This window comes from Sphaeramia orbicularis, chromosome 8 (genome assembly GCF_902148855.1).
Source record: "Sphaeramia orbicularis chromosome 8, fSphaOr1.1, whole genome shotgun sequence".
In the NCBI taxonomy this organism is placed as follows: domain Eukaryota; kingdom Metazoa; phylum Chordata; class Actinopteri; order Kurtiformes; family Apogonidae; genus Sphaeramia; species Sphaeramia orbicularis.
In genome coordinates this window covers 28265119-28409297 of record NC_043964.1, presented here as the reverse complement: position 1 = coordinate 28409297, position 144179 = coordinate 28265119, and the positions used below count along the sequence as shown (strand labels likewise).

The 144179-nt window shown below is 36.9% G+C and overlaps 4 protein-coding genes across 6 annotated transcripts; 2 read left to right on the top strand and 2 right to left on the bottom strand.

Annotated features, from left to right (window-relative positions):
* The first annotated feature begins 40331 nt into the window (after positions 1–40331).
* On the top strand, positions 40332–41654 carry LOC115424440 (dexamethasone-induced Ras-related protein 1-like). The gene is made up of 2 exons (XM_030141708.1): positions 40332–40644; positions 40775–41654. Exons 1-2 carry the CDS (start codon positions 40374–40376, stop codon positions 41296–41298), a joined length of 795 nt encoding a protein of 264 aa, XP_029997568.1. The 5' UTR covers positions 40332–40373; the 3' UTR covers positions 41299–41654.
* Positions 41655–42338: 684 nt separating this feature from the next.
* med9 (mediator complex subunit 9) lies at positions 42339–43145 on the bottom strand. Its single transcript, XM_030141443.1, has 2 exons — positions 43025–43145; positions 42339–42831 (listed from the first exon to the last, which is right to left on the bottom strand). The coding sequence occupies exons 1-2, from the start codon at positions 43102–43104 to the stop codon at positions 42612–42614; spliced, it is 300 nt and encodes a 99-aa protein (XP_029997303.1). The 5' UTR covers positions 43105–43145; the 3' UTR covers positions 42339–42611.
* A 10136-nt stretch (positions 43146–53281) lies between these two features.
* Positions 53282–82492, top strand: LOC115424225 (ubiquitin carboxyl-terminal hydrolase 22-like). 2 transcript variants are annotated; one of them, XM_030141345.1, is made up of 14 exons: positions 53282–53732; positions 54597–54629; positions 69411–69543; positions 71126–71239; positions 71329–71430; positions 73316–73482; positions 75042–75201; positions 76359–76464; positions 77589–77747; positions 78667–78793; positions 79539–79630; positions 80026–80088; positions 80413–80562; positions 80652–82492. In XM_030141345.1, the coding sequence occupies exons 1-14, from the start codon at positions 53613–53615 to the stop codon at positions 80692–80694; spliced, it is 1569 nt and encodes a 522-aa protein (XP_029997205.1). In that variant the 5' UTR covers positions 53282–53612; the 3' UTR covers positions 80695–82492. The 2 variants fall into 2 exon arrangements, with proteins under 2 accessions (XP_029997205.1, XP_029997206.1); XM_030141346.1 differs by lacking the exon at positions 54597–54629.
* Positions 65160–90718, bottom strand: LOC115424227 (somatostatin receptor type 2-like). Of its 2 annotated transcripts, XR_003936067.1 has the most exons (4): positions 90395–90718; positions 85867–88054; positions 75757–75766; positions 65160–65170 (listed from the first exon to the last, which is right to left on the bottom strand). XR_003936067.1 is itself a non-coding variant. In XM_030141347.1 (2 exons), exon 2 carries the CDS (start codon positions 88007–88009, stop codon positions 86897–86899), a length of 1113 nt encoding a protein of 370 aa, XP_029997207.1. In that variant the 5' UTR covers positions 88010–88054; positions 90395–90718; the 3' UTR covers positions 85758–86896. The 2 variants fall into 2 exon arrangements, 1 of the variants encoding a protein (XP_029997207.1); XM_030141347.1 differs by lacking the exons at positions 65160–65170; positions 75757–75766 and having other exon boundaries at positions 85758–88054.
* Between the last annotated feature and the right edge of the window lie 53461 nt (positions 90719–144179).

Here is a 144179-nt window from a genome sequence, read left to right as displayed (position 1 = left end):
GGCCAACTGTGTGGCACAAAGGCAAATAGAATTCAACAACAGGCAAGTAGTGTTAAGTTATTCCAGCTTTTGGATCAGAAGGTTACAGTAAGGTTTATGCAGTGTTCTGTATGAGGTACACAACTCTGTGGATGGTTTTCACTTTTTTGGTTCATAAAAATGGAATCCTTTTCAATATAATCTGGTTTGTTGTCGAGAAGTTACAAAAATACTCTTAACATCAAATCAATATTGTTGTTATACTTTCAGTACTTAAAAAAAAAAATGACGTTTTATATGTACCATATGTTCATATCTGTTTTTAAGTTTGTTTTTAGTTCTGACTTTCATTGTATTTATGTTTATTTTTAGTGTGGATGTATGGCTGTGATTTCCATTTTGTGTAACTTCTGCTGCTGCTGCTGTCTTGGCCAGGATACTCTTGAAAAAGAAATGTTTTATCTCAATGAGCTTTTTTTTCCTGGTTAGATAAAAGTTATGAATAAAACATAAAACAAGTGGTCCCAGGCACAACAAACCCCACCCTTTGTATGCATTGTAGCTTATTTTTTACATCGATCCAGCTGACGTCATCATGTCTATGCGTGTGCTGATGTAGCAAATCAGTTTCTTCTATATATGTGCCAAGTTTGAAGCAAAAACTAGGCCATGCTTTCATCTTCAGTCGGCTTGATTATTGCAACAGTGGGTTTACTAAAGAATCCATTAGACAACTGCACCTCATTCAGAACTCTGCTGCTAGAGTACTCACTAAGACCAGAAAAGTGGGCCACATTAGTCCAGCTCTGAGGTCCTTACACTAGTTGCCTGTCCATCAGACGATAAACTTTAAAGTTCTGTTGCTGGTCTATAAAGCTGTGAATGGTGTAGGACCAAAATACATCAGTGACCTCCTGACCCAGTATGAACCCACCAGACCCCTCAGGTCATCTGGATCCAGTCTGTTGTCAGTTCCCAGAGTCAGAACCAGAAATGGAGAAGCTGCGTTCAGCTTCTATGCTCCACATGTCTGGAACAAACTCCCAGAAAGCCTCAGGTCAGCTGAAACACTCAGTTTATTTAAATCCAGGTTAAAGACCCACCTGTTCTCAGCTGCATTTGAAAAGAGTTTGTATTCATCAGTTCAGATCTGCACTGTTCCTTTTAAGCTAAAAGTTTTTATTTGTTTTATCTGCTTGTCTGTTTTATCTGTTTATCTGTGTTATCTATTTATCTGATTTTTGTTTGTTTGTTTTTCTCATGCCTATACTTTTTATTGCTTCTGCTGTAACGCTTTTAATGTTTTATGTAAAGCACTTTGAATTGTCTTGTACATGAAATGTGCTATATAAATAAACCTGCCTTGCCTTAAATTTAAACAAAATTGATGTTTTTATAGACATTTGAAATTTCACCCATTAAAAGTAAATGAGAGAATTTTTTTTTTTTTTTTTTTTTTTAACTTTGACCTACTTTTCCAAAATATAACCACATCTATTCCAAGTCACTGGCAATCTATAAACCCAATTTGGTACGAATTCACCCAATAGTTTTGCTGCTACAGACATGTGAAATTTCACCCTTTATAAGTAAATGGGGAAAAAAAGATTTTAAAAATTCATAAAAAAACTTAACTTTTCTAAAATGGAATCAGATCTATTCTGGGTCGCTGGCAGTCTATAAACCCAATCTGATAGGAATTCAACCAATAGTTTTGCTGCTAGAATGTTAATAAAACAAACAAACAAACTGAACGAAAAATAATACCCCTTGTCTCCGATTCGGGGAGCAGGGTAAAGATATATAATGTAAAATATGTGATTGTATAAACATTCACCCCCTTCAAGTCAGTGTGTAGAGGGTGCAATCACAGCACTGAGTCTGCAATTTTCCTCACTCTTCTTTATAATACTGCTCAGACTCTGTTGTTGCATTTGCACTTTTTCAAGTCCATCTGTGAATTCTCCACTGGATTGAGATCAAGGTTTTGACAACTCCACAACAGTCACTATGTTGTCTTCAAACTATTTCTGAGTAACTTTCACTGTATGCTTCAAATCATTGTCTTGCTGGAAAATAAAGCTTCTCCATTATCATAGCATTCATGCAAACTAAGTCAGATGTTCTTCCATTACTTTCACATACTTTGCTGCTTTCATTTATTCTGAAGGAGTTAAGAGTTTAAGAGGTTGAGTTGGGAGAGATTGCGCAGACAAATGCTAAAAAATACTACGTATCACTACATATACCCTGTACTTGTCCAAGCCTTCCAGGACCTGCTGCTGAGAAGTATCTCCACAGTATGATGTGACCACCACCGTGCTCCACAGTGAGGATGGTGTGGGTGTGGTCATATGTCGTATTTTTTTAGTATTTGTCTGCACAGTCTCTCCCAACTCTTAAGCTCTTAACTCCTTCAGATATTTCTCCTTAAGATATTCCTCACTAAACTTAGACTTTATTTTATTGGTCATTCAAATTTACACCATAAAGTAATCATGAGCATGAGATTTTATTGGCTTGGCTCTGAGTACTGCAAAATGACGTAGCAGCAGTTTTGTACAAAAACATGTAAAAGGAAAAAAAAGTATTTAAAATGTATTGTGCGTCTATATTATGTGTGTATAGTTTCCTTCTTTCTGGTCACTCAGTTTGTGGACAGTCTGCTGTAGTTTTTTTTTTTATGCATTTATTTATCTTGTCTGCATGATGCTCTTGTTGCCAGGAATACTGATTAACCAGTTATTGGACTGTCTAGATACTTTATTTCAGGACCCGAGATGACTGCTCTTTCGAGGCTGTTGTGCCGAGGCCCTGGAATGATCCTCCGCTCTCTTTACGCACACTCGACTCTGTTGAGGCTTTTAAGAATAAACTCAAAACCCACTTGTTTCTCCAGACATTCTAACCACAGTAGATTAAGGGTTGTTTTATGACCATCATGTTTATTTTAATTTATAGCTTTTTTTTTTTTTATTGTAATTGTATCTGTGTTTTTCCATTTGTATTTTACTGTTCTTTTGTGAGGCGCTTTGTGACTTCTTTTGTCTGAGAAAAGTGCTGTAAAAATAAACTTTGCTTGCTTATATTACAGTCACATGAGACACAGTTACTGTACTCAAGTAATTTGCATTTCACTATAGACCACTACCACCAATTGGCAGGACCTCTGCTGAATGAGGTCAGTCATTTCCAAGGGAGAGAATATTGTAATTATTGTCTATTGTTGTCAAAAGAGCCACATTATATTTAACCCTTTCATGCATGAATTATTAGAACCTTAATCACGATTTTTTTCCTGAGTGTTTTTATCCCTCTTTAGGCATAAAAATAATAATTCTATTGATTTTTGTTAGCCTATTTTCATGCAGTTACAAAAATGTTCACTCAGGTGGGCACCATGCATTTAGTTTTAGAACCAAAGAAACATGTATTTACTGATATACTGTGTGAAAACTATAAAATAAAAACATTTTTAATGCTGCCAATCTGATGTTTTCTCACATTTTAACATACCTGCATGGAGATAATATGCAAAAAAAAACAACCAAAAAAACCACTGTTAATTACAGTCTAATAACAATTAGTAGTTTTTTTTTTTACCCTCAAACATCTTACTGTAGATCAGGTTTATCTAGACCAGCAAAGTTACAGTAATGGTATGAATTGCAGTGTATGGGATGATGCATAAGTGTCCACTGTGTTGGCTGATATGGAACTAAAACAACAAAATCCATGAATATACAAGAGAACACTTTTGAACATCTGTCCACTGTAGTGACCAGTGTGCATGAAAGGGTTAATATTTAATTTATTTATGAAGGAAAAAAAAATCCAAGGGTAACATTTTTATAGGCATTTTAATTCCTTACATGTAATATGCAGCTGCTTTCAGATAAACACCACTATTGGGCTGTTTTCATCCCATTTCAGTCTCTTTGCTGCTTAATGCTTTTGCTGATAGATTCTCAAAGCTTTTTTTTTTTTGCTGTTAAGAGACTCTTCCGGGAATATTTTCAATAACTGTGACACGCTGTGACAGACATAAGTGGCATGTCTATTTATCATAAGAAGCTGCAGCACGTGTGATGTGACGACATTTAGTGTGATGTGATTCACTCTATAAGCTATGAAAATATGAGGATTTCGAAGAGGTGATGGATAGCTTTGCATATGTGTATTTTAACTTTAGCCAAGATAAACATGACGTTAACCCATAAAGACCCATATATCCAACGTCGACCAAAACCACCTACTGATTTAAAATGTTTAACTACTGGCTGATCCATTAATCCTGTCAATCCATGTAAATAATTGGTGTAAAATGATGTTTTTCATCCTTTCATTGTCATTAGATATGACCCATTTGGACATTCAGAGGTTCCATAGTGAATGTGGAAACACCGTCATCTTCTACAACATTAATTCACCAGTAAAACCCATTGAGTTGGATCAATGACAGTGGATGAACACATTTGGTTTTATGCTTGGTTAATGAAATGTTTTGCTTAAAAAGGGACTTTTTCTTCAGTTTTCGCTGTTTCTTTTTTATTATAATTTTCTTATTATTTTATTTATCTTCTTTTTTCGTATTATTAATTTTTATTTATTTTCATTGTGCATCTCTACAAGTATAATACAAAAAAAAAAACAAAAACGAAAGAAATTCACTTTTTATTATACAAGATTTTGTGACATACAAAGTATCCCCCCCGGAACCGATGGCAACCCTCATTCCAACCCAACCTGGATCTCAAAAAACAAAAACCACTAATAAAAACAAATACATGTATATAGATGAAAATTAATATACTTTACAGATATAAACAGATAGGTGATCAGGATAGTCAATTATGTTGCACTCTTTCTTTCACCATAATGTAAACAGCACCCCACATACTAAGGGTTTTTCAGCTGGCTGCATGCATCTGAGCCAGTGACCTCTCCATCACAACTATATCTAGAAAGTAACTGATCCATTGTTGCCGTGATAAAGTATGAAGCGGCTGCCATCTCAATGCCAGCATTTTCTTGGCTGCAGTGAGGGCAGCCCATAATATACGCCTCTGGGTCAAAACACAGTAATGTCCCGTCAGAGAGCAGACATTAACTGATTTCCATTCCAACATTTATTTCAACATAAAGTAGTTCCTTGTTTTATATAATCCCTTATGGTCCAACTAAAGCAAAAATGAATTTAAAAGGAAAAATCTGGGTCATTTAGCAACACTAATCCGTCAAACTGTCTCTAAAATGTCTCATCAGAGAGATTCGGAATATTGTGTTTTGACCCCTCTTCTGAAGAGAAAGTTCTAAGGTAGAGTCATGATTAACCCTTTCATGCATGAATTATGAGAACCCTAATCAAGACACACACACACACCCCCCAGTGGTTTTTATTCCTCTACAGGCAAGAAAACAAAAAAAACAATGCAATTTGATTTTTTTTACGAACCTATTTTTCATGGAGTTACAAAAATGTCCACTCAGCTGGACACCATGCGTTTAATTTTAGAAGAAAAGAGACATGTATTTACTGATATACTGTGTGAAAACTATGATATAAAAACATTTTCAATGCAGCTAATCTGATGTTTTCTCACATTTCAACATACTCTAATACTAGTTATTAGTCACTTCATGGAGATAATATGCAAAAAAAAACACCTTTTTTGTTTAAAAAGCAAAAAAAACAACAACTGTTAATTACAGTCTGATAACAAATAGCAATTTTTTTTTACACTCAAACATGTTAGTGCAGATCAGATTTATCTAGAACAGCAAAGTTACAGTAATGGTATGAATGGCAGTGTATGGGAGGGTGCATAAGTGTCCACTGTGTTGGCTGATATGGAACTAAAAGTCCAAAATCCATGAATATACAAGAGAACATCTTTGAATAGCTGTCCACTGCAGTGACCACTATGCATGAAAGGGTTAAACAGGATAACGATGGTAGTTTTCGCTGTTTCTGATATTATAACAATCAACTTTAATCTGAGCATTTACAGACATCTAGATGATCAGTAAATTAAATGGAGGAAAATCCTTGAATGATAATAAATCACTTAAGAAAGGTTAAAATAGAGAGAAAAGCTGACCTGGGGACTACCAAAAAAATAGCACCGGGCCTTTATGAATGAAGAGCACATGCATGTTTTATTTCACTGTCCTTGTGCATGTGTCATTCATTCTGATTCTGATCATGAGTGTACATGCACTGACTTGGAGTCTGTGTGTCAGTGTGTCTAAGTGTATCTGTGGATGTCTCAGTGCGTACCAGGCACGTGTCTTTGTGTGTGAGCTGGTGACAAAACCCACGTCAGCAGCGTGGTCGGATGGTTACAACGTTGCTGTCATGTGCGTGACAGCATATTTTATTTGTGTGTGTAGTATGAAGTACCCTGGTATTATATTCCTTCACCTCAAAATAATGATGAATCACGAGTGTTACTTCAGTGTCTCCCACCTGTTGTCACTGTTAAAAGGTTGCGTGCGCACGTTTAGCTATTCGTACAGTTAAATCCTACCTGCAGTGTGCCTACCTCCTCTACAGAGAGATTATCTGAAATTATTATCTGTTATTATTATTATTGTTGGAATTATATTTGGAATATCCCCTTGTGCAACTAATACAGGCCTATCTTATCTTCTTATCTCTTATCTTATCTACTTGATAGATGATAGAACAAAGTCAGAAACAGCAGTATAGCTCCAACTAAATGAATAATAATAATAATAATAATAATAATAATAATAATAATAATATCAGCATTTTTGTAGAGCATGAAATGAAAATGTTTACATAAAAGACTTGTTTTTCATTCATCATATTAAATGTATTTCTACAAAACACATGAGACAAGGTGTGTTAAAGTTAGGTTTGCAAAAAAAAAAAATTGATGATTATACAAATGCCAAGACTTATTCTATAGCTGCTGTTTATGTGGATGAGCCTGTGTTAGATGCTTGCAATTTTATTTATAGTCATTAATGTTATATTTAATTATGATCTGTAATGATAGCAAAGGAAATGTACACAGCAGGTATGACAGAGATCCTCAAATGGGTCGAAGATAAGACTTTGGCTCTAAAGTGGAAAAAACTGAGGGATTTTTGTCCTTTATATCAGTTTAACCCTTTCATGCAATACTGGTCACTACAGTGGACAGCTATTCTACAGCTGTTCTCTTGTATATTCATGGATTTTGTTGTTCTTTTCGTTGTTGTTTTTTGTTTTTTTTTTACACATATTTTTATTAAAGTTTTAAGACACTACAAATCTTTTCTGACATGAATTGGTAACATTATGTAGATCTCTCCTGAGCATAAACCCCCAGAATCACAAGCCCTTCCCATAGTTTTCACACAATTTATTTGTAAATACATGTTTCTGTGCGTCAAAAATTAAACATGTGGTGTTCAGCTGAGTGGACATTTTTGCGACTTCATGAAAAATAGGTACATAAGATTTTTTTTTTCATTATTTTTTTTTTTATGTATTTTTAAAAAATTTTTAAATTATTTTTATTTTATTTATTTTTTTATGTTTTTTTTTTTTCAGAAGAAAATCTTCAATCGCATTGTTTTTTTTCATGCCTAAAGAGGAATAAAAATACTCAGGAAAAAATTTTGATTAAGGTTCACATAATTCGTGCATGAAAGGGTTAAAGATAACTGATTTACATAATTTCTTTTTACATATTTTCCCCTAAGTCCTTAATGTTTCTGAGAAAGCTGTGTTTTTACAGTACTAAGGTTTTTGACATTTGACAAAACAACAGTTTCTCAGTTGCTACAGTAAAGCATTTTGATTCCGTATTACATGCTAACTTTTGATGAAATGTCATGGTCATTCAATAGAGTGCTCTTTTTTTTTATCTGTCTCAGCTCAACAAGGACAAACTGATCAACAGTGATCTTTGTTCAACAGCTACAGTACTGTCAGCTGACGGAAGAAACAAGTGTAACCTTCACACTCATTCAGGTTCGGTCTAAGTCTTACACTTGACGTTGCTACTGCAAAGACATTTATATAAATGCCAACAGTAAAATGTATTCAAATGACCATCAACCCATAAAGACCCAGTGCTTTTTTTGTAGCAGTTCCCAAATGACTTCTTCTCTATTTTAAACTTTTCTTCAGTGATTTATCACCATTTATTCTAATATTTTGCCCGGTATTATATTATATAATATTACATTCTTGAGTGAAAATCAGGTATTTTCCTGTACGTAATTTACTGATTATGTAGATGTTCATAAAAGCTCAAATTAAAGTTGGGGGTTATTATATCTGAAACAGAGAAAACAGAGGAAAAAGGGACTTTTTCTGTCAAATCTATCATTATTTGAAGATCAACTTAGTGTGTCCATTCACTGTCACTGATCCATCTCCATGGGTTTTACAGTGAATTGATGTTGTAGAAGATGACGGTCTTTCTACGTTCACTACGGAGCCTCTGAACGTCCAAATGGGTCATATCTGATGACCATGAAAACATGACAAACTGCATTTTACACCAATTATTTACATGTATTAATAGGATTAGTGGATTAACAGGCATTAAACAGTCCGTATCAGTAGACTGTTTTGGTCACCAGTGGATGTTTGGGTCTTTATGGGCTAAAACTTCTACAAATACCATATAGTTACTAGTACGTATTAATAATTTTTTAAATTTGCATTAATAATAATAATAATAATAATAATGAATTAGATTTCTGTAGTGCTTTTCAAGGTACCCAACACTCTTTACATTACTGGTCCATTATTCATTCATGCTCTGGTGGTGGTAAACTACATTTGTAGCCACAAACGCTGACAGAAGCTTGGCTGCCAATTCATGCCAAATGGCCCCTCCGACCACCACCAAACATTTACACACCAATGTGAGAGACACTGGGGGCAGGGTTGGTGAAATGTGAACAGCACATGACTAGGACAGAGCGGGATTCGAACCACCAATCCTTTGGTTATTGGACGACCTGCTTTACCTCCTGATCCATGGCATAAACATATATATGAGCACTATACACCTGTACAGTACTGAAATCAGTCACAATAGTAATTAGAAAAGCACTCGGAGAGCACAGACCTCCGCCAAGGCAGATCAGTGGCCCCCATCTTGCACACAGACAGACAGACAGACAGACAGACAGACAGACAAACCAGCGCCAGCAAAAACATAACCTCCTTGGTGGAGGTAATTATATCAGAATTAGAATCAGCTTTATTCGCAAAGTATGTGAACACATACAAGGAATTTGGTTTCAGTTTTTCTTTGCTCATGACATACAATTTCAACATGAACCCAAAATCACTTAAACCTAGACCCAATATAAACAAACATTTGACTAGAGACAAGGACAACAATAGATTGATAACAATAGTATATCCTCTTGAGATGCAGCAATACGTTTTTGTCCAAAACGCTGTCCGCTGCAAGGGAATACAATTAAATAAATAAATTGCTAAATAAATACATGTATTTTCATGTTTTTTTTTCATTTTGTAATTGAAAAACCTATTTCTTTCTAATTACTGCCAGTGTACCACAACAAGAACATGTAACACAACACCTGCATCACATATCAAAGAAAACAAAGACCTGAGTTTTAGGGTAGATGCTTATTTACTGGTTTTCAGCTCTGATACTCACCATAACACACAGCTCTCTCTAAAAGTATTAATCAAATATAAAACATGAATAACAGAAAAATCTAATAATATCCAGTTGCGATGAGAACAGGCATTGTCTGTGTTTTCTCTGAAAAGCTCTGATTTTTCTATGCCAACCCATCCATTACCAACTCATCTACACTTCAACAGGATTAATATGTCTGACACCAAAGCAGAGGAATAACATGTTCTCATACATAGATGTAAGGTTTTATTAAAGCTTCCATTAAACTTCCTTCCTTTCCCTAATGGTACAAACAAGGAAAAAAAAACATTGTTCAAGATGTTACCTGTCTTTGCATATTACTGATGGGGATTAAAAGGGTTCTGACTGTGCAGGCAGGGACAGAGGCTGGACTAAGCAGTGGGTGCAAGAGAGATCACTGTTTTCCTTTTTGTCTAAATAATGGAAAAATGGACTCTGTCTGTGCTAAATGCAAACAAGAACAGTGTGTGTGTCTACGTGCATGTGTGTGTGTCTATGTGCTTGTGCGTGTATGTGTGTGTGTGGCTCAGCTGTTTTATCAGGAAGACAGTAGAGGGAAAAAAACTCAGGAATCACAGAGGTGTAAATACGCGTACCAGAGTGCACACACATATACACACAGTGGAACCAGTGGAGAGAACAGCCTGTCCAGTGTGTGTGGATGTGGATGTTGGTGAGCCAGATCCAGGCGTCCCCTGCACTTAACCTTTTCCACTACAGGTTCTACTTTTGGTCCAGGCTGTGCTAAGTACCCAGGATAATGTTCTGCTCTTTTAATTATGCTTTGGTTGTGATGGCCTTTGCATGGAGGTCTTGTAATACTGCCACAGAGATTATGAAAGTCAGAATCTTTCTCATTTGTGCACGTCTCCTTTACTGTCTCTTAAAAGAACAGAGTGTAATGTTCAAGGTGAAAACATTTTTCTTTATTATCTTCCTGTTTAGTATGTTCTTTTCGCCGTGGAAAGAAAACTTCTGTATCTTTCTGTTTCAGGCTGTTCCATTTTGTTTGGACGTCTACAAGTACAAATAATGAGACAGTGAGAACAATCCATTCTCATCAGTGCAGATTAAGTGATTTGTTTTTCTTTTGCGTTTATTCAATGACTGATGTAACTTCATAAATTGATGTTCACATAGACGAGTAGGCACATACAGTATTATATGTTATTAACAGCATGTTCTTCAGGCTTTTTTATTGAATATTAAGGCAAAAATAATGAGTTAATCCTGCTGACACTTTGCATTCTATTAACACAGTAGTGAGAAAAACTTTTTGAGCAGTACATTTTGAATTTGTTTTGTTATTGCTGGTGTACATGGCAGTTGCTGTTTTGTCTTGATCACCTTTGTTTATTAATGTATTTGCTCTGCCATTAGTTCCTTGTGCACAAAAGATGTTTGATTTTTTTTTCTTCTGTTCAAAACAAATAAATGACCGAATGAATATCATTTAGATAAAAGACTGTTTAATGCTTTTCTTCTGAAAGACATTCATATAACCACAACTCACTGGTTTCAAGCTGCAGATGTTGTGGGTCACTGGGTCCAGTAAAAGCAAATATTCCAGGGGAGGTCCACATATATGAAGACAGGTGTGTCCTTGTCTGTGGTTGTACGAAGGAGGAACATGGCTCGAATAACAGCCCAGCCCCTCCCACCTAACCACCACCACCACCACCGCTGCTGATGAAACATAGTGTTCAGGGATGTCCACTTCCTGTGCTTGTTCCAGCCACAGCATTGTTCTTAGTCGTCCTTGCTATTGTTAATAACGTCACCAAAAATTGTGTTCTCATTTTAAAATAGCTGGCATGATAGGTATTGTTTCTAGATGAGATGGGAACATGCAGCAAAAGACAGAAAGTAAATAGAGAAAAAACAAAAACATACAGGGTGGGGAAGCAAAATTTACAATGAACATTTAGTTGTTTTTTCTCAGCAGGCACTACGTCAATTGTTTTGAAAGCAAACATATACTGATGTCATAATCATACCTAACACTATTATCCATACCTTTTCACAAACTTTTGCCCATATGAGTAATCAGGAAAGCAAACGTCAAAGAGAGTGTGATTTGCTGAATGCATTCGTCACACCAAAGGAGATTTCAAAAATAGTTGGAGTGTCCATAAAGACTGTTTATAATGGAAAGAAGAGAATGACTATGAGCAAAACTATTACGAGAAAGTCTGGGAGATACTATTAAAAAAGAATGGGAGAAGTTGTCACCCGAATATTTGAGGAAGACTTGCACAAGTTTCAGGAAGCGTGTGAAGGCAGTTATTGAGAAAGAAGGAGGACACATAGAATAAAAACCTTTTCTATTTTGTAAATTTTCTTGTGGCAAATAAATTCTCATGACTTTCAATAAACTAATTGGTCATACACTGTCTTTCAATCTCTGCCTCAAAATATTGTAAATTTTGCTTCCCCACCCTGTATGAGTCCTCTTGCACATGGAAATATAAGGGTGAATTACATACAAGCTGAAGCAGAGACATGACAATATATTCAAAGGTACATTTAGGTAAGTACGGTGGCTCTCATTAGTCTGATTTAATGCTCACATGATCTGCAGATGTTCTATAAACGCTCTTTGTGGTTGAGCAGTGACGATGCATGCTATTTACATTATTAAAACAATCTCTTTGCATGTATAGTGTATCATCAATTACCGCTCATTATATACCCGGGCGGCTAATTGTTATGGTACAACCTGTACTTACATAAAAGAACACAGTTTTATTTTGTCACATGCACAATGATACAGGCATCAGATGAACAGATAAAAGGTATGCACAGATGTGAGGCGTAAAACTTTGCATTAGTATTTGCTCTTCATAGTGAATGCATGTGTAAATGCAGTATAAGCAGGAGTCGACTGGGATTAGAAGTGCCTTAAATACTGTTTAAGCTTTAAGGTCCATTTATAGCAGTGCATCCTTCACTTCAGGCTCAGGTGTGTGTTGACATACATAGATATTTTCTTCATCTTTCCCCTGAACTGGACAGCACAGACAAAGGGCTGACAAATGAAACAATACATGAAATGCCTTATAAAATCCTTAGTACAGTGTTTATCAACCTTGGGGTCAGGACCCTATGTGGGGTCACCTGGAACTCAAATTGGGTCACCTGAAATTTCTAGTAATTGAAAAAATAACCCAACTTACTAATAAAAAATGTATGGTGAGTTGACAGAGACAATCCCAATCCATAAAAGACATGACAAACTGTGAAGCTGAAACTGAAGCACTGTGGTACTGTTTATCTTTCAAATGTTCATTGTGGTCGGTTTCAGGTGCTGCAGTTCTTACATAATTCATAGTTTGAGTTATTATTTGTTCAGTATTAATTATCAGCCTTGTAAATCTAAGATGGACTGACTGTACATATGACTAAGGAAAAAAAAATTCTCACTTTGTGCAGTAATCTACACCTGGCTTTTCCGCCTCCATCCATAATAATATACATTATATAGACTAAATGTCGTCTAAAATTAACATTTATTTGCAACACAGTACAGTAAACTATTACATGATCAAAAACAAATTAATTTTAGCAAAAAAAAAAAAAAAAAAAAAAAAAAGTCCCCATTCTGAATGTCTGGGATCGCCAAAAATTTGTGATGTTAAAATGGGATCACAAGCCAAAAAAGGTTAGGAACCACTGCCTTAGTCTCTCTCAGTGGAAGATAAGTTTGACAGATGCAACATGAACGAATGATAGTCAGCTACAGTCATCGACTGTAATCAACTTTTGTAATCGATTAATCTATTGATTTCACTTGATTTGATTTAATGAAGCAATTATTTACATTACATATAACATATTACATATAAATTCCAACTGATAGTAATTGATACAAATACATTGTTACTGACACAAGCACAACGGAGGACCCAGAAGCAGCACCACAGAGTTAAGTCTTTTAACAGTTTATTAACATGAAAATGAAGGATGAAAATTTCAAAAAAAAATTACACAGGAGTGCTTAGAACATCTTGTTGCATCAGAAAATCAAAGCTAATGTGTGTGTTTGATATTAAGCCCCCCCTCCATTATATAGGCCCCAGTCTAATGAGCTGCAGCTGGGACACACAGGTGGATGGAGTTAGGTGATTAGAAGGTGCAGCTGAGAGAGATGAGGAGGTGTGACTGAGAGAGAAAGAACAGAACAGACAGGGATGTGACAATTACAAATATTAAATTATTTAACCCATTGTTGTATTGTGGCTGCCTCCGGAGGCAGCCACAATACAACAATGGGTTAAATAATTTAATATTTGTAATTGTCACATCCCTGTCTGTTCTGTTCTCTTTGCCGCCACAATAATACTAGCAAATTAGACTATTGGTATTCTTCTTCTTCTTCTTCTTCTTCTTCTTCTTATTATTATTATTATTATTATTATTATTATTATTATTATTATAATTATTATATATTTTGTGTTGTTCTTATTATCATTATCATTTTTACAACAATTATTATTTTCCCCCTCACTCTCCCTCTCTTTCTCACTTTCATTCACACTCCCCTCTTCCCCTTGCTCTTTACATTTATTATCTTTTTCATTGTAATATGATGTTGTCATTATTGTTTATCATTACTCTGTCATTGTTGTTGTTTTTGGTTTGTTTATTTGTTGGATTTTCCCTTTGTTTATGTGAAGTTGTTGTTGTTGTTTTTCTGTTCATAACGTCTTGTTAACTATCACTAATTAAAAAAAAAAAAAAAAAAAAATTAAGCAGTTATTTGAATGGGCAACAAAAGAGTAAAAATGTGAAAAATACATGTCTGAAAATGAAAAACAACTTGTCCTTTATTCCAGAACCAGCTGAAACAACAACAACCTCAAAATGTATAGAAGAAAAAGTACAAAAAAGTATAAGTATAAAACTATAAGTATAAAAAATATATCTATATAGAAATAACTACAATAACAACACAATAAAAGTATATGTAAAAATATCTATATATAAACAAAAACAACAACAGAAACCTCAAATGACATCTACACACAATATGTGCACTGCAGTCAAAACAAATGTGTGTCCAACATAAGCGTCTGTGTGAAACACAACAGTGGAACCAATGTTTGACGGCAGCGAAATTAAGGAAAGAAAGCTTTGATTCAGAAAAACTGAAATAGAATAATTTTTTTAAAAAATGGATTCCAGTTGTATAGTTGGCTAATACATTAACCTTAGCTACCACCACTTTTTTTTTTTCTTGTTTGTTCGAGAACTTGAATTTTACTTATGCTTCATCCACTTCCTTTGGTCTTTATCTGCACATGAAAAGTGGTAGCAGGACAACTGGATGTGTTTTATGGACTCAGGGACACAGTACTACAGCTGATTGAATACAGAGAAATGAACAGTAGTGGACCTGGAAAAATGACAATAACACAGTTTATGAAACGGAAAGTATAGGAAATTGATGGAACATTACTTCTTTTGATAGTTGGGTTTAATTTTGGACTGTCAAAATTATTTCTTTATTCTTTACCTTGAGAGTTTAGATAACCAAAGCATTTCCGTTACTATTTAATATAAAACTCAGTACTTGGCATCACAAGAGCATCATGTTTCCATATTTCAATCTCACTAACTATTTCAGCCAACATAAGGATTAGTGGTGTGGGAGTACATGTGAAATATGTTTAAAAAAAAAAAAAAAAAATCCAGGGTCATTTTCATTCCCAGTCTACTTCAAAGTGAACACACAGTCCCTGGAAGTAGTTTTTACTCATGGTCAAAGCAACAGACTGTTTTTTACTGTGAAAGCAAAGTTTTCAGACACACAAACAACCATTTACAGTACAGTGTGTATTGATTCATTACGGTTTAAGACTATGAATGTATGGATACAACATGTATGTACAAACACAGAAGCATGAAAAACACAGACTGACTATTTCTGTTATTCTTGCCGGGAATGCAAGTTAATTTAACAGGAGAAAATTGCGTCAGAGCTTGACATGCTCCTGTACTGACTGGTTATGTAATCTACTTTTCACTATTACACTAGCAAACAGACAAACAAAATGTTGTTTTTCCATTTGATCTTCGGAGCCTTGAAGAAAGTGCATGGGGAAAAAAAATTAGATAGATGCTATTTTTAATACAACGTCACAGAGCAGACCAGCTAATCACATTTAACTCTAACATCAAACACGCCACCTTGTGTGTCCCTGCCTCTATATTACAGTGTTGCTTTATTTCATTCACAAATGTGTATTTCCTTGAGTTACTAAGCAACACACACCAGTTGTTACCAGTGAGACATAAAAATGCTTAATGTAGACCCTGCCACATCTTCCCAGTTATGTTATATAACACATGACATGTTATTGCAGAAACAGCTGTCAGTGAACCACTTGTGCACAGGGTCTGAAGTGATGTATACATTCAGCCTCCTGTCCATTTAGCTGTTCATTATGAATGCACAACACAACCTGACCACTCATACTGCACGTAGAGGGTCAGCAAGTTGGTTATAGTGCATCCAGTAAGTGAACACTGGATCATTCAGTGGTCACCATTATGGCTTATATAACTTGGCTGCTTCTGTGTCCAGTGTTTATAACAGAGTGTACATATTGTGCAATATGGGAGAACATATTGTGTGAATATGTTGTTCTTGAAAAACAGTTCCCAGGGAAGAGAATAATTTGGAGGACCAGTTATTGACTACAAGATGCACAACGAGATATTCATCAAAATTAAACTGTAGAAATTACTTGGGCAGAGTGTTACGTAAGTGCAATGTGTTCAGCAAAACAAGCAGACTGAAAAAGTGACAGACTGACTCTGCTGGGGAACAACTATTCCATACATATCTATATTTTAAATGAGAACCACAAACAAGTGGAAAGAAACACTAGGGATTTAAGGTGCAAAATGTTCTGTATAACACCTCATAAACTTAGAGTTTATAGTTTAGTTTATTTGAAAGGGGACAATGCAATTTCATAAAACACATGGTTACACATGGTTAAAAAAAGCCAGAATTAGCCAGAAGGCTAGTTTTCATCTGTAGTCCCCTGGCCAAGTTTTAAAAAGGCAGTAAAAAAAACATTTACAGGAGAAAGACATGGTTAGACACTTGATAGGGCACTAATGTAACAAATAACATATACATAACCGACTGTTAAGGGAGCACAAAACACACAATACCTGTACAATAATACAAGATACACATTCAAACACTTACTATACAATTAAAAGAGAATAAGACATCACAACATATCACGACAACATTTGATCACAACATCAAAACATCACTACAGTATAAACTATTTAATGCCAACAGTAATACAGTCTACTCTCGTTAAACCGCCCGCCGTTATACCGCCATTTTCGCTCACCGCCGACCAAAACCATTGCACAAAAATCCCCAATGCATTATTCCATTAGCTACCGCCATTTCCGCCTATCGCCATCTGCCAGCCCAGTTCCATGCACAAACAACACTCATACCATTGATTTCCCGACCGTTATACCGCCAGCGTGATTGCCATCGAGTACACATAAATTTTAACAATGCACTGAAACAAATGCGCCAGACACTGATCGCGACAAGCTACGAGTAGGTCTACGTAACGGCCACCGTTCATTTATCGCAGAACACTCAGTAGGTCAGGATGTCGGGAAGAGGACGTGGGATTAAGCTAAAGCCTCAAGATGATGGGGTGTCATTTCCCGACACGGTATAATAATGCTTAAAATGTTTCCCCGCTTTAAATGATCCCTTACAACATAACAGAATCAAGATTTATTTAGAAACGCAATTAGAACGGGTTAACGGAGGCAGCATAGACATTATATAGTAAAGACATGCACATTATGGACGCAACCCGTTGTAACGCCATTTTTGCTATACCGCCAATTTGGCCGTGAACGGAAGCTGGCGGTATAACGAGAGTAGACTGTACATTTCTGCAGTTATAGTGCTTCTTATGATACTGCTAATGAATATCCAGCTGTTTTTATTCACATTTTCATTTTGGACATTAAAGAGTTTGCATGCAGTACTTCTACTTTCAAATTTGAAAAATAAAACAATAATAATAATAGTAATTATACACTCACAGTCAATGAAAACTTTGAGACCATACTTTTTGACATAATTTTTATTTTGAAACCCTAAACTGGAATTTTTTCATATGAATCATTTGTTTAGGATATTGGCATACAGAAACAAAAATCTAAAGCTTCAAAAATCATTTCAAAACAATAAACTTAACAAAAGAAAATGGCACCTGCCAAACACAAAGTTACAACAGTAGCGGTCCTGGTCAGGAGTTGTCACCCTCCCTCGCCCTGGACGCGGTCTATCGTCAACAGAGCCTGTGGTGTTGTGGCGTTCAACCAGGTTTCTGATTGTGGGTTGGGAACAGCCCATACATATGCCTGGCTATATCACTGTAGCTCAAACCAGCCTCCACCAAACCCAGTGCCCGGAGACGTTGTTCACGTGATAGACGTGCCATGATGCTGTTCACTGGACTAACAATGGTGGCCTTTTTTGGGGCCTTTATATAGGCCTTCAAAACCAATCCTCAAATTGTGCAGATACCCACTGAGTACTGCTGAATGTGTATTTGGTCCACTTTTGCAAAGAGACCAACCCATGTGCAATGAACCGTGACAACATGACAACTCATCATTATCTCAACTACCCAAGCACTAAGTCATCAATAAATCTACAATGAATAATTACAACCCCCCTACAAGTAGAAATATGCATACATTTCTACCTCAAAGTTTCTATTAACTGTCAGTATATATACAGTATATGAGACAATACTATATATACTGTATGACGCACTGACAAACCGTTGGATTTCTGTGACACCTACAGAGAGCAGTGAGTCACTCTGATGGTGAAGAAAACTAATGCCACAGGGCCTTTGACCACAGCATCAGAAAGTGACGAGATGGGGCGAGAACCACTAAGAAACAACTTTCAGAGTCACAGAAAGTGACAAAGTGGTAAAAGCTAGAACAAGTGTTGTTTTCACCACTGGACACAGCTCTAAATGAATAGAATGGAGTTTAATGAGGCTTCTGAAGGTATAAAGTTAGTATGATGATGTTATTATGTTAAAGAAATTTGTTAATCCATAGTTCAGATTAAACTGTAAAAGTGACTCGATAGCTTTTTGTACACTATTGGCCCATCGTATGATTCTCTTTAAGTGGAAGGAACCTCTGCCACCCACTTTTGTGCAATGGGTGCATGATTTACTTTTCTTTTTAAAGTTGGAAAAGATTAAGTTTTCTGTTTGTGGACAAATTAATTTGCTTCATCAACAATGGAATCCTTTTTTTCTCTACTGTCAACAAGAGTGTCCCGCTGTCTCCTATGTCCTTTTGATAGAGAAATTTGTTGTTAGTATACATTATGTTAACTCTTAATCAGCCCTGACTGTAAAGAGAAGTTGATAATATTATTTATTTTCTTGTTGTTGTTTTTTGTTGTTGTTGTGTTTTGTTTGGTTTGGTTTTTCCTCTTTTTTGTGTGTTGTATTGTGTCTGTGTGGTTCTTTATGTCTAAGTAGATGTTTAAATTCAGGTTGCTATCCGTCAGTTCACATCAACAGGCAAATTTGGATGATGATGAAAATCCAACTCAATATCTGCATAACACTGGTGGATGAAAATAAATTAGCATTTTTGTTTAGCATTTTACATTTTCTTTTGCTACACTTTTTTTTTGGTTCTAATTTGCTCTACATTTGAGTGGAAACCTTATATTTTCTGTAAGAATCACAAAACAGAAAATAAGAGGATAGTTCACCATAGTACCTAAAGAACTTAGTTGAAAATATTGGCCATGTTAACATTACAGAGAAATTAAACATCAGAAAAGGAACATAATGTGCTCCACACATTTGTAGTTTGTGAAAATTGTTAACGTGTTCTTTTATTGGAAGCTCTAAGGACGAGTCTGGATTCAGATCGGTCTCAAAGTTGACAAAATTTATTCGGATCACAAATAAGGTAGACACTCAGCGCTGAGGACTCAAAGATAATGAGCCCCGAACATTACATGAAATGTACATTTATTGGCCCTATGGGCGGGCTCACCTGTACAAATGGGGTGGTCTTTAACTTAGCGTTATCTAAAAAGATCAAACAGATGTGGGGCCTTAACTCTAAGTAAACTTATGCCAACAATAAGTTTACCCTTATCACCTACATTTGACAACACTATGTGTGTGAATGTGTGTGTTCAGACGTGTATCTAGAAGAAAAACAGAACATACTTAACTCCTTTGCAGACAGATGTTTCCTATCTTAACAAGCTCAACCTAGTGATACCATACTTAAACGACAACAGAGTCTACATAAATCCTGGTCACAAAGAACTCACTATTAACATTATTGAAGTAAAAAAGATTAAACAAAAGAATCCTATGTTAAAACAATAACTACTTAATATTAAAGTAATTCATCCTAAAACTTCAATATCTAAAGTAACATATATTTCAAAATCATGACTAAAATGTGCCTTCTTATCCTCATTTGTACCCTCAAAATGGCAAATAAAAGAATCAATACCATACAATAATATAAATTAGCTTTTTTGCCTCTACTTTTTAAAAAACATCTTTTATTTTTAAATAAGTGACTCCACAAGACCTTTGGAAAAATAACCAGTTAAGGTTCTGTTAATCCCTGAAACTCTTCTGCAATTGAAAATGTCTGGCCAGAGTATTCCATAGCAGACAGATAAACACCTGAACGCGCTGTACTGAGTAGGGCTTAAGTAGATAGGTTCCCTGAGGTCAGAGAAACACTGGGTGCACAGGGCCATTCACTGAGGGCAGGTATTGATGTCTACCATGCTCCATTAACATACATAACAACATTAAGATATGGATAGTTTGAACAGCTGCCATGATGGAGAGTGAACTAAGAATCTGATTAAAGTGTGGTTCAAAGATAAAATGTGGGTCCTCATGTAAGGGTTTAGGATTTGCTTCGTATATATGAGTTCACAGAGGTCCGTGTGTGCATGTGTATGTCCGTTCTGTCCATCACCTGTATCCTGTTTACACCTGTTCACCTCTGCTTCCCACAGGATCGATTCAAGGTTCATCCCAGGCATCACAGTGGTTTCTGAGTCACTAATGCACTCGGAGCACCTCGCACCAATTATACATATTTAGCTTGGTGTAGTGTGTAGGCTAACAGCTAGCCAGTATTGACCCACTCTGTCATTTAGTCAGTATACTGTATGCTTCAGCTCTTGGTAATGGCTGCTCGGAGTGACACTCTGATGGTTGGATGTGGCCTTGTGTTCCTTCGCTTGTCACATTTTCCATTAACCTACTGATATTCCCGAGTGCCACGTTCAGCACCAAGAACATGAGAGGAAATTCAGTTTCATGTGAGATAATTTTATTACCGCTTCCCTACTCCTTCGGAGTATCATCACCTCTCCAATTCGTCTCCTTGAGTTTGCCTTGCATGTGTGCATTCACTGGTGTTTACATTGACTCGTCCTTGCCCGGTAGACTGAGCGAAGCGGGTGCAAGACAAGGTAAAGAGGGCAAATGAGGAGAAATGACCTTGTTTTTATCACGTGCTGAAGCTCTATTCTGCTCATTCACATTTTCTGCAGCCTTCAGCATCTTCCTCTAACCACCTACCCACCATTAGTTTCACCTACTGTCATTTCAGGCAGAAAGAAGCTCCTTTTATGTAAACAATTCTTGAAGCTAATTGTGCCCAACTAGATGGAGGCCTCAAATTACAGTACAATACAGCACATGTCCCATTTATCACTTATCTATTTAACAGCCTAAAATGGCTTAAAAAAATATCGTAATTGCTGTAAAAGCAATTTCCAGGAATATAATGGTTCCTCACAGAAAGTAATGCAACCATTGTATTGAAAATCTGTAATAGTTACACACTGCCTGGCCACAAAGAAGTCACACACAGTATTTCATTGGACCACCTTTAGCTTCTATTGTTGAATGTATTTGCCTCGACATCGTTTATGTCATACAATGCTTATGCAATTTTATAATAAATAACACAAAAACATTTGTTTTCATTCATTCATGTTACGTCTATTCGTGTTGATGTTGGAGAATCAGGAAACTGCATAACACCTTCTCTTGTACATGCTAGATCTGAACCCCCCTCTGAAATCCCACAGTTCTTTGCGATTACATTTCAATTTCACAGTAATTTCACACTCGTGCCATGATTTCACGGTAAAACTCTTAAAAGCACATTACTATGATAATGGCAATATTGTATTTTCCTGTAAAATATTGCAGAATTAAAAATCCCTACAGTTACAGTCATCTTATATAAATGTTTGAATTGGGGCTCTATCATCGATCATATTTTTTTTTCCTAATTTGAAGTGGTTTATCTGTGGTGTATGCCTTTCCCTTTCATCATCCTTTCTTGGGATCACTTTTGTACTTTTTGTGTGATGCTGAGAGACGATCCACAACTTCACTGACAGCGGTAATTACAGTACAGACAGTACAATAACGAACAGGGCACTCAGAACCAGGTTTCACCTGAATTCACTCCGAAACATTATTTTCCAGAGGTAACGTCTGTGCTATGTTTAAACTCCGAGAACTGACTTGGAGTCCCACTCATTCAATCACCTACTTAAAGCTTTTAGTTAAATTCCCCTCATATGACTTACTTGCAGAAGTAAAGAACATGTTATTATAACTAATTAATTCCACGAACAGTCTCTAATATGTGTGCACTCACTCATCCTGCCTAGATATACACATGCAATCATACATGTCTCTTTTTTCTATTCACTTCAATATACTGACGGTGTCTAATCTGATGACCTCTTTCCAAGATTCTTACCTCTCATTTTCTGTTTCTCACTTCTTTAAGTGATTGTTTAACCAAATTTAAGTCTTACTTCTTTCACCATATATTTCAGTATTCAAGGAACAGATGTCTAGTCACGCATGAAAGCTTTTACCCTGATAAAATGGCATGTATTTTTTACTTGAAACTATCATACATATTGAATATTCTTTAATATTTATGCCTATCTTTATTTAGTTTTGCTTAATGCACATGGGGTTAACACTTATCACGTCTATTAATGTTTTCACATCTTCTATTCACCTGGTCATCGCATCTTTTCTTAATTTAATAATAATAATAATAATAATAATAATAATAATAATAATAATAATAATAATAGTAAGTTTTATATATAATGCACTTTTCATTCAGTGAATCTCAGAGTGCTACAGTAGAAGAGGACAGATCCCAAAAACTTCAAAACATCAACAATTACAAGCCTTTTTAAATGGATACATTTTCAGTTTAATCTGTTTAATTTCAGTTTAATTATTAGCTTTACTGACAAAGCTTAAAAAAAACATTGTTCATCAGTGTTGTTATTGCTGCTTTATTGTACCCATCCATCCTTTTCAGTGGCATAAAAATACACTGTCTCAGCTTCCATTCTCTACAGAAGCGTATTGCTGCTATGTCAGAAAAAGAAAAATCGATCCATATCTTGTTATAATGAGGAGGAAGAGGAAGAACGGCTCTGATCAGCTCCAGCAGGTTTGTTTGTTTGTTTGTCATTGGTCAGCTGGAGGATTAGGATGCAGCCCATTGATGTTTAAGCCTTGCTATGATGACCGCATCCATGTTGAGGTGGTATTCAGCTGAAATAAAAACAACTGAAACTAAGTCAGGTCGAGTAGAGCCAAGTAGGTGCTAGTGAAAAAAGCCCCATTATAGACCCTGAGTAGGATAATAGTACCCTGAGACTTCCAGATTATCATGTTACATCACAGTCTCTGTCATGCATCTTAAAAGCATCCTCAATGTGAACAAATTCATCACAGTATTATCTGACTACTTCAACAACAGCAGCATCTCACCATTTATGAAACAGACCCTGAACAACCTGCATAAATGATCAATATTCCTCTATCTACCTGCTCCCTGTGTGCTGTAGTTTTACAATAAACACATTTATCAAATTATGACATGAACGTTTTCATGTTTTAATGAGATAAATTATCATGTTTTCTCTTTATATATAAGTTTAAATGTCATTTCAGTGTGAAAATCGTTGTTTCAATCATTTCATCATTCCTATTTTTTAGTTGATATTTGTCGATTTTTTGAGAATAATTTAAATGAACAAAGTACAACATGTACAACACATCAACTTTAACACTATGCAGATATCCCTACCCTTTTAAAAAAGTGTGAAAATAAAATAGTTCTGACAGTCATGTTCCAATCATCTACAGAAAAATCCATTAGGACATGCAGAAAGTCTTCTCTCTTCACTTTCACCAGATAATCCTCAAAGTATGTCCATGAATGTCCTATTTTAAAGCAATAATACACTTGGGCTACAATAAGCAAACTAATCGGTTTTCTTTCCTTCCTTTTAATGATAAAATATGCAAAATACACAAGTTAGCCTCCACAGGAATAACACTTTCGATGAGTTCCAAAATGAATTGAGTAACCTTTTTCCAAAACTATTGAAGTTTTTCACATACAATGAAACATAGTGAAACATAATTATCCCCACATTTGTGCATAGTTACATTAGACTGGACATAGACTGGCCACAAAATGAGTTGCTGCTTGAACTGAAGTATTGTAATTGCACACAATCTGTGGATGGATTAATACTACAGTTGCAAACATGCACAGTACTGACCTATACTATAAAATGCCTGCACTAATTAAACTTAGATGATGTATGTCATGCATGATGGAAAATGCTAGCTTTTTTGCACTGCAGTGTAACTTATGGGATAGTTGAGCTAATGGGATACAGGTCAAACAAAATGATTAAAAATGAAAAGATGTATTGAATGACATTTTGCAGGACCTCAGTCGCTGTATGGGGGGTAAGACAACATCAGATAAGGAGGTAATGCAGCCTCAGTGGAGGCTTTCCAGTGCCGGAGGTACAAAGGCAGGTACAAAGATGGAGATTCTGGCTGTGAGCAGCAGGAGAGCAGCTTTTCAAACAGTGAACTAATTAGTTCGCTGGTGAGGATAAGTCTTCCTGTAAGCGTTTCATTTCTCTTTTACACACTTTTTCTTAAGCATTTAGGCATAATGAAATACCACTGAACGTACTATGTATTTGTTCATTTAAAGCTATTTTTATATAATCATCAGAAGTTTTTATAAACATGAGAAATGGGTCATGAGGCTGTGAAAATTATATGCTTTACCTCATAGGAAATCAAACTGAGAACCTCTAGCTCCCAGAGTGCAGCAGGATTATTAAGCTCAAAATACAGTATAAGGTGGAAGGTGTTATTAAAAGTTTTTGTTATAAGTCGGAATGCACCAATCGGATACCAGTATTGGGCTTTGGCTCCGATACTCAGTGTGTGTACTTGTATTCGAACTCGCAAAAATAATCTGATACAATTGAACCGATACCACTTATGGCCATGTGACATTCACAGTTCAATGCAGCAGGTACACGGCGGTGGAATAGTGTGTGGGGAGTGTGAAGAGTGTGGAGATTTAACGAAATAAATGACGGTGATAAAAGTAATGCTGACTGCAAGTAACGTTAAAGACACAGACAGATATGGACGGAGTGTTCTGTCCGTCCTCTGCGTACATTCCATCCATTTTCCAGGTACTCACGGATGCGTACCCTGATGGAGAATACCAGCGGGAACCGTGGAGGTAAAGGATCTGTTCAAAGAGCAACTGTGTGAGTTAGAGAAAAACTACTGACAGATTTATGACAGCTACCCAGGGCTGGGCCGGTTTCCATCCTACTTATAATACTATGGAAGTACGGAGCGGTGCAGACAGTGCTGCTAACGGAAGTGAAAGCGAAACTTATCGCTCATTTATCTTTTCTGTACCTGCTGAAGCTAACCTTTCAAACCTTATCAGTGAAAACGCTGCAATATTATAGTATCCACATTAGTGTTACCTCTGTCGTCTCCATGTTTGTTATTACTGACTTTCTTCTTCTCAAAAAATTTTATTCTTCTTCATGGTATTTGTCCAGTATGGTTGATTAAGAGCGGCGCCCCCTGGTGGACTGATTGACAATCGCTCATTCCAACACATTAAATGCCAGTAGCAGCACCTTGTTACAGTCAGACTAATAACAATGACAATAAAGCACATATACAAAAGGAACTAAGAACTGGAATGGGATTATTAAGTACTCGTATCGGTACTCGGTATCGGCAAGTACTCAAATGTAAGTACTTGTACTCGTACTAAGTCTGGAAAAAAGTGGTATCGGTGCATCCCAAGTTATAAGTCATCAATCTGCACATATAAGTTTGACCTCTTGCCATGCACATTCCTTGAAAGGTTATTTAATACTACTGTAACTGCATAATTTGACTCATATTGAATGTTGGCTGCGAATACACTGTCATTCTTTTTAGGAAATGCCTTATGTTTATTTCTGCCTTTTGTAGCATGAATTATAATCACAAAGCTTGAACAGTTGATTGAATGATTGATTGATTGATTGATTGATTGATTGAAATCTTTATTTCGAACATGTGGACAATGAAATTAAAACAAAAACCAACCAACAAAATATCAGTACTAGTACAAAAAAGGTTGGTAAGTAAACAAAAGAGAGAGAGAGAAAAAAAAGAAATTTTTAATAATAATAATAATAATAATAATAATAATAATAATAATAATAATAATAATAATAATAACAATAACAATAATAATAAATAAATAAATGAAATGATATTATACAGGCTGAAAAAGGAGTAGGAAGAAGTGAAAACTTATATATTTATATCTCCAATCTCAATCTTGTTATATTTACATTTGACGTCAGTTTTCTTTATCAAATGTTCAGACATTTCCACTAAAATTATTGTTTGTGTATGTGTTTCTATATTATATTTCTATGCCATGTGATTCATGTGTCACTTTCCTGTTGACAGTATCACATACAAAGTCAGAGAAGGACAATGTCACCGCAGATTAACGCGGACAATCACAGACACAGATGAGAGCATATTACCGAGGCTGAATCATGTCTCCAACTTGAAGCCCACTGTACCGGTGTAATGAACATGCCTGTGCATGCTACCCTTGTAATTAGTAGAAGAGAACGTGCATATATGCCCTGTTAGCCAAACAGTAGGAATGTCCGATCTGCCCACTGAGCACTAACCTTCTCAGCAGCTGGTGGGATTGGCATCACACTGAGTCCGAATGGGTGTCGATTACACAGTGTAGATGTAAACAAAAACAGAGAAAATGGGCATTACAGACCAAGTGTGCAATGTGTATTTGCATATGATTTACTCCATTATGAAATCCCGCTTTGTTGATGTTATTCACAGCACTTGGAATATGTTCCTTCAATCGAGAACTGAGCATCAAATCATGAAGGCTTATTGTGATGGGCGGCTGTGACTTCTTTTAAGTAAACAGCATTAAGCCTTAGTTGGATCTCAAAGGAAGTGATAGAATTATTATCATAAGATTCTTAACAAATTTAACTGTGCAGCAAAAGATAGTGAATAGCTTTTATTCTGATCCATATCTGTAATTAAATGAATTTCTCTTTCAGATATGGATACACCTATTTCAACCACATCTGACCTCATAATAGTTGGTTCAAGAAGGTGATATTTTGATTATTTATTTGCATTAAAATCATCACAGGTATCATCCGATTGTGACCTTTCTCTGCATCAGTATGCAAATGCTTATGTAATACTGAATGCAGTCAGTGATGAGTAGGCTTTTACATGTATTATCACATTAAGGTGTGGATTTAATAAACCGACTGCCATGTAACATGTAACACGACGTGTAACATTTGGAGACAGCTATCAGACGATTTTGCATTTCAGAGAGAGCATTGTGGATGTCAGTTAGATGTGACTGTAGCTAACACATATGAGCTGTACATACGGTAAATTGCTGAAATTTAGCTTGAAAAATAACTGGTTTCAGACAAATCATATATAAAAGTATGATTGGTTTTGACCTTTACTTGTAGTTCAATATTTTTTACATGACAGCAGACGTATCACAGATGCTTTATACCCCAGCTCAGGTCTCTGGAGGGGAGTTTATGTAATATTTGTTGTGGGTTTGCCAGTGGACTTAAAATGTTGACATAACTGCCTAGGTGGTAGTGCACCTAATATCAAAGGTGTGTGTACTTGTGTGTGTGTGTTTGTGAGATGGAATTAAAATGATCAATCCCTGCAAAAGACTTGATGCCTTTCCCTACCCCACCTTCTCTTTTTGTCTCTGCGTGAAGCTCCTAGAGTTACGTAAACAGTGCAGCAAAGGGCAGCAGCTCTGTGACGTCCAAGGTTAAGCATTTATAAGATCACTCAGTGGTAGTCACATTTGCCACCTTGGCTGCTCAGTGAAGTAACACAGGTTTGGTATTAGCCATTACCTATAATACAGGTCTGCAGAATGCCTCATGGAAAGAGTGAAGTTAGGAAAGCCAATTTTCCAACAGTGTTTCAGACTGAGCTCCTTTGTATTTAGACTCACTGGGAAACAAACAAGCCTGTTACATCTGCGACATACAAGTGGCCAAACACACTGGGAAAAATAAACTGAATATTCTGTTAACAATAAAAGCTCTTATACTCTTTATCAAAAGATTCAGTGTGCAAGATTTAGGGTGACTTTATCTGTAGAAACAGAATAAAAACATTCACCATAATTATGTCTTTCCATAGTGTATAATCACCTCAATAATAATCACTGTGTTTTCATTATCCTGTATGATATCTGCTATAATTACATTCAGTTCATACCAGATGCCATCAAGTGTTAAGGATTACAATCACGGTGTTTAGTGACTTTAGGCCCAAAATGGACAAACCAAACTCTGGCTCTAAGTCTTCAATATTTTGCAGCTTTAAAAATTACTGTAGAGGAAGGAGTTAGGGGTACCCTCTGATGCCGCGTTTCCACTACATGGAACCGGCTCGACTCAGCTCTACTCGACCCAGGTACCAGGTCCTATTCCTGGAGACCGTTTCCATTACAGGATACTACCGATTTTACAGTACCTGGACGTCATAGCAATGCGGTGCGTTACTTCCGTGTCATCTGCTCAGAGAGTTGCTGATAAACTTGTTGCTTGTTGTCTTGTCAAGCTCATGCTGAATTTTTATGTTGGCCACCAAAGACTAATAATGCTGCGTTTTCACTACGTGGTACCGGCTCTACTTAACTCGACTCGGCCTTTTTGCATTTGCATTACGAAAAAGGACCTGGAATCTGGTACCTGGTACTGGTTTTTTGGTATCACCTCCGCCGAGGTTCCAAGACTGGGGAACAGACACTAAAACATGCCGTGTAAACACTGCAGACCACTGACTGATCAGAGAGTTGTCTATGTGACCCGTCATTTTACAAAAAACAGATGCGTAAGAAGTTGACAGTAAATATAGCAGTAGGTTAATCCACATGATAACAGCCCGCAAATCTACACCATTCAGTCAGGAGATTCAGTCTTTGGTGGCTGATGTAAAAATTCAGCATGAGCTTGACGAGACAACAAGCAACGAGTGAGTTAATCAGCAACTCTCTGAGCAGACGACATGGAAGTAACACACCACATTGCTATGACGTCCAGGAATACGGTCTCCAGGAATAGTATCTGGTACCCGAGTCGAGTCGAGTCGAGTCGAGTCGAGTTGAGCTGGTTCCACGTAGTGGAAACGCGGCATAAGTTACAGTCTCTAACTTCACTATTAGATGAAACTTATATTACAGACTAAACCTTTAAAGGGGTCATATTTTGCTAAACCCACTTTTATTAGTCTTTGGTACATTTATTTGTGCACACACACACACACACACACACACATACACACACAAATTTTTTAAACGGCCCACAACGTTTAACTTTCATGGGGCCCACAATTGCTAGTGGCGCCCCAGATACAAGCTATTGAGAAATTAAGTGAAAAACCAATGCAAAAAATGAATACAACTCTGGATGGAAGTATCATATTTAATGTGACTGATGAAATAATGTGTCACTTTTTTTCAGTGAGTGTACTTCCTTTTTTCTTTGTGTATTTTTTATCTATGAAGTGATATATCTTTCCCTGCAGTTTTTCTTACAGTTTAGCAGTTGTTTAGGTGATTGATACTCATTTTGATGGTTGTCGGGTAAATTAGCTTCTGAACTTACTACCATTTCTTTAGATTCAAATAGTAATCATGTAAGCAGTCACTTCACAGATATAAAGCAGCGTTAGCATTCAGTGAAATCACTAGATGAATTTAAGACAGTTTTCTTACAGCTTTAACTCAAGAGATTTTTTTTTTTTTTTTTACCTTTCTAGCACTCGAAGTACAGCATGCCCAACATCTAGTTGCTATTTTTGCTCCTGTTATTTGGTTCTGAACAGGAAACAAACAGTTTATCATATTTTTTTTTACCCTAAAACATCCCAAACTGCTGATGGTAATGAGGGTAAGAGCAACAACACTGACCTGAGCTGGAAAATATCACATAGACCTGGAGGATTTGACCCAGCAAAAGAGTCTCTTTATGTGTGGCACAGTGGGCGATCCTTTCCACAATATGATGAATGATGATTGTAGTAAAGATTAGAGCAGCTTAGAGACATGTTTGATGAGTATGAACAGGGGCCGGTAGAATTCTACTTATCAATGCATTGATTCATTAGAAAAAATAACAATCTGGCTACATAAACTCTAGGTCAGGACATCAGGAGAACCATGTAAATCACCATCTGTTGGCTGTGTGTGGGGTTATGAACTGATGCCAGTCATTCATGCAATGATTCAGACACAGAAAGGTCGGAAATCTGAAAACACTCTGCTAATAGTCTGTTCTCTTTAACCATCCTCATCCCTTAACATGCTACAATTACGCCAATGAATCTAACATTACGTCTTTCTCTGCTTAAATACATTAAAATTGCTCTCCATTTTACTCGGCTCTCAAAGAAACCAGTGAGATAAATAACAAACTAGAATCGCAGGTGTCATTCTCCTTGTGTTGTTTTGCTTCACATATTTACAACCTCATGCTGTACGTCATGTAGTGAGCTCAGCGTCAGGTTGCACGCATCTGATAAAAAACTGAGTTGACAGATTGTTGGTTAAAGAAAACATACAGCTGGACTACAAACTAGACCTGGACCGAGGCCAGAGCTCTGATTGGCTTTGAAACCTGAAGCTTTTGTATTGGAAACCATGAGCTTGTGCTTCATTCAACAGTTTCTCTGTAAGATGGCCTAGACTGACACGCAACAGCCTCAAGTCTCACGCCATGTGAATACAGTGAGACCCCTCCTCCTCTTCAATACGCAGAATCATTAATCAGGGGCTATTGTTCCATGACGGCAGAAAATTGCAATCCTTAGGTCCGTTGTTCTTTGTGAAACACAGACGATCAAGTTAACAGGACGGATACTTACATACCTATTGTCTAAACTAAAATACATCTTGGTCATTTATGTTCTTAACCCTTTCATACATACTGGTCATTACAGAGGACAGTTATTCTACAGCTGTTCTCTTTTATATTCATGGGTTTTGTTGTTGTAGTTCCATATCAGCCAACACAATGGACACTAATGCACCATCCCATACACTGCAATTCATATCATTACTGAAACTTTATGTTTTTGATAAACCTGATCTACGCTAACATGTTTGAGTGTAAATCAGTTGCAAATTGTTATTAGAACCGAAATTAACACTTTTCTTAAACAAAAAGGTTTTTTTAATATATACAGGGTGTCCCAAAAAAATGTATACACACTTTAAATAATTGTGAAGTAGGTGTTTACTAAAATTCATTTAATTTTCAAAATATAATAGAATTTGCAAACATCATTTTATTGTTTTGTCACCGCCTGTTCTCAAATTGATGTCCGTTCTGGTCCAGACACTGCTGACAATGCAAAACAATGAAATTGCACACATCGTGAAACAGTTCCCTTGGTATTTGTGCGCATTCACGTTCAATGGCTGCACTCAATTCAATTCACCTTTCTTCAAAGTTTAGTCTGGCTACCATCATTAATTCCAATGGGTTTAATTTGCAAAGAAAAAACAAACAATTGAGTTATCAGCTGCTAAAGTGTGTATACATTTTTTTGGGACACCCTGTATTATCTCCATGAAATGAGTAAGAACTAGTATTAGAGCAGACGTGGGCATTGTAAGGCCCGGGGGCCACATGCGGCCCGACAGCTGATCCTAACTGGCCCACATGAGGTCATTGGCAAATTAAAAGTCAATGCAAATATATATCATCATAATAAACGTAACCAATACAACCGCACTGCTTTTATTTTGAAGGATCTGCTAATTTACCATTTTTTCACACATACTCTCTGTACTTGCATAAGGCTTATGCACTGATTGGTTTGTTGGTCAGTTTCAGCCCATGAAGATGTCAGCTAAAGGCAAAAAAAGAAAGACTGATTCAGAATGCAGTTTTTAACAAAACATGGACTTGTAAGTATTTCTTTACTGAAGTCAGAGGTAAAGAAAAAGAAAAGGAACTGTGATATGCAAACAAAGCTGGATGCATTTATAGTTTTTCATGTAAAGTTAATGTGGAGCTGGTTTTGCACATTTTCAAAAGTCTTTTTGCGAATATTCATTAAATAGTTGTATTCTGTGCTCCACATTTTCATTACCTCCGCCAAGGAGGTTATGTTTTTGCCGGCGTTGGTTTGTCTGTTTGTTTGTCTGTCTGTCTGTGTGCAAGATAACTCAAAAAGTTATGGACGGATTTGACAATGATTACATTTTTGTGGTGATGGGAGGGGGGGCGGCGGCACTGATCTGCCTTCGCGGAGGTCTGTGCTCTCCGAGTGCTTCTAGTTTTATTATTGTATTGTTGCATTTACTTTTTTTGTATTATAGTAAAGTGTGTGTGTATATATATATATATATATATACATACATACATACATACATACATATATATATATATATATATATATATATATATATATATATATATATATATATATATATACATACATACATACATACATACATATATATATATATATATATATATATATATATATATATATATATATATATATATATATATATATATATATATGTATGTATAGAGAGAGAGAGAGAGAGAGAGAGAGAGAGAGAGAGATTAAGGAGAGCTGCAAGTGTATTGATCCGGCCCTTAACAACTGTCAAAGTTTCTCATGTGGCCCCATAGGAAACTTAATTGCCCACCCCTGTATTAGAGTATGTTAAAATGTGAGAGAACATCAGATTAGCTGCTTCAAAAATGCTTTTGTTTCATAGTTTTCACACCTTATATCACTTTCTGATATTGCGTTTTAAATACATGTTTCTTTGCTTCAAAAATTAAACACATGGTGTCCAAATGAGTGGACATTTTGATAACTCCATGAAAAATAGGTTCATTTACCATTTACCCAAAAAATTCAGTCTCATTGTTTTTTTTTTCGTGCCTAAAAAGGAATAAAAACACTCGGGAGAAAAATCTTGACTAAGGTTTTCATAATTCATGCATCAAAGGGTTAAAAAGCAAATTAGAAGATAATCATCTTACTAAGGTTTATACTCATCTAGGCCTGTGTCAAGAGTATAAAAAACTTTGTTTCTCTGGACAAAGCATCATTAGTATGGATTGTGTGTGATCTTCTAGTTTTAACATTCCACTGCGCCTGCATTTGAAAGAATTGTACTTGAATCTCCTTTATTAAAAATATCTGTACAAATGGACAGCACTTAACAATAGCAGCCAAAAATACTAGAACACTTGACATATTTAAGAAGTTTCATCTCTCTCTTTTTCTTCTAAATAGGCCATTAACCCATAAAGACTCAAACATCCACCAGCAACCAAAAGCATGTACTGATCTAAAATGTTTAATACCTGTTGATCCACAAATCCTATCAATACATGTAAATAACTGGTGTAAAATACAATTTGTCACACAATTTGACATTTCATGGTGATCAGATATGACCCATTTGGACGTTCAGAGGCTCCGTAGTGAACGTGGAAACACCGTCATCTTTGATTCATCAGTAAAACCCATGGAGTTGGATCAATGACAGTGGATGGAGACACTTGGTTTATGTTCAGTTAATGACAGATCTTACTGAAAAGTCAGTTTTTCATCAGTTCTCTCTCTTTTGATATAATAACCTTTGAAATTACAGTGAGTTTTCATGAACATCTAAATTAAATACAGAAAGTTAAATATAGGAAAATACATGATTTACAGTAAAAAAGCAATTGCTAAATTCAGAAGATAATATTATAATAAATGGTAATAAATCCCTTAAGCAAGTTTAAATAGAGAGAAAAATTCATTTGGGAACTACCAGAAAAGTAGCACTGGGTCTTTATGGGATAAAATACCCCCAAAAAATGAATGGAATATCTACAAAGTCATCATGCTCTATAAACTATTCAATAGAGCCATTATAAAGAAGAGATTTAGGTCATTTTCCAACAAAAAAGCAGGCTAGGCCTATTTCAGTGTCAATGTCACACATTCATTTTCCTTCACACGAGAAGCCAATTTACTTGTGTGATCACTGTCAGGTGTGATCATAGTGAAAATGATGGTGATGAAAGAACACACAGCTGTGTGATTCTTAACTATGTAAAAGACAGATCCAGCTCATTGAGTGCATATCAAAGTAAGAAGTGGACAAAAACAATAGGACTCACCTGATATTACATGTGATGGGGCAGCCGTGACCTAGATGGCTGGAGAGTTGGCTTGTGACTGAAGGGTTGCCAGTTTGATTCCCTGGACTGGCGGAGAGTTGTTGGCTGATGTGCCCTTGAGCACGGCACTCAACCCCCCATCTTCTCCCCGGGTGCCTGACATAGTGAGGCCACTGCTCCACATGCAGTATGTGTGACGCATGATCTAGTGATGAGTTAAACTCAGAGGACAACTTTCGGTGTGTGTGACAAACTACGACTGAAAAAAATAAAGATTCTATTCTATTCTATTCTATTCTATTCTATTCTATTCTATTCTATTCTATTCTATCTTTTGTGCTCAGAATAACCGTCTGTATATTTTATTAACATTATAAAATGAAATCATGTTTTGGAGGCAAAAAAGGATCAATATCAGATCTGTTAGAGGTTCTAATAATTTGGCCACTACTGTATGTATTTTATAAGTGCTTTAGCAACACAAACGGACCAACTATCACTTTATAAATAACTACAAGAGACTCTTTCTAAATCCTATCCAGAAGTGTTTTATAACGATGAATTTTGCAATTTAAACTGGGTCAAATTCCCATCTTTTGAGTTATGAATTATAATGTGTCTGTAGTGCTGCCCAAATATAAAAAGCTATTACATTTTTTGGATTACTTGGAGGTAAAATCGGTCAAATGTTACATTACTGTATAACAAGTCCATGTTTGCAGAAGCTGTGAAATGACCTCTTGCAAAGGAGCAGTATTTTTAACTTTTATTAGGAAATGATGTGAAGCAAAGGTCATAAGAGATGTGGAACACATTCAGTTGTAGGCACAGTGACATTTCACTCTGCAGGGCCTGTGTGATGGGGGCCTAACAAAATACCAGAAGCCTAAAGCTATGAAAATGGTCATAGAGTCATACTGTATCTCACACTCACAGCCTCCGAGACGTCTGTGTGCAAAAACAAACACCTTGAACACAAATGAGCATATGTTTTAGCTGAGTGATAATGAGACTTCTCACTCTTTAATCAAGCATATTACGCACATGAAACTGTTCATGTATGAACTGTTATTACGACAAATGGAGGGTGATGTAATAAGTGTTCTTGCTCTGTCTGCTTCCAGATTCCAGACTTATGTGTGCTGGTACCAAAACACGTCACTGCAGATGTTTTGTGAAGTCAGTCAACCAGTGTGTGGTTCCTCTGCTCTACAGAACATTAGAAACAATCGTATGCAGCTCCTCTTGGCAAAGGAAGACGTATTTCGCAGATTACATCTGAACAATCTGCCACAGTAACGTCACAACCTTTGCTGTGAGTCATAAGTCACCTACAAAATTGAAGAAATCCGTTATCACATCTAATTCATTTGCGCTTTCACAATAAAATGTAGTTTAAGTCTGAATGAAAACTGGGACCCATTCTTGCTTGTTTATTGCCACTTTTAAACCAGGTCACTAAATCAAAACACATCATTTTTGTTTTTCTATCACCTGTGAAGCTTCCTGTCCTCACACAGGCCCACAGCCTTTCTTTCTGTGGGATTTTCTGTCGTCTTAACTAATTGATGAAGGTAAACATGGCTGAGAAGGAAATGAGTCTAATGTGTATTAGTAGCCATGGCCTGAGTGGGCTGGAACTGGTGTGTTTACTCTGCTTGAGGGCCGCGTTGCCAGGACATTGTGTGTGTGGAAGTCTGCTCATGTAACAGAACAGACAGAAAAGAGGCTGGGACAGTCATGGTTCAAGACTGACGACGAGAGCGAAAGACAAAGACAGTGTGTCCAGCAGCAACTTTATATGTACAGACTGCGTGTGTGTGTGTGTGTGTGTGTGTGTGTGTGTGTGTGTAGGTGTGTGTGTGTGTGTGTGTGTGTGTGTGTGTGTTTTCTATGACTGATCTTGGGCTGGCATTCAGGTGAATGGCCAAGGTCTGTGTATTTGCCCTTGAGCCTCGACAAAATCTGCAGCGAAAATGTTTCTCTTCCTCTCACCAAACAAATAGCACAATCTTCTTCTGACCTTTTGGCTGTAATGTGTTTTAGAGCAGTTTGTGACTATTTTATAAGTAAAGACTTTCTCTGAACAGAACAAAAACTCCCATTATAATCATTGCATAAACCACTGCACCAGTTATTTTGTTTGACAAAATGATTTAGCAGCAGAGGAAGCACTCAGACCCTGCTTTTAAATGTTAATTAAAGAAAAAGGCTAAGAGCAGAAATGTAATATTACTCTTATAATTATTGATTCATCCATGTTTTCACCTTTAACCCTCAAAGACCTGACCACATGACAAAAGGAACTGCTAATTTATAAAATTATTAACTTATGAATCATTAATCCTATCATATTAAAATAATTCAGGTAAAATACAGTTTCTCATCTTTTTTTTCAGCGTTCTTTTTATTGGTAAAAAATGTAAAAAAAAAAAAGTGACAGTCATACAAGAAAAAAACAATACTTTGGAATTTTCCATATAACATATATACAATACCCACCATCTCCCTCCCCCCACCCTACAAAGTCCTGGGTAACGGTAACATTATATTAAAATAATTCAGGTAAAATGTTGTTTCTCATCTTTTAAGCTGCATCAGATGTGTGTTTTTTTGGTGAACATGGAAACACCATCATGTTCTGCAGCAGTTATTCACCAGTAAAAGCCATGTAATTTGACAAAGAACAGTTTCTGACACATCTTTTTATGTTCTTTCAATAATACATTTTGCTTTCTTCTCTGTTTTAATATAACCCATGAATTTACTCTGAGCTTTTCTGAACATGTACATAACCATTAAATTAAATATAGGAAAATACCTGATTTTCACTGAAAAATGCAACATGCAGAGAATAATATTAAAATAAATGGTGATGAGGTGTCATTTAATTTGGCACTGGAAAAACTGACTTTGACAAGATGTGGTTTATTTTCCAAACCTTCATGAATAACCTAAATGTGCAAATGCTTAGAACTGGACAAGGACTGTTGCAACCACCTTTATGACCTCAAAATAGCTTATTACTAGTTCTGTGGCTGGAGTATTACAGTGGTGCGCAAAAATATTAGAACACTTGTCAAATCTTAAAAAACTGCTGGTTTATTTGTTCCCAGAGCCTGAATTTCACTTTTTTTTTACCATTGCAAAAGGTAAAGGCAAAGGTACTGAAAATATTTCACCTACAAATTTATCAGTCCAGTAATTGTTTTACATTTTTCTCTAATATTTAGTGTGGACCCCCTTGGCAACAATCACAGCAGCGCATCTTTCTGGCATTGTGTCGATGCATTTTCTGAGAGTTTCAACCCAGTTTCAATGAATTCCACACTCTAAGAAGCTCATTCCAGAGACTTTCCCTAGAGTTTTCTTAGATTATTGAACAAACACATTCACCATTCACTATCAAAACAGCCAATCTAGAAAAACAAACTCTTGAAATAACAAAGAACTGCCCATGACAGCAGGGCAAAATGCACGGACACAAAGAGAAATGCTATGGGCCAGGATGTGACATTACATCTATCATATTACCATGCAGTGTTATGGCAGTGACATGCTGAACAAGGCATTCTGCACGTGTCCTATTATACATATAGCTGGGAACACACTGGCTTAATTACCGACCAGTAGCCAGCGGTGTAGAATTGCATTGGTCCACTCTATCCTGGTTACACAAACCCAACGCTCACACCTTATCTTGGACAGGCAGGCTTAGGTACACCTATCTGGTTTCACCCCTGATGCCCCAGAGTACTAAAAAAGGTCATCAGTATGTGCAAGTTTGATCTCCTGATGAACGCCTGGTAAATAGATGCAGGACCAAATATTCTTAGATTTATTATGGACAATATGAAAAGAAACAAAACAGTATTTTGGGATGTGAGGACAGAGAGGAAGCAAAGAAAAACAACGGACACGGCCAATGAAACATGAAATCCTCTAAAAGGAGGTTATTCATTCAGTAAACATCACACATGACAACTGCAGGAGTAACACATGAACCACACCTTTTGCATGTTTCTTCTTCTTTTATTTTGGCTTCGGAAGTGATGATCTCTCTCAACAGTGAGGTGAGAATATAAGTGAAAGACGATAAGTGGTTAAGGTGGTAAAGCAGATGAGCAGAGTTTGAGTCACACACTCTGGGCTCTATCTTTAGAAAGACTGCGTGGTACTTCGATTAACGCATATGAGAAAATCAATACAAATTACACTTCCAAGCATCAGTTACACACAGATGTTCTTCAATTGGATTCTTTATCACGTTTTCACACTGTTAGCAGCATTCGTGACTAAAGGTTTTTGTTATTTTTAGAGGATGTCATTTTTCTCAAAGATCTGGATGATAACTCCTGTAGATGTTTTGCTTTATGTTGGCTAATAATACAACAATAAAGTGACATGGTTACTCCCATAACAACTGTATGTGATTGATATCAGACAAATATGTGGATTCTCAGTAAATAAAGTACTGCCCCCCCCCCCCCCCCCCCCCCCCAACATGCTCTGTCTGCTGGTGTGTTTCACTGCACCCCCCTCCATTTCCCTTAAGTCAAACTGCACTTGGTTTCCAGGAAAAGGCAGTTCACCACCTACACAGAAGCATTTTTCTAAATAATTTGGCCATGATATGATCAGGCTAAGACTTTGAAGTGACCCAGTGACCCTTTTGTGTCAGTTCCCAAATGACATTTTCCTCTATATTTAACCCTTCTTAAGTGATTTATCACCCTTCATTATAATATTATCCTCTGTATTTTGCATTTTAGCAGTATAAATCAGATATTTTCCTATATTTAATTTACTGACAATGAAAATGTTCAATAAAGCACAGATTAAAGTTTAGGTTTATTCTATCAAAAACAGAGAAAACTGCAGAAAAAGTGACTTTTTCAGTCAAATTGAACATAAATCAAGCATTTCCATCCACTGTCATTGATCAAACTTCATGAGTGTTACTGGTGAATCAATGTTTTATCACCATTAATTATAATATTATCCTCTGAATTTTGCATTTTTTACAGTGAAATTCATTTATTTTCCTATGTTTAATTGACTGATCATTAAGATGTTCATAAAGCCTCAGAGTAAAGTTAAAGGTTATTGTATCAAAACAGAAAAAAACATTGAGATGGTGACTTTTTCAGAAAAATATAGCATTAACTGGACACAAATCAAGTGTCTTCATCCACTGTCATTGATCCAACTCGAGGGATTTTACTGGTGAATCAATGTTGTAGAAGATGACGGTGTTTCCACAGTAACTATGGTGCTTCTGAACGATCCAAATGACTTTCAGAAGCATTTGATGACCACGAAAAGATGACAAACTGCATTTTACACCAACTATTGGCATGTATTGATAGAATTAGTGGATCAACAGGTAGTAAACATTTTAGATCAGTATGCTTTTGGTTGGTGGTGCATGTTTGGGTAAAGGCTGATCCACATTAAAACATTGTAATTACTGTGAAATTGTGCACTGCTTTGAAATATGTTTAATTAAAGTAATGCATACGCTGCAGATTTATGTGCAAAAAATATAGTTTGTGGCACATAATATGATATAGCGCTTTAAATGATAATCTTGAGCGTTTTAAACTCCACAAATAATCCGTTTTAACGTTTGGTTTTGGGTGTTTGCGCATAAAAAACGAAATTCGATCAAAATCCAAGAGTAGATATATTCAGACAATTCTGCAGAATACTCCTGAAAACATGCCCAGTTCTTCTCCCTTTTCTTGATGAGGGCTGGCCACAGCTGACGCACAAAAACAGCCACAGTAACATTATAATTTCAAGTCTGCTCCTGCTCCCTAAGGCAGAGCGTGACGCATGACGCATCAGGGAGGCGCGGCAAACTTCCCCCATAAATTGTCCGCTTGCCCTCCTGTGTCTTCAGACAGAGAGGTTAGACCCCCTCGGATCACTGAAAAGGATCTTAAATCTTTCCTATTCACCCTTATCCACTGGGTGCAGCTGCAGCAAGCATGATAAAGAAAATGTCACCATCCGAGAACGACTTTGACATACCCGCCAAGAATTGCCACAGGATGGTGATTCTGGGCTCCACTAAAGTTGGGAAGACAGCTATCATCTCTCGGTTTTTGAACGAAAGGTTTGACGACCAGTACACACCTACTATTGAGGACTTTCATAGGAAATTCTACAGCATCAGAGGGCATGTTTACCAGCTGGACATCTTGGACACATCTGGAAATCACCCATTTCCAGCAATGAGGAGGCTTTCAATACTCACTGGTAAGTTGAGTTTTTACAGGATTTATTTGCTTACATGCATATTCTCCATCTGCACTTCAAAACACTGCATCTGTTTTTTTTTTTTAATTATTATCATCACACTAACTCTGTCCTCTCTTTTGTCTTGCAGGTGATGTATTCATCTTGGTTTTCAGTCTGGACAACAGAGACTCATTCCAAGAGGTGCAACGTCTCAAGCGTCAAATATTCGAAACAAAGTCCTGCCTGCGAAATAAAACCAAGGAAAACGTGGATGTCCCGTTGGTCATCTGCGGCAACAAGTGTGACAGAGACTTTTACCGTGAAATACAGGAGGATGAGATTGAGCAGCTGGTTGGAGGAGACGAGCACTGCGCCTACTTTGAGATCTCAGCAAAGAAGAACATTAACGTAGACCAAATGTTTCAGACTCTGTTTACCATGGCCAAGCTGCCCGACGAAATGAGCCCCGACCGACACTGCAAAGTTTCCCTGCAGTACTGCGAGGTTCTCCACAGAAAGTCCTTCAGAAACAAGAAGTGCAAAGACGGGAATGCATATGGTGTCGTGGCGCCGTTTGCACGGAGACCAAGCGTGCACAGTGACTTGATGTATATTAAAGAAAAGGCAATTGGAGGCAGTCAGACCAAAGAGAAAGGCTGCATCATTTGCTGACACTGTACATCCCAGTGTGCAAAAGGACTTGATAAGACTCTTACCTGAACTACTGCAGTCAGAACATGCCCCCAAAAAACAGTGGATTTTCTGTGCACATAGGACAAGTGTCTCAGCTCACTGGCCTAAAACCTGTGTAATGATACAGTAGATAATCTGAAGATGCTGTAAAATCTACTAGAGTTTGCCTAAAGTGGCACTGGAGAAAAAAAAATAAATGTTTACATTTTGCTATTTTTAAAGACTTGAATGTATGTTGCATTATGAACAAATTTTATTGAGTATGTATTTATGTCTACACCAACTTTTGCAAAAAAAGAAAAAAAGAAAAAAAAAAAAAAAGGAAATAAAAACTTGTTACTTTTAAACTCGTTCTCTCTTTGCTCCTGCAGAATATTATCCATCAATGCACCATCACTCCCCACTTGTTAGAAAACTGACCCTTTGGAAATATGAGAATATGCATGATAGGATATGAGAATATGCCTAATAGGTTATGTTACAGACAAAATAACTGATACATAATTGATGTGACACCAGTTCCTCAACACACACACACACACACACACACACACACACATACACATATGTAATTTGTATATAAATCTTAGGACTGAACAGTATTAAAAAAGATTCTGACTGAAAATGCAATTGCAGCATATATATATATATATATATATATATATATATATATATATATATATATATATATATATATACACACATTTTTTTTTTTTTTAGTTGGAAGCATCATTATTACATCTCATTTTCACTAAAGAAAATATGATTTTTCAGCTGTTTGTGCCAGTAAGCATTTTCCATTACATCTACAGAATATGAGCCTGGACATCTCAGTAAACATCACAATGCTTCCCTCAGACATTGTGACTAAATTAAGCTGAAGTATAACTTTTGGGAGACAGATATTGCATTGAAACTTGATTTAGCTCATAGTTTAATAGTTCGATCTAGTTTATTTATTTATATTTAATTGTTAAAAGTTTTACTTTTGTGGTCATGCAAATAAAGTACGCATTAAGTCAAATACAAATAAGTTTATTTTATTACAAAATATATAAAAAACAAAACATCACGTTAATACAAATAATACCTTTAACAACAAAATTGAGACTAATGAGTATTCTGACGTTCAAAATCCATTGCAGGATGAAACAGAAGATGTTTTGGATCATTTCCATGTGTCCTTTATGTCCATCACATAGTGCTCCGTACATCAGTGGGTCATGAAGCCCTTCCTCCTCCTCCACAGTGTTTGGACATCCTCCACTTAATGCAACAGTGTAGTCTTCATTTCACGATGCTTTTGGCACGTCAAACATACACAGACCTTTATATTTCTGCAGCAGTTGGTTCTTGGTCCGGACCTGCTCCCTCAGGGTGGCCAGCTGCTGCTGCTGCTCCTGCGGACTGCTGTCGATCCCAGGCATGGTGGAGATCTGCTCCCGAGCTTCCTGGATCTTTGCTTTTAGCTTTGCCAGGTCTTGGTGGACATCCTGGCTGTCTTTGTCCATGCTAAACGGGTGACACACACAGAGGAACACAGGAAAATGTTAATCTTCTGCTACCTTTCAATAATGTTCCCCTCTGTTGTTCTTGCTATACAGCTAACGTCAGGTTTAGCTAGCAGGGCTAACTGTTTACATTACAGATCGTGCCTGCGAGTCGTATACAACCGTAACATGTGCTTAACAGTCGGTTTTCCTACCATTTAATGATATCATGAACCAAAGGCAGCAAAGAGCAATCTTCGCTCTCTTTCTCTAGTTTTGGTTGAGCCACCGCCATCGCAAAAACAAACTGACGATGGCTTCACAGCGGCGCAGAAATTTGACGTAATACTTCAACTGATTACGTCATTTCATGTGAGTCGTGGGCTAATTAAAGCAATAAATGTTGTCACTTATAATTGTTGGAAACAGACTTGCATTTTACAACATAAAACTCTATCTATCTATCTATCTATCTATCTATCTATCTATCTATCTATCTATCTATCTATCTATCTATCTATCTATCTATCTATCTGTCTATCATAATTGTTTGATAACAGTGTTGTATTGTAACCCCCCCCCCCCCGATAAAACAGTACAATAATATAATAATGAAATTTTATATATATATATATATATATATATATATATATATATATATATATATATATATATATATAAAGCTGTGGCACCACGTCTATGGAATGACCTGCCTCTACACCTACGGTCCATGGACTCTGTAGAGAGCTTTAAGAAACACCTCAAAACCCTCCTGTTCAAAAAGGCTTTTTAGTCTCCTACCTGACCCAGGGCCACCACAAACTGATTACATCTATGTATTCATCATAACGTACTCCATGTGTCATCCCCCCCCCCCCCCCCCCAGTCTCTCTATATCTCTATCGTTCTCTCTTTTCTCCTCCTTTACTCTCTCTCTCTCTCTTTAACCCCAACTGGTCAAGACAGACAGCCATCCTTCAGGAGTCTGGGTCTGCTCGAGGTTTCTGCCCGATAAAGGGAAGTTTTTCCTCGCCACTGTCACTAATCACAAGTGTTTGCTTAATTTGATTCTGACTTGAATTGATAAAGCACTTTGTGACTCTGTCTGTGAAAAGTGCTCTATAAATAAAATTGACTTACTTACTTATCTATCTATCTATCTATCTATCTATCTATCTATCTATCTATCTATCTATCTATCTATCTATCTATCTATCTATCTATCTATCTATCTATCTATCTATCTATCTATCTATATATATATATATGATGCAATAATAATACTAATAATAATAATAATAATAATAATAATAATAATAATAATAAAATGAAGAATGACACAACATAAAAGCCATCAGAGGACTATACATGAAATATTGTTCAACAACTTTTATGTACTAAAGGGTGATTACTTTGTCACTGCGTCAGATCCACACATTAATAATTAAATCAGTTAATTGACTTTAACTTCAGTTGGGAGGCTTTGCTTCCACAAGTATAAACAGCCTGATAATTAAAAACCTTTTGATAAATTTCATGGACTAACATTGTCTCCGAATCCCACTGTTTGGAAGTGGCTGTTGGCAAGTTGTGGTGCATTTACGAGCAAATCCAGTTTGGCATAATCAAAACAGGCAAATTTGTGGTACTGTTGCAATAAGTGTTGTCTTCTAACTTTCCTTCTTGCTCTGGTATGATTCCCAATTTTTATTGATATAATAGATGAGCCAAGAGATGGCAAATAGTTTTTAAGAAATAATTTGTACAGTGAGAAATAGGGCAGTCAATAGGTTTTAGTCATCTCTACTTTTTTTTTTTAACCCGCCACCACCACCACCCCTCTTCAGAGGACAACTTCATTTTTAATTACAGCTTGTGTTGACGTAAGAATCTCAAACTTTATATTCACATGTTCATCCATTCCTTGCTTGTATAATCATCAGTCATCTCTACTTCAATGCCAAATGTTTGCAAAATGATGGCTAAAGACCTCATATGGCCTAGCCTACATTTTGTTGAATTAGGCCACACTCTAATATACGGAACAAATAGCCTTACCTATGATGGCTGGAAAGAAAAGCTTCACACCTCACTACCTAGCAACCAGTGGCATTTTTGCTTGAATATATCCTCCCGTGCCTGGCAAGTGTGACACAATATGTAGTGTGCATATAGAGTGAAACATAGCAACCTGTGCAAACACTGATGTGCAATGGCACCATTCTGGTTTAATGGACCACAACATTGTGTCTATGTGTCAGAGTAGTTGTAGGATTGTATATAGGTCATACCTTTCCAGTGTGAACTGACCTCGCTCACATACATGGGTGCTTAGTGTTACAAATAAGTTAATGAGACAGCTTAAAAGGAAATCCCCCAAAAAGAGCTGATAGAAAACCATAAGCATCACTAGTACTTCCTTTTATGATTTCATTTTACTATTTCAGCTGCTCACATTTCAGAAGTTAAGTATTATATATCAATAAAGACAGACATAGCAATGCTGTATCTCTCTCAATTTAATCTTCTTACTCGTCTTAACTGATTCATATTCCTGAGATACCAGACCTCAGTGAATGATCTCTCTCTTCCCAGTGCTAATTTGTTTTGTGATAGTGTTTTTTTAAAGACTGTAGTTTCTTTACTATTTTTGAATTTGAACATGAAAACATGTTCTGTAATTTGTTTTATGTTAAGCAGTCTCAAACCAGAAAAAAGTTAGGATTTTATGGAAGATGAAAATTAGAAAACAAAGCAGTGATTAAAATTTGATTAGATTTGTATTGTCAGTATGAACATAACATAATAATTTCTTTATGTTAATATACATTGATTCCTCACTCATTCAGCAACATATTAACCCATAAAGACCCAGTGCTACTTTAGTGGCAGTTTGCAAATGAATTTTTCTCTATATTTAACCTTTCTTAAGTGATTTATCACCATTGATTGTAATACTATCCTGCTTATTTTGCATTTTTTCGGTGTAACTCATGTATTTTCCTATATTTTATTCACTAATCATGCAGGTGTTCATAAAAGCTCAAAGTAAAGTTGAGGGTTATTATATCAAAAACAGAGAAAACTGAAAGAAAAGTGACTTTTTCCACCAAAATATATCAATAACTCAACATAAACCCAGTGTCTCCATCCAATGTCATTGATCCAACTCTATGGATTTTACTGGTGAATCAGTGTTGTAGAAGATGACGATGTTTCCACATTCACTGCGGAGTCTTTGAACGTCCAAATGGGTCATATCTGATGACCATTAAAAGATGACTGTATTTCACACCAATTATTTACATGGATTAATTGGATTAGTGGATCAACAGGTGTTAAAAACATTAGATCAGTAGATGATTTTGGTATCCAGCGGCTGTTTGGGTCTTTATGGGTTAAAAAAAAAAAAGCACAGATAGAGCAATTTAAGGCTGGCAATAATAATGACTGAAATAATGATTTGGCACAAAAGCAGCATCCAGGAAAGCTTTTTTGGTTAATAAATGCATGAAAAAGTTATTGAAATGTTTTAACATGATGTCTTCAAAGACAAACAGGAAAAGGTTTAGATTTGTCAAGCTCTATGGTATAAAACAGAATGAAGAGATTCATAGAATGTGACTGTATTTTATTGTGTAAAGAACATGGGTACAAGATGAGCATTGTATTATCTGATAATTCAAATCACACCATATTCAGAACCATCATTCATCTATAGCTGCTACAACCTCATGGACTCATTATTACTGAGGCAAACCTTTGCCAAACACCATAATACACAGGTTCATTCTGGAAAGCCAGTTCAAACTTCACTGAAGAAATAGTCGGCCTTATGGTAACAGTACCCTTAAGGACTTTTCTGGGCTCTGAGGCATCTGGGACAGGGCATCACTTGGAGTAAACATGGACTGTGCTCAGACCAATCAGCATCCCAGGTATTCTGTAATAAAAATGGACCACATTTTAAAAGGACCTTCCTGATTGTTGCAGTCCAGAATCCAGTGTTTGTCACTGTCTGGGGTTGTATCCATAGGAGGCAAAGGCGATTAGAACTTTTGGATCAACATGAAAAGAACCATGAGGTTGTTCTATATATGTCAGCCCTGCAATTAACTGGTGACGCATCCAGAGTGTACCCCGCCTTCACCTGTTGATAGTCGGGATAAGCCATGACCCTCTGAAGGACTAAGTGAATCAGAAAATGGATAGATAGAGGTTAACTGACTCCCTTCAAGATGACAGTTGTGTCCGCTGACCCCATGCACAATTCATAATCACCTTCTCCATGCATCCTGGCTTGAAGAAGAGAGTGTGGGTGTTGGACTGGGCTGATGCAGTCCTCACATTCAACAACATGGACTTATATAGGGTGTCCCATAAGTCTCCATACAGAGGAGACATAATACATTCCATACATATATGGTTCTAACATGTATTTCTTTATATTTCAGATAACCCAGAGAATGCATTTGAATAAAGAGCAACAAATTGAAATCATCCTGATGGCCGGTTCAGCAAGCAGTCGTATGGTTGCAAGCGCATTTAACAGAAAACATGGGACGAGTATCACACACGACACTGTGGCAAAACTTATTGTCAAGTTAAAAAAAACAGGAAGTGTTTTGAATCAATTTGTTCCCGACAAAATGGCAGTCACATAGAGCATATTATATAAATAAAAATGGTTTATGTCAAGAAACGTTTATTTTTCCTATGTATGGAGACTTATGGGACACCCTGCACTGTTGCACACCTTAAAAAGAAAATGACAAAATTTCACCTAAAACACTTCATCACCTTGTATCTTCAAACCCTGAACATCTTTAAAATGGTGTGAATAGCATTATTAATAGTAGATTAATAGTAGACACCAAATTGTCCCACTTTTAATTAATTTAACTGCAAAGCAACGCAAAACTATAGCAGGGTTAGTATATGCTGGTCTCTCACAAAATAGATTTCCCGTACAAGTAACTGATTTTAACACCACATTTTTTACACTTGACCTGTGTATACTGTAGCTTTTTGTTCTCATCTATGGGTAAAATTAGCAGTTGATCTACTTCTCACTCATGCCACTCACACTCGTTAAATGTAGGAAGGACAGGTTCTCATTAGCCACCGCTGTAGAAATGCCATGATGTGACACAGCCACTTAACGTCTAATTAAGAATAGGTTTAGAGATTCTTGAACTCATGAATAGATTTGAACCAGACCCTTCAAATAGTCATGTGGTTCTAACTCTAATTTCAATGCATTTGTGCTATATGCTTCTAAAACTTACAAGCGTGATATATTTGACCCAGATTTGTGTTTGTAGGGCATTATGTATTCCATCGCCATTTAGGTCATAGGAAAGCTGTCATACCTCGAATTCTGATAAGTGGGTCATTTAATGACCTCGGCCCTCATGAAAAATTGTTTATATTTGCAAAAACACTAGCATGGACATTCTTGTAAATTAACTAAATTTACTGTTGGAAAGGTAGAAAATATTATAGCCTGTGCATAGAAGAGTATTTTTACAATGAGTGTTTGAGCTTCATTCTGATGCATTATGGGTTATTTTGACCCAGTTATGGATTCAGAATTGGGCACACGACAGGAAGAGGCTTGTTAACTCTCTCCATGTTGTAATATGCCAAAGGTTTTACACAAAGGCTTGCATATTAGAGATGCATCATGCATCTGACTTTATTTTTTGGATATTATCAGCATTTTAATTAATAAGAAACATGCCTCGCTGTGCAGAAGAGGCTTATATAGACGAACAACAACAGGCTTCACTTTAGACATTGCTTTTTTCACATTTCCTGAAGTCTTTTTAAACTATTATAATAATATAATATTAATTGTGGATCAGCAAGTTGATAAAACATTTCTTGATGTTTAAGGTGTGAATTACCTTAAGTGCAGACTGTGTGCTGCTACCTTAATGAGAAATTCATTTTTATAAGGATCTATTTTGTAGAAAACTGAAGAAAATTCAATGAGTAACATATTTCTATTACTGATTCATTTTAGAGTTAGAAGTTGAAATGTTATTGTTTTCTCTGTGTAGATTGTTTAGTAATGATTTAGACTGGCTGATTGAGCTGTGTGGGTCAGTAGGACCAATATCCAAAATCAGAATCAGTATTGGTGCATCCCTAATGTAAATATTATCATTATTGCTATTCCATACAGAGTATCAGCCATTCATTAAAGTATGCAAAGTAGACTGGTACCCATATCTGCAGTCACTATCATAACTAGCAATATGGTTCTTAAGAAACCCTACATTATTAAGAATAAGAATAAGAATAAGAATAAGAATAAGAATAAGAATAAGAATAAGAATAAGAATAAGAATAAGAATGAGAATGAGAATAAGAATAAGAATAAGAATAAGAATAAGAAAAAGAACAAGAACAAGAACAAGAACAAGAATAAGAATAAGAATAAGAATAAGAATGAGAATAACTTTATTTATATAGCACCTTCAGAAAAAGAGTTTACAAAGTGCTTTGACAGACAAACCAGAAGGGCACAACAGCAGAATACAAGATGCAAGCAAATACACTGAAACATAGAAAACAGCACAATAAAAGTTGTGCTGTTTTCTATGTTTCAGTGTTTCAGATATGTACAGCAAACCTGAAAACATGACACTCCAAATAAATTTGAGTGTATAGAAATAGAGAGGACAGAAATAAGGTAACATGATGCTGTCAAATCAATGCAAAAATGCAAAAATGAAGGAGTGAAATAAAACAACATCATGTATGTCAATATAAATTAATAACAAAAACTGAGTAAAATTAAATATTCAACATTAAAAAACATTGCAAACATGCAAACATTAAACAAATATTTTGCATCTCATACATATTTCTTGCTGGATCAGCTAAGGAAATGAAAGAATCTCTGGAATGATAGTGTGGTGTGATTTGATATGTATTAACTGATAAAAGGAAGTGAAGCAGACAGAAATTCTGTAAGAAGAGAAAAGGCACAATGATCTACATTGACTCCTGTTTTTGAGCAGAAATTCCAAAATTTAAACTTCCGATTCAAGAGGCTAGCTTCTCTGTGGGAAAGATGTCACCTCAGCTTGGGTGCATTTTATTTCTGTCAGGGGAGTTCTGCAGAACTGAAAACTTGGATAACAGCTGCTGATTTCCAGTGGAAGTCTTCCATAGTACTCCCCAAGAGGCTTGTTCTGGCCCACCCAGTTTTAGTGGTGACGTGAATAGGCCTCTGTCAGCTTCAGACTAATATGTCACATCCAAGTGTGTTCGGCAGATCTGGCAGGATGCAGATGTCCTACATGCTGAGCTGGGGTCTAAACTTAGCATGCATGGATTTATGAAAGATCATTTATCCACAGTCATTAAGTAAAGTTTTAAAAATTCTGTCCACTTTTTCATACTAAACATGAATTTTCAGTCTTATAAACAGGAGTAGAGTAAGAAACATAAAAATAATTTGAGTGCTTTGAGTCCAGTGAAGATTCTTGAAAGAAACTTGCACATTCTGACTTTATGTGCAATAAAAAGGAAGTTGGTGAAATTCACTTTTAACATCATCTAGTCATGAAAGAGGCATTGTCAGCTCCTATGCACAGAGGGTCTGTTCTTAATAAACATTTTGCAAAGTCAGTGATTCCCCTCCTACTACATCCACCCACATTTTGTCAACTATTTGGACAGTTCATGTTAACTTTTAATTTTAGTGCTGCAGCATTTGCAACTGTTTTCTTTTCTTCGAGTCTGACATTGTACCAAAACCCACAGTTAATTCAATATTATTGTGCAAACCATAGGATTGCACCATTCTACTTAGAACTGCCTCGACTACTGCTAGGTAATTATCTTATAAAACTGCCTCAACTCATCAGCTTTTCCTTGAAAACCAATGCACGGTTCCAAGGAGCCTTTATATTCTCATGGTTTTTTCACAGGATTCTTTTTAATGGTGTAATTGCATTTCAGCTGGGGTAAAAGGAGTCATGCAAACTTTGAAAAGAGCATAGTTACTCCTTGTTCCAGCATTTTACTAAACACATTAAACATTGCAGGGAAAGGGCCGCATGAGAAGAAATTAATTTATATGTGTGTTTATGTGCCTTCACTGGGTCACTGGTATGATTTGTTAAATCCAATAATCATGTCGCTCACATATGTTAAAAGTCTTTGGTTAGGACAAAGAGTTGACAATGATAGTACTTTTAGGATTATTTTGGAAGAATCTAAATAGCATGGATTGAAAACCGACTGAACAGTTACAAAGAACACAACGTTAACGTGCTGTTCTTGATATGGGACAATCTTAAGATACTGACACACTGAAGTCTGCTGTGTAAACTTGTTAAACTTTCTGAGACAATGCCAAGATTTTTATTTTTATCTGTTCAGTACAGCGTAAACATTGCTGCTTTTACAGCAGGTTTTGGTTCTGTTGACACAATCAACTGGTGAGATGCAAAGATATGTGAATCTACACTGCCCCCAAGTGAAATATCAAAGAAGTGGAATGCTAAAGTTTATACAGTCAACCATAGTTTTTCTTTTAAAATTTTAAAGGAAAAAGTAAGGCTGTAAAAATGTCAATTTTTGTGGGATATTTCTTATACTTTTCTGAGGTGCAGATTAAATCCATTATTGCTGCCCATCCTCCCCACTCTCACCCATGGATAAATATAACTCAATATGACTTCAGTAACATATACAGTTGTGAAAAAAATATTAGACCATCAGAAGTCATCAAAAACAATGCTTATGCAATCAAGTACTAACTCCTGTGTGTATCATGTGACTAAAACAGACAGAAAAGAAAACATGGAATGCCTAAAAGCACTGTCTTTGGCAGTACAATGCCATAGCTATTGATGTAAGAACTTAAGTTTTTTTCTTTTATTATCAAGAAAACCATGGAATCAGCTCTTAAAGTAAACTCTTATGAGCTATTGTTGTTGTTATCATTATATTTGTCCAAACAAATGTACCTTGCACCTTGTACCTTGTACCAGGCATTAAAATGAACAAGAAATTGAAGAAAACAAGGGTGGTTTAATAATTGTTTCCACGACTGTAGCTCATTGATCAAAATCATGGGTGGAATTTTACACACATTCTTTGCATCCTCACTCAGACATGACAAATTATTTTTTCCTTTCAAATGCCTCATATGGTGTGTGAAATATGGCACCTCTACACCCAATGATGATTCATGGCATTAACCCTGTATTCCAATATACATTTATAATTGTACACATCGGATTTGTTCATAACTTGAATTTGGTTTGTTTGTTTTTCTGTCATAATGCAAAGAAATTGTTGGTCGATGTGCCTTTGAACAAGACACGTAACCCCCCAACTTGCTGCCCAGGTGCCTGACAGCCTGTTCAGCCAGTGATAGGTTAAATGCAGAGCACACACTTTTGGTGTGTGTTGCATATATGCATGTAAAATAGATACTGACAATAAAAGATTTTTAATTAGTTTCAGTTTATGTATAATAAACACACACTTTTGGTGTGTGTTGCATATATGCATGTAAAATAGATACTGACAATAAAAGATTTTTAATTAGTTTCAGTTTATGTATAATAAACACACACTTTTGGTGTGTGTTGCATATATGCATGTAAAATAGACACTGACAATAAAATATTTTTAATTAGTTTCAGTTTATGTATAATAAACACACACTTTTGGTGTGTGTTGCATATATGCATGTAAAATAGATACTGACAATTAAAGATTTTTAATTAGTTTCAGTTTATATATAATAATGTGAATTCCCGTAAAGCCTAGCATACTTTTTGATCTGACTTCAAGAGGAGTGTATCTCCTTTCTCATCTAGTATGAGTTGTGGCTTTATTTGACATCTGTCTATGCCACACATAATCATGGAAGTGGGGTTATGTTGAGACCTGCATGCTTTGTTTTAGTGGAATACAAACATCACATAACCACTAGGTGGTAGGCTTTAATTGGTTTTACTAGAAGGATTTTGTGGCACAATTTGTAGTATAATTGTACTTAAAATGTATGCATTTTAGATATCACATACTTTCCTAAAAAGCAGTTGTCTTTAGAGATATTTAACTATGAGAAGTCTGCATCAAACAGTAGAGAGGCACCTGTCAAAAATAAATCATATTAATGCTATGACATAATATATGACGAATGACCTCCGGCTTGAAATGACTCCACGAGAAAAGCACAACTTTTTTTCCTTTCAGAATAACATTGGCTTTTTTCCGTCATGTATTTCAGACTAATCTAACGGAGAGTGTATTTAGGACGTCATCTGAAAATCCCATGGTAAACACCAAAATTCACTTACACGGAACGGGCCGAATAGTAAAACAAACGCACCCAACGTGCTCCGCAATCAACGTATTGACGCAACGTCTTTGTGTTGGCAAATCACGGTGTACGCTGGGCGGGCTTTGTGAAGCCGTAGTTGAGTGTTAGCAGGCTAACTAGAGAAAGAAGCTAACTAATCGTGAGAGTGGAAGTAGAGCTAACGTGAAAGGAAAAGGCAACTGTCAAAACAGCAACGGGAACAGAATTTTCAGTGAAGTGTGAATTCCTTTAGATGACTACATGAACATATTTCTAGCTGCTTAATCAAAGACCGTGGTTTCAGATGCCCGAGGAGCATTTTGGATACTACATCGATTGTCCCATTTCCAAACGGAAACCATCTCTGGACAGATAGTTCGAGCTAGCTAGCTAGCTAGCTAAGTAAACCATCCAGGAGACTTTTTATTGTCACCTAAAAATCCAAACTGAATGTTTTATCTGTCATGAGTCCGGCCGGGTGCTCCCATGTGAACGGTTATAAGGTGGATAACTGGAAACAAAATCTTCGAGTCATATACCAATGCTTTGTTTGGAGTGGTACTGCTGAGACCAGGAGACGCAAGGTAAAAACACAGGAACTGTAACGTTAGCTTTAGTAAAACATGTGAAATAATTTTAATGGTGCACAGACAGACACAGAACTGCAGTGCAAATGTGTGTCCCGCATGAAGCACAACCACAGAACAGTCTGCTCTGAACCAAACTATCCTCTAGCAGCAGAAATGTTGCTAGTACTGAGGTTAGCCTAGCTAGGGTATCACCGGTGAGTGGGCTAGCAAGGAACTGCTTGGAAAACTGCGGAGATGTGTTGTTTCTTTGCAGTCTTGAGTGCAACACCCAGTTTTTATACATTCGCTCAAACAATGACTGTTCACTGTAGTATTAATTAGTCTGCTAGGTTAGCTGGACGGCTCTGTTTGATAGATAGTCAACAGTAGCACGGTAGCTGCATTTGGAATTGAAGAGAGTTGTAGTAATGGGTATAATAGCACACCAAATGGACCCATTGTGTTTCTACACACACTCTGAGACCACTTATTAATAGGCGGTTCTCATCTGTGTACACTGGGTTAGTGCTTCCACTGCATTGATCATTCACTCACGAGTGTCGATGCTGGGACGTCTGATGACTGTATTGCCAGTTTCCTTTTGGGTCCATCCCACACCTGCTCGGCCTACACCTCTCCGAATAGCTCTCTACAAAGTGATGTCATCATTGAACTGTGTTGCAGTTTTTACTTACTCTCCCGCCCTTTATCTTCAATGTTTGTCATTTTTCACTTGTTTTTTGCATATGTGCCATGTTACTCACTCTGAAATAGATTTTCACTATATATTAGCAACATTTTGTAGTTTACTAGATTGTTGCCAGTAGAAAACTAAATGATCTCTGATATCACATTTTTTATTTCATTGTGAAAAAATAGGTGCTTGAGAGTGGTGCAGGAGGGACAGAGGTGGTAAGTTGATGCGTATCCCTTACTAATAATAAACTGCCATAATGTAGGTAGAGTTCAGAGGAATCCATGGACACATATAGCTTACTCAGTTTGTTCGCCTCAGTACCTCTTGTTGGACTGGACAACTAGTGAGATTACCTGGTGGGAGGGTGGACTGTGAACAGAACAGCCGAAAGCATAGCTTAGCTACATTGCAGGCATGTCAAAGCAAATAACTTGTACAGAATGGTCGATGACCCTTATGTTTATACAGGGTTCTGGTATTATGCTTTGCTTTTTGCACAGAGCTCATATTGCCTTTAATGCTGTCATTAATGCTATTTGTGGTTGAAGGGTAAGTGACCCTGGAATGATCATTTTCATTGTCTACATTATATCCCATGCCTTAATGACAGAAAAGTATTTAATGTGAGCTCAGTTATTTTGTCACAGAAATTACAATGGCACACATATTTGGAGAAGTTTAAGTGCTCACTTCTCTGTAGGCTTTTTCTAATTCCCCTGGATAGATGTGTTTAGCCATTTCAACCCGTACTTTTGAGAAAACCAATTACCTGTCAGTTCTGATTGCCTCATTGCCAACTTCACACCAACTTTTCATGATAACTCTCTGTAAAAAGTCCATTAACATTGTCACATTTCACTTATGTAGTTCTGGGGAAAAAATCCTTGTGCCTCTGCTATGTGAAGAAAAACGCTGTGCCAGTAATATAAAGCGCAGAAAGAAATTTCTCCTGTCTTGTTCTATTTTGCCTCATTTGTGGCTTGCTGCATAAATACCAGTCCTCTTGATATAAGCACACAACTAGCTGATGTATTCTTTACGGTTAGATGGCATTCACAGACAGGTAACTTAGATTAAACTGTCGTAGATAGATTTCTGCACACTTGAAAGCTTTGGTTTATTTTGGTTATAATATGTTAGTACATTAGTACAGTTAATTTGCCAGCGCAGTAGTTTGTTTCACATGCCATGGCTTCAGTAAAGCTGCAGTCTTGAAACCATGAGGCTGTCCTACATAACATTCTGCAACATACTAGTACAGTATTCAGTTTTAATTATTTTATCACATCATATGCAATATATTTGTTCGTCACCAAAAGTTAGTTGGAAATACACATCTGTTTTCTGTCATTTGTGCTTAAAAAGCTGTTGCCAGCAGACATGCTGTTGTTTTAGATCTCATTTCCTTTTTGTTATGTCTTTTTTTGTTTGTTGAGCAGCTGTCAACATCTGTTACAGTGCATACCTGTTGGTTCTGTTATGCACATCTGGACCCAGACAATGACGGTACAGTAGAATGATACGTGACATAAGTGTTTAAAGAGTCTTGCTTCCATTTAAGTCCAAGATGGCCATATGGGAGTAGGAGTCTTGTTTTCTTGCCTTTTTTTTAACCCATCAATTCAACATAGATAACAGGTGTTGTGGTCTTTTGCTATGCACATACAGTCCCTCTACTGAGGGAAGTGAGGCACTTTCAGTACGGCATATTGTATTCAGATGAATTTTCATTAACCATGCCATCCTGAATTTGGTAGTCTCCTCCTCTCTGCTTCTTATATTGTTCTTTTCGTTTCCTTAGTCTGTCATCAGCAGCCTCCCTACAAGCTGTCCTCTCCCCTACCTTAAGCTAAAATCAATTCCCTTGCGATGTACATGGAACACTGGTGGAAAGAATGTCACCTTCTCTGCATGCACAAAAAACCCTGAAAAAAAACCCCAAAACAAAACATGTGTGGCAAATGGCAGAATGATGCCACAGGGATGACATGAAGACCCAGTTTGGCTTTGAATCCAATGTCCTCTACCAGTAGATTTAGAGTACTATTTTTCTCACATGTTGCCCATTGAAGATGCACAGTTAGCTGCAAATGCAGTGTCAGACTGTTAAATGATGTAATCACAAATGGCTGCAATTATGAAAACTGTGCATGCATGAATGTAACAACTTACTCTTTGTTCATGCATTATCTACACCTTTCAGTCAAGAAATAAACAATCACTCTCTGTTAAGGGAGTGAAGTTTGTTCAATGTGGTCATATGACCCTCTTTGTCAAAGTAGGTTCAACGGGCCCATGATCTCTTTCGATTACCCCATTTGACATAACCAAATATTTGCTTTCTCACTAATTGGTATCACAGAAGTAGTTATTGACTTGCACTATATAGAGACTAAAATCAACACATGCAGCCATAGCTAGGAAGGAGGACTGACTGCCCACTGTGTGAATATGTTAAGTAAAATTCTTAGAAATATAACATCATTAAGGCATGAGTGGATCTAACAAGAATTACATTTGTGTATTCCATGAAGCTAATGGGTTGCTTAGTTGTATTTTTGTCATGTCGGGCAATGTCAGCCTTATTCTTATTGTTTTACTCCAGCCTTGGTGGTGTTAAACAATCTGATAGCAAGTAACAAGATAATTCAGAAAGCAGAATTCAGACTGGAGAGTAACTTGTCTTTTTCAAAGACCTATTCAGTTTTTTTTGCACAGTGCACACCTTTTTTGATATTTACACCAAGGTGGTGAGTAGGCACTGCCTTTGTGTTTTGATCTGCTGTCTCAAACATAAGAACAAGTAAACTACCTTTGTGATACTGAAAACCTAAGTTTAAACTGAAAGTCACCTAACCTGTTAATCATGTTTCGTCATACAGACCCTAGGATAAATGAACACTGAGGAAACCATTGCAAAAAAAAAACAACAAAAAAACAAAACAACTAAAATGTCCTCTTCCTTACAGGGACATTTCATGTTCAGAGACACTGACTGTAAAACTCAAGGAAGTAGACCCTTGATATGATTTGTTTAATGCAGTCTTAAAATTTCTCACAAAACTATAATATGGGTTTTCCACTAAATCATATGGCCCTGTATTTGCGAAGAGACTGAGTTTACACTGCATATAATAATAGATGTCCTCTGGAACTGGCACTGGATTATCAGCCATATGTTATGGAGTTGAAAATGGAAGTGGCTCAATCAGGTTTTGTGTTACATGTTAACATGTGAACAAGAATGTAGTGGTTAATGTGAACTAAATACAGGCTAGTAATGTTAACATGAGAGATGTGTTGCCTGGCTACACTCACCCCCTCAGATGTACAACTAATTCAACACCCATCTTTGAGTATGAGTAGAGTTCAGCCTGTGGTGGTTTTTTGAAGGATAACGAACAGGCCCGTTTCAACATATTGGGAATAATTGATTAGATTAATGAGACGAACTGTCTTTGATATTAATTATTAGCTACTGTGTAGTCCCCTAAGACGTTATTCTTTTTAATCTTGCTTCTTTTTATCTTACCATGTTCGCAGAAGATATGGGAAGTGGTGAATTTGCGTGAATAAGGTTATGTGCACAGAAGATACTCTGTTAAAGATATCACCATATGCAGAATAATTAGTCCTTTAATAAATGAATCTGGATCCCTGAACATCAGAATCAAAAGTAAGTCATACACCAGTGAGAGACTCTATGTTCAGTTTTTCTTTTTCAAGACAGTATTTTCTCTCAAAGTCCGTAATTCCAGTTGAGAGGCCTGATGTTAGCCGTCGGCCACTATTTCAACAAATTCTTTCAGATACCTGTTATTTGTAAATATCATGTCAGTGCATGCATATCTCTAATACTGAGTTTGTCTCCATATTACCTTGTGCCATCTAACCATATTTTTACATAGAAGTATGTCAGCATGAGCTTATAGATAGAAACCTCCACTTGTTTTTATCATTTTCCATCTCCCCAACTACACTCATTCATAATTTATATTTTTTAAAGTGCTACACTGGTGTTGAGTTGGTCTGAATATTCATGAGTGTAATTTTATTTTGTATGCTCCTCCATACAGCACAGTGGGCCTTTTTTAAGAGGAAGAAGCTTCTCTACTGTAATACTGACAATGAAGGAATATGCCACGCACTTTAAAGCGAGCCATTATCTTAGGTTGAGTGAAAATTGGCTGAGATAGAGGCAGAGTGGGTGGGCCTGGCAGAATTTTACAGCCATAGCTGCTTTGAAGTATTTGCTGTCACTTTGATTAAAGGGGTAAGGGTCGTGATTAGAGAGCCAACTGAAGTCAACTTTTTTTTTTTATCCTGTACTTCTGATAAATCATATATGATCAGAGGAACCGTACTCCCACCTCTGCCTCTCCCCACCCCACTGCCGCAAACCCTCGTTCTGCTTGTGATGAGAGAGATGAGAGGGAAACAATTTTAGAATTAGAATTCCAGAGGTAGGAAAATAGATTTACACACAAACGCCTCCCTGCACTGTGGCGTGGCCCATCTCAGAGAGCGGCCGATGCCTGTGCTGTGTGCAGATCTTTGTCAGATCAGTCTCCATCACATCACAGGCCCGCTCCCTGACTCATCAGCATACTTTGTAGCATCAGGATCTGCTCCTCCAGCCTCCTCATAGCTGTTGCTTGTTCCTCTTCTGCGCTCACTCCCACGCTTTTTCATCCTCTTCTCCCTGCTTTGGCTTTTTTATGTGGAAACCTTGTTCAACCCACAATTCCCACTGCTTCTTCATTACCCTGTGCAAGTTGTACTAAAACTTCCTCTAACATTTGTGTTTTGAAATAGATGTTAGTGTAGGAGCTACAATTTTAGAATCATACAGAGCATTCACTGCATTGTTCAGGTTCCTTACTGTAAAATAATTTGCTATCAGCTGCATCTGTTTTTTTTTTTTAATCCTTAAGAATGTATCATCAGGCCTCTAATCCTCTCGTCTTCCCCTCTTCCCATCCCATCTTCAGAGGGTTTGATGATGTCATACTTTGGTTTCTGGCCCAAATCCAGCCCTATTTCCTCCCCGGCTGTGTGCTCTCCGTCACTCCCAGGTCTCGTCTAATGTGGCTTTCAGTTTGTCAGTCTCTGCGGCTGCAGCTCAGTGACTCAGACGAAACAAATGGCATGAGGTCTGTAACCTTCTCCCAGAGTAATCTCAGGCCTCGTGTGTCACCTTGTAGGTCTTTTAGCCCCAGAAAATCGAACCTCCTGTGTTCACATTTAATAAAATCCAGGGCCTGCAATGCAGCTCCTATGTTCTTTCTTTGTTAAGAAAGGGAATGCCAAAAATACTATTAAGCAAACTTGTTATGATGTATCAAGACTAAGATACACACTTGAAGTTGTAGGTCTTTTAGTCTCAGAAAATTTAACTTCCCATGTTCCTGTTTAATAAAATCCAGGCCCTTTAATGCACATCCTGTGTTTGTTTGGGTTTTGTTAAGAGAGGACATGCAAAAAAATTCTCACTCGTGAGCAAACTTTTAATGATGGATGCATTATTGAGATGCATGCTTGAGTTAAATGATGAATAGGTTGGATGTAAAAGATTGTGTTACCCAGGCAACAATAAAAAATGAAATGCTTATCTAAAAAATAATAGCACAATTTGAATTTAGGGAGTTGCTCCACGTTGAGCAGAATGTCTGAAAACTAGCATGACTTTGCATTTTGAGTTTCTGCTCCCCATCTGTCTTCGGACAAGTTTAGTCTGACTTTCATGTCATCTCTTCCTCCAGCTGACCATTTATCTGTTACCCGACCATTTATCTGTTACCCGTCCCTTTAAACCAGAGCTTGTACTTCTGCTCACACTGTCCTCGAGTGATTGGAAAGGCATCGCTGCTACAAAGCATGCTGGTCACAGTCTGAGCGAGCCAATAAGACTGTCATCCAGCCCTCCCTTAGTACCACCATCTGGCTAATGAGCTGTCAATCACTCTCCAGGGGCCAAACAAGCCAAAACCAAGAAGCAATCAATCTCATCCACTGTGGACACTCAATTATTCTCTTTTGTTAAAACCACGGATTCAAGTGACATTGTTGCTTGGAGGGGGCTTGGTATTTTAGCTGGCAATTGTCCTCTGTCATTGTGAAAGAGGTAAAGATTATATCATTAGATGCTAACAGAAGGATATAACTATGAATGATACTAATAGCCCCACTTTGCTTCTGGTCTGTCTGCAGGGCTCATAGATTTTCCTTAAGGTAATTTTTGTCATTGAAAACTGTGGACCCTGAATGCTGCAGTAGGAATAAAGGAGAAATTAACTTGTGATCTGATCTGGTGAGATTTGAGTCTAAAGGGACGGAGCAGAACCTCTGTGCTGTGGGTGTCAGTCACATGAGCAATCGTGTGTTGTCCTTTGTTTCTTTTCCTTTTTTCCCCAGAGTGGCGCTGTTGTGGGCATCTGGTAGCTGCAAGGTTTGACAAATGATCCGGTAGCCTTTTGTTAAGCTGAAACTAGACTTTTAACCATCTGTGCAGTCAAAAACAAAACACTGCCGCCTGCAGGGACTGCCCTCTTGCCATACATGTTTTGTCTGTCTGCAACTATTTAGAAGCAGTACAGCAGTTTTTTTTTGTGTGTGTGTTTGGTCTATTTTCCATTAGAACTTGTATTAACATCTACCAAATCAATTTCAGACCATAGCAGTTATATTAGAAGGAAATTTGTTTTGCATAGGGTGTAAATATTGTGCTTTTGTGCCTCCTGTGTAATATTAAGACCACAGTTTGACAAGTGAAAATATTTTCTCTCACAACCTCTTATCTTTTTGATTAAAACAAGACACATAATGCAATCATTATATTTAATGATCTTATTTACATTTACATATGTAAATGTATGTGGCCCTCATGTTCGTCCTCATCAGACCAAACTACACAATCGATAAACTTTCTAAACATTAATTCAAGAGAAGAAAGTACAAAGGAGACGTGACATGCAACTGCCGTAGCCATCATGGTTAGTCGCTGAAAACCTATTGTCTATGGGCTAGCATATGGCGTTTTAGATCATGGTATCAATCTACTCCCACAATTCCAATGTAGTCCTGGTTAGATTTTTATCATGGCTTAGAAGTGGTTGCTGTTAAAGATGCAGTCTTCCCTCTTCTTTTGCCTAGTATACTCAGTTCTGGTTCTAGTTATTGTTATCATTATAATTATCACCATGGTTGTTGTTGTTAGTATTGTTGATATGTTCTTGTGAGGGTCTTCACCACCTTCTTCTTCCTTTTTCTCCCCCCTTCACTCTCTCCCCTTTCTCTCTTCCCCCTTTCTTCTCTTTCTCACTGTTCCCTCTAAATAAAGACAGTAGACTATCAAGGGGAGCCCCATTTACTTTAGGAAGTTTCCCTTGGCCAAGCAAATTTGCTCAGCACAAAAAGGCAGTCAGATCACCATTCTGCTGTTATGATGCTGGACAAGACAAAAAAAAAAAAGATGCAGTCTTCCTATGTGATTACCATTTCTTACTTCTTCAGCTGCCTGAAAACAGAAGCAGAAAAATAAGTAAAGAAGACCAGTGTTACAGTGAATGTTGTTGATTTCATTGTTAACACATACACCTAGAGTGGTCTAAACGGAGGCGTAACTTGCTAACATGGTCAATAACGATCTGTTGGCAATCTGTGCGACTGTGAAAGAGCTCAGGAAGAGTAAACTTTGTTACCTGTGTCATTAACAGGCTTTACATTCAGTCTGCAGTCCTGGAAAATATTGTCTCACTAAAACATGAACCAGAAACCCTGCAAAAATGGCTGTGCGGTACATTAGCTGTGCCTGATGGCCCTTGGTACTAGGCCCTGAAAAAGCAAAGGAAGATATTGAAAATCATGACCCATCCCTTGTAAGTATAAGACATTGTGAGGCCATACTATATACTCAAGCAATCCCTTAGCTCTCTTATTCATTTGTATGAGGTGGGAAAACAGTCTCAGCCCACACATCATGGCATTGTCAACAGAGGTTACAATGAGCCGATGGAGGACGTGAAAGAAATGAAAGGAGATAGAGTAACATACATATTGTGTGTCTCTAGAGCTGCTTTCTGAGACTTCATATTGCAGGCAAAGCATTGTCATGTGGAAATAAAGGGGGGGGTAACAACATCATCCTGCCAAGGCACTGACAGGCTGCAGCCCCACAGGGTCAGTGTACAGCACGCGTCTGGAGCGTCGTCATCATCACTCTCCTTTCCTAGCCTCCCTGGACTTCTTCATATTCAGTATAGAGTCAAGGAAACGGTGTGTAGATAAGTATATTTGTCTGAATACACGTACACGTCTGCAAGTGTAATGGGAGATATGCTTGTGGGAATATTATCAGACCTTTTCTGCATATTTACAATAGGCCTATTTTTACAGTAATCGCCTTGTCGCATTTATATAACAGTCATGAAAATCGTCTCCGTTCACTTGTGTTAAAACAGCTGATTAAAACTAACAGAAAAGTCATATATCCATCACTTCCTCCATATCCTTTTCCACAACGTGAGATTTGACTGGCATGTCTTAATATTGTCGTCTTGTTGTGCCCCACTTCTTCCGCTGTGGTTTAATGACACTTGAGTGCTGAATTAGAGCCACCAACAGTTTCTTTTCCAGGTGCTTAACTTCTAGAGGTATCTGCCATTATCAGTGATGTCTTTGCATATTTATGGCAGTTTGGTCTGTGCAGATTTTGCTTACAAAGGCAAACAGAAATGCATTTTTTATTCAAGCGTTCTAGTGCTCAGTGACAATAGACGGCTCCTCTTTTTCATTAGCCGTACTGTATGTGTGCTACTATGATTTTTATTCTACATGAATGGTATAATACGAACAGGAAAAGTCCAATTGTTAATCTCAGTTATTTGTATGACAGTGAAGCAGCAACTGAAATTTCATTATCCTGGCCGCCCTAATTTAAAGTGTGCAAGACTGCTGTTGTTAATCGGCTGCATGTGTGTTAAAAAGCTGCATGTACACTGTGAGGCAGCATGGTGACTCACTTCTCTCCACTGTATTGACTCTCTTTCTCCGCCCCTTCAGCGGCGTGTTTGTTGCAGCAGCAGGAGCGCGCTCAGTAAAGCAAGACCTTTGTCCACATCATAACCATAATCGTGATTCTCTCTCCTCCACAGTTCCAGCTCATCACATTACCGGTTCTGTTTGAATATATGAATGCATTAACCTAAATGGTGAGGGTGGAATAATGCAAACAGATTGAGGAAATGCTCGAGGAGATTTGTGAGGCGAGGGGAATTCACAGAGGCTGGACCTGGGTTGGTGCTATCTGAAGGCCATTTACAAACTAAATGGACCCACAAGACTATCCATTGGAAATCTACTCATCTTTTTAATGCCTTGCTAGATCTGTTCTTCTATCAATCAACAGCTTTGTAGTACATTAGTGGGTCATTCCACTGGACAGGCAGTGTAGCCCGACTTGCCTCTAAGAGGTCATTCCAGATGGCGCCTAGATTGCTACCTGTTCGACACTTGTTCCTGTCATCTGAGCCGGTGTCTGATCAATAGCTGATCTAATAGGACATTACAAACCCAGGATGGAAAGATGCAGTACTCGTTGACAATGAGGAATAGATGGCATGTGAACTGTGTAGGGATAGATTTTTCTGCCGCTAAAGGATTGTTCAGTCAGGGGAGGGTGAGGAGGAGAGCGAGGCGTGGCATTGGCAGGGGTTCTTGTTTTTGACTTGGAGTGAAATGGTGAAATGGAGAAGGATTGAGGATTAACAGCCCACTGCTTGGGTAGGATAGACTTAGAGGCAGCAGAAAAAAGTACAGTTATTTATCAAATCGTGTGGCACCTCAAACTTTTGCCAATGCTGCTTCATCCAATTTCTTATGCAAGATGTCTGTTTAATGTCTTGAATTACATTTTCATAAATATTAGTCCCCAGAAGCCATTATGTACTCTTCCATTTTAATTTGTTTAGGTCTTAATCACCTTAAATGTTGAATCTGATTTAACATATCCAGCTTTAAATGTCTTTTTATCAATGTGAATCAAGCTTTCTCCCTTCTGTTACTAAAATGTCCACAACTCAAAAGAATACTTCTTTTTATACTGTACTTTTTACACTTCTATTTTATGCTTTCACTTGCCTCAGCCTAGATTTACCCTTACACTGGAGCACCTGTACATACCTTTTATATTTATCGACAGAACTTGAATAAAAGTCATTCTTAATGTAGCCGCTTTCCCATTGACCCTCAAATTGTGCCAGTATAACTTGCAAATAAAAGTTTGCCTAATGGAAAAACTATAATTTTGTCGAAACTCTCCTTTTCCGATGAAAAGTTTTTGCGCTGCCTAGAGGTGGTTTTTCAGGCATAGCGCAATTGGTAGCCTATATCACACAAAACTGCAATGGAAAGCTCTTTTTCTGCAACCAGAGTCACGTTAATAAAAACAAAACAAACTAAAACAAAAAAAAACAAAAAACAAAGCAGATGTTGACGGGTGTTACAACAAGTGAAGTAAAAGAGTTTTAAGAGAAACGTGATGCGGTATGTGTGGACACACCAGGAAACAGAATAATTTTTTTTTTTTTGAATTTTGGAGGGGATACAGGGGTAAATATAATAATAATAATAATAATAATATTATTATTATTATTATTAACAACAACAACAACAACAACAACAACAACAATAATGATGATGAGTATATCTGTAAATCAATGTGATATTTATGTTCGTCTCCATGTTTATGTAATGACCTCTTGTGTCATCTCACAATAATAAATAAACAAATCATTGCATTTGTGATTTAATGGAAAAACTGACATCACGCACTTCTGTTTTTTTGACTTTTAGTAAATATCGGTGAAGTTTTGCACACATGTCCAATAGAAAAGCCACTTGTGATACATGTAGACACCCTTTTTCATGTAAATCTCATCTCTGCCCTTATTTGCACATTGTAAATCACTGAGACAAGCTCTGCGTCACAGTTAAATAGTCCACTAGATGACCATCTTCTGACTCAGGTCTTCTAATTCTTTTTCGTGTCTCACTCACCACTCATTTTACGGGACAAATCTCCCTGCTTTCTCTTGCATGTCCATTCAGAGCAGGCTGAGTAACACCAATATGAATAAAAACAGAGCTTAGTCCCTACGACCCAGAATATCCCTGTGCTGCAGTGTCATCACAATGAGGCCAAGCCCAGCCAAAACATAGACCTGCCTGTGAGTTTTGCAGCCTGTGTGTAGCAGAACATACAGACGTGTGTGGTAACAGACATCCGTAACATACTATAACATGATGTTGGCTTTGAAGAATGTATTGTAAAGAGCCTCTGCACCCCTTTCCAGCTGCAGCTTATAGTCAGAGGTCTGCATGAGACTGTGATTTTAATTGTGCATCGTCCACTTCTGTGAACTTTCTGTTTCTGAACACTTCCACACATGAACTGCTCTGGAGAGTGTTTTGCAAAAGTAAAGGGGCAAGGTCAAAGGCGTCCCAGATGGACAGCCCACTACTTTTTGATTCATAACTTTTGAACCAGACACGTTTAAGACAAATATTACACATAATTGAAATGTATAAATGCCATGTTAAACATACTCAAAGGGCAAAATAAAATTTAGTTTCAAATATTGTAAAATAAAAAATATCAAAAACTACTGCGTCACGGATGGACAAAAAAAAAGTCTATTTTTTGCGAGTTTCTATGACATTTTCATCCTAAAATGTATTCAGTGTATGCCTTTAACTCTCTATTTTACAACCTAATAATTGGTCAGAGGAAAAAAATATTTTATCATACCTAAATGGCAAGTTTTGAAAAATGGTAGTGTCACGGATGGACAAAGCCAAAAACAACACGGATGGACAACAAAAGCAAATATCAAATTAAGTATTTTTTATTTCAATTGTCAATTTCATATCTATATCTATCTATATATCTATATCTATATCTATCTATCTATCTATATATATATATATCTATATATATATATATATATATTTTTTTTTTTTTTTTTTAGCAATATTTACAACATACAAATAACATTATATTCAAATGTATTTTGCATAGATATATGCATTTATTAATTTTAAACACTGTGTGTTTAGATTATGACATAAATAATATAACAGACAAATAGCAATGTATTTGGGATAAATTTAGTTTATTTATGAGTTTGTAAAATGAACCCAGAATGACGGCAGAGAACTTTGTCACTTTCCAAACATTCAGACTCATAAATCTCCTCTTTTTTTCACAATTTTTTTTTCATTTCAGAATACATTTTCCTGAAAATATAAGTTATTACCTACCCAAAAATATAATTTTGGTCTAGATTATTGTAATTTAATTTTTTTGAGTAGACGTTAACCTTCTCTTGACTTCACCCAAAGATGAAAAAATGACTAGAATAGAAATACTTGGCTGCGGAAGTTTTCGTAAACTTTGGCTAAAGTCATTCAAACTCCAGCTTCTTGTCAATAAATATTTATTCCCTCTTAGTTCAGTCAATTCAACAGCTTTGACTAGATGTATCACATTCAAAGCTGTACTGCAATAAGCTGGTCCAGCAGACAAGTAAGCAGTATTACAGGTCTTGTGTCCAGTAATACTGTGGGAGGTGACCTTGTATATATCACTTACACTTCTTTCTCTGTTGCAGCTTTCAGGATTTTCCTTTGTTACAGTGCCTAAGCCTTTTTGGGAACCAACTAAGCCAAATGAATGTAAAAACTATATAGCTATGATAATAATGATGGTCGAGAGTCATGTGACATCATGTATCTGTTGTTGTGCCCAGTAATACTTCTGCACAGAACTATTATGCATGAAGTTTTTACATCTGAGTATCACCTCTCATATTTTTGCAGAGTATGGCTGTGAATACTGAAATACATAATTCAGTTTAGTGTCAGCAGTATTATAGTAATGTCAGAGATGGATAAAATCTTACAAAAATGGATTATATCTAGTTATTGCTGCTAAAGATGGCTTCATTTTGTTGAATAAATAATGGAACATTGGAATCTGCTGTGTGTTGTTTACACTTGAGGCTAGATTTAAGTAATTTGAGAACATGGGAAGGACCAGATGATTTTAATGTTTAAATCCATAGAATTTAGAGAGGATGTATGAGTGTGATTACAGTGGTGTCTGTGTAGTTGAGCCTTGTATCTTAATAGTGTAATTATACCGATGATCTTCTAATCATATACAAATTAGCTACAGAAAGTCCCTTAGGTACTGTGTTTGCAAAAAAAATGTGTTGGTTTTTGTTGGTGCCCACAGTATCCCAAACAACGCTTTGTTTATAAAATCAATCTTCAACATTGCGACCTTGATTTGACATTGAAGTTTAGGAGTTATGTGATGCAGTTATCTTTCTGGACAGACTGTACTGGGTCATATAAAGAGAGGAAAGTAAACTGACTGGCAGAGCTCCTTTTATTACTCTTGGACAATAAGCTTTAATTCTGCTCAGATGGTGTCAGGTTATGCTATTGTGTAGACTAAAGATAGAAATAAGTAGACAATACGTTACAGGGCCATCAAGTTCATGTTAGCCGATGCAGCTCAAGTTTATCGTATGGGGGTTGATTTTCTTTCTTTAATCTGCAACCAATTAAAGCAGATTTTAGAAGTGAATGCTGGCACTTCAATGAAAAGGAAATACTTAGCAAGTGAGAATTTCTATTCAGTCAAAATCAAAGCAAAAGAGCAAAACTCTTTACAACGGAAAATGTCAGAGGTCAGACATGCACTGTGTCTTTTATCCTCCATGTCTTTACTTTCTCCTCTGTCTTCATTCATGTTTGTGCCGTCGGATTCTGCCAGCTCTTCACCCTAAAGCTTGGATATAGTAGCTCCATCTGCCCATTTTTCCTCTTCTATAGCAACAGAAAAGATGTTGCTGTCTGCTGTAATTACCACAGAAACACATGTGGTGTATATGTTAAGAGGTTATAATGCCTGGAATCCTACTTAATCACACGTTCATATACTAAGGGCCAGGTATTGCATCCTCTGTTTTTTTTGTCAGTGTAGCTGTCAAAGCACTCTTCCCTGTTGGTTTTCATCACAGTGATTGAAAAGAACTAAGGCATCTCTAATGTACATTTTCTGTTATTACATGAGTCAGCCCTATAGACTGCATGTTCATTATCTTGAGTGTTGTTGGATGCTTTTTACTGTGCAGTGAAATGTATTCGACAGATTGGGGTTGTGTGTTAAATATGGTGTAAAAGCTTTTAGAGGGCTGCGGTTTTTAGATTTTTATAATACAGTTAAGGCTGAAAACCAGGTATTATGCACTGAGGTTTACTCAAGCACAGCGTATCGCATATATTCCCAGAATTGAGTGCACACCGTGTCTACACTTGTCTACCATGCTTGGTTAATCTTTTCTCTGACAAATGGGGACACTGAAAATATCAGGTATTGTTCTCATGTTTTAAAAGCTGTAAATGCGATACTTCTTGAAAGATGATTCAGTCCATAACTGGCGCAACTGCTGATGAATTTTCTGCTCATGAATTAATAATTTGACCAACCGACTTTCTGCTTTACAATCTATCGCTGTGATTCGCTGTAGTTACATCAGTCACACAGACTCTACATGTGATGGTTTGTCTTTCAGCCAGATTCTGCCTGCCTTCTCGCGTTTTCCTGCCAAGCATTAAATCCCATCATGGCCTGCATGTGTTGGGGAGTGGAAGTTTCACAGTGGAAATATGTTGTTATTTAACTACAGTGGATTTGTCAACAGGCTCTGTAATCTTTAGTCCGTCTTCATATCAAGACTTTCCAAGCACCGTGCCTTGTGAAGTGTTTATGTGACTGACTGCGAGATAGAAATCTAATTCAGCTGACAGGGAGTTCCATTGAAACTCACAACAGCAGTGGATTTTTTTTCTCACCATACTGACTGTCCTCTCCTTCCTCTGAACCCCCACCCCCAATCCCCTTTCCTCCCTTGGGTCTTTCTCTCCAGGCCAAGTCGTGTATTTGTCACATGTGTGGCGCCCACCTGAACCGACTCCACTCTTGTCTCTACTGCGTGTTTTTTGGCTGTTTTACGAAGAAACACATCCACGAGCACGCGAAAAACAAGAGACACAATCTCGGTAAGTCACACACTCAGTCGAGCTTTGCATTATTGGATTTAACAAGACAATCGCGCATTTCGGTTTTAAGTGGTAAAATGATACTTTCAATACAGCGTCCCACCACACGCCCAGGGCTCCATCCTGTCACGTCAGCCCTCACATTTAAATGCACCCTTGCGGCCCACTGCAGCATCAGCTATTATCACTGAAGGATTACAGCATTACTTTGGGCAACTTCCTCCTCTTAGCAGACGAGTAGCTGAACTTCACTGTAACTGCAGCGCATTACAGTTTTGGTGGAAGCGCCTTAGCCAGTCAAATGTCATAGATAGGTTTAAGCTACTCCACTACCCTCCATACAGCAGCAGGGGAGGGGTAGACATTTATAATCCACCACTACTAGAAGGCTGAGCTCTAACCTTAACATGTTCATTATGTCAAATAGGACAGTGGCAACTAATGAGCAGGATTTTGATATTATCCGCATGAAGAATTGTACAAAACAAAAGAAACCGTGACAGAATGGCTGCTAAATTATTTGAGTAGCCATAATTGATTTAATATTCTCCATCAGTTTGGTTACACACATTCACCGAGTGCGGGGTCCTACAGTGTTAATTAGCTTTGAGCTTTCCACAGGAGCCTCTATGACATTGGCACTCGCTCCTTTACCTCTAATCAAATTAATCCAACCTCCCAAGCCTGCCACATAGAACGCTCCCTGTTCAGGACTTCTTTCACATCTTTCTGGGCTTTTTTTTCCCCTGTCAGCCTCTCATATCTTTTTTCTCTATTATTTTTTTTTCCCCCTCTACCTCCCCGTCCTCTCATTCTTTCCTCTTATCCTTCATCTAAGTGGGCAAAATATATCAATTTCTGCTTATATCGTCTCTGTCTTTTTTTTTTTTTTTTTGTTAATGTTGCTGTCATTTTTCCCTCTTTACTTGACTGCTTAGACAGAAGCATCATTTTCAGCACTGGTAGCAAAGGTGGTCATGCTTTATGGTATAACAGAAAAGACATGATCGTGTTTTTCCGATTAATTTATTTCACTTTCCCACAGTCAAATACACACGCATGCAAAAAAAAAAAAAAAAAAAAATGATGGCACAGTGACCAAAATACAGCATGAACTACTAAGGTTTTTTTTTTTTTTTTTTTTTTTTTTTTTTATTACATGATGCGTTAGCTCACTGTCTCAGTGTGGGTAGCACCAAAAACAGAAAAATGTCCAGTTAGGCTAAAAATAGGTTGTCACGGCAACAGAGCGGAGGTATTGTTGCTGCGGAGTTTGAGAATGAAAGAGGTAGGTGTTTTATAAGCACCGGTGGGATAGGAGACAAATACACCTATTCCATCACTACTCCCCTTCACAACCCTTAAATTTGTTCAGTGCAAGCAATGAGATGGAAATATATTGAGTGGAGAAGGTGTGTGTGAAAAAATTTAGGGCGGAGAAAGCACTATTCTCGAGGCTGAGTGTGCCAGTGAGGTTGGACAGTAAAATAAAACTCAATGTGTACCACTGTGCTAAAATCCTATCTGTAATTATGCTGCAATTTCTCTTTCTCCCTCTCTTCTCCCTCCTTTCTCCTTCCAGCGATAGACTTATTATACGGTGGAATTTATTGTTTTGTGTGTCAAGACTACATATACGACAAAGACATGGAGCAGATTGCCAAAGAAGAACAGAGGAAAGCCTGGAAATTGCAAGGTATAGCATTTTGTTTTCCGTCAAAGAACTTAGAACTGCTTTCTAAACAAGCCCGTCTTACTCACTGCCTTGTTTCTTTGTATCCACAGGTGTAGGAGAAAAATACACAACATGGGAGCCTACCAAGCGGGAGCTAGAATTATTACGACACAATCCAAAGCGGAGGAAAATCACTACGAACTGTACCATAGGTGGGCAATTGAGTACTGTACTGTTCAGCTGTAATCAATGCAACTTTCGTTCCTGGGCATGTGTGTTTTGCAGGGGTGGGTGACCAATAATCCCACTTGACATGTAGCATGTTTTTTTTTTTATGATTTTCAGTACTTTATTTTGCTGTGATACAATCCTGCTGGTTTGTAGTCACTCCTGTCTCACCCACAGCATTGTCAGATTGGTAAACAGATACAAATTAAAGCCTGTCAACACTGTAATTTATTTATTTTATTTTACAGTCGGTTGTGGATTTAAGATAATTTGACACCCAGATTTTTGTATGGTTCCTGTAGGTTCTTAAAACATCAGAAAAGTCTTGAATTTACAAATCTGTATTAAATACCTTTAGAAAAGTCTTTAAAGGTATTAAATTTGATATGGTAGGTCTTAAGTTATGTTGCCATAAACTTGTTGTCTGTATTGTGTTTAAATGCCCAAGCTGCAAAGAATGTAACATTAGTCGACTCGGTTCCATCCGTTCCAACCCGACAATTTATATTGAAATGAGGAACCAATCATGGCTAACTTTGCAGAAATGACATTCAGTCCAACACGTGAGGAGGGGAACGTGTTTTAAGTTCGCTGCAACATGTTCAAGAAATCAATTCAACTGAACAATAGGAATCAAGGAGTCGTAGTAAATAAATACATGTTCCTACATTCTAGGAGTCACAAATTTTTTGCCAGTATGTCTGTGAAGTAGGCTATGAAATTGGCATTAAATTCTGTTTTAAGTAGTCTTAAAAAAAGATCTTAAAAAGTCTTAGATTTAATTTGTAGAAACCTGTTGGAACCCTGTTTTTACTTTTACTGTATAACGTATATCTCTTCTGAATAGTTGACTCCTCTTGATTGAATAATTATTATTTGTGCTGAAAAAACACATATCACTCAGTAAATCACTCAACTTCTGGTTTGCATGCTCTTGAGAATATTCTAGAGTTCTGTTTCTGAGTATGTTTGCCTCTGGTGAAAATGTACTTGATGTCACTCAGGCGTTTAAGAGTGGTACCCAAGGTTAACAGGACTGGATAGGCCCACAGGCACATCACTGGGAGAAGCAGAACACAGTGTTCCTTCTCTGATAGATACACTCCACAGAGGGCCTGTATTTATCCATGTTTCTCCTAAACCTTATGTCCTCTGTTCTATTTTCTCAATTGTGTGTTTCCTTTAGTCCCTTGCTGCTATCTCCATTGTATGTCTGATTTTGTGCGTGTATTTTCTCTCTCCTTCTGCCCGCGGTCTCCTGCTATCCTCCATCCTTTTATATCTTTAAAGAATTCCACTAGTAACCCCGTTTGGGCTATACTCTGACTCAAGTGAGCTCACCAGATCCAGTCAGAAGTATTTAAGCCCTCGCTGAGAACTTTCTTTCAGACCCAAACCCTGCTCAATTGGATTAGACCCAAGACCTGGCTGTGTCTCACCTGTTCTACTGGCCATCACCAGAGGAATCTAGCTTCACTTTCTCACTCTAAATGAATCCATTCACAGCTCTGGGTTCTGCTCCAGGATGCTCACGGCTTTGCTGGCAGACCTGACCTAACACCATATTGTTTACTGTCCAGCCATCTTTTAAAAAAAACAAAACAAAAAAAAAACCCTCAACATTTAAAGCCAGAGATATTCACATACATACAAGACAGTTTAGACAGGCAATTTCTCAGTATGGAAAGGGACACAGACACATAATAATACACAGCTATGAATTATTAATAACAAAGTTTCTGTCTGGGGAAACCGATTGATCAGACCCACAGTGGTGTTTCAGGTTTCCTTCATCACCAAAAGAGTTTCTGTCATCTGTCATCATGTCCATGTTGTTCTCACTCCTCGTTTCCCCCTCTTGTTTTACAGGTTTACGAGGGTTAATAAATCTGGGCAACACATGTTTCATGAACTGTATTGTTCAGGCCCTCACACACACACCGCTGCTTCGAGACTTCTTCCTCTCCGACAGACACAAGTGCGAGATGCAATCAAACTCCTGTCTGGTGTGTGAGATGTCGCAGCTCTTTCAGGAGGTATGATGCAAAGCTTGCGTGTGTTTAGTTGTTAAATAGGATTCTGCAGTCCCACAAAGAAAAAGCTTGTGATTTTGGCTGAATTTCATTTTTAATTTTAAGATGTTTTTTTTTAACAACATATGCATACATAAACATTCTCTTGTGTTGCAACCCACTGCAGAAGGCTGAGTCACTGTTGTCGTCTTTTGTCAAGTAAAAGAAGGAGGCATAAAAGAAGAAAAAAAATCCTGCTTGAAAGGAATGCACAGTCCCATGTGCGAGTGAATGGGCAGAATGTTCAGCAATTATTCTGCATAGCTGTTGATAACCCTTTAATCTCAGCTCTTTGATACAAAAGTTTGGTATATATCTAATGGACTCATTGGCTCTGAGTATTATGTAATATCTGCCTGGTCTGTTCCCACACTGCTTCACTTTTTCTTACACCCTCTCACTTCTCAGTATATATGGGTCCACAGATGACAAGTGGTGTTGTAATGAGTTGAGTCATCACGACCCTCCCTTCCACAAAGCTCTACACAAAACAACATATATAACCCATCCCTGTCTCAGCTGGCGTACCGTTCAGCTATATCACACTTGAAGGAGGAAACCACTCACCTCTGTCAGCAGGGAGTCACTGATAGATTATTTGGCTGAAAGTGTAAGGTCTGTCAAACACAGTGCTTTACACACAGTTCTGTCTTTCCCTATTCTTTCTACATCCATTTCTTACCCACACCCTTATTTTCATTCTCTACCTTTCTTCTTTTTATAATCCACTCCCATATCGTCATGAAAAGCTCCAAATACACATACACACACAGTTTTTAGTTATGAACGGGAGCGGCAAAGACTGCTTTGATCCTCTTCCACTCTCCCCCGTTTTCCGCTCTTCTTGTAGTGTCTTTCGTTTGTCAGCCATCTTCAAACTGCTGAAAAGAAGCAGAACCTGTAAGGATTCAGAAAAGACGTCAGCTTGACATGTTTTTCCCCCTCACAGCTCAATCTGACTTCAGAAAGAACTGTGGAGAGTAAAGCGAGGTGTGTGTGGCTTCTGTGTGTTGAAAAACGAGTGCTCTCTTGTGCATTAATGAGATAGGGCTGTATCTTCATTGTAGTGTTTGTAACCTGCCAACTCTTGTGCTATGCTCTGCTCTGTTACTTTCATACCCACAACTCCTGACCCTGAACTGGGCTGTCACTCACTTTAATTCCCATGGTAACGCGAAGACACTGCAGTGCTTTGCAGATGGATGTTCTTACTCCTACGCCCCCGTTTCCCAGTCCTCCAGCCACTTTGTCTTTGCTTTTTTGCACCGTATCCCCCCCTTCTCTATGGACGTGCTGTCATTGGAGCAGCGACTGGTCCTACCAGGTGACATGTCGTTTACATCTGAAGGAAAACGGTTAAAAGTCTCATCATGAATGACAGTTTTAGATTCGTGTTGTGGCTCACCTCTGAATAATGTATAACCGCCTGAACTGTGAGACTGGGAAAGACATGATGAAATGTAACAGCCCACACCTGGAAAAATAGGCTAACCACCACTCCCATTTTTCTTGCTTGCTCTTAGTTCTACTCGGGACACCGTTCACCCCACATTCCCTTCCGGCTGTTGCACCTGGTGTGGACTCACGCACGTCACCTCGCAGGCTACGAGCAGCAGGATGCCCACGAGTTCCTCATCGCAGCATTGGATGTACTACACCGGCACTGCAAAGGGGACACCATCCGTAAGTTTGATCTGAATCCTTATGCCAAATCACAGTAAAAATCACTGTACAACTAATTGGTTATTAGGATTACAAACTGAGTGCAAGACCTTGAAATTCTGGGCCAAAATCAATAGTGAGGTTTAAAACGACAAACATTTCTTTAATTTTGTTTTCAGTGTTATTCATTGCCCCTTTTGTGCCACACAAAGAAAAAAAAATATTACAATATTAAATATAGAACATCAAATAAACACTTTCTGCTGCCCTCAGAGAATGTCTTCTTTCTTGCTGACAAGCTGATGGCAGTCAGTAAGTCCAATATTGGTCAATACAGTATATCGGTACATCCATATCGACATGCTTAATCCAGGTATTTCTACACGAAAATTGTTTTGTTAGACATAAGTTGAAGTTTTAGCTTATTTCACTTTCCCACACCTCACTGTACTGTGACAGGTTTTTCCATCACAGCCTGTAGTAGTGGGTAACTGTGGGTAACTGTGCCAAGCCGTGGTCCTGCTTATGAGTAGGGTAGAGCTGCGTTGTTACTGTCCTCCAGATTTGTCAGCTGACAAGAACAATGCTGCCATTTAGAAGAGAGAAGAAAGCGAAGCAATTAGTAACACATAAGTCTCACCAATTTCCTTGTTTGTTGTTATAAAGAGCATAATGCATATATACTGCACAAAAAAAAAAGAATAGCTAAGATCATGAGCTCCATGCAGGATGCGTTTTGAGGAGAATGCACCTTTTACATTATGCATCATCGAAATATCCCCATGTCACGAGGTGTGATGTGTCTGTGCCACCCCCACCACCCGCAGTGGAAACGCTACTAGATCTACTCACGGTGTCTTACTTCATTGGAAACATACTGAAGGAGACTGACAATGGAGTGTACCAGGGGGATGGCAAGCAAGCAGTGTGAGGAATTTCAATAGGTCCTGCTGCAGTGCAATGACAGGCTGACTCACCCACACACCCTCCAGTAAGGCTCGCTCTGATTGGCTTCAGGGAATCAAGGGAGTTGTGAAGTGCCAAAGAGGCTCTGCTGCAGGGGAATGGTAAAGTGAGAAAAAGGGCCAGACTGAGTCCTTCAGAGGTGCTAAAGAGGTTGTTGGTATTATCTGTGTGTGTGTGTGTATTTTATACCTTCTGCTTTCTGGTGTCCACAGGAGACGACAATGGGAAGAAGGCCAACAATCCAAACCACTGTAACTGCATCATTGACCAAATCTTCACTGGGGGCCTGCAATCAGATGTTACCTGTCAAGTTTGCCAGTAAGCACGTGTGCTTATGTGTGTTGTTATATTAGATAGAGAAAGGAGAATATACTGAAATAATATCCCTCCAGAGATGTCAGCTGTCATCTTTTAGCCGTGTATCACTAACACTCTACATCTCCTTTTCATCTTATCCTACATTGACTTACTCATCCATCATCCACTTCTTCCTGTTGCCCCGCGAAGCTTTAGTCACCTTACACCACTCTGCTGATCGATGTGGACACCACCCATCCTCCCAGAGTGGGTGAACCACTCGTCCTGTCCTCTTCACTGCTCTTATTTAAAGGCCTGGTCCCTGCAGAGCTGCTGTAAGGGGGGTTGTCTAGACAGCAGCACAACCCAAGCGCTGCCTGCCCCCTAGAGCTGTCCTGTCACATTAACGCTAGCACGCTGCACTGAACTGCAAAGCACCTCGCCCAATCTAGCAGCTCGGCTCAGTAGGTTTTTACCTGCCTCTACTGTGAAACCAAAGACTGCTGACAAACAGTTAGTGATGATGTATTACCTATCAATCTGACCAGATCTTCAGGTGACCTATGGGTAAGGCCGTCCTTTCTCCAAAGCTTTTTGAACAGAAATGGTACCATGTTGGTGCCCGACTACACAGAGCATATATATTCTCACCACTATAAATATCTAGTCTCTCGCTTTACTAGCCGCCCTCTGGTACTGTTGGGCATTACAGCCTCATGACTCATCTAATCACAGTGATGATGTGCGGCAGCCCATCCCCAACGCATATATATATTTGTGTAAACTGTATGCATTCTACTCTCCAAGCCTCATCTCTGGGCTGCAGTCCATCACAGTCACTGGGCCATAATAATACAAATTCCTTATGTAAAGCCAATTTTGTCTGATGTAACACTTCATTGAATTGCAAATGGGCCTCAAAGAACAGTGTGAATATTATGCACATGCACACACTCAATCTCTAGCAGGCTTTAGCCAAAACATGATCAGAATCTATGGATGCTGTGTGAATTTAAACTCGTGTTTTCTGTTTAATCCTTCCATCACGACTCTTAAAACAACAGCGACATGCAAGTATAACAACATTAAAAATTGTTATTATTCTATAACAACATTCTCTACACTTTGTTTTTTTTTTTTTCTAGTGGGGTTTCTACAACGATAGATCCATTCTGGGATATCAGTCTGGACCTGCCAGGCTCATCTACGCCTTTCTGGCCTCTTAGTCCTGGGGGAGATGGCAGCACAGTCAATGGAGAGAGCCACCTGTCAGGGTCCACCACGCTCACAGACTGCCTTCGCAGGTACAGCTTCACATACAGTAAAGCACAATACCAGCCATTTTACAGACTTCATCCTTAGCTTTGAAATGAATCAGTCGGAAATGTAAGGAGGCGTTTATTTTGTCGCCATCATCTTTCAGTGAGCTTAGAAGGGTAGGATTTGATTTGCGGCATCCCTGCCTCCTCCCCCCCCTTAAACCTTGAGTATCAAACTTCTCCACTTGAAGTCAAATCAATTCCATCAATTCCACCACTTACACGAGGGGTCACATATGGTGTCCACTCACAACAACCCTGTTATCCGTGTGTGTCATCTTCTACCATCATCAGGTTGGCAGAGCAGGTGTGACCTCTCATATCTCCTTTTACTGCCTCTTCATTATTGCAATTTCTCTTCTACCTCTCCTTATCTGTTTTTTCATTCCCTTCCCTCTCTACCTAATTCCTTTCCCCTCATGCCCTCACCCCCTACTTCTCCCATTCATCTCATCCTCCCCCTCTCTCTTTCTCGCCTTCTTTGCTTCTGATTTTTTTTTTTTTTTTACTGCAGCTCCTCACACACGCCTAGTTGCTGCAGCAAGTCTCTTAAAGGTACAGAACTGGTTAGAGCTGTTGCCGTGGTGATAGAGGCGTTGGCATTACCAGCAGGGCTCCAGGATTTTGGGGGGTTTTGGGATAGTGCCATACAGAGATGCACCAAAACTCCACATGGGCAGATTTAGTGTAAAGCTCCTCAGATTTGTTAATATTTCTTATTCATCTAGGACTAGACATGTGGGGCAGATGGTATTAAAGAGCTTGTGTTAAGAAAAAAAAAGTCTCACACAATAAACATAACTGTTCCCCTCTCATTCTCTGTTCACACTCTATTTCACACACATCTCTTGCTTACTCGTCCTTTATCTGTGCGTCCTTTCTATTCCATTCCCTCTCTCTGCAGGTTTACACGGCCTGAGCATCTAGGAAGCAGTGCCAAAATCAAGTGTGGCGGTTGCCATAGTTACCAGGAGTCCACCAAACAGCTGACAATGAAGAAGCTCCCCATCGTAGCATGTTTCCATCTCAAAGTGAGTCAGCCAGCGCCAACACGCTGCCAATTATCACTTGTTACATTATCTGTCACTGTCTGACAATTTGATTATTTAAGGCTACATTGAGCTACATCATCCACACATCTAATTTTGTCCATCACTGTTTCAAAATAGCAAACACTGTGGCGTGTTGTAAATACAGCTGATGGATACTTTTGCCTCTGCGGGTTTCTGTTTCTTTGCGAACATATGACTTCTATCTGCTTTATACGTAAAGGAGACGCACTTCAGACGGTGCTTAGCTGTTTGGTACTTTACATGTGCGTAGGTGTGTTCATAATTCGATTCAATTGTTGTTGCATTACCTCCTGCTGTGTTGCCCATCCATGCACCATCCCAGGACACCTGTGATTTTAATGACTCACACAGTAATCCACCATCCATGTTTTATTTATCATACAGTACTGAAAGCCTATAACGTATTTATGATATTCATAGGAACAGGCTGAGAGAAGATTGTCTCAGATCAATCCTCTTATTATCTTGTTGTGAATTCTAAATGTGTGATACACAGGGTTAAAATGCGAACATTCACTTTTCATAATCTGTGTCATGTTTTGTATGTTGTAATCAAGCTGCTGGTTATTTCTAAACATGTTCCCTCTCCCCTCCCCCTCCCCCACGCTCTCTTTCTCTTGTTTTCCATTTTTCCTCGCCTTCCCCCTTCCCCCCTCTTTTCTCTCCCCCCCCCCCCCCCCCCCTCTTCTCTGACCATCTCCAGCGGTTTGAGCACTCTGCAAAACTGCGAAGGAAGATCACTACGTACGTTTCCTTCCCGCTAGAGTTGGACATGACGCCCTTCATGGCGTCCAGGTAAGCAGCCTGTTTTAGTCCTACGAAACACACGCGAGCTTCTAGAAGAAATGGGACGGTTTGACTATGAAATCTTATTTATAAACCTAGTAGTGTTTTAGTGTTTTTACAGGGCATGCACAAAACTTGCAGCGCTTGCTTAAACAGCTTCATCAGATGGTCCCTATAAATATATATTAGTGTCAGTAGAGCATGCAGCAGTGTTGCCCCACCCCTGGCTGTAGCATCCATTCAGCTCGGTTCATAGAGAGGATCCTTAGCGGTGCGGCCACGGAAGATTCATAGATTAGATAATCCTGCCACCTAGTGGATTTCTGTTACACTGTAGCGTCTTTTCCACAGGAATGCAGCATTAGAGATTGTAATTTGTTTTCTTCCTGTCTTTACACCCACAGTAAAGAGAGCAGAATGAACGGGCAGTATCAACAGACAGTTGATGTATTAAACAACGACAATAAGTAAGTACCTCATTAACAGTTAATTTATTAACACTTAAGTGGAGCACTGACGTCACACTGGACATTTGTATTAGAGCACAAAAACATGTGTTAATAACCTGAAGCATCGAGCTGTGACTTCCAGATTCAATCAATTTGAAATATCAACAGTTACAGTAGCTTTCATTTTCCGAGACATTTACTGTCTTGATATAAGTGGCAGGTTACTGGTGTCATGATGTAAGGTTATAATATGTAAAAACAACGTAAAAGATGTGAAGTCTAATGTCAGCTACATTGTGAGGGATGACGAAAACCGGCTCATCAAATGCCTTTTACCTGCAGGTATTCCTTGTTTGCGGTGGTCAACCACCAAGGCACATTAGAGAGTGGCCACTACACCAGCTTCATCCGCCAGCACAAAGACCAGTGGTTTAAATGTGATGACGCCATAATCACCAAGGCCAGCATTAAGGATGTACTCGATAGTGAAGGGTAAGAATAGTAACCAGAGGTCAGCAACATTAAGAAGAATAATAAGATACACCATGAAACCTGACTGAAATGTGTCTGTTTGCTTCCAGATATCTCTTATTCTACCATAAACAGTTCCTTGAGTATGAGTAGTCTTTGCGGCCACTGACTATGAAGAACCACTGCTTCTGAAAGAGTCAAGGGACCGGGGACAGGACAAAACGCAAACACACAAACCTACCTGAATCTCTTTGACTACCAGTCTGCTCCTCTGGTCTGGGAGGATGAAAACAAAAGACGTGTGAAATCATGCAACCTTTCAAAAGAAAAAAAAAAAAGCACTGAGCTACTTCTTGGCATCTACTTGACAAAACTGAATGAAGAGGAGAGGAGGAGGAAGAGTTGGGCATCGTCAGTTCCAGACTTGGGCAGAGGGAAGAGGCCCTACCCCTCACTCTCTCTCCCTTCCCCTACCTGCTGCAGGGGCAGAGTCTGAGCATGACTTCACATCATGCTGATTGGGCACATCTGGATTTTTATCACAGTATTCTGACCCCCCACCCCACCCCACCCCCTCACATCACCCTTACACCCTCCATTTCTCTCCCATGGTGCTCTCGTTTCAACTGACCAAGCATTTAACTTAATCATGATGGAAGACCGTTTGTCGTCATATGCATATGGGACTAAACGCAAAAAATGAAAAATAAAATCAACGTATTATGAACTTTGCAAGAACATTTTTAAAGGTATGGTTATGATTCTTATCATTTGTGAATTTAGTTATGAAATACTGTATGAATCTAGTATACATCTATTTTTTAAGAGCAAAGAAAACATGGGGGAGCTTAAAGATGCTGCCTTTGCCAGTTGCTGGGGAAGCGCTGCCATGGAAACTAAACAGATTTGGACCTGAGTGTGCTCATGTTCCATTATTTACTGTGTTGATTGTTTTATTTTTAAGTCTGGTTGAGGGCAGGGAATATCTATTTTTTTTAGCAAAACATTGAATTTTGATTTTTTTTGTTTACTGGTCTTTTCAGTGTCCTTTTTTTATTTTCAGTACAAGTCATATGTCCCTCACTGTCCTGGTACTGGAAATGTTTTTGGACGTATTATACTTTCATTCTTGTGGAATTGTTGGTATAATGATGGTAATGATTAAATTGGCTCACCTTTGCTGTTTATGAATTGTATGTTGAATGTGAGCTTTGGGTTTCGTAAGGCATTCTGAAAGAGAAGACAATACATGAACTCCAGAGGAAGTTCTTTTTACAGAGTAGAGGAGAACGCTGTGGTCTGTCCTCACTGAACACCTTGAATGCTCTGTGCAAAAAAAAAAAAAAAAAAAAGCCCATTTAACAGCAATGCATGTAACTGGGCAATCATGAGCTCTTAATATGTGAAAAATTACCTAAAGTAATGCCTCAAGGCCTGCTGCCCGTCATGATTTTTGTTCTGTATTGTGACGATGTAAAGGCGATTGTGTGCGGTATTAAAGGGTAAAGCACATCGCATGTTTAGGCGACCACAGCCTGGCTCAGAATCCATCAGTGTTAATTTTCTCCATGGCAACTGTGTGGTTGGTGTAGACCGGTGTGGTTCGTGGTGTGTCTTGCCTCTGCAGTGCAGTAAACCCAGTGCTCTATTCAATCAGTATGCTGTCAAGTTGGACTTTAGATAACGCACATACACATCGGGGTGTTGTGGTCTGTTTTGTTTGAATATCACTGATTGTGTATGTATAAAAAAACAATTAAAAATAGTCACTCATGTATAAGATGAGGGCCCTAACCTGTCACAAAGTAACGCCACATTTAAAAAAAAAAAAAAAAAAAAAAATACCACTACCCCTGGTTGTTTAGCTGCTCTGTAATTAAAAACAAATGCATATCCTTTGGTCTGCTGCAAAACCTCAGACGGAGAGCAACACTGGGTTTTGACACAGTAATATCAAAGACTTGTGAAATGGTCGCACTATGGTTTTGATGTATCATGGAGCAGTTGAGGCCACCCAAGGACATTCAGGGACGCAGCTGAAACGAAAAGGAAGAGAAGAGCTTCATTATCCGTTTCAGTGATTAAACTCAGAACAAAACTGGAATGTCTATGTACTGTCTTTTGTCTCATTTTTGCCTTCACGCTTGCTGATCCAGACAACATTTCTGCACTGCGGTGTGTCTGTAGCAATCAGACTTAACATAATGACCTTATATTAAAGTCCCAACACCCTGAAGCACACCTCCAGACGTACACTCACATTTTTTAGTTCATTTCAGTGTTGCATTGCTGACCACAGGAGTAGTTGTAATTATTTGCTTGACTCTGGCGCCATCATGTGGCCAAACCAAGAAGCACAATGAATTTACAGCTGCACTCCAGGTTGAGCACTTCCAGGTATGTACTGTAAATACACACATGGAAGGAATTTATACACTCAAAGGAAATCCAGTTCTTGTGCTGTTGTAACATTTTAAATCTATGGTAAATATCAGACTTTAATTTTTACCTCCAGTGTTAAATGTGGCAGACATGAAACTGTACAGTATTTGTAAAATAGGAATGGCCAACATATTGCAAATAATTGTAATGTGGAAAGTTCAAACTTTATTTTATTGTGAACATAACTGATCATTAATTAAAAGATTTTTTATACATTTCATTGACTTCTATACTTCCTTTAAGCATCAATGTCATTCCCACAGATAAGAGGAAACGTTACCATTTGTCATTTATTTTTTATTTAGTATCAGAACAGGCATGTACAGTGTTTGTTTTCCGTTTTGACTAAAATGGCACAGAAACGGAAAAGTTTATAGAAAGCATAACAGATAAAAAGAAATCTTATGAGAACACATTTAACACTAATGCAACAAATGGAAAATCTTCAGTAAAGTCTTAAACACAGCTTACCAAAGCAGCTTAAAAACAAAGTTTATTGCAAAGAACAATGGAATATGGGAAATAACAACAGACTGGTAGTTTAGCAAATAGTCTAATAAACCAGTGTGGCACCTCTGTTACATCTTTTACTATATAACAATACCTGCTACTGCATTACATAACATTTTGTACATATACGACACATAATATACACTCGTTTTAGATTCAGTGTAAATGAGGTGTTTGGGTTTTTGCAGCTCAGTGGATGAAAGTCTTGCATTCTCTTTTTCATTTCATTTACTCCAGTGTACATTCATCATTCCTGTCCGGAGTCATCTCTGTGTTATTATGTTAATGATAGTTTCCATGGGAGTAACACTCACGGTCACTGTTGCTATGGAAATATAAGACACTAGAGGTAAGTCATGCCTTTCAGTGGTCATAAGACATTATAGTGTACATAACAAATTCAGAAATACTGCAGAGACAGATTTATTTGATTAGTCATGGCTTGGGGCTCACAATGTGTGTGTGTGGGTGCACATGAGGAAAGTGTATAATCAATGCAACATGCTCAGGGAGGCTCCAAGAAATATTTCAGATGGGTCATATGAATATATATATATATGTACATATGTGTTTGGAATGAATGATAAACTCTCACTCAGGATTATTAGCACATCAGTCACAACCTGGCACTGGATTCGGTGTCTGTGGCCAAATCTGCACACGTAGGCCGAAGGTTTATTAAATTCTAGATACTATACACACACATTACAGCATAAGGCAGCGAGTCACACACTGGCCAGGCCAAAAACAGACACCCTGGGGTCCCAGAGCAACAAGGTGATGATGATGATGATGATGATGATGATGATAGAGGAACACCAGAGCCTCTTGAGGATAAGTGTTCTAGCCCTTCTCAAATTCACATCCTGCTGACCTCTGGAGACGAATACCACACTCGAGTTGCCGCCCCAAATACTGAGGATTAAGGGGGAGGGATGGGTGAGAGGCAGCATGTCAAGTATGTGAAAGTACTGGCAGTGGGAAGCAACGAGGCAGTCCCATGGCCAGTCCGAAAGTCAAGGTCACTCAAACATTTTTATACAAACAGACAAATACAGTCACGGAAAAAATGATTAGACCATAAAAAGTCATCAAAAACAATAGTTATGCAATCAAGTATTAACTCCTGTGTGTATCATGTGACTAAAACAGACAGAAAAGAAAATATGGAATGCCTAAAAGCACTGTTTTTGGCAGTACAATGCCATAGATATTGATGTAAGAACTTAACCCTATAGCGCCGAATGTATCATATTTGATACATGAGTTTTGAAGCCCTCTACATGATCTATGTGATTTTTTTTTTTTTTTTAAACCTGATGTATACAATTAGATACATGCAATAAATGGGTAATCTGCCAGAAGGGAGGAATTCGTTCACCAGAGGCTTTTCCAGTGACACTACAAGATTGTCAGGAGGCAGAACTTTGCCAATTTTGAAAATGAATCACCAATTTGTTACCTCCGCCAAAAAGATTATGTTTTCATTGGGGTTTGTCTGTCTGTCTGTTTGCAAGATAACAAGAAAAGTTATGGATGGATTTTAAATGAAATTTTCAGGAAATGTTGATACTAGCACAAGGAACAAATGTTTAAATTTAGGTGGTGATCGGGGGGGACTGATCTGCCTTGGCAGAGGTCTGCGCTCTCTGAGTGCTTTTCTAGTAAGACATGTTTGTGTTATATTATGTTTTGGTTTGTTCAAAAATAATAATATTTGAGCACTGAGACCTGATGTATCAAATATGATACAAAATTGAAATTCATACATGGAAAATGATATTTAAAAAAAAAAAGTTTTGGTTGCTCAGAAGGACCAATAAAGGCTCCAGTTTCAAAGAACTGGAATTTTCTGTCAATGATTTAAAGGTTCAGGCTTTATAGGGTTAAGTGATTTTGGTTATTATCAAGAAAACCAAGGAAAATGACTCGATATCAGCTCTGAAATTAAACTCTTATGAGCTATTTTTGTTGTTATGATTATATTTGTCCAAATAAATGTACCTTTAGTTGTACCAGGCATTAAAATGAACAAGAATTTGAAGTAAACAAGGATGGTCTAATAATTTTTTTCTGTAACTGTACCATATTGTCTCTCCTATAATAATGCAGCTCAGTAATGGGAACAGAAACCAACTGAGCATATGGTTGTTCCTGCTGCTTGGATTAAAACAGTTCCCCAGCTGTTAGTAATAGTGCTTTTCACCTGCAGTTGAGAGCAAACTGGAGTAAAATAGTCATTCATCAAATATCAACCGTAATACTTTTACACTGTTGTAATAGAAAATATGATGCTAGGTTTTCACTATTTATACATTTCTATGCATTAAGTGAGAATTTGGCGGTCAGTTTGATAATAGCTACTGTAACAACCTCAAAAAATGACCACATCTTACATCATATACTGGATTTATAACAAAACCTCAGACCGGTACAAACAGTGATAGTTCTCTATATAATACTATACAGCAGTATTTCTATACATGATAGCAGCACTTTGGTTAGAGACTGGCTCCATACATTGACTAAACCAGTACAATATAAATAATGCATGTTACTGTAATGATGCACGGAAAAAGTAACAAATGACTATATTTTGCTACCGAACACTGAAACTCTCATTTACATTTGATACATTGTAAATTAGACCGCCATTTCACAGAACACCGGAATCAATATCTGTAATGGTCATTATGTTCCGTGCATGAATGTAAAATCATTACTTATTTACAATTCCTATTTACAGCCTCGAAGATAAGCTAAATAAATATTGTCACAAAGGGAAAAATCTACCTATAATCGAAACACTCGAGGAAAAAATAACTTGAATAAGAGATAAGGACTAAAATAAAAAAGGGTAATGATGTCAGTTCTATCCAGAATATGTGACACTTACAGCTTACAGTATGTCCACCTAGTTATATTATTATTTTATGCAGTACATAAGTAAAAAAAAAAAAAAAGAAACTTGGAACAGCTCCTGTAATCTTGGGTCTCCATGGAAATTTCATGCAATCCAGGGGAACATTTGCGAATAGGTTTTATTATCTGCTCTACTTCTGTCAGAGTCAATAAACTCCAGGCAAATAGAACAGATTTCATTTTCGTTTGATTTACATCACAGAGCAAACATTTGATTTGACTTCTGCTCGTGTTACAATGATTTGATTAACAGCTAGGGAAACTCAACAATGTGTGGACAATAGAGGCAAACAGTGGAACATGCAGTTCCACATCAATAAGATCTCCGTCGGTGCTTTGTCTTCTTCAACAAATGCCATGTGTCTGAGTGAATCCATTGTTTAATATTTGATCATCCTCCCTCTGAGGTGACTGTGGAGACTGATAAAACGTGACTGTTTTAAGTTTCAGTGAGACGCCTGTCGCTGCAGTCTCCGTCTGCTCAGATGCTGGTCTGCAGGTCCCCGTTCAGCAGAGTACTTTGAGTCTCTGTAGGGTCATTAATGATGCGAGATTTATCCTGCCGGCTGTCGCTGCGCTCAGCCTCATCCAGCCCTCCCACCTTCTTTAGGCAGAGAACATTTTGGAAACTCTTCTTGAAGTTCTCTGACAGGAAGGCGTACAGTATGGGGTTGGCGCAGCTGTTGGCGTATCCTAGAACCACCACGAAAGCGAAGGTGCTCCTCAGAATGGGTGTGGTGCTGATGGTGCCTGTCACCGAAGTCACGTTGAAGACGTAGAAAGGCAGCCAACAGAAGACGAACACCGCCACCACGATGGACACCATCCGAGTCACCTTCCTCTCGGAGCGCTTCCTCTTGGATGAGCCCACTCGGATACCTGACGACTTCACCTTGATGATGATGAACAAGTAGCAAAGGCAGATGACCATGAGGGGCAGGAAGAAGCCCAGGATGAAGGTGTAGAACATGAACGCCGTGTAGTAGGCCTCCTGAGGCTCAGGCCACACAATGGTGCAGAAGCTCCCATCATGCTTTGTGATGATACCGCTGTAGATAACAATGGGTAAGTTGACCATCAGCGACACCCCCCACACTGCCATGTTGATGGTTTTGGCCATACGTGGTTTGCGCCATTTTGTAGATTTGATTGGATGCACCACAGCCAGGTAGCGGTCGATACTCATCACCATCAGGCAGAAGATGGATGTGAACTGATTCAAGGAGTCGACGGTCATCACTACCCTGCAGAGCACTGGACCGAACGGCCAGTGGACGAGCGCCAACTGGATAGCGATGAAAGGAAGGCCCAACATGAAGAGAACATCAGCCACCGCCAAGTTGAGGATGTAGATATTGGTGACGGTTTTCATCTTGGCGTAGCGTAGGATGACGTAAATCACGAGGGCGTTTCCACAGAGCCCCACGGTGCAGACCAGAAAGTACATGCAGGTGATGACCACCGTGCTGGTTCTGGTGAAACTGAAGTCCGTAGTGTTCCCTTGAGGGTCCGTTTCATTGGCCTGCATGAAACTGTCATACATGAAGTGGTCCGTCAGGTTCGGAGGAGATGATGGGAAGATCAGGAAGGCCATGATACTTCAGTGTCTTTGGGTCTCACACAGATAAAGGCATCCCATCTGCATACATAAACACCAGTGTCAGTAGCATTCATTAAAATCCTGACTGATAGTTGACAGGGAATTCAATAAGTATTCCAACCTGACTGATTTTAATATTGATTTTATACGTTACTAAAGGAAAATGAGATCCACAGTCAAGTCATCTTCATCAGACTCTGAAGCTCGTTCTGTCTGTTTAAAGTACTAACAGACGGGAGTATATTCACTCCTTTTATCTGATGCAATGAGGAGTTATTACGTTGAATTCTGTATTAACATTATTATGCAAGAATACAATTATCTGTGCAATATCATCTCTACATGCAACAAACCTGAACAGAAGCCCTATCAATATTTCAGTTTTTTCAATTTCTTTTTTAAGCTATATTTCCCCTGAAACATGCTTATCGTTTTCCACCTGTTTAACTTGGTATATATGCGCATGTGGAAAATTTAGTCCCGTGAATCCTTACAGCAGGTGGTCTGTATGGAGCTTTGTAGATTTTGTATTTGTATCCTGTTTCTGGAGAAGAAAGCTGACTGTTGCACGTCTAAAAAAAGAGCGCCTCAAAGTTAAGGTGGTGCTTTTAACCAGAGGCAAAAGCTTCTACTATATGTGTGTTTATTTGGCCAGAAATCACTCCCTACACCTTGCAGTCATAAGGTCTCTCTGGGGGAAATGCCCTTCACAGGATGCTAAATAATGGGCTTCAAGAGGTTAGGTTGAAATCTTTGCTGACGCTTTTTTTTTTCATTTTATTAGGGGGTGGACATGTATGTAAATTAGTCCTAGTCTAAGTAATTGAATGAGGGGAATCACTGTTTACTGCCAATAGCCTTGTCACAGTCAAATTGAAGTACTTGTCACTGCCAATGCACAGGAGGCAAAGCTGGTCTGACAACTTAGTTCGATGCCAATAACATGAGAGGCTTCATCGTGGCCAGTTTGACATTTTTTTTTTTTTTCCATGGCAGCAGAATAGGATGGACACAGCCCACAGTTAACAGCCTTGTTTTTGTTGAATATGCGACCAAATGTCAGTGGATGTGGTGTTTGAGCTCTATGAGTACAAAGTCTCCTGGTGTAATCTGTAAACGTGTGTTCTCTGAGTCAGATGCATGGACAGAATATTGCATAATACTGGAAAGACACAGGGTAAAAAATTTTTTTTGTCTGCCTTGGATAAGATAAAGAAGCATTATTCTCACAAAAACAACCCATCGATAGATTTTAACATGATACCCTCTAATGCACTCTGTTTGCTTATAGGTAAACTGGATTTTGTGATAGTATTTTGATTTTTAACCCATAAAAACCCAAACATTCATCACCAACCAAAACCATCTACAGATCTAAACTGTTTAATACACGTTGATCCACTTATTCTATCAAAACATGTAAATAATTGGTGTGAAATGTTGTTTGTCATATTTTCATGGTCTTCAGATATGACCCATTTGGACGTTCAGAGGCTCCACAGTGAACGTAGAAACACCATCATCTTCTACAGCATTGATTCACCAGTAAAACCCATTAAATTGGATCAGTGACAGTAGATAGAAATGTTTGTTTTATGTTCAGTTTACGATCGATTTTACTGGAAAAAGTCACTTTTTTTTGCAGTGTGCTATGTTTTTGATATCATGCCCTCAACTTTAATCTGATCTTTTATAAACATTTTCATGATCAGTGAATTAAATACAGGAAAATGCCTGATTCATACTGATAAAATACAAAGTACAGAAGATAATATTATAATAAATCACTTAAGAAAGGTTAGTTATACAGAAAATTCATTTGGGAACTGACACAAACATAGTGCTGGGTCTTTATGGGTTAATATTATTTTGCACCTGTTAAACTGTTGTGTTTAATAAGCAACAGGTAGAATATACCTTATGTTATACACAAAATGTGAGAAAAGTGAGATTTATCAATGAAAGACAACTGTAAAAATTGTAAAATGTAGTTTTAATGTATAAAAGTATATATTGTATTTGCCAGTTTTTACTTATAGACGATAGAATCATGTAGTAGTCATATTATAACTGATGGAAAATGACATAAGGATGAGTTCAAGCCATGAATTCAAGTATTTGCAAAGTCAGCATAGATAGATAAGTAATGTTTGTTTTGTGACATGGAATTGCGCAATTTTTTTTTTAAAACACAAATGAATATTATATAACTGAATTCTAAAGTTGCGTGTCAAAAGTTAAAAAGTTGATATAGTTAAGTATATTTAATTTACCCATAATGCTCCCAGTAGTCTGATAATGATATATTTTCGTCGTTTATATACTCACATATGAACATTTAATGTGACGATTAGTCTGTTTGAACCTGTTTATTCTTACCTGGAATTTAGCGTCAGTTTGCAAAAAGCGCCACTTCTGCAGACATTTCAGTATTTCAGTATTTCAGTACATATGGCAAATCCATCTTCTTAATCCTCACTGTACACCTCAAGTTTTTTCTCAACGGCGTCGACGCGCAAAATCTCTGCGCAACGTGGATTTCCCTTTTAACAATCCCATAACGTGGCTTGAACACACACATACACACAAAAAAATCAAAATACAAGAGCGCACATAAGTCTAAAAACACCACCAACCTTGGCTAAACGCCACTCGCTTGGCTCTGAAGGGGACAAAAATAAAAGCTGTTGTGCGCTTTTGCGGTGTGACGCGCACTGAGCCTGTATCCAGTCGGAGCGCGCAGAGACGTTCAAGGACGCGAACGCAGCGCTAAGGAGGTGCTGGACACAGACTCACCTCTGAGGGACAGGCTGTCTCCTGTGATCCAGTCATCCGCTGACGCCTACAGATGGAGCTGAATCAAGTGGACCACACACACACACACACACACCTACACACACACATGCACACACATTAATTACGCATCTTAACCAAGTTCCATGAACCGAGGCGCGCACAGGCTCATACTTTACTAACAAGCGTCTGAAACTAATTAACTCAGCATCAAGAGGTGGATTCAAACGGACACATCACACCGTTAAGGATGTGGAAAAGCGGCAGGGTCCATCATTATCCTAGACTCCAAATTCTCCTCATCTTCCTCACTGACACTGAATAACACTGACCGCTGTGTGAGGAACAGAAAATGTAAAGTATCATGTCCACGTGGGATTCGAAATCTTGGTGGATCCACCTATCAAATGGACATTTTGACAGAAAAAATATCAGTTGCTATGGGTATGGGTAATGTGCGCACTTTTCAGATTATTCAGGTGGAGCCTATGGGTGCATTTAGAATGTATGCACTCCCCAGTCTAAAATTTGGACAATATGGTTCTATGGAGAGACATGTGTTTCTTTATTAATTAATTAAATAGAATAGATTTGCAACCAAAAAAAGACATTTGAGAGCAAAAAACAATAAGTGGCAATAAGAAAAAAGAATTATTTTGCCTATAAATCAGTCCTCATTCTCTTAACTCCACTGTCTTTTAAGACATGAAAAAACAAACAAACAAACAAACAAACAAACAAACAAACAAACAAAACATGTTGGATCTAACCATATATTGCACCTCAAACAGAATAGATATGCAACCAAAAAAGAGATTTGAGAGCAAAAGACAGTAAGTGGTAATAAGAAAAAAAGAATTATTTTGCCTATAAATCAGTCCTCATTCTCTTAACTCCTCTGTCTTTTTTAACTTTTCTGGCTTTTAAGACATGAAAAAAATAAATAAAACAACAACAACAACAACAACAACAAATGTTTGATCTAACCATGACTTTTCATATATTGCACCTCAAACAGAACAGATTTGCAACCAAAAAAGTGATTTGAGAGCAAAAAAAATAAGTGCCCATTAAGAAAAAAAGAATTATTTTACTTATAAATCAGCCCTCATTCTCTTAACTCCACTGTCTTTTTAACTTTTCTTGCTTTTTATACATATAAACAACAACAACAACAAAAATAGGACCAATGGCCCTGTAGCTTACCGGCCAAATTAAAAGCTTTGGGAAATGTATCCAGATGCCATTTATTATCACCCAGTTCTGTGTATTTATTCTATTACAGAAATAGCCCATGTTTTGGTCATATTCCAATCAGATCTGTAAAAAATTCAAATTCCAACTTGATATCATTGATACTTACCGATTTATTGTATCGATCCACTTCCTATGTCTTATAATGGGAAAATTTTTCAAAGTTGCACCAAATCCAGAATCAGACCCGGATCGAAATAATTGCAAAACCTTGTGTTGACATCATCATACAGAAGCTGTATACCAAGTTTGAAGTCAATCAGAACTGTAGTTTCGGAGAAAAAGACAATTGAAATTGTTTCCCCATAAGAGCCCATGTTAAATTTTCCGTAAGCTCCCAGATCCGGAAGAAGATCCTGATCGGCATGTGGCCATTATGTTTTGGCCTTCTCCCCATCAGGGCTGGACTGTAGAAATTTACTTGATATCATTTATATTTACTGAGTTACTGCTATCTCTTATAATGGGGACATTTTTCAAAGTCGCACCAAATCCAGAATCAGATCCAAATAATTTCACTAAGTTTTGTTGACATCATCATAAAGAAGCTGTATACCAAGTTTGAAGTCAATCGGAATTGTAGTTTCGGGGAAGAAAACGATTGAAATTTTTGTAACGGACAACAGACGACGACAATAGCTAACGACAAAAAAACAGATGTTGGATCTAACCATGACTTTTCATCTATGGACCTTTCTCATCATTTTTTAGGGTTTGCATGGTTTACAGCACTGAACCAGTGGGGCCCAGAGTGATATTTTTCATGGGGCCCTGAACCCCCCCCCCCCCCCACACACACACACACACACACACATATACATTTCCTCATTGTTACTATACTTGAAGTTGGTGCAGAATCTAATGGCAGTAAAGCATGTTCCGTATTGAATAGTCTACAGCATCCAGAAGCAAATGAACTGAGATTTATGCAGGAAAAGATTTGTTGTGAATCTATATAATTAATTATTTAAATAGAGGAGACATAGATGAAACTGAACTGGTAGTAGCTCGTATTCACTACCTATCTCTCAGAGGCAGCACTGAGCTATACAGCTGAATAACCATTAGACCAACATGAAGAAGTTGGATCCAGTTTACCACAGGGGCTTGTGTGTACTACATGTTCATCACTGTACTCTGTTCAGCCTCCTCCTTCATATGTCTGCAGACTCACACATGGGTTAGTGTTTATCTACAAATCTTTCATTCATCTGCTTCCATTTAATATAGATATTCATGCATAAAACCACAAAAGCACCACTGTTTGACATTTTCTGCTTTCAGAACATCCTACTAATGGCACCCAGAGTCAAAATAGACTTGGATAAAACAGCTTTTCAACACGTTGCCCCTTTATAATGGAATCATTTACATAAAGACCCCAAACTGTCAAAACTTGATACTTTGAAAGAATTTAGATCTATTTTAAAGAATCAAGAAAACAATATGCTCTGTCAATGTGATTGGTTAAAAATTTGCACTTAAATTGTTTTTGAACTTGTCCTTTATTAGCCCCTAGACCCCAACCCTTCCAAATGTTCATTAAGTCGTAAACATATTTCTTGTGCCAATATACAGGGTGGGGAAGCAAAATTTACAATATTTTGAGGCAGGGATTGAAAGACAGTGTATGACCAATTAGTTTATTGAAAGTCATGAGAATTTATTTGCCACAAGAAAATTCACATAATAGAAAATGTTTTTATTCTATGTGTCCTCCTTCTTTCTCAATAACTGCCTTCACACGCTTCCTGAAACTTGCGCAAGTCTTCCTCAAATATTTAGGTGACAACTTCTCCCATTCTTCTTTAATAGTATCTTCCAGACTTTCTCGTAATAGTTTTGCTCATAGTCATTCTCTTCTTTACATTATAAACAGTCTTTATGGACACTCCAACTATTTTTTGAAATCTCCTTTGGTGTGACGAGTGCATTCAGCAAATCACACACTCTTTGACGTTTGCTTTCCTGATTACTCATATGGGCAAAAGTTTCTGAAAAGGTATGGATAATAGTGTTAGGTATGATTATGACATCAATATATGTTTGGTTTCAAAACAATTGACATAGTGCCTGCTGAGAAAAAACAACTAAATGTTCATTGTAAATTTTGCTTCCCCACCCTGTAGACATGCTATTTATCATAAGTAGGCTTATATTCTCCATATTTTTGCTATTAGGGTAATTTTGTGGAAATCATCAGTATAAAGGAGGAGTATTCAAGTTCCTTTAGTCCAGGGGTCAATTATGATTTAAGGAAGTCTGAATAAAAAAAAAAAAAATCCTTGTGTACAGGTTTGCAGTATCATAATATTTAAGTTGCATTGTAATTTAGTCATACATGCATTAATTTATATATTGAATTGTGTCAACATCTGCCCTTTGTGGAGTCAGTGACTCAGATCAAACGAATAGAGCTATAATTGTAAAATCTATGAAGGGTGATGTTGAAAAGCTGATTGAGATTGAATAATTAAAGCTTCTGCATTATATATGAAACTGGTCAGGAATTCAGTTTATGCTTTTCTTGTAGTTTTCAGCAGGATTATTTACAGGATGAACGGATCACATGTTGACATGGATCAGATGATGTAAATTTTAAACAAAGGAAAAACAATAACTCAAATAATAATAATAATAATAATAATAATAATAATAATAATAATGATAATGATAATGATAATAACCATAATATAAAGAACAACTTACTCAAATATGCATCTCTGGATCCAGTTAATAGGTTAAACTCAGCCTCTTACGCAGACTACATGCTCCATCAGACACAGGAAAGGGTTCGATCCTTCCTCTTAAATGGTTGGGTGTGGCCTGATAGGTGAGGCTAGGTCCCGCCCCTCCTCAACCAGGAAGTGGAGTTTTTAACAATAATTCAAAGCAACACCACAGAACTTTTACTTGTGGGGGTCCCCCTAAAGTCAAGAAATGGTATTGTCTGTAACAACTGTCGTAAAGTCTCTACCTCGGTAACACGCATTTCTTGACAAGCCATTGATGCCGGCAAACTTCCTGAGGCAAGACAGGAGACATACTGATAGAAATATGCTAGGGTCTTCCTCAGTGAGACAGGATTAAAATCACCCAATATAAAGTTCAGAGCCTCTGGTGAGATCGTCTGTAATCTATGTACAACATCAAATACAGTGTGGGAGGCAGAATCAGTGTGAAAGTGAAACTTAAGAAGCGTTGCTAATTCCTTTAAGTCTCCTGTTGTTGTGAAGTTCATTTACCTTTTCCCTACCCCCTGAAACTTTGCAAACTTTAATTTGAGGAGGCAGGATGTTTGTTTGTTTGTTTGTTTGTTTTTTAACATTTGTATGTGTCCAGTTCTAGGGGGGTTTGACCCCTGTACCGGCCCTGGAGGACAGGTAAAATGGGTGCAACGACACCGACAAAAGGTTAGCGTCTGGTGTCCAGATTTGTTCTCTGATAATAACAGAGCTGCAGTATCATTCATTGATATACAGACATGCCCCACCTCCATGTGTTTTACCCGTTAGTTCAGTATTGCAGTTGTTGGAAAGGGGTCCCGAAGCCATCAATGGTGAGATCAGAATTGTGATTCTGTTCGGTGAGTCATGTCTCAGTGAAAGCCATGACACAACAGTCTTTAACCCTGTAAAGCCTGAACCATTAAATCACTGACAGAAAATTCCAGTTCTTTGAAATTGGAGCCTTTATTAGTCCTTCTGAACAACCAAAATATTTTTTTTTCCAAATATTAGTTTTCATGTATGAATTTCAATTTTGTATTATATTTGGTACATTGGGTCTCAATGCTCAAATATTATTATTTTTGAACAAATAAAAACATAATATAACACAAACAGGTCTAACAAATTGGTAATTCCTTTTCAAAACTGACAAAAGTTCTGTCTCCTTCCTCATTAATGACAATCTTGTAGTGTCACTGGAAAGGCCTCTGGTGAATGAATTCCTTCCCCCCTGGTGGATTATCCATGTATTGCATGTATCTAATTGTATACATCAGGTTTTTCAAGACAAAAATATCACACTGATCATGTAGAGGGCTTAAAATCTCATGTATAAAATATGATACATTTGGCGTTATAGGGTTAAAATCCTTTTGGAAGTGAATGTTCCCCTGGAGCTCATCTCCTGTATTCCTTAAAAACTAACATAAAAGCTCAAAAGCTGGGACACCAAACTCCTTACTGGCAGTCACTACATGTGTATGCGTCCATCAATTATGTGATGTATCAGTGACATATGCCGTAAAGCAGTCAAATTTTGTAGTTCTTTTTGTGTTGGGGCACGGACCTGAACCCAGAAGTTGCATAGTGCCAGTGCAGGTAGGACAGATACTCTGAAATGATGATGAAAGTGTAATTGAATCTATTGTGAGTTGTTGCACCACCAAAATGACCTGGAAAATATAGTTTGTAGGCTGAAAAAGTCTGTTGTGTTACTTTAACGCCATTTTCCACAGTATTTATTTTTAGTGCAACTCTGGTCTCTGGAGGGTTTCCTTTTATTTCATATGTTCATATTATTTAGAATGGATTAAAGTTGTTTGTATGCCTTTATTTATTGTTATTACTATGACTATGTCACTTGCTTTGCCAGGTCACTCTCTGGAAAACAGATTTTTAATCTAAAATAGGATTTCACTTGGTTAAACAAAGGATCTATTTAATAGTTTTCCATTACAGCACGGTTTGTTTTATGCTATACTGCTCCATTAGTTAAGTGTGACACTATGGATTTTGGAGGCTCATCTTGTTCTAGCTGAGGTCTGTTCTCTGTACAGTTCAATTCAGTTTTTATTTGTAGAGCCCAATATCACAACGAGGCCACCTCACAGGGCTTTACAGAATTTGTTGAATATGAAAATAAGCAAACAGTCAATAATTAGTCAGGTAAACAGCTGATGAAGCAAACAAGGTTATAATAATTTTGGATTTTTCATTATAGTTTAGTTTTATTTAGTTTTGACTTTTTTCTCTAATTCAGTTAGTTTTAATTCGTTTTTCATTTCATTTTTTTTGTAAATGCTTAGTTTTAGTTTAGTTTTAGTATTAATTTTAGTTTTGTTATATCTTTTATCTTCTTCGCTGTTGTATTCAAATAAATCCCATACAGGACTCTGAATTCTCTAAACATTAGTCTCCATGTTTCCAGGTAGAGTGGGGATGAGAACACGACTCTAAACCACAAGTGACAAGAAGTGACAGACTGTAAAGTGTCATATGGCGTCACTAGCTAAAACTGCTAGAGCGAAATAAATCGATTTCGTATCAATCCGACATTGACAAAGATGAAAACGAAGGGAATTTTATCCACAATTTTTATACATTTTAGTTAGTTTTGTAAGCACATGATACAGTTTCAGTTAGTTATCATTTTTTCTTTTAATAATAATTTTTATTTATTTCAGTTAATGAAAATGTTTTTTCAATTCTAATTTTCGTCATTTCGTTAGTGTTCGTTAACGACAATAACCTTGGAAGCAAATGGATTAATGACATCCCCTGTCCTTAGACCCTCCTTCTTGGCAAGGAAAAACGTCAAAAAACCCAGTGGGAAAAAGAGAAACCTCTGGGAGAACCACAGTGAAGGAGGGATCCACTCCCATGGACGGACAGGCTGTAGATGAGACCAGGACAGTATCTGAAAAACAATAAGCCTGCAAAATATCTAATATATCGCTTATTTGCTTCTCGACTTCAACTCCCACCCCAGTGTGCTGGTGGTGAATATGGTCCATACTTTTAAATATAAACTGTATTTTTCTATGTTTATCGGTCTGGCCTCATGGTATCAGTGGAAATAGTTTGGTCTGGAGTGTTGGTGAATGGTTTACCTTCAGAAGCCATGCTGTGCACCGCTTCTTAGTTAAGCAGCATTTATTTGTGACCTTAAAATGACTTGAATGGACCAGATGTATCAAGATTCACCTTCTTTCATTCACCTCAACATTATATGGAGCCAAAACAATGAAATTGTTAACTGTCATTGATAAAACAATGACATCAAATAAAAATAATATGATTTTCATTCAAAAACACACCAGAATGCAACTAAATAATAAAAATGAAATAATATAACATTTATTGTCCATGTTTTAAACTTCAGTGAAAGATTATCAATGCCAATAACTGTTTTGATGCCATTACAGTTTTTTACAGTACACATTTTTCAACGCCAATGTTTCTTTTTTCAGTTTCAGAGTGTGTTTTTAAAGCTAAATTTTATTTTCAATATCAGACATTAAAGTCATCGTTTTGGCTCCATACAATTAACCTTGGGCATCTGCAATCTGCAAATGCGAAATATTAATGTTCCTGTTAAACAACACACAGCGACTTCTATGTGCACATTTCTGTTCACGGATCCAGAACTGTTCAGATCACAAACACTACGGACAGTTTTTGTTTCTTCTTTCACACTAAATCTCATAAACACTCATGTAAGATAACATACACCAAAGGGATGTGTCAGAAGTCGCGGAGATTTTAGCCCAAAATTAGAAACTTTGGAAAAGATTCAGATGGCACCAGTCTGCAACTAGATTCATTCTAAGTTATAGAAAACAGAAAAATCCAAAAACACTGCAAGAAGTAATCAATAGTCACTGTTGCAATGCAAAAATCAATAGCCAGAAAGAGATACAAATCCTTCATTATTTAGTTGTTGGTTTTTTGACATTCCTATTTGTCATATTCTCTTGTCCTTCATTCCTTCTACACATCTACATTTTACATTTTTGAACCAGTGAACAACCTTCTACCAGTGTTTTTTTTTTTTTCCTTATGAGTTGCTTGTATTTGAAACTTGATCTGTCTGTTTCCTTGAGTGAGTTTTAGCTTTATCACCACAATATTTACTGAATAAAGTTCAGAGTTTGCACCATATTTATCTGAGGTTTGGACCCTTAAGGCCAGAGAAGATAAGTAAAAGTTTGCGGTACTTAAATGACCAGTAACCCTGTTTGTAGGAGACGCTAACAATATTGATTTATCTGCAGATGAACAGAGCAAAACAAAGAATATTAGGCCCAATCTCAATTCACCCCTTGGCCCCTCCCCCTCCATTTCGCACATTCATAAGAAAAGGGTAGTGTTGTCCCGATTCTCAAGTAGACGAAGGGGAAGGGCTAAGGCGGAGGGCTGTTTGGCTTTCGAAATAGAGATTTTTCAGGACCGCACTACAAATGGGGGGTTAGGAGAAATTTCCCATAATTCTGTTTGAATCATTGGGCCTTTATCTCACATGTTCATCAGTTATTTACGTCATCGTCATCTGCACCACAAACATCACAAAACACACACCAAGGTTATTATTGTTAACAAAAACAAACGAAATGACGAAAACTAGAATTGTTTTTTTTCGTTAACTGAAATAAATAAAAACTATAATAAAAAGAAAAAAGGATAACTTACAAATTTAACTAAAACTGTATAAAAAATATGATAAAAATCCCTTAATTTTCATCTTTGTCAATGTCAGACTGATATGAATTCAATTTATTTCGCTCGAGCAGTTTTAGCTGGCGGCACCATGCGGCATTTCACGGTCTGTCACTTCTCGTCACTTGTCATTTATAGTCGGCTTCTTGTCCCCACTCTACCTGGCAACATGGAAACTAAAGTTGGGAGAAAGCAGAAGAGTCCTGTATGGGATTTATTTGAATACGACGGTGAAAAAGATAAAAGATATGAAAAAACTAAACTAAAACTAAGCATTTCGGAAAAAAAAAAAAAAAAATGAACACTACTAAAAACTAGCAAACCCGCTCTAAAAACTAATTCAAACTAACTCCATTTGAGAAAAAAAGTCAAAACTAAATAAAACTAAACTATAATGAAAAATCCAAAATTATTCTAACCTTGACACACCAAACTGGATTCTGCTTTTATTATGTGAATGTTTACAGGACTGTTTGCATGGACCAAGGCTTAAAACCTTAAAACAATATCAAATAGGTTTGATTTTGTCAGTATACGAGGAAAAATAAAAGGCAGACTTCGGCTCACTAATATTGAGTGTTATGATCACCTCACACCAAACGATACAGATAATGGGAACATGGTTCAGCTCCATCAAAACCCTAATGTTTTTATTCCACCATCATTGGAAAAATCATCTGTTGAACGCTCCATTTAAGTCTCATCTCACTTTGGAATCACGAAGCAAAGTTAGTTTCCTGCACTTCCCATGAAGTCTGTTCAAGAGTGATTTAAGGGATTAAGAGTAGAGAAGTCATGTTATCTCAGTCTTAATGAGCAGACAGAAAAACAAATGTAATGGTTTTTTCAACAAGCTGTATGTAGGAAGCATTTTCAAGTTGTTTAGTAATGGAAAATATCTCTGGGTTATCTGTGTGTCCTGGCTGTATGGTTTAAACTACAGGAAAAAGTAAATGCATTATTCACCATCATAATTCCAGAATGTAATAACTACCTGGTGAATGTTCATGTGTCTCAGAAGAAATGTGAAAAAGTCACATTAAAACCGTTTTTCTTCTTATCTCTTCTGCAAAAATGTGTTTTTAACAGAATACTTTGTTCTCCAGTTTTGTTTTATTTTTTGATAATGCCTTGTCATTGAATTCCCCAAAAACTAATTAAACCACAAGCAGAATAAAAGCACATCCTGTCTTTCTGAGAGAGATAATTATATAAAAAAACAAGAGTCTGCTTTCCTGATAACATGAAATGTACAAGGTGCACACAAAAAGGTCAAAAACACACAAGAATAAGCCATAATTACATTTATGTCATTAACTTCCTTGGTGTTATAAGTACAGTTTGCGTAATGTGAAGTAATATAACATTTGAACACTGCCTTTCACCCACAATGGTTTTCATTTACCTTGGACGTTAAGGCTGTAATGACCCCAAATGTTTTGTGATAATAAACACAGAGGTCAAAAGCGTGCTTGAAAATTTGTCATTTTTCATCAATATTTCCGGACACTGATTAAAACAGGCCAATAGGTGCAGTGGATCACAGTGATATAATGCAAGAGTGAGCTTGATCTTTATTTGCTTTCTAATTACTGAGGGATGATCAAGCACCCCTCAGGTTCGGACCATTAACTGAGAGCATTGATTATCTATCCTGCCACAGGACAACTGACAAACAATTGGTAGCCAGAGGCAGCTGTGACATATTGAATGAATGCTGCACAAGCTTTTGGCACTTTTTCTAATGATTGTGCTGTGAGAGACATAAATTAAGCAGGTGTCTCGGAAGGTGCTGCTGCGACACATTAACGCGGTACAAGAGTCTTAAGGGCCTTCACAGCTTTTTCCTCAGTGTGGACTTCTTGGGACATTAACAGAGGAGTAATGCTGTATTCCAGAGTGTTGGGAGGTAGAATATATCTCACTTGGAGTTAACTACATCACACCTCAAAGTATTCCAGGTGATCCATGTTGAACATAAACAACAAATATGGAGATCGCACATCTAAACTCCTTTGTTATTGAAGAGGTATTTTGACTGTCGACACTACAGTGTTCTCATATCCGCAAACGCGATGGAAGTAGCGAAATCATGGATGAGCTAATTATACATTGTGAAGTTTTTTTTCATTGGGAACTTGCACACTGTGCGCCACCATTGTTGTGTTGACGTCACATTGTGGTTCGCAGTGAGGTCGAGGTACTTCTATCTGGCCCTACTTTGCAACAAGGACCTCCGGCTTGGACAGACGTTCCGATGCATTTTACTGAGTTGGACATCGGAAACTTCCCATCTCCCAGCACTCTGGAAGGCAGCATAAGACTTAGGCTGCGTTCCAGGCAACCCATAACACTGGTCTACAAGGAAAATGCTTCCAGAATAAAAGTAATGAAATTTTACCACATGAGAGTCACTGATAAAGAAAAATCAAGTAAAAAATGCTGGTTGGCTGAACTTTCCAAGATACAGCCTAGGGTCAAAATGTGAAATTCAAGAATTAACGAGAGAATGGGTTTGACTCAAAAGGAATATTTGTCTCAGAGCTACAAGATCTACTTCAAAACACTGTCTGCACATTAGAATACATTCACTTTACAGGTTCTATTTAGTGGAAGATTTATAAAACTATTATATAAATGTACATAAACCAATATATATGTGTAATAACACTTAATCATATACCTTGAAAACACCAGCAAACCGACACTTTTGTCATTTATTTTCCAATTAATCTTATTAAAATACGTAACATTTAGCCCATTTAATCTCTGAAGCAAATCATTTCTAAAAAATTGGAGACCAGTGTAACCTGTGTTTCTGCGACCCTCTACCGGTGAAAATGCACTAGAATGGCAGTTAAACCTCTGACTTCCCACCCATGAACTCGTACTAGATCAATGTACTTCCAGTTCCATGCTCTGACGTCACATAGTCTGTGAAACAACAATGGCGGACCCCATGTGTTTATGCCAAGTGTTTATTAAGACAAGGTATTACTCTAACATAATTTATCCACAAATGTTCTGCATAATCAGCAGCTACTCTATCGTTAGCTAGTTTTCAGTCCATTGAGTGCAAGAATAAATGAATACCAAATACGTATCCAAATATACAAATAACATCACATAAAAGGTATAACAGCGTCTCTTGCCTTATGCACCATGTTTCCCTCAAACAAACAAGGACCAAGCACCTCTGACGACAGAAATGATTGTAAATGAGCATAAGCCCCGTACGGTCCGCCATGCTGGTTTGTTTACATCTAACTACCACAGTTCCTTGCCCTCAGGCAGTTTGGTGTGACTTGCCTGGAACACTACATTGTCGTAAGTCGTGACTTATGGGCTCAAAAACCTGCCTGGAACGCAGCATTAGACCTGTCCGATTGGTTCGACTCATTGACAGTTTGACCTTCAGCGTATCTTCGTTTGGCTTTCAGTCACGTTGTCGCTTACCTCCATCTTGGCGTTAAGTGTGAAGGTGTTTTGTGCTCAAGGTCTACTGGTCTTGTTTATTTTTATTGCAGAGTGTTTTACACCATACATTTTTGTCCACTTTCTTTTAAGTGCACACTGCTTTCTGAAGTTTCCCTGCCATTGGCTCTGACATTGAATTCTTCCCTCATGCTATTGTTACACTGTGGTTCATTAACCCATAAAGACCAGTGCTAATGTGGGTCAGTTATGAAATCTATTTTTCTCTAGATTTAACCTTTCTTAAGTGATCATCCCTATTTATTATAAAATTATCCTCTGTATTTTGCATTTTTTTCAGTTTATTTAATTTACTGATTGTGTAGATATCCATGCAATCTCAGATTAAAATTGAGGGTTATTATATCAGAAACAGAGAAAACTGAAGAAAAAGTGACTTTTTCAGCAACGATATCAATAACTGACCATAAACCAAACGTCATTGATCCAACTCCATGGGTTTTACTGGTGAATCAATACTAGAAGATGACGGTGTTTCCATTTTGACTACGGAGCCTCTGAACGCCCAAATGAGTCATATCTGATACCAGTGATAAGCTGATAAACTGCATTTTACTGAATCATTTCAATGTATTGATGGGATCAGTGTTTCAAAAGTTAGTAAACATTTCACATCAGTAGACCTTTTTGGTCACCAGAGGTTGTTTAGGTCTTTAATGATTAACTCATAAAGACCCACATAGCCTGTGGCGACTAGAACCATCTACTGATCTGACCTGTTTAATACCCATTGATCCACTAATCCTATCAATACATGTGAATAATTGGTGTAAAATGCAGTTTGTCACTTTTACAGGGTCATCAGATATGACCCATTTGGACATTCAGAGGCTCTGTAGTGAAAAAGGAAACACCGTCATCTTCTACAACATTGATTCACCAGTAAAACCCATGGAGTTCTGTTCAGTTAATGACATCGTTGCTGAAAAAGTCACTTATTCTTCAGTTTTCTCTGTTTCTGATATAATCACCCTCAACTTGGAGGATGAACATGGAAACATTGTTATCTGCTGCAACACTGAGTCACCAGCAACCCCATGTAATTTGACAAATGACAGCAGACAGTGGTTGTAGATGCTTGTTTTTACGTTCTGTTAATGATTTATTTGGCTGTTACTTCAGTTTTCTTTGTTCTAACATAATAACCTTTGCATTTGCTCTGAGCTGTTATGAGTATCTATGTGATCAGTAGATTAAGTACAGAAAAAATACCTGATTGTTGGGAATAAAATAGGCTAAGAATAATTACTAATAATCTGGAAGTCACTACAGACACAGCTCTAGGTCTATACGGGTTAAGATACAGTTTGTGGAAGTTATGGTTACCTATAAGCAGAAATAAAACCTTAAATCTCCAGTAAAGTGTAATACATAATGTGTCTAGATATAAATGAATGCATTACAGTGATGATCACCTCTTGTTAGTTTAATCTCACTGTTAAACACCTTCATGAGTTAGATTTAGTCATTAAAATCCAACATAATGTATAAATGTTCTGTTTCCTTACACTTACGCAAGTGCAATAATCCTGATGTGTGTGATTTTAATTTATCTTTTTAAAAACAACAATTTCCATTTGGTGAGTCTTTTTTGTCATTCATCAAAGGCAGTGTAATCTTTTGCCAAGTTGCAGGCTACGCTGCTCTCTGTGGACTTTACACACTGCTGTTTATTTACATAAAAACAGTCTAGCGGCTGTGATAAACCCTGACTGGAGCCGACTCCTCGGAGACACAGATGTTGTGGCAGAGGATTCTGAAGGATATTAATGTGTCCAGTATTTGGTGTTTTTCTAGTTGCTGTCTGTAAAAGGAGAGGGCCAAGAGAAGAATGCACAATTAGCTTATTTATATTCTCTGAATCAGTTACATTCTTCCTTTTGTAATGCAACCATTTATACATATTAATATCACTAGATTTTTTCCTTTCTTAGATTTTTACACTATTTTTTTTATTCAAATTTGTTTAGATTTGATAAGTTGTGGTATATTTATTTAGCTTTGGGATAATTTGGATTAATTCTCTTTTTTTATGTCACTGTACTGCCTTGATTGGTTGTAGTAATGAACTGTATAACACATAGATGTGATGTCAGGGTTTGTTTTTTTCATTTTAAAGCCAGGGTTTTACAATTCTTTTCAAATCTGACAAACTATAATAGTTACTTATTTAACCCATAAAGACCCAGTGCTACTTTTGTGGCAGATCCCAAATGATTTTTTTCTCTATTTTAAACATTCTTAAGTGATTTATCACCATTTATTCTGATAAGGTCAGTATTTTACATTCTTAAGTGAAAATCAGGTATTTTTCTACATTTAATTTACTGATCATGATTGATGTCCATAAAAGCTCAACTTAAAGTTGAGGGTTATTATATCAAAAACAGAGAAACTGGAGGAAAAAGGGACTTTTTCAGTAAAATATATCATTAACTGAACATAAAAACAAGCGTCTCCATCCACTGTCATTGATCCAACTCCATGGGTTTTACTGGTGAATCAATTTTATAGAAGATGATGGTGTTTCCATGGTAACTACGAAGCTTCTGAACGTCCAAATGGGTCATATCTGACAACCATGAAAAGATGACAAACTGTATTTTACACCAATTATTTACATGTATTTATAGGATTAGTGGATCAAGAGTTATTACATTTTTATATCAGTAAATTATTTTGGTCACCAGTGGGTGTTTGGGACTTTATGGGTTAATTAATAATATGTCATTTTATGTCTGAAATGCTAGAAATAGGAGAGAATATCTTTCACAAAACCCAACAGGATATCCTTAAATGCCTTTTCTGGTCAAAAATCCACAGATATTTAGGTTGCAGTCCCAGAGAAAATAAACCAGAACATGTTCACATTCAGTTCTTCCCTTAAAACTGCACTTAAACTGTATCAATTTTCAAAATAGTCAACAAATAATTGATTAATTGTTGCAGCTCTAGATAATAGCCCATAAGTTTAGTCCATAAAAACCCAAATATCCACTGGTGACCAAAAGCATCTACTGATGTAAAATGTTTAATAACTTTAGACCCACCAATCCTATTAATACGTTGAAATTATTCAGGTAAAATGCAGTTCATTGCCTTTTCATGGTCATCAGATACGACGACCCATTTGGATGTTCAGAGGCTCTGTAGTAACCGTGGAAACACTGTCATCTTCTACAACATTAATTCACCAGTAAAACTCATGGAGTTGGATCAATGACAGTAGATGTAGATGCTTGTTTTTACATTCAGTAATTGATATCATTACTGAAAAAGCCACTTTTTCTTCAATTTTGTCTGTTTTGATATAATAACCTTTGAATGTACTCTGACTTTTCATGAACATCTACATGATCTGTATATTAAATACAGCAAAATAGATGATATATATTGAAAAGGCAAATATACAAAGGATAATATTATAATAAATGGTGATCAATCAGTTAAAAATAGGTTAAATAGAGAGAAAAATTCATTTGGGAACTGTCACAAAAGTAGCACTGGGTCTTTATGGGTTAGACTGTAAACAATAGGTTCCTCCAACAGAGACAGTTGACAGTCTTGTTAGTGCAACTTATTTAACACATCAGTCAAGTTCTTAATAAAGTAGCCTAGTCTGACTGAGCTCAGCAGGTGAATAAGATGTCATTCACACCTGTCAATCAAAGCCCAATCACGCTGACATCAAAACCTTAAGGAACCTCTGAGAGATGGACCAGAACTGTTAGAGGAGCTTATAAAACTATTTTTTAAAGAGAGGTACACTGTACGGCCAACAGTATCACACATTCAGATAATACCCTGTGTACCTCATGGGACTTAAATAGAGTTTGTCAAATAATTTGTTGATCCGGTTGGAATTCCACCAATATTTACACCTATTATTGTATGTTTGTCAATTTAAAAGATAATTGTACAAGTTAAGAAAACCACAGTAAAGCAAAATTTAGTTTGGCATGAAATGGCTCAATGGACTGCATCTCCTGTTGCATTATGATGCAACCAGCACAAAAATAACTGTCACCTCCAGTATATTCCTCTAACGCAGTGTTTCTCAAACTGTCCCCAGGGGAGGTGCGACGGCTTGCCAGGGGGGGGCATGGGATCACTCCTGTGTGTTTTTTTTCTTCAGGTTAGAACATGTAGCAGGTGGAACTAAAGTCTTAGCGTTGGAGGACCCTGGGCAAATCTACTGCTATGGTGATTTGTCACTAGATAAAGAGTTTAGGTTTGGAGAATGGACGAGGATTTGACTGAAAAGAAAAATATGCAATGATTCTGTTTTTGCACAGTTTGTACAGTTTGCACTTTAATGTCTTGAGATGTGCAATGGAAACAGGCTCACTGCAGCTACTGATATTGTTAAAATGTTCATGTTTGTTACCAAAAATTAACTTAAAGTAAATTTTTATTTGGAAAAATATTGTCTCAGTGAGCAGTCTGGTTGAGTTTATTTGTATTATTCAAGCAAAAATCTGTTATTTTTAATTTGCACGACCAATTATTCAAGGAAAAGAAAAAAAATGTTGTTATAATATTGATGTTTCTCTCAATAAAAATGCTAGTTGTATCACGGTTGTTGGGGTTGAGGGGCGTCTGGAGATTTTTTGCCCTCCAAAGGGGGGCCTGGCAGAAAAACATTGAGAACCACTGTTCTAGAGGGAGGTACACAAGTATTAAAAGAAGAGAAAATCACCACAGTTGAGTCATGTTGAAGCTGCAGAAACAGTTGTGTAGTCTTTCTATTTACATATTTTCACAGTTCAACCATTTTACATCAGCCTGCGACTTTTTTGACTGGCAAAATGAAGCAGATTCAGTTCACAAACATCATGTGTAAATGACAGAATAATCCAGACAGAACCATTGCCACTGAGTTGTGATAAATAAGTTGTGATGATTCTGCTTGTTAAGTATGTTGGTTGAATTTTGGATACTATTATTTTTCAGAAATAATCAATAATACCAACATATATACATGTGTCTTAATTGTAAATGTGCCAAAAATGGCCTTTACCTCATAAACACCCACACATCCATCACCAACTAAAACCATGTAAACTGTTTAATACCTGTTGATCCACTAATTCTATCAATACATGCAAATTACTGGTGTAAAATGTAGTTTGTCATTTTTTCATGGTCATCACATATGACCTATTTTTACATTCAGAGGCTCCGTAGTGATCGTGGAAACACCGTCATCTTCTACATATTGATTCATCAGTAAAACCCATTGAGTTTGATCAATGACAGTAGATGGAAATGCTCGTTTTATGTTCAGTTAATGATAGATTTTACTGAAAAAGTCACTTTTTCTGCAGTTTTCTCTGTTTTTGATATCATGCCCCCAACTTTAATCTGAGCTTTTATGAACATTTTGATGATCAGTAAATTAAATGTTGGAAAATTCCTGATTTATATTGATAAAATGCAAAGTACAGAAGATAATATTATAATAAATGGGGATAAATCACATAAGAAAGGTTAGATATAGAGAAAATTCATTTGGGAACTGACACAAAAGTAGTGCTGGGCCTTTATTGGTTAACCCTGTAAAGCCTGAACCATTAAATCACTGACAGAAAATTCCAGTTCTTTGAAACTGGAGCCTTTATTGGTCCTTCTGAACAACCCAACATTTTTTTTTTTTTCAAATATCAGTTTACATGTATGAGTTTCAATTTTGTATCATATTTGATACATCAGGTCTCAATGCTCAAATATTATTATTTTTGAACAAACAAAAACATAACACAAACATGTCTAAAAATTGGTAATTCCTTTTCAAAATGGGCAAAGTTCTGCCTCCTGACAATCTTGTATTGTCACTGGAAAGGCCTCTGGTGAATGAGTTCCTCCCCCCTGGTGGATTATCCGTGTATTGCATGTATCTAATTGTATACATCAGGTTTTTCAAGAAAATGATCATGTAGAGGGCTTCAAAACTCAGGTATCAAATATGATATGTTTGGTGTTATAGGGTTAATTACTCAGCTCGATGTGATTTCACCATCATCTTGTCACACTGTATGCTGGGAAATTGATCTGAAGGCACATATTCCCGTCCGTCAGCGTGTCGTATTTATGCAGGTCACTGAGCTTCAATGAACCTGGAATGAAGACAATTCTGAAGGCAACAACCAAACTAGGACAAAATAATGAGATAGCATGAGAACGTGAGAGAACGTGAATATGAATCCCACATGTTCCTACAGCATGGCCATGACAACTCACAAACGAATATGTTAAATCCAGATTATTTACATATTAATCTGTGTGGTTGTGCTCCTACATCTGCAATTGGATTATATGCATTTATAATTAGTTTAAGGAGTGATATTGTCATGGAAATAAAACAGAAAAAGTGGATATTTATCTCTTTTCGACACTGACAGTTGATGAACTTTTTTCTTTTTATTAAATATGTTACTTTCATGTTCAGTTGTAGCTCGTGTATAATATTCTAGAACTGATCCCATTTAATGGACAGTGCAGTGAGTGTGTGCCTCGTCCATACAGCTTCTGTTTTCGTTGTCAGTTTGATGTAATGTCTGTCAGTCGGTCATTTCCACTGTAGTTTCTGAGGCTTGTCGCTGCCTCTCATCTGGCATACAAAGCAGCTGCAGCTCACTTTTTTTTTCCTTCGTTGTTTTCATGCAGAGGAGCTAAAAACCGCTCATTTCAAGGTTGTTAAGTGTGATTGATTTGTTTGCCGTGCTTTACTCCAGGGTAAAGGTCCAAAACTCTTTTTAATTCCCTCTTTGCTGGCGATGCATGTCAACGCATTCATTCTCAAAGCATAAAATATTACACACACTTCATGAGCCAAAAAAATAAAATAAAAGAGCCAGTGTTGCTTGTTATACCATCCTGGTTTTTGACTCCCTTTGTGTTTTTTCCTCATTAATTAAATTTTTCTTGCTATTAATTTTATTTTCCTGTTTGACTATGCACATGTATATTAATTAAAATGTAAATTAATCCATGAAATATGCAATACTATTTACAGACTTGACAAGATCATTGCCATGTCGAAGCTTGGCAGCCACTTGCATGTAAGTATGTCTGCACATGTACAGCACTGAATATTAGCCCACAACCACATTTTCTCAAGTACTTTTTTTTTTTTTTTCTTTTCTTTGGACATACAGATCTTGAAATTGTTTCTCCACTTTTCATGCCATGGTTTATTAACTTCTGAGTCACAGCTGTGATGTTGTCAGATGCATTATTTTTCAAGGATCGATGGCTTGTTGGTTCTAAGACACTTCAAGACCATTTTTATGTCTAGCAAAAAGAAAACCTTGACTTTTCCTGGTGCTCTGTTGCACACATACACTGTAGCACTTTTTTATATATACACATACAGACACACACACACACGCACACACACGCACATGCACACTACTACAAAGAACTGTGGATGTCTGAAGTTTAGTTATTTATTTTTTTAGAAATTGAGATATATTTTCTGTTTAGCATACTATAGTAAAGGGGTCGGCAAGCTTAACAACCTAAAAAGCCAATTTCGTCTTGAAAAAAGAAAGAAATCTGACTGGAACCATGAAAAAAATATTTAAAACATCTACATTTTACCATGAGGTGGCTGTTCTGCTTTAGCCTATTTGTGATTAGTTTGCCATACAACTTTATATTTTCATGACAACCTTACAACCTTTTTTGCCTCGTGACACCATTTTAACATCACAAATTTCTGGCGACCCCAGACATTGAAAATGGAGACTTTTTTTTTCTTTTCTAAAATTAATTTGTTTTTGATCATGTAATAGTTTGCCATACTTCATTGCAAATAGACATTAATGTTAGATGACATTTACTATTTAAGGAGAAAAAATCTCCAGACATATTTAGAGGCTTACTTTGAATTTTGCAGGGTATGGTGAATTTGTTGTAATATAGATGAGTGACTAAATGTAAACGTTTCAAAATTGCTGATAAATTTTGGACAGTGTTGTTGTCAGTAAGTATGGAAAGGTTTGAAGGGGTAGGATTAGATCACTTTGTTCTCCTTCCTACTCCTTTTCGATCATGTAAATTTTGAGGCTTAAGACATTGCAGTTTTAAGTTACCGTCTTGTTTTGTTCTCATTCTCTTGATTATCATTTATTTGGATTTTTGTTTTTAAATTGTCATTTACATGATCGAGATAAGAATATCAGTCGGTCAATCAATCAAATTAGACAAACTATGGGCAAATTGCAAATGCAAATTGAATCTGGAAAAAAATTGGTTGATAAAATGGTTATTTGTTCCTTTTTTGATGGAAATGAGACAAGGGGAATGACATACAATATTCATAGTTGGAAGCCTCAGCCACTTCACCTTCAAATGTATGGACGATGGTGTTGTATGATTCAATCTACATGCATTGTGATGTTACTTAAGTGTTATCAGTCTCATGTTGTCATGGATGCAGTGAAGAGGATCAGAGTGCAAGGGTTTGCATGAAAAGGCTTTTAATCAAAGCTTGCAGAACAGAGGTTAGCCTGGCAGAATGCACCATTAAGGTTATTAGGTCTGTTATTTTACTGGACTGGTCTGATGGAGATCCCACTGGGCTGTATGTGGCCCATGAGCTACAATGAGTCTGACACCCCTGACCTACTTGGACCAGTGTTTTTCAGCCTTGGAGTCTGGTCCCCACGTGGGGTCACCTGGAATTCAAATGGGGTCACCAGAAATTTCTAGCAATTGATAAAAAAAAAACAACTTACTAATGAAAAATATGTGGTGAGTTGAGAGAGATAATCCCAATCTATAAAAGACATGACAAACTGTGAAGCTGAAACTGAAGCACTGTGGTACTGTTTATCTGTCAAATGTTTGAGTTATTATTTGTTCAGTATTAACTGTCAGCCTTGTAAATCCAAGCTGGACTGACTATACATATCCTGACCAAGGAAAATAAAATTCCCACTTCATGCAGTAATTTCAACCCGACTTTTCTGTCTCTGTCCATAATAATATATATTACATAGACTAAATGTCATCTAAAATTAATGTTTATTTCCAATATAGTATAGCAAACTATTACATGATCAAAAACAAATTAATTTTAGCAAAAAAAAAAAAATCTCAGTTTTGAATGTCTGGGGTGGCCAGAAATTTCTGATGTTAAAATGGGGACACAAGCCAGAAAAGATTGGGAACCACTGACTTAGACCTTCCCTCCTGGAACCTATAAAAAGGTTCCTGAGCTTCCGGGGAACCCTATAGCCTGAACACCCTGGGAGCAGGAAGAGGAAGTGGTAAGTTTAACAAAGAACTGTTAACTACAAACATTCACTTCTGTTAATGATTTTAAAAGTATCATGGAGAATGCAGTGAAGGAGGAATGTCACTGTTTTTCTTGATGCCGTTATTGTTGAATAGTTGTTGTGTTTTATTGTTCATAGTGTATCATGTATGTGTCCTATGTTGTTTGGACTTTATATGGCTGATACCTTGGCCAGGTCTCCCTTTGCAAAAGAGATTCCTAATCTCAGCGGGACTTCCTGGTTAAATAAAGATAAATTAAATAAATAATAGAAAAAGAAATAAAAAAAAAAGAAATAAACAGTTTTTACTTGAGTTTTATGGTACATGATACAGACTGCAAATAACTTACATTAATGCATTTCTGTTACTATTCTACTTCTACTCTGTTTCCAGTTAACTAATCACTCCCAACAATAAGTATGTGTGTGTGTGTTCTAATTTGCTATTTAATGTTACCCTGTGATTAAACTACCTTACAATTAATGTTTATGAAATGTGGTGAAAGTGCTATAATTAACTATATGACGTATTACATTCTCCCGAGACCCACTGAAGTGAAAGTTCTGACTTTTTTGCATTCATTAATTTCCTTGATTAGAAACGGCATGTTGTTTAAGATCTATTTTTGTATTTGTTTATTTATTAATCTCTTAGGGAATGTCTTTTTCATTGAACAGCGACTTTATTTATGTGTTTTTCTAAGTAAAGCTGTAAATCACTTGTTCCCTACAGAGGACAAAAAAGCATTGCTGTCAAATACATATGTAACATGAGGGTTCGTTGGTGGTTAATGGTTCATTCTTTATAAAAATGAGACAGCAGGACGGAGATGGATTTCTTCTTGAACAGTACTTTACTTTTTACTCACACAACTACCGCCACAACACTTCCTGACACATCCACATCACATGACTGAACAAACCAATCAGGAGCTAGCAGTACTTAGATCAAATGTAAGTGATTTAGAAAGGCACATTCAACAGATTATTTTAGCTGCTTGTACACTACAAATGAAAATATTTAAATGTGTAAATAATAATTTTGCAAACATAAATGTAAATAGTTTAATTGGGTAAACGGTCAATATTTTTAACAAATACATGAATTAACTCATTCCTTGCAAAAAATTTCACTATTAACCTCCTAAGACCCAGGAAATGTCAAGGTTTTTTTTTTTTATTTTTTTATTAAATAAGTGCCTGTATTGGAAAAACCATGATGCATCCATTTTTTCAGATGCAGTTTTTAAATTTTTTATGGAATGTCCTTTGTGGTGGACAGTTTTCTTTTCTTTTTTTTGTATAAAGTTGTGAAACTCTTGTCCACAAATGTTGACAGTGGGTCTTAGGAGGTTAAACCTTAAATTTGTTCAATATAAATTACTTTAACTTAGAACCGCAACCGATTAATCGACTCAAAGTGATCCAAAAAAATCATTCAACCACAATTCTCCTGAATCAAAGCTTTGTTTCCTTCATTTCTCTGCTGTTAAACATTGGTTCCACTGTTGTAATTCACACTGACACTTATTGTGATGTATAAAGAAGCTTCAATTCAGGAAAATTGCAGTAGAATATTTCCCTTCAATCAGTTTGAGTCGATTAATCTAATCGTGAAATTCTGCATTCGCTTCAAGCACCTAATCGATTTAATCGGTTGCAGCTTTACTTGAACTTCTGAGACTTACAGGGTGGGGAAGCAAAATGTACAATGAACATTTAGTTGTTTTTTCTCAGTAGGCACTACGTCAGTTGTTTTGAAACCAAACATTTATTGATGTCATAATCATACCTAACACTATTATCCATACCTTTTCAGAAACCTTTGCCCATATGAGTAATCAGGAAAGCAAACGTCAAAGAGTGTGTGATTTGCTGAATGCACTCGTCACACCAAAGGAGATTTCAAAAATAGTTGGAGTGTCCATAAAGACTGTTTATAATGGAAAGAAGAGAATGACTATGAGCAAAACTATTACGAGAAAGTCTGGAAGATACTATTAAAGAAGAATGGGAGAAGTTGTCACCCGAATATTTGAGGAACACTTGCGCAAGTTTCAGGAAGCATGTGAAGGCAGTTATTGAGAAAGAAGGAGGACATATAGAATAAAAACATTTTGTATTATGTGAATTTTTTTGTGGCAAATAAATTCTCATGACTTTCAATAAACTAATTGGTCATACACTGTCTTTCAATCCCTGCCTCAAAATATTGTAAATTTTGCTTCCCCATCCTGTACACATACACTACAAACAAAAAATTAAGGATATTTCTTTTCTTTGTCATTTTGCCATTTGTAAATAAACTATGTCTGGTTATTAAAAAATGTGTTTCAATTCACACACAAAAAAAGTAAAAAGCGCTGTGCAAGAATCACAACAGAAAAAAATAGCCCAAAAATTAAAAATATCCTTAACTTTTTGTTTGTAGTGTACATTACAGTAACATGTTGTCCCGGCACCATTCATGACATAAACATGCGTCTTATATATCATGCCAATGTTCTGCACACTACATATGAGCAGCAAATCCTTCAAATAGACGAATAGTAATCCATCATCACTTCAGCAGCATGAGGCGCACCCCCTTTTATATCCTCACAAAAGCACCCACAGGTTTACTTGCCAGCTTTATCAGGGCATGTGAGACTCATCTGATCATTGTTGGTGGCTTACAGACCAGAATTCACTCTTCTTTTCAGAGCCTGGCGATGATAGATAATGTAGCTCATGGGGGGAGGCAGGCGTCGGCTCAGATTTCTCAGGTGGGCTCGGGCTGAATGAGCTGTCACAGGCACAGACCAGCTTGCTTGGCTATCTGACTTATCGCACGGTGTCTGGCAACAATCCCCCGAGGACTTATAGTCCTGGATCAACACTCATCGAGGATAAACAAAGCTTCTTGTTTCATATTGCCTTTGATTTTATTTCACTTGTCATTTCAGATCTCCAGCTCCACTGAGTCTGAATATCATACACTGTGGTGGGCAGAGTTTCTCTCACAGAGTGGAAAATTGCTGTTTCACCTTTTATGAGTACAGGTACCGTCCCTTCACATTCAAAACAGAATGAAGAATGTCCTCTTTCAGGGCAGTTTTAACACACTGTGAATACTTCCATGTTCCATTTAGACAGAAATAAGTCATTTCACCCCAAATACCTGCTGGGCTCCACCTTCATAACATGGTGAGTTTCTACTTCAATAAATGCAATGTATCGTACAGTATTAAAACGATGCCCGACTGAAAATGATTTATGATTCTGAGAACATGTTTATGAATTGCCTAAGGATTGTAGGAAAAGTAATGGACTGAATAAACAACACTGTTTCGTTTATGCTGCTGCTGCTGCTGCTTCTGAGACGGATTCAAACTAATGAGACATAAATACTATTAAAGCTATGACTGCTGATTAAATGACACATTCTGAACATCACATTCAGAACGTTTTTTTTCTTCTTTTTTTTTTTTTACATTAAATCCTTTATCTCATGCAACATAGTAATATACGGGGTGGGGAAGCAAAATTTACAATGAACATTTAATTGTTTTTTCTCAGCAGGCACTACGTCAGTTGTTTTGAAACCAAACATATATACCATACCATACCAACTTTATTTATAAAGCACTTTAAGAACTTTACAGCTGGCCAAAGTGCATATATAATATATAATATATTGATGTCATAATCATACCTAACACTGTTATCCATACCTTTTCAGAAACTTTTGCCCATATGAGTAATCAGGAAAGCAAACGTCAAAGAGTGTGTAATTTGCTGAATGCACTCGTCACACCAAAGGAGATTTCAAAAATAGTTGGAGTGTCCATAAAGACTGTTTATAATGGAAAGAAGAGAATGACTATGAGCAAAACTATTACCAGAAAGTCTGGAAGATACTATTAAAGAAGAATGGGAGAAGTTGTCACCCGAATATTTGAGGAACACTTGCGCAAGTTTCAGGAAGCGTGTGAAGGCAGTTATTGAGAAAGAAGGAGGACACATAGAATAAAAACATTTTGTATTATGTGAATTTTCTTGTGGCAAATAAATTCTGATGACTTTCAATAAACTAATTGGTCATACACTGTCTTTCAATCCCTGCCTCAAAATATTGTAAATTTTGCTTCCCCACCCTGTACATTTAGAATGCACATGTATATAAAAAAAAAAGTAATGTATTATATAATAAATGGTTAAATTATGGAAATAACTGTCCTGTAGTTCCTAAATTCTAAGTATATACACTGTAAAAAATGACCGCAGAATTAACACCAAAAAGTTGTAAAATTGCAACAGAAAAAACTTCTAAGTGAAAATACACCGCAAAGTTGTTTATTTGAATAGATTTTTGTGTTAACAATGAAATCAAATATAGCTGTAGTTTTTACAGGCAGTTTATGGGTATATTCACACCTACTTTGTTTGGTCCGTTTAAAACAGACCAGAGTTCTTTTTCCTGGAAAGTCTGGACTTTTTTTTTTAGGTGAGAATACAAACATGCGAACCCTGAATTAAATCAAAGAAGATTCGAATCAAACAAGAGACCACCTCTTCTAGGTGACAGTTGGTCATATACCCATATTACCACACTGGCTCTGAATGAGCTGTTCTTGACAGTTAACATTATTTTCATAAATTTCTGTCTGTAAAAATAGAATACATATTCTGAAAACGATAACTGCATGTAGGACCTTCATGTTTGTTTTCATCAACATCAGCCGTCTCTGATTGACGCCGCCCCCGACTTTTCTGTCCAATGCCAGCACAGTTCGTCACATGTGTGCTTCTGTTTACAAGTTTAGATCCACTACCAAAAAGTGTCATGAGAATGTGATCTGACCCAAACGAACAAAATAATGTCCACATTCAATCTGAATTAAATAAGTGGACCAAAGGACATTTCAGGTGTCAATACGCCCTATGATGTGTTAACAAAATCAGATTTAAATGTAGAAATTATGTATTTCTATTGTTTTGAGAAAATAAAACTGTAAATTGAAAAACAATGTAGTGCCATTAAAATTGTAAGGCCATAGTGTTGGAATAACGACCTATTCTCATACTTTTTTTTTTTTTTTCTTTAATAGAAAAGTAATAAAAAAAAAGTCAATTAAACATTTTAAACATGTAAATATCACTGAAATCCAGTGTTAAATATACATGTTTAAAATGTTAAATTCACACGTTACTCTGTAAATATGTTTACAGTTTGATGTGTTTCTCACAATATTGTTCTAGTATCCACAGCTGTCATTTTTACCTCCGCCAAGGAGGTTATGTTTTTGCCAGGGTTTGTTTGTTTGTCTGTCCATTAGTGTGCAACATAACTCAAAAAGTTATGGACAGATTTTGATGAAATTTTCAGGGTTTGTTGGAAATGGGATAAGGAGGAAATGATTAACTTTTGGGGGTGATCCGGAAGAAATCCTAGATTCTGGATCACTTTGAAATTTTCGTTAACATTGTGGTAAATGGGGCCAAAATTTTCGTTTCCCAATATCTCGCTTAATTATTGACCAAAACTCATGAAATTTAACTCAGGAATTGACAGTGGGGTCCTCTATCACATTTTAAAGGCTGATCCGGATCTGATCCAGAAGGCGGATTTTATTTTAAAAAATAAATGTAGGATTTGTACCACCGATTATGTGGGGAATTTTTGCGCTTGGCGGGGGTCTGCGCTCTCCGAGTGCTTTTCTAGTTTTCCATTAAAACAGGATTTTTTTTTACAGTGTGGTATATGATAAAACACAATTACATACCAGTGATAGATGTTTGTGTCCAACACTTCCTCAGATGGCTTTGAGATGCTTGTAAAGATAGTAGAATTTTTCAAGACTTGATTTAATTTTGTGAATAGTTTTTATTTAGGCCATCTGTATTGGTGTGTGTGTGTTTGTGTGTGTTCAGAAGGCTTAATATATTAGCATTTAGACCGGGGCAGGGGCGGCAAATCTGGCTGTAGCACTTTTCTCAAGGAGAGGTGTAAACAGAATGCACAGCCATCTGCACAACACAGACCTCTATTCTACCAACTACTACTGCAACACCTGCCACAGCTCCGACTGCTAGTAAAAGAAAATGATAGTATAACTCTGATTTCACAGCAAGAATGTTAGAGGAGTTGATCTTAATTTAACATGAAGGAAGGAATATTGGAGATGCAGTGGCAAGAAAAAATATGTGAACCCTGGTCTGATCTACAGCCAAGGCTCATTTTCAGACAAACACAATGTTATTAATGTAACACGATGCAAACAATTCTAATATTATGCATCTTTATTGAACACAGCAACATTAAATATCTATGATGCTGCTGGAAAAACTAAGTGAATCCTTGGATTTAATAATAGGGTGGACTTCAACTGAACACTTCTGGAACATACTGCACAACATTTGTTAAACTGTGGAGCAGTGAGTCCCTAAATTCTTTTGAGATTTGTTTGATATTTATCTAAAAATTCAACATTTTTGATCATATGTCTTGGGAGATCTCTGTTTTGTGAGGCTCATGTCAGCAGATACGTCTCATGAACAGCAAATACAAGAAGTCTGTATGTTTTTTAAAAGGTAAAATAACTCCATACTGGCTCAAATCTCATTTCATTGATTAGACTTGAGGTTTTTTAACTCCTGACTTTAATTTGCTCTTTGTGGAGTCATGAGCCTAAGGGTTCACTTACCTTTTCCAGTAATATTGTAAATGTTTAATCGCTGTGTTCGGTCCCACTGTGTTTGTCTGTATACGTGATTGAGATGCAGATCAGATCCCATTTTATGACCAGTTCATGCAGAAAACTATGAATTTTCAAACAGTTCACATACATTTTCTTGCCAGTGTATATGAATTTTCTTCGAGTGTCTGCAGATGCAAAAGGAAGAAACATTATAATAAATTATTCAAATATGCAAGTTGGATGTCTGTACAAGCTGTCTCCTTCTCTTTTGTGTTGCTGATGATTGAATTGAGAACATTTTCCACTAGTACAACCTGCCTATTGTATTACTGTACATCATGAAAAATGACCACATTATATTCCAGCAGATTGTCCTTCAGCCATGCATCAGCAAACAGCACAGCTTTGGAAACTGAGCCAGGTGTTAAAGCTGCCCAACTGTGCAACTTTGGTTTGTTCAAAATGGCAAAACCTGTTTTTTCAGAAGAAGAGCACAGCACTTATGAGACTGATGTTATGTTTCAGCATTTTGCATCCCTCATTATAACTTGATCAGCAGAAATAATGTTACCACTGTATATTTTCTACAAATACATATTATCTCAGTTATTTGTCATTTGTCGCTTTTCCATAGGACATCTGCTCAAAACTTTATCAATATTTATTAAATGTCGGAAAAAACAGAAGTGCATAATATCAGTTTTTCCACTGAATCACAAATGCGATTTGTTTATTTATTATCGCAAGATGACAAAAGAAGTCATTCCATAAACATGGCGACAAACGTAAATATTGTGTTGATTTACAGGTATATTCATTATTATTATATATTACCCCTCTATGCTGTACTAAATTTAAAAAATGATTTGTTTCCTGGTGTGTCCACACATACTGCACCATGTTTCAGAGTTTGGTTATTGCACAGTTTTACTCACCATTCATATTTTATTACCTTGCTCCCTGAAGGGGAGGCATGGGTATTGTTTTTGGTTCGGTTTGTTTGTTTCTTTGTTTGTTTGCACTCTAGTAGCAAAACTGTTGGTTGAATTCAAACCAGCTTGAGTTTATAGATTGCCGGTGACCCATAATAGATCTGATTACATCTTGGGAACAGAAGGTCAAAGTTCAAATTTTTTATGAATATTTTTTCCCCCCATTTCCTTATAATGGGTGAAATTTCAAATGTCTGTAGCAGCAAAACTATTGGTTGACTTCATAACAAATTAGGTTTTTAGATTACCAGTGACCCAGAATAGATGTCATTATATTTTGGGAAAAGCAGGTCAAATTTAAATTTTTTTATGAATTTCTCAAATCATTTTTTTTTTCCCCATTTACTTATAATAGGCAAAATTTCAAATGTCTATAAAAACATCAATTTTGTTTCAATTTACCTCAAACTTGGCACATATATAGAGGCAGTTGATATGCTGACATCTGCACACACATAGACATGATGACATCAGCTGGATCAGTGCCAAAATAGGCTACAGTACTTGCGAGGGTTGGAGTTTGCTGTGCCTGGCACCACTTGCTTACCATAATTGTGTCAAATGTTCTGCCATATAATTTTTAAAATATTTACTATATTCTGACCATAAATAATTGTTTTGTACACTGTAACAAATTTTACCGTTAAATAACAGTAAAATACTGGCAGCTAGAGTTGGCAGCATGCTACTGTTATTCTACAGTATCTCTACTGTAATCTACAACTACAGTTTCTTACTGTAAAAACTATTACGGTACTGGGCTGTATATAATGTTCCTTTTACAGTAAAATACTGTTAGCCATAGTTACTGCATTTTACAGTAAATACCATATTCCAAGAAACAATATATTACTGTAAAACGTATTTAATGTAATATTTACAGTATAACACAGCAAAAAGCCAGGATTTTAACACTTCAAATTACATTTTAAAATATAAAATCATGAACATTGCTAGAAAAAGCTCAAACAAGAGTTGACCTTACAACATTGAGCTTTTATTAAATTCACTGCAACAGCAGCAGCATTGTGATGAAGCTTGGTTGGAGGCCTTCACAGACAAACATGGCTTTCACTGCTCATCATCCAACTTCCAGATGTGACCTCATCACCTGCAACTGATGGAGACAAGTACTGAGGTTAATGTCCCAAAACAGTATCAGATATACTGTTTACCAAGAACCTATGTAGTCACTGTAAGGTATGAAAATTGGTTACGATGAACCCAAAATTCTGAGTGATACATTTATTCTATACTTTTTTTGTACTTTATTTAAATTTGGTATTATAAGTTATACTGCTACCACTTACGGCTATTCTTGTCTTACAGTGGCAAGACGCTGTCATGGAAGGACAAAAGCAGTTATTTTATTACTCAGATACAGACAGACAGCTAACAGGCAGACTGAATGACAGACAGACACAGACTGACACACATGCACACATAAACACATACATACAGACACTTACAGCAGTATTAGTCTGGGACTGGCTGGAGGGTCAGGGTGAGCTCAGTATCAGCTGCAGTGGAAGACATTTGGACAATGGGAGATCAGTTATGAATGACAATGTGTTTCTAGAGCTGTAAAGCATACAGACATTCAATAATGTTACACATCCTATACAAACTGCCCAACAAAGAGGGAAAAATTAGCCTTAGTCACTTACTTTTATTCAAACAGTGGTTAATTATATCAGTTAACATGGATGTCCAAGTTAGTAAATTCCACTTTACAGATTTAATGTCTTTAGAAATGTAACCCTGGGGCAGTGAAAACCACACAAATGGACACGCTGTGTCCACTTCGCAGCTAGCTAGTATGCTTCAACTTAAATTAGCTGCATGTTAGCTACATAAGGCTAACACCCCCAAATATGAAGCAGTATTACACCACCTGTAACAAGTTGCATCCGGTGTGAACGCGGTTTATGGAGGCAATTTAATGTTTAATGAACCCAAAATACCACAGCATGGTGACAGTTCCACTGATAAAATCACATTTAGCTGATAAATGAACAACTGGAGCAGGATGGAGCGATGGCAGTGTTGGTAGAAGGATGAAAGCATCAGGTGGCCTCTGTTCCACTGCTGGATGGTCCAGGGGAAAAGAGTCGTTTTTTCTGTATTTATTTTTCCTTCTGTTTCGTAAAAGAACCACTAACCTTTGATGCAGCCAGTCTATAGTTAACATTCGTTAGATTGAATCTTTTTCTAAATGAGCTGGTGGGACTTGATGCCAGATGACTTTGTTCAGAGCAGTTCTGGGCGGACAGCAGTGGAGGAACTGAAGAGAATACTGGAGAATACTGTACAATTTTACAGTAGCTTACTGTTTTAAATTTCCTCCTTACAGACCTCATTATTTACCGCATTATACTGTATTTACAAATAACAGTATGATACTGTACAAAATTTACTGTTTTTTTACAGTAATTTGTTACAGTGCACTGCAACTCAATTCTCAGTCAGGGAGAAAAATCACGCTTTTAACCTAAGAAATATTGATTTGACAATAATAAAGTAATCACTGACAACTGATATTAACATTTATTTAATATTTCAGCAGGAATGGGCAGTCCAACAAGCTGCAAGTGTGATATGTCTGAGTCTTTTTTTATGCAGAATCAAACACTGGTCCCATTTTATTCTGGCGACTGGCCTGATCCTGAAAACAAGTCTTGATGCTTCATTTCTTCTGCTGCTGTGAAGAAATGCAGCATATGTCTGACTGCCTGCCCTCTGTGTCCTCCCACAGTGTGTTTATAGAAACAAGCTCTGGTGCAGAAATGAAGAAATTTCCATGCTATAAGATTTTTGTGATGACTCAGTTCTTTTCAGGTGAATACTTCAAGGTTGTCTCATCTGTTTCATCTGATTTATTCAATACAAAAGAATGGACCAAAATCTGTTCAACCTTATTAGATAGCACCTGAGTGGAGTTTCACTTTTTATCAGTACTTTTACAGTCTCATCTGTACGTTTTGCTATCGTTTCTTAGCAAGATTTGATCTCCAACTATCTCAGCAGTTCACACATGCATTATAATATGATGGCGGGAATATCTATAATGAGCTCATTGAAAAGTAATTTACTATTAATTCACCTTTCTGTCATCTCTGTGTGTGACTTTATTCATGATGTAGTCGTGCTTGGACTGTCTGAGTCTGTCAGTACATACATACATGGAAAAACCTCCAAGCGTTTCACCTTTATTTGTTTTTAAACCGACCGTTACATGGAAGCAGACTCGCCTTCACAAATCCTTTTAGTAGATGTTATCAGTGTTTGGACATATGGCAGACTCTGTCACATGTGGCTGCTGTGGTTGTACTGTGTGAAATAGGGTTTATTTTTAATAATCCACATGTGGTGCAAAAAATCAAATCATTTTCCATTTCATGTCTGAATGAATTTTTGTAAAACTCACTTGAAAGTACAGTTTGAATGTCAGTAAAAATGAGATTTGTTAAAAAAAAAAAAAAAAAAATCTTTTTAGTGCCATGAAAGGGAAATTGGAAGTGTTATAGCAGCATAGAGATGGTAATATTAACATTAAAAAAGTATTACTAAAGGATTAACCCATAAAGACCCAAACTTCCACCATCTACCAAAATCATCTACTGATAAAAACTGTTTAATACCTGTTGATCCACTAATCCATGTAAATAACTGGTGTAAAATGCAGTTTTTCATCTTTTCATGGTCATCAGATATGACCCATTTGGACGTTCAGAGGCTCCATAGTTACCATGGAAACACCGTCATCTTCTACAACAGTGACTCACCAGTAAAACCCATGGAGTTGGATTAATGACAGTGGATGGAGACACTTTGTTTATGTTCAGTTAATGATAGATTTTGCTGAAAACGTCACTTTTTCTTCAGTTTTGTCTATATTTGATACAACAGTCCTCAACTTTAATCTGAGTTTTAATGAATATCTACATGATCAGTGAATTAAATGTTAGAAAATACCTGATTTTCACTGAAAACACACAAAATACAGAAGATAATATTAAGGTAATTATGATAAACCACTTAAGGATGATTAAATATGGAGAAAAATTCATTTGGGAACTGCCACAAATGTCACAGTGGGTCCTTATGGGTTAAAGTAGAAAAATAAGTACAAATATACAAAAATGTATAAAGTAACACTCGGTAGAAAGAGTAATGGGTAAGTACAGAATACACACTGTTGCCCGTGATGCTGGAATCAAACATGTTTAATTTTTCTCATGAAATAATTGACAATGTGATTCATTCTTAGGACTCTGTATGTAGTCATTGGTCAAATAATGGTCAAAGGTTATTACTGATGTGCATAAAAAAGGAATAAAAAGAAAAGAAAATAATTCCAACTTTATTTGGCAACAGTGTGTATGTAAAACAGTAAAGTATGAAATGTTACAAGTCGTATACTTTGCTGAGGGCTTTAAACTCTATAATAATTATACATTATAAGAAAAGATTGCACCGTCTTTCGTTCCAAATGGTCAGCAAGGCAGAAAATGAAAACAAAGGACAAAGTAGGATCTGTGTAGGTTATTAATGTATTAATACCCTCTCCATATTTATACTGATAGTTTTGTAAACTGATATGTAAAATTATTCTGTCCATACGACCTTCGTTTTACCAAATTTTGCTGGTGGACTTACATCTGTGGATAAGACAGAATGTAGCAGATGCAAGGTTTGAAAGTGAACAACAAGTTATGTTATAAACGCAAGTTTTGCTTCAGGTTGTGGAAGTTTATTCTTTACATTATGTGGATTTGGCCATAACACTGGTCCAGTCTGTCTTCCAAACATATCCACGCTGACCTCGATCTACTGCAGGTCACACACTGATTTATTCCCCTGTGTTTGATGTTTCATGTGCGGGTTCATTACACAAAGCAATAACAGACATGAACACAATAGGCTAGGACGCTATGGTTTTCCAATCTCTCCCTTTTCACATGGATAAACCCAAACTAGAGTTTTTAACCCATAAAAACCCAGTGCTAATTTTATGGCCATTTAACCTTAAGTGATTTATGAGCATTTATTATAATATTATCCTCTGAATTTTGCATTTTTCAGTGTAAATTATGTATTTTCCTGTATTTAATTCACAGATCATGTAGATGTTGATGAAAATTCAGAGTAAATTCAAAAGTTATTACATAAAAACAGAGAAAACTGAAGAAAACGTGACTTTTTCACTAACTGAATGTAAAAACAAGCATTTCCAACTACTGTCATTTATCAAACTCCATGGGTTTTACTGGTGAATCAATGTTGTAGAAGATGACGGTGTTTCCATGTTAACTACGGAGCCTCTGAACATCCAAATGGGTCACATCTGATGACCATGAAAAAAAAAATACAAACTGCATTTAACATATTTTGATAGGATTAGTGGATCAGTAGGTATTAAACATTTTAGATCAGTAGATGATTTTGGTCACCAGTGGATTTCTGGGTCTCTAAGGGTTAAGTATGTTTGTTTTTTTGACCTATAGTACTGTTAATGTGTGGACAAGAGTCCCAAATGTGGAGGAAATTTTCAGTTTTCCAAAATATGAGCATTATTCAGCCTCTTCTGCATGGCTTTCCTTTAATTTTATCTGTTTTCTATATCACTTAACATTTCTGAGATTTCTGTACACTGACTATTAATTTCTTTACCTATAACGCACCAAACAGCATGCAGTTTTCAGATAAAGTCTAAAAACTAAACCATTCATTCAGTAAACAAGAATCTGATTAGCCTAGATACGATCATTTGCATTTAATAATTGTTGTTTTTACAGACTTCCAGTTGTTTTTCTGAAAACGTACAGGTAATAACCTACTGATAAAACCCCCTCATGAGAGATGCTTTCAGATTTAGGCTGCATGGGCTCAAAGGGCTGTGGTTTTTGCTCATCAACATAAAAATCAAGACAGGCCATAGACAGACAGATGGTTGTGTAAGGAGATACAGAAGCAAAGTGAAACAGGGGGCATGAGAAAGTGAGACGGAGGCTTTTATGTACCGGCAGAGGTGTGTTGTCGAACACGAGCAGAGACGCCGTGACAGAGATGGAGAGCTTGGCTGCCTCTGGCCGCAGCAACAAACCCTGTTTCATTAAATCATCACCTGCTCTGAATGAATCTTTAATATTGAACCGTCCGTACACGTTGTTGCTTTTGGAACATGGGCTGTGAAATTGTGGCGGGTGTTTTTTTTTTTTTTTTTATAAGTTATGCAGTAATAAAATATGAATAACCTAGAATTCTATTAAACAAGACAGATTACAAACAATAAGCTGTAGACCATAATGGCTGATGTGCTTTCTTTGACATGAGTTACTACTCATGAATATACAGTGTGTTTCTTTGGCAAACAGATCAACACAGGAAACTATCAGATGCAGTGGTGTTATTACTTCTTTTCTGCTCAGTTTACTCAGTTCTTGTTGTAATTATTATTATTATGATTATCACCATGGTTGTTATTGTTAGTATTGTTGATATTTTCTTGTGAGGTTCTTTGCCACCTTCTTTTTTTTTTTTTCCTCCCCCCTTCTCTCTACCCCCTTTCGTCTCCTTCCCCCGGTTCCTTCATGTCAGGTCCAGCATCAAAATGTGGTTCAACAAAACCAATGGTGTAGTGGTCCCTGGAGAAGTGAGTGTACTCGCAATTTTTGCCTTTTTTTTTTTTTTTTTTTTTTCCCAGAAAACCACCCTGCTTTAAATCCATCAGAAGTATTTACTCACCCTTATGAAATTATTATGACTTGATCAGGAGCAGTTTTCAGGTTTTACTGGTCACAAAAGCAGCTGCATGAATGTAAATGTATTCAACATGAGGCAAACATAGGATAACATTAGCCTTTTATAATGTTGGCCTTTCATAACATTAGCCTTTCATAACGTTAGCCTTTTATAATGTTAGCCTTTTATAACGTTAGCCTACTCACACAGTTTAACGACTGGCGATGACATCTCTTCTCTAAATGTACAATCATATGGCCAGTAGCTTAACAGTGACTCATTTGGAAACCACCTTAAAACTTACCTAAGAATTATGTTCTTCATTAAAGTAGGTTCTCTCAATATGTATCACTCACGTTTATTCAGCGTTTCTTCTTCACATTTCCAATAATCATGCATCTTTCAATGAGACGTGCAGTGACCTGTCAATCAACTGGGGTGACACTGTCACCTGAGGTGTCCACTCAGGTTCCGGAGGTGGCCAGCGCTAGCTAGCAATATTTTCCTCGGCATGACCCGCCCTACTCTGCCTCTGATTGGCTCATCAGTCCTCATGCCTAAAGTTAACCAATCTAATCAGTGAAGGCAGTGAGTACTAGCCAGTTAGAGGCAGAGTAGGGCGGGTCATGCTTCACCATCCTAGGAGAAAAAAATAGGACCAATGGCCCTGTAGCTTACCAGCCAAATTAAAAGCTTTGGGAAATGTATCCAGATGCCATTTATTATCACCCAGTTCTGTGTATTTATTATATTACAGAAATAGCCCATGTTTTGGTCATATTCCAATCAGATCTGTAAAAAATTCAAATTCCAACTTGATATCATTGATATTTCCTGATTTATTGGATCAATCCACTTCCTATCTCTTATAATGGGAAAATTTTTCAAAGTCGCACCAAATCCAGAATCAGATTCAGTTCAAAATAATTTCAATACCTTGTGTTGACATCATCATAAAGAAGCTGTATACCAAGTTTGAAGTCAATCAGAAGTGTAGTTTCGGAGAAAAAGACAATTGAAATGTTTTCCTCATAAGAGCCTATGTTCAATTTTCCGTAAGTTCCCTGATCCAGAAGAAGATCCTGATCAGCATGTGGCCATTATGTTTTGGTCATCTCCCCATCAGGGCTGGACTGTAGAAATTTACACTTGATATCATTTATATTTACTGAGTTCTTGCATCGATCCACTTCCTATCTGTTATAATGGGGAAATTTGCAAAGTCGCACCAAATCCAGAATCAGATCTAGCTGTACAGTATACCCTGTTTGAAGTCAATCGGAATTGTAGTTTCGGAGAAGAAGACGATTGAAAGTTTTGTAACAGATGACAGATGCCGCATGACGACAATAGCTTACGGCCTATCAGCTGGTAAGGGGATTTAGAAGTGGGTATACACAATGCTGACTGAAAAATAAGTAGGTATACACCGTATACCCTGGACTACACCATTGAACCAAACCCAAAATAAGGACAATGGAATAACAAAGGGAGCCTCATAAACGTTTGAAGCTCCCCTTGGCAACGCAAATTTATTCAGCGCAAAAAGGCAGCTAGACCACCATTCTGCTGTTATGATGCTGGACAAGACAAGCAAAGAAGAAAAAAAAAAGATAAAAAACAAACAAAAAAAGATGCAGCAGTGATATAGGGGTTACACGGTCTAAAAACATCGAGAGAGCACACTGCCCACTCTTGCCGCACCATCAAGCATCCCTTTAAATCACCGTCACATCACGCCACTGAGACTAAGACGCTGCATCTCATTACTTCTGTTCACATAACTCTCAGTGACAGTTTTTCTTTTTGCACTCCGACACTCTCACCTGCCTCTGCTGAGGTGAACTGATGTGGATAGATAAGCCTTAAGGAGTCTAAATTGAGAGAAGGATCCACAACAGACGTGACTCAGTAACATTCATTAGGTCTGTCGTGGTGCAGAAGAGCCTTCAGTCTCCAGAATAAACTGTCTCTGTGTGTCAGTCAGACGTGTTTACAAGTGGTGGTGATACTTAGCCTGAAGAGATCAAATGACATCCTGTTTTTCTGTTTAAAACACAAAGCAAACCATTATGAATACAATAGAGGAAGATTTTTTTGTAGGTACTAAACGATTCAGAAAGTTGTTTTTGTTCTGTAACTACAGTCATTAACTATGTCCATGAAAAACTAAACCACTTACAACAAGCTACAGAACACAATATCCTGCATTTCATCATATTTTGCTCTCCTGGATTAGAGTCGGGGTCACTTTTTGGTCCCTTCTGATCTTTGGACTTAGATTTTTGTTCAGTTAATCTTTACAAATACTCCTCCCCTGTGTGGATTATACGAAACCTGAGTAGAACAAATGCAAACGTGCTTAAAAAAAAGCAGCTCAAGTGGATACAGTTATGGTAAATACGATTATATAACATAGCAATCCAAATACCACATCTCGGCTATATTACATGTAACCATTTTAAGATTAGTTTCTATGCTTTACATTTAATAATGTTTAACTCTCGTTTGACTCTTGTTTTAACCTCCAAATGAATTTTTCCTCTGCATTTGACCTTTCCTATGTAATTTATCACCCTTTATTATAATACTATTCTCTGAAATTTCCCTTTTTCATTAAGAATCAGGTACTTTCCTATATTTTTTATTGACCTAAACATTGACCAAAAGCATGTACTGATTTAAAACATTTAATAACGTTTAAACCACTAATTCTATCATCAATCCATGTAAAACTCATATAAAACACAGATATGATCCATTTGGATGTTCAGAATATCTGCAGTGAACTTGGAAACATTGTCATTTTCTGCAACATACCAATACTAATAAAACCCATGTAGGGTGAAGATGCTTCTTTTCGCATCAATTAACCCATAAAGACCTAGTGCTACTTTTGTATCAGTTCTCAAATTCTTTTTTCTCTCTATTTTTGCCTTTTTTAAGTTATTTATCTCAGTTTATTTTAATATTATCATCTGTGTTTTGCATTTTTTCAGTCAAAATCAGGTATTTTCCATTATTTAATTTTCTGATCAAGTAAATGTTCATAAAAGCTCAGATTAAACTTGAGGTTTATTTGATCAAAAACAGAGAAATCTGAAGAAAAAGTGACTTTTTCAGTAAAATATATAATTAACTGAACATAAACCAAGTGTGTCCATTCACTGTCATTGATCCAACTTCATGGGTTTTACAGGTGAATCAATGATTTAGGTGATGGTGTTTCCATGGTAACTACGAAGCCTCTGAATGTCCAAATGGGTCATATCTGATGACCATGAAAAGATGACAAACTGTATTTTATACCAATTATTTACATGCATTGATAGAATTAGTGGATCAACAGATATGTAACAGTTTGGATCAGTAGATGGTTGGTTTGCCGGTGGCTGTTTGGGTGTTTATGGGTTAATGGTGTATTTTGTTGAAAAAGCTTCTTTGGCTTCAGTCGTCTCTTTTCTGATATAATAACCTTTACATTTACCATGAGGTTTTATCAACATCTACATGATCAGTAAATTGAATATATGGAGTTAGTTTCTATTCACTGAGAAATGCGCAGGATAAAATGGTGAACAGGAAAGCTTAGATAAAAATAGAGAAAAATAATCATTTGGAGGTCATCACAAAAATAGCTCAAGGTCTTTAACAGGTAGGCAGATGAAGACGAGACATTGGCAAAGAATTTTGAAACATGTAAAATGAACATTTCTTTTTGCCTTTTGTTAATAAAAAAAAAATTGGACCTGGCAGATATATGACTAGAATATAGTTCACCTTGCAGGAAGTACATTCCACAAAAAGTCTGAATATTTCTTTTGCACAGTAGCAGGATTATTGTTCTCTTTCTTTCTGCATTCTGTGTATTATTGCTTTGAAAGTCATCCTTTTGATGTGACAGAAGAATAACCTCAAAGCTGTAACTACCTCCTGAAAATGGTATGTTTGACAAAGACATGTCTTTTATGCAACAAATTCTTTTGTATCAGGATTAAGTAATTTAAATACCATGAAATGCTCTTTTGTGCATACATGTTCCACCAATACAATATCTCTCCTGACACTATTTTTCAAATACCCTGTTGCAGCATCCAGCACTTGGTGCCACCCAAGAACTAGCCAAACAATCCAGTTAATATTTACCCCAGTTCCAGAATGACAGGGGATGGAGCTAAACCAGATGGAGCAATGCAAATGAAGTGTGGAGATGGATGGATGGATGGATATGTTTATGTGTCCTTTCCAGGATAATTTTTCACATAACAAAATATTACATGATGAAAAATCAAAATAAACTACTGCAACACCACAATCTATCTATTGAACTCACAGCAGATGCAAAATAAGGCACAAAAAGATGACAATAAAAGTGACAATCAAGTGTTGAAAACTTGTTAGTTCTGATTTGATATGTTGTGATGTGGCGAATGGAGACGATTATCACAATTATGTAAAATAATCACAATTACCTCAGACAATTTCAATATGACAGCCATGTAATTTCATCCCAGACTCCAAAAAAAAAAAAAAAAAAACTTTGGTTCATGTAAATACACAGGGAACCTTTTAGATATGTATTTTTAATCCATATAATTGTGACGTTATCCTCTAACTTTATAATATATATATTATTTGGAACCTATATTCACTTTTAAAGGCTTTGAAAATGTTCATTAAACATGTTTGTGTTATTTGTGGAATAAATTACATCATTTTTCGAATCAGACTTTATGTTTTTTGTGTATTTTGTGGCCCTGTATGTTGATATAGTAGATCAAACTGAAAATATAATAGTCTGATGATATAGATGAAGTTGTGCTGAAAAAAAAAAAGATACCAAACATGGGTATGGTAAGCATTTTTCTATTGGTATATAAAGGCAAAATCAAAAGTACTCAAAAATGGCCAAAATAAGTTCAGACCCCTAAGGGTTAAGGCAAGACACTACAGGTGAATAGGGTAAAATTTTAAATTAATAGATATCCCCATGAAACTTCCTCAGTTGATTACTTAACCAAGTATGAAAAAAAAAAATGTATTACAAGTTTTTTAAAATTTGTATGTTTAATTATGCAAATTAGGCATCATCTCATTAAATATGCACACTTTGGCATACATTTTCAGTAGATAGATCTGAACATATGATAAAGCTAGGTGCATTTTTTTGTTTTGTTCACACAGAAGATGAAAAAAAAAAATCACAGAGGGATTTCAGGATATCTGCTTTCATTACCTAGGAAATAAAAAATATGCTGTGCATAGCCTTAAAAATCAAATTTCACCATATATTTTTAAATTAAAATGTCACATAAATCAGGCTAGGAATTATATGTTAACAAATCCCTCTGTAAATATCTTCAGAATACTGCTAAGTGTATAACTGGAAAGTTTGGTGTACATAGGTGCTACACATGTTTCTACTGAAGACTGACAAAAAACTCATTTTGTGAAAACGGCATTTAAAGATTTACATAGAATTTAATGCATTTCTATAGGAAACAATGGCTTAAAATCAGAATAAATGCTCAGGTCCTTAATAATAATACTATAGAATATTTCAAGCTCATGAAAAGTGATTATTTAATTCACCATTCCTCTCCTCTAATAGTCACAGCATGACTCGATCATTTCTGTAACAGTTATTCACTGCCTCAGTCTATCTGGTTCTCATCTGTAACTGGCTTTTAGGAGGCTTTTAGAGAAGGATTATGGGAGACGATGTTCCAGTCCGGTATTGAGATGGAGAAGTAGAGCATTTAAATGTGTCAGGGTGGACTAGACCTCCTGTGCCGTGACCTAGCAGATCACAGCAGGTGTCAAAAGTCATTTAGAACATAGTGTGCAGAACATGCATAAACATCGCCCTGTTGGGTTTTGGAGGATCTTGACTTTCAGCACATTTAGCAGCCCGTACGATGATAAATGGATCAACAGCGGCTCCAAAACCACTGAGCAGAGGGGTGAATCTTGATAAAATGAGACGCCTAAAACTGTGACACTGAGATGAGGGAGTGCAAGATTATGAGGCCATATGGCTGTGGGAAACAAAATAAAAACTGACAAAACATTTGGGATTTGTGTCTCAACAGCAAAACAACAGAGTGCATGCTGTGTTTAGGGCCTATTGTTCAAAGTGATATGGCTAAGTAGGGGAAGGAGAAAATATATATTGGTATTTTGATGGCAGATGTCACAGCAGGCATAGCATCATCTCTGTGCGTTGCACTGTGGAAGTGAAGCTGCCAGGACAATTCCTGTTGTATGTGGAGTTTTGTGTGGGTATTTATAGCTGCAGAAAGACGGTTCATAAAATCCTAGAAATGCTTTTTTTTCCTGACAGTCCAAAATCTTTTCGTGTCATCTTATAAATAGGCCAAAAAGTAGAACAATTCACAATACTTTTCAATTAATTTGGCCATAGTTCTGGTTAAAAAAGCAGCCAATGTGGTGGTAAAATAATTCTGTGCTTCCGTTTTTTAGGAAAATGTGATTCCTTTAATTTCATTCTATTATTTTATGAACATGTCTCATTCCAAGGCAGTGATAGGGCCTGCAAACACACACCACAGGGGGTGGTTGAGTGGTAGCGGGGGGGTGATAAATTGTTGGTGATAATCACTGCAGATGGCTCATCATTAAGGTCATAAGTGTGATCAATTGTAGCCACAGTATTAATGACTGTGTTCGTGCAAAGTTAGATGGTAAACCCAAAGTCTTGTTGTTGTAGAATCAAATAAAATGTGGCGATACGAAAGACATAGTAAACAAGTGGTGTCAAACCCTTGCATGTATTGTAATGTATTTTGTAAAAATTAAGAAAAAAAATTTAACTTTGATCCACTTCTCCCAAAATGTAACGACATCTATTCTGGGTCACTGGCAATCTATAAATCCAATTTGGTATGAATTCAGCCAATACTTTTACTGCTACAGACTTGTAAAATTTCACCCATTATAAGTAAATGGGGGAAGAAAAAGATTTAAAAAATTCATGAAAAATGTAAATTTTGACCTATTTTTCCCAAAATGTAATGAAATCTATTCTGGGTCACTGGCAATTTATAAACCCAATTTGGTATGAATTCAACCAAGAGTTTTGCTGCTACAGACATGTGGAATTTTGCTCATTATAAGTAAATGGGGGGAAAAAAAGACTTCAAAAAATTCATAAAAAATGTGAACTTTGACCTATTTTTCCCAAAATGTAATGAGATCTATTCTGGGTCACTAGCAAACTATAAACCCAACTTGGTATGAATTCAGGCTATAGTTTTGCTGCTACAGTGTTAACAACAAAACAAAGAAATGAACAAACCGAACCAAAAACAGTACCCCTTGCCTCCCCTTTGTGGGGCGAAGTAACACCAAATGTAAAGGTGGCCACGGACTTTTGTACCGTATATATTCATTATATCCATCTAACCTTTTCCCCTTGGGCTGTATCTCATTGACTCTTCTTGAAGATCAGAAAGGAGTTATTTATTCTTTTTATGTCCTTCATCTTCCTCCTTTCCTCCTTCTCCTCCTCTTCGCTCCCTTACAGATCCAGGACTGTGCATATCCACCAGATTTGTGAATTTATTAACGGCTCATTAACACATGTGCAGTCTTTAAGCCACTTGGTATTGACTCAGCAATGACTGTATTTTCACAGATGAATGAATAAAGCAGGTTATATGACCAAATACCAATAACAAAAAAAAAAAAAAAAAGTGTCATCTTTATTTGATCGCAGCTGTGTGGAGGAAAATAGATAATATCATTCTATAAAGGGCACCATATCTGATACATTGCAGGAATACAGAAACAGAAATGGAAGTTGCATTACAGCCTCTCAAATGATCCTTGAGATTCTTGAAAATAGTTTGGCTTTTCCGATGCTGCGCTCTCATGCACTCATCCTGCAAGAAACCTATATGACCCACCTGACCTTTGACCCCAATTATCTCTCTGCCGCAGAAATGACTCAATTTTTGTGTCTGTATGGCCGTAAAATATGTTCTCCCTTGATTGGAGTGTATTGAGAATGGACTTCCACTGCAGGTCCAGGATTTATGTGCAGTTCTCTATATTATCATCATGGATTGAAACACACGGGGGAAAAGACAGATATGTTTCTAGCTTTCTGCAGAAAGAATACTAAATCTGCATGAATTTTTTTCCATACAGGTTGGGAAAATGCTTTACATCCACTTTAAAGCCGCAACACTTGAGTAGTTTTTGGCCTCATTGAGCAATAATTCCATAAATTTCATTATGCCTTATCGTGCAAACACAATAAAGTCTATTCTATTCTAATTACATTTCAGCATATTGTTATTAAAGTGTCGACAATATGACACAGACTTTGGTTAACCACAGGGGTTTTTAGACATGTAGGGTGGTTAAATACATGAGGGACAAGTGTTCTTATCAATAATCAGGCAGATATGGCTACATGGAAGCTTGAAGAAGTCCTGTCTTTGTCACTGTGGCATGAATTAGTGTCAGGTTCATCTATACGTAGCCAGTTTCTAATGAATTAATCATACTATTTCCCCCTTGGGTTTTTCCTGTTTCTCCCGTGATATGTGTTTTGTGTCTTTCATTAACTTGAATATGTTATTTATCTACACACGCATTATTATTATTATTATTATTATTATTATTATTATAGTTGTTATTATTAACTTTTATTTAACTATAAAAAATAAGTTATTATTATTATTATTATTATTATTATTATTATTGTTATTCTATTGCTCACTATACTTAATGTTGCTGCAACAAAGTAGTTTCCCAGTTTGGGATTAATAAATTATTTATCTAGTTTTATATAATTTGGATTAATTTGGATTATTAAAAAATAAATAAAAAGAAATTGTTGAGTTTAACCCTGTAAAGCCTGAACCATTAAATCATTGACAGAAAATTCCAGTTCTTTGAAACTGGAGCCTTTATTGGTCCTTCTAAATGACCCTTTTTTTTTTTTTTTCTCCAAATATCAGTTTCCATGTATGAGTTTCAATTTTGTATCATAGTTGATCCATCAGGTCTCAATGCCCAAATATTATTATTTTGAACAAACAAAAACATAATATAACAAACATGTCTAACAAATTGGCAATTCCTTTACAAAATTGGCAAAGTTCTGCCTCCTTCTTCATTCATGACAATCTTGTAGTGTCACTGGAAAGGCCTCTGGTGAATGAATTTCTGCATTTTAAGTACAGATTTGAGTTCATTTCTGAAAAGCTCTATGAGGATTTCACACTTGTCCATAACCAGTCATGTCCTTTTGAGATCAGAGCCTCCGGGCTGATGTGCTACTTTTCTCTGTCCCTTTGAAGAAAGAATTTCTGTGAGTGACCTCTTTGATGACATGTCTTGACAACTCTCAAACATGTTATTACAAATTAGGTTGCCTCTGCTGGGAGTAAAATCTCACTTACAGGAGCGGACATATGTGTGTGTGTGTGTGTGCATCTGTGTGTATGTGTATGTACTTGATGTATATGTTTTTGTAGGTCTGTGTTTGCTTGTTTTGCGTTAACACTTAAGGAATTTCTTTCTGATGTCAAAAAGAAATAGACTTGGGCTCAGGAGAGAAAAAAGTGTTTGGCCTCATTAATCAAGTGCCCGGCAGTCAGAACAGTCAAAGACCAGACCTCCAAAGAATTTCCAAAGGGATGATCTGGAAATGTGGAAATGATAGATGTTTGTTCTGAGGCTGTGAATCCAGTTCTTACATTAGCAGGGTAGAGGTTTATATTGTTACTCAGGACAACATGGCCCACATGTTACTGGTCTTTTGAAATCAGAGCCGCCACAACACAGAAGGAAACCTATGCAATTACCTAGGACCCAAGGCACAGATTAAATAGTCTTTCCTTATGCCAAAGGTTTGAATAGTGAGGTAAATAATAAGGCAGTGGCTACTGCAACAGTACTGTGGCATGAAATATGGGTTTGTGTATTGCCACAGAGCCATCCAAATGTTAGCATTTGTACCAGAGTCAATCATGGATACTGTTACATGAACTCATGAGCCTCTTGTTGCCACAGTACTGTGGTGATATATGGAAGAAACAACAAATTAGTGATAATATATAGTATAGAGTAGGAATTATTGTTCTAAATGCTCTATCTGTTGTTTTATGGTGTTCTTTGCTCTGTGCAGTCAGTGAGATTGATGCTGGAGAAGGTGGGCGGAGCTAGATGTTAGATGTGTCAGTTGTGTATTGAGTGCTGTGCTCTGAATTCTGCACTCTGAATGTTGTCCCAGTGGCTGATTTATATCAATGTTGGATTTTACATCCTGGTACCCTTGGTAACATGCCCCCCCCCCCCCCCCCCCCCCCCCCCCGTTTGAAAATGTGCAACAACAAAAAAATGCTACTTCAACAAGTCTTCAACCCAAACAACCCAAGTCTTCTACGTTTCAGCCTGAATTGTTACCAACTGAGCTAAATCTCCACTGTCTCTGAGTTTGACCTATTTACTATCTGATTGCCTTGGTACTTTTCGGGATGTAACAAGTTACCAGTCTAGACATGGTATAAGGAGAGCGCTGGTTGGCTCTGTGGTAATACACACACTGATACTTCATGTCACAGTACTGTGTCAGTAGCCACTTAATAATATAGGTGAACAGGTACATGATCCTTTTAAACAGAATAAGATACATGTTCTACTTACTTATGTATTCATTTTATTTATTTTTTTGTTGCGTGTTGTTAATGTTTACAGTTGATTTGGGTTGCAAAGTTGAATCAATTATTTCTTCTTAAAAGTGCAAAAGACCTGTCAGGTCAATGCCTAACTTTAATAACTCTCTAAAGTTTCTCTAGTTTTTATTATATTATTTATCATGTAATGAACCTCAGTACCTTTCTAGTTTATGTCATTAATGTGTTGTTTTCTAGAGTCCATTATAATTCTCATTATCATCTTTCTAATGGCCTGATAAGGGATATGTTTTATTTTATGCAGATATTTTTCACACCGTGCTCTGCGTGACCAAATGTAATATCCCCAGGGATAATTTAACTGAAAATGAGAAGCCGAGGCCTTGCTGAGGACATACCTGTTGAGAGGGACTGAAATTGGACAGATATTTTTAAAGAAGCCATCAGTGGTGGTTGGTGCTAAATAGGAGTGGGGGGGCACAAGAGAATATGAACACAAGCATTATGAATGTGTGTGCAGATCAACGGGTAATGCACATGTTGATATGAGTCTTTGATTTGCATGATTGACCTAAATCTGTCTGCATTTTAGAGTTGTTTTACAGGGAAAAAAAGTGAAAACATCATGTAACCCACTGTATTTATAGCAGATTTTTCCACCCTGCCACAGACCAGATGCTGTAAACTAGCCTTACATTAACTCTGTAGCTGAGTAGCTAAGTGGTGTTTGGCCTCATACTGTGTAAAACGACATTTTTCATGTCAAACACAGAAGTGGATGAGACTAAACCGAAGTGTTTTGGAATTAACAGGATAATACTTTGTTACCTGCAACACATTAACACAGGTTAATTCTTTGCTTTATGTTAATAATAGAGTGCTGAAAGCAACTATCCCACACATCACATAAGAACAAGAAAATACAGACATGTTTGATTGGCTACAAAGTGGGAAATAGGAAATGATGTCACTGTATAAGATGATTGTAAAGGATCAGTTGCATATCGGTTATAGTTCTGAAATTGGGGTGATGAACAGAAAGGACTAAAATATATATTTCAAAGCAACATAATAATAACATATAATGATTTTATGTTTTGTTGTTGTAAAATAAGACACTAGCTAATGTAAGTGTTAATGTAGCAGAGCACGCAGTTAGCAAGCAATGGAAAACATTTCCAAATCTAACTGTTGTTTCTTTTATGTCCTGTAAAGTATTTATTTATCCTCATATATTCAACCACATAACCTAAAGCTAGCATGAATGACTTTATACCAAAAAAAAGCATTTTAGAGCGAACTATCATATCTTTTCAGAAACTTCCTCATTATATATGAAAAAAAATAAAAATAAAAAAATGCACTACTGCTAACTCACATACTACTGCGCTTTAATATTTTAGCTGCTATTTATTTTGATAAACTTTTATACATTTATTTATATTTTATAATACAATTTTTAAAATGTCTTTTATTCATTGTAACTAAATGTCATTATTCTGAATGACTATAAAATCTTTTATTGTTATTTATTTATTTATTTATTTATTTTTAATTTTATTTTGTTGAGCATATGAGTCAGTTTTGGCAAATTTTTGGCTGGATTGTGGGAATTTGGGGCAATTATGGCTATATTTTGGAAGTCCACAATCAGATTTGGGTGAGTTTTGGCCTCTCTTTGGGACAGTTTTATCTGTTTTTTGACTGAATTGGAGGGATTTGTGCCTTTTCTGGGGCAATTATGGCTATATTTAGAAAGTCCACAATTAGTTTTGGGTGAATCTCGGCTCCCTTTTGGTTTGCCTGATAAGGGCCATTTAGGGTCCACATCCACCCGGAACCATGCCAAAATAGCAAGCCAGTTTTGGGCCAAATTTAAGCCATAATGATTTTGCTGTCTGGGCAATGAGTAGCAGAAAAAGATAAATGTTCAAGTCAATAGGACTAATGTTAGACCTGCCATTTATATTTGGGTTTTTCACTTTGGTACCTGTCACAGTGGCCTATAGTGCTACCAGAAGGATGATTTGGATAATATTTTGTGATCCAATATGGATTATATTTTTACCATATAAAACCTAGACCACATAAAGAGAGCACATATCAGTTCCTCTGTCTGTGGTTTTTATGATAATTACTTTCCGTAGCACAGTATTGTCCTGACAAATGGATGAAATCAGCTAATTAAAAACAACCAGCACTAGCATTCTTGTTTCTAAGGTTTTTGTTTGTAGACGGCAGACAACACTGAAAAGAAGAAAAAGAAACACTTGTGGAATAAAAGGCAGTGTTCTCATTGAAAGCATCTCTCACCACACTCCAAGGAGGATTAAAAGAAAAAGGTTGCGCTGAGGATGTCAGTCCGTTAATAGTGGGGACAGCGAAATGAGTTTTCTTTGCTGGACGTAATGGTTTTTTTTGTGCTTTTCAATCTATGACGCTTGGGGGGGATTAGCAATAATACTTTCACAGCGCTCTTAGATATAAAAGAAAAGTTTCTTAATAGGTATGTGGTTGATGCTGGCAATGTTTTTTTTTTGTTCTTTCTCTGTCACAGCCCACAGCGTAATTGATCGTGATTTAGGGAGAAGAAAGCTTTATTTTTCCAAACACAATGAAGCCTTTACATATATGCAGATGATGGCTCACTCGTCCTCACTTCTGCTTACATGTGGGGTTGTATTTATTCTGTATGTTGCTAAACAATAAGAAAAATACACCACTATATCCTGCTTTGAAATTGTAAATCCTTACTTCTCTGTGTTGTGTTTACATATAACACCTTCGCAACAATTTAAAACCAATACATCCTGCAGAGTAAAAGAGCACAATTCCATACAACTGATGTCAGCTGAAGCGTTTTGTTCCCTGAACGCTGCGATTATGATCTGTGTTCATCTTTGCCACAATAACACCAGTGGACGTTTTAACACCTGATGCAATCATGGAACATAAGGGAAGGGTAGGATATTGTCCAAACCTAAAGCAGGATCCATTCTTCATGACGATACTGACTGTGTTGCATGCTGACAACGACTGTCTTTGTTCTCAAGAGAAATGGTGCATGTTCTTTTTTATCTCTCTGAAAGGTTAGGGGTTAACGGTGTGTGTCTTCCATTCATTATGAAAGCAGAGAAGGCTTGATGTGTATCACTTTCATTAGAGCTTCCAGTCAGCTGTGTCCTATACGCGATCAATATGTGAGTGGCTGATCTCGGAGGTAGACAAACATAGTCGTGTGCAAAATATCCAATAGGCCATAATTTGCAAGTTATGGAAATAAATGTCACGTTATAATATATTATCCTTTTCCTGTCTGTCAGGGATAATTACTGTAGGTGAATAAGGCCCTGAGTGTTTAACCCTATAATGCCAAATGTGTCATATTTTACATGATTTTTCAAGCCCGCTACATGATCAGTGTGATTTTTTTTTTTTTTTTTTTTTTCTTTTTCTTGAAAAACCTGATGTATACAATTAGATACATGAAATACATGGAAAATCCACAAGGGGGGAGGAATTTGTTCACCAGAGGCCTTTCCAGTGACACTACAAGTTTGTCATTAATGAAGAAGGAGGCAGAACTTTGCCAATTTTGAAAAGGAATTATCAATTTGTTAGACATGTTTGTGTTATATTATGTTTTTTGTTTGTTCAAAAATAATAATATTTGAGCACTGAGCCCCGATGTATCAAATATGACACAAAATTTAAACTCATACAGGAAAATTGATATTTGAAAAAGGGAAAAAAAACTGGGGGGTTGTTCAGAAGGACCGATAAAGGCTCCAGTTTCAAAGAACTGGAATTTTCTGTCAATGATGTAATGGTTCAGGCTGTACAGGGTTAGCTCATAAAGACCCAGAGCTAATTTTCTGGCAGGTCTCAAATAATTTTTTCTCTATTTTTAACCTTTCGTAAGGGATTTATCCCCATTTATTTCAGTAGTATGCTCTGTGTTTTTGTATTTTTAAATTAAAAATTTGTTATTTTCCTATATTAAATTTACTGATCATGTAGATGTTCATAAAAGCTCCAATTAAAGTTGAGGGTCATTACATCAAAAACAGAGAAAACTAAAGAAGTAGTGACTTTTTCAGTCACATATATCATTAACTGAACATAAACCATGTGTCTCCATCCACTGTCATTGATCCAACTCCTTGGGTTTTACTGGTGAATCAATGTTGTAGAAGATGATGGTGTTTCCACGTTCACTACAGAGCCTCTGAACATCCAAATGGGTCATATCTGATGACCATGAAAAGATGACAAACTGCATTTTAACTGCAGTTAATATCAGCAGATGGTTTTGGTCACCAGTGGCTGTTTGGGTCTTTATGGGTTAAATAGCAAGAGCAACGTAAAATAATACTAATAATAATTTGTACTATTTTTTTTTTCACTCATTTAGGTCCACATTTATTCATCGTGCTAGCCATGACTTTTTGGTTCCAGGTAGAGGATGGATAAGGATTTTTAGGTTTTAATTACACTGATCTACAATTTTTTATTGTTTTTTTTAAACTATCAACCTCGGAGATTAAATGCACTAAATATTATACTTTATTATAATATATCTATATATCTATCTATCTATCTATCTATCTATCTATCTATATATATATATATATATATATATATATATATATATATATATATATATGTATATATGTAATACTTTAATCAGATTAATTGGAAAACAAATATAAAAGTGTTAGTTAGCTGATGTTTTCAATGTATATGATAAAGTCTTGTTACATGTATATCGGTTTGTGTACATTTATACAATAGATTTATAAATACTCCACCAGAAAGAACCTGAAAAGTGAATGTATTAGAATGTGCAGACAGTGTTTTGAACTAGATCTGGTAGCTCTGACACAAACATTCTGTCATTAATTCTCAGAATTTCACATTTTGACCCAAGACTGTATCTTGGAAACTAGAGCCAACCAGCATTTTTGACTTAATTCTTCTTTATCAGTGTCTCAGGCTTGGTAAAGTTTCTCTACTTTTATTCTGGAGGCATTTTATTTGTAGACCAGTGTAATTAGATGTCCATCAGAACTTGCTCTGTTTTAATTTTTGCAAAATCCATTATTGTTATAATTAACGCACCCAATATATTAATAGGATCACATGAATTACCTGTAGTTAGAGGCCACATTTTGATTAATATGCAGCTGAGATCAAACTAGGAGTCTATCCACAAAAATCCAGTGACTATGTTACATAATGAGTTAATCAATGATTCCACTGTTTTTTTCTTACTATATTTTGTATGTTTTTTTTTTTAATGTTGCACTGGTTCCTCTTTATATATGATATATGCATACATGTAAATGACAATAAGTACAGGACGATTATAGCTGAACACATAGAAAGCAATTACTTTGTATGTTAATTATTTTGTCTGAAGTCATGTTGGGCATACGTCAGCTCCCAGACTGATCATCATTCTTCATCCTGAAACGGTCTAGGGCTGGGACAGGTGGTGGTTGGATGTTGGCATCAGGGTTCCAAACAGCAGGCCATCAATGTAGGCAGCTAAACTGATGAAGACGAAAGTGATTAGCAACTGGCTGCTGTGCAGAGAAACCAGAAGAATGCTCCAGGCATACTTGAGATGATGAATGGAGGAACAAGCTCCAGTTTGGTACCAGCTCTGCCTTTTCAACAATACAGACATCTCTTTCATTGCACAGCTGTAAGATGTTTGCGCTGGCGTGTGTTCAGAGCTGTCCTGTTTATCGGAATGTTCTTTAGAGATGCCAGTGCCATCATTTACTGAACTGTTGACGGACTGTTTTATGGGACAGATCAAAGAGCTTCAGACAGAACTGCATCGGATTCTGTATGTTGCTGTCTTTACTTAAAGGAGTGATATTTGGCTTTTTTAAATGGAATTATGCATTTTAAAACATTTCCCTGTGGTCTACATAAATGGTAAATGCTATGCTTGGGTCTGAATTCTTCATTAATTCAACTCTACAAGCCATCTTAGTTAGTTAGTGTAGTTTTATTTCAAGCACATAGAATCAGATAACAAAGAGCCATACAACATGTTTGACCACTCCTCGAGAAGGAGTGGGAAGAAACATTGTAATATGATGTTGTCGTTGTTGTTTGTCAATACTCTGTCGTTGTTATTGTTTTTTGTTTGTTTGTTTATTTGTTTGATTTTCCCTTTGTTTATGTGCTATTGTTGTTGTTTTTCTGTCCACATTGTCTTGTTAACTATCACTAATAAAAAAAAAAAAAAAGTGGGAAGAAATATAACTTATGGACTCTCACCCCTTTATATAAACTGATGATTAAATTAATTCGGCTTCCTTTGCTTTTAGCTATTTAATACAACCAACAACTGAACATTTTAGGTAATCGACTCGAAGTTTAGACCTATTTTCAGTTTTCACTACAACCGCTGCTGCTAACAAACAATTATGTCGTACTCGGAAAAATGTTCATCGAAAGTCTTGACCTTATATGTGCAAATGTCGTGACGCAACTAGTTATAAAACGTAACAAATTAAACAGGAATTAAAACGGGTTGTAGAAATCCACTCAATTTTTGCCGTAATGAATATAAAGATAGCTTTGCAGCACCTGGAGGGTTCAAATTCAAACTTTATTAACTATTAGAGTCCAAATACACAAATAAATGAACCAAAGACTAATAAAAGTGGGTTTAGTAAAATATGACCCCTTTAAGACACTTTGCATTGCTGCCACTTTAGCAAGTGATTGTACACTGCAAAAATGTAAATCTTACCAAGTGTATTTTTGTCATTTCTAGTCAAAATA

What these genes read in the sequence shown, in the direction of transcription:
- LOC115424440 (XM_030141708.1), top strand. Translation starts at nt 40,374, where the DNA reads ATGATAAAGAAAATGTCACCATCCGAGAACGACTTTGACATACCCGCC. An exon ending in GAGGCTTTCAATACTCACTG is followed by an intron (nt 40,645 to 40,774) that starts GTAAGTTGAGTT and finishes TTTGTCTTGCAG; the next exon opens with GTGATGTATTCATCTTGGTT.
- med9 (XM_030141443.1), bottom strand. Translation starts at nt 43,104, where the DNA reads ATGGCGGTGGCTCAACCAAAACTAGAGAAAGAGAGCGAAGATTGCTCT. An exon ending in GTTCATGATATCATTAAATG is followed by an intron (nt 42,832 to 43,024) that starts GTAGGAAAACCG and finishes TCACCCGTTTAG; the next exon opens with CATGGACAAAGACAGCCAGG.
- LOC115424225 (XM_030141345.1), top strand. Translation starts at nt 53,613, where the DNA reads ATGAGTCCGGCCGGGTGCTCCCATGTGAACGGTTATAAGGTGGATAAC. An exon ending in AAACAAGAGACACAATCTCG is followed by an intron (nt 69,544 to 71,125) that starts GTAAGTCACACA and finishes TTCTCCTTCCAG; the next exon opens with CGATAGACTTATTATACGGT. An exon ending in TGTCGCAGCTCTTTCAGGAG is followed by an intron (nt 73,483 to 75,041) that starts GTATGATGCAAA and finishes GCTTGCTCTTAG; the next exon opens with TTCTACTCGGGACACCGTTC.
- LOC115424227 (XM_030141347.1), bottom strand. Translation starts at nt 88,009, where the DNA reads ATGGCCTTCCTGATCTTCCCATCATCTCCTCCGAACCTGACGGACCAC.